The 121,315-nt window shown below is 44.0% G+C and overlaps 1 protein-coding gene across 1 annotated transcript; it reads right to left on the bottom strand.

Moving 5' to 3' along the window:
* Window positions 1-29,220: 29,220 nt before the first annotated feature.
* Window positions 29,221-62,423, bottom strand: TEKT3 (tektin 3). Its single transcript, XM_006079435.3, has 8 exons — window positions 62,296-62,423; window positions 53,389-53,996; window positions 49,999-50,082; window positions 44,733-44,803; window positions 39,836-39,979; window positions 37,985-38,207; window positions 35,723-35,877; window positions 29,221-29,552 (listed from the first exon to the last, which is right to left on the bottom strand). The coding sequence occupies exons 2-8, from the start codon at window positions 53,965-53,967 to the stop codon at window positions 29,336-29,338; spliced, it is 1,473 nt and encodes a 490-aa protein (XP_006079497.3). The 5' UTR covers window positions 53,968-53,996; window positions 62,296-62,423; the 3' UTR covers window positions 29,221-29,335.
* Window positions 62,424-121,315: the final 58,892 nt, after the last annotated feature.

Raw genomic sequence — 121,315 nt, 5'->3', positions numbered from 1 at the left:
GGAGAATCTTATGGACAGAGGAACCTGGTGGGTTACGGTCCATGTAGTCACAAAAAAATAAAGAAGTCAAACACCACTGAGCGACAAACACACATAGCTGTCTGTATTCATAGTACATCTAAACCTTTTTCATGGTGCTTCCATAGATGTTATGTGATCTAATTCCCTTTTTTCACCAAAGATACTGACACGTTTTATCTGTTTATGCATCCCAGTTTATTTTCTCATTAAAAAAAAAGAGAGAGAGAACATCCTACAACCTCTACCCATTGCCCCATCCTGTGTGGCCCCCATTCCCAGTGCCCTTACTCATCCTGCCTCCAAGCTGTCAGCATCACTCACCTGTGCAGCCGGCACAAGGTGGACCCAGCGCACGGCTGGTAGTTTGATTTCATGAGACCATCACTGCTCTCTACAGGGAGGAGAATCAGATGCATGGAAGTGAGAGGCAACCCTTGTCTTCTGCACTTAGAGTGGCCAAAATGCCATTTCATATAGTATCTTACTTGAAGGGAATCAGGACTATTTTCTAGCTGGAAACTGAGGCTTGGGAAATTGAGGGTCTTTCCTCCGTGCACCAGCGAGTACCTGCTGGGACTTGCAACCAGCTCCTCTGGTTTCCAAACCTGTGATGTTTTTCCATTATGCAGAATTCCCCAAAGGAAAAACAGACATGAGTCTCATTTGGGCATTTGTCCAGGGGATGAATGTCATTGGCACATCAGCCCCACCAAGCACTCAGTCAATATCTGGGGAGTGTTTACTCCAGCAGGGTGGCCCTTCCTGTTTCCTTACAGCCAGCAGCCTGTGTGGGCGTTTCTGGCGGGGCTCAGACACAGCTGGTCTGAAAGGGCCTCGGAAGGCTGGTTACTGCCCCATCCAGACCCATTTAGACTCTCTGAGCAGTTTATTATTAAGAGAGTGAGCTGAAGAGGGGGATGAAGGAAGAGAGGGAGGGAGGAGAGAAAGAAGAGGAGGAGAGGGGGAAGAGGAGGAATGAAGCCAGTGTTGACTTCCGTGTGCAGATTCTGCTATAGCTGGACATATCTGAAGTTATGTCATCTCCAAGCCCCTAGAAGATATTCTCAACGAGCAACGAAGACGCAGGTAAAAAGCAGCCTATGACACACAAACTCAGGTTGGCACAGGGCCATTCCCTCAGTTACACAGATTGAAGTTTATCATGGGATACATCGCATCTTTAGCTGCCCCACTTATGGGAGAGACAAAGCACAGAATGGTCGTGTGGAGCCATTGGCACGATACGAAGTACAAAGAACTCTTTGTTCCCAAACACATTGTTGCTGAGAAAGGCCGAATTCCATAGATGCAAGTGGAGGGGCAAGGCGGTCTTCTCCAGCATCTCACGAGCAGGCGAGAGCGGGGATTCCGAAGCAACCCAAGAAAGAGAGGGTCCCATGTGGCTTTGCACTTGGGACTGAGAACTCTGAAACTTTTCTAAAAACTCTTACTCCTAAGGAACGTGTTTCTTCTCCTGGTGGAGAGAGGCTCCCTTGGATGGAGGAGGTAACAGTCTTGAGGTGAGGGAATTGGAGAGGCGTGGACGGACTTTTCAAGTCCCAGCGGCCAGGCGAAACAAGGCCAAGAAGGCAACCTGGGCTGGCTGGCAGAGGCCGGTTGTTTTTGAGGGAGGTGGACAGGAAGGTCCACTCTAAGTCAAGGGAATGCTTGATTCAGGCAGGTGGGACCATACCAGGCAGCAAAGCATTCATTACCAGCAAAGCAAAACAAAAAGACGGGCACACACAAAGCATCTCAGCAAGGGACCCAGGGGAGCATTCCCCAAGCTGCCTCATTTTCCCCACGATGCTTCCTTTTGTTACCTGAGCACTTTTGAGCTGGAGGAACGAGACTGCACTTCAATTGAACTTGAGAACAGATGTTTTCTTCCTTGTGACCCCCTGAACCACTTAACCAGTGGGAAACCTCAGCGAAAGCCTAGGAAGTTCACAGATCAAGGTCAAAACCTTTGGAGAGGTTCAAAGCAAGACTGGGCAAAGCTTCAAGTATTTTTACTCTTCATTGTTTAAGACTAGGAAATACCTCTCTGGGGGACTTCAGTGATAAATCCCGGACCTTGCGTGGCAATTACCTTACAGTTTTGATCCAGAAAGGAAAATTCTAGAAATATGGATATGCAAAAAAAAAAAAAAGCAGCTGTTTGTTGTAGAAGGAAAATGAACATGCCATATTTCAAACAATAGGGGATAAAGGTTGGTACAGTCATAAGATGAAATGCTGTGAAGATATTAAAAATAGTGTCAAGGAAGATAATTTAATGAAATGAAGAAAAGTCAACATCGTGTGGTTGGGGAGGGAATTACAAAATGTGATGCCTATAACTGATCAGGCACTCCCCAGACACTGTGCTGAAACCTTGACTTTAATACCTACAACAATCCCAGAAGGGGTGGACCACTGTGACCCCTTCAGCCCCCAGAGGTTACCACAGTGCCCAAGGGCACAGAGTTGACAGGTGATGCAGGCCAAACATAAACTTGGACCATAAGCCACTACATCCCATAAATGTGCCTCTGTGGACTCAACCCAGTTTTCACAGTGACAAAAATGAAAGTGTTGGACTTCCCTGTTAGTCCAGTGGTTAAGAATCCGCCTGCCAGTGCAGGGGACATGGGTTCGATCCCTGGTCCAGGAAGATCCTACATGCCAAGGAGTAACTAAATCCATGCACCACAAGTACTGAGCCCACCACAACTACAAGGCCTCTCTATCCATGGGATTCTCCAGGCAAGGATACTGGAGAGGGTTGCCATGCCCTTCTCCAGGGGATCTTCCCCACCCAGGGATCAAACCTGCTTCTCTTACATCTCCTGCATTGGCAGGCGGGTTCTTTACCATTAGCACCACCTGGGAAGCCTGAGAGTCATTATAACCCTCACTAAAAGCAAGGTCAGACATGATTCAGATGCAAAGTGTGGTCCATTCAACCATGGGGATTAAATGACTCCCTTGTCTTATTGTCCTTTTCTTTTTAAAGATTTCTTTATGTGCACCTTTTTCAAAAGTCTTTATTGAATTTATTACAATATTGCTTCGGTTTTTTTATGGTTTGGTTTTTTGGCCACGAAGCATATGAGATCTTAGCTCCTCAACCAGGGATCAAACCTGCACCCCCTGCATTGGAAGGTGAAGCATTAACCTCTGGCCCATCAAGGAAGCCCCTCCCCTTGTCTTGCTATCTTATGTCTCTGAATCTCTCTCTGTCCCTCTTTTGCTCTCTCTCCCTCATCGCTCTCATAGCTCATTCATCCTTTATGCTGTACAACGATAATGAAATCAAAATACCATTAAAATCTGAATTTCACTACCTTGTAAGCTTCTCGATCCTTGGAGACATCAGGACTCTTTTGAATTTTTCTCCCCAGCGAGGTCCTTTCCAGAACCTCCCCAAAGGATGCCCCACACAACATACTCACTCCACTATCATCTTGGATCCTTGAACCTACAACTGTGTCTTGGGAGCCCCTCGGAGGAGACTAGGTGATGAAGCCTTTCCTAGATATATCAGAGCACTGAATGCCTATTCTCAGATTGTCTCCAAGGATTAGATTCCCTGGAACTCACCACTGGAAACACTGCACTACATGACCCTCGTGGGCCCTGACATTCTAGCCTAAATCAATGGACACAAATGGAAGAGATGGCTCCAGGCATTTCAGGAAATGAAGAGGCAGGTGTGGAGGCAGGAGACATCGGCCAAGGCCTCCCCAGCCCTGGCAGGGAAGAGGCAGTGTTCACAGGGGCTGTGATCCCCAGTAAGGAATAGGGAGGATGTGGTCTGAGGCCATCAGGGACATGTGATTCCCAGTAACCATTCAGACTCTCCCCTATCAGGTGGTCATTCTCCTCTCAGGGGGACCACTGAGTCTTAGCTCAGGGCGTGGCCTCATCATGGACTTTGGAAGAACACCCAAACCCCAGTTACGGGGTTGTGGCCTCCGGGTGGTTTACATCTTCACTGCAGGCTGAGACCCATTACTTAAAAGCTCCCTGGCTTCTAACTCCAATGCTTACACATCCAATTATTTAAAAATAGCCCAAAAGTTTTAGCCACTTAGAACTTGGCTGCTGTGCAAGCCCCATGAGACCTTACCCCATGACTCCAAGCCATTGATGAGAAAGAGTCTGTGGTTGTAATACCCCCGCAAACCGCTATGGTCCTTCAGTCCTCTGACCCAGAGATGTCCCATTGGGCAGCATCACTGGATACACACAGATACACATGTAAGCCCTCGCTCCTGGCCCTGCTCCCCAGGAGTCCCTTTCCCTCCTCCCTTTCTGGATGGTGGCCCCTGTGTATGGTCTCTAGCTGTGATGAACTGACCTTGTCTCTCATGCGACCCTGTCCAAGATCCACTGATGAAGCTTGCTGTGTATTGCAGACTCTTGTGGCCATGTCTTTTCTCCTAGGTCAGCTCCAGGACCCCCTGACACACCTCCACACACAGAGACCAGTGACACACAGAGGAACATTGAGCCGGTGCGCAGAAGCCCAACGATGCCCCAGGGTTGCAGGCTGCAAGGGAGGGCAAGAACTCCTCCAGCAAAATAAAAGCATCCTGATCACATTGTTACTCAGATCACCCCAGGTTCCTCAAATAACCCCCTCCAAAGAGGTTCTTCCAGAGAATCCAGAGGGAGAGTGGTTGGCGAGGGTTGTCAGGGATGGGCCCCCAACTGGAAGACCTTCTGAGAAGGAGCTCCACTCCAGCAAGCTGAGGAAGACGACCACTGAGGGGCTGGATACCTGGACTCCGCAGCTATGGAGCTAGAGAAAATAGGAACCTGGTCCACCAGCCTGTGCACAAGCCCGGTGGCACCGGAGCCCTGTACTCAGACGACACACCAGCAGGTATGTGTCCACCCAGGTGACTGGTGGAGCCACTTTTCTTTTTCTTTTTCCTGAGAATGTGAGGTTTATTAGAAAAGGCAATAAGACTTTTTCTGTAAGTTCAAGTTTTTCTATCCTCTTTTTCCTTTTTTTTTTTAAATTGAATTATAGTTGATTTACAATGTTGTATTAGTTTCACGTGGACGGCAAAGGAATTCAGTTACGCATGTGTACGTATATCCTTTTTCAGATTCTTTTCCTTTATAGATTATTACAAAATATTGAGTAGAGTCCCCTGTGCTATACAGTAGGTCCTTGTTGATTATTTATTTTCTAAATAGTAGTGTATCTGTTAATCCCACACTCCTAATTTATCCTTCCTCCCTGCTAATTCCCTTCAGTAACCATAAGTTTGTTTTCTTTTCTATATCTGTGAGTGTATTTCTGTGCTATAAATAAGTTCATTTGTATCTTTATTTTTAGATTCATATATAAGTAGTATCACATCATATTTGTCTTTCTGACTTACTTCACTTAGTGCAATAATATCTAGGTCCATCCATGTTGCCACAAATGGCATTATTTCATTCTTTTTTATGGCTGAGTAATATTTCATTGTATATATATGACATATATGTATGACATCTTTATTACCCATTTCTCTGTCAGTGGACACTTAGGTTGCTTCCGTGTCTTGGCTGTTGTGCATAGTGCTGCTATGAACTTTGGGGTGCATGCATCTTTTCAAACTAGACTTTTCTCCAGAGATATCCCTGATAGAGCCACTTTTCACCCAGTAATTTTAGCAGCTGATCCTTACCCCCTACTGCTTGTACACAATGTTATGTGTGAATACCTGGGTGGAGCTGAAACCAGTTGGTGTTGTTTTAACAACCACACAATGGATGAAGACTGAGTTCCCAGTCTATGCCAGTGGCTGCTTCTATAAAGGAAACAAAAGCTATACAGTTCCTCTAACTAAGGTCACTGGACTTTACTGGCTTCTTCCATGATGACAGAGTAAACAGATGGCTGGGCATTTTTGGCATCCACAGTCAGAACCAGCCTCTGGGAGCAGTGTATTTTGAGCATCTTAACCTCAACTATGTGAAAAGAAGGAAAAATAAAGTCTTAAAATCATATTCATTTAATAACTCTTTAGTGAGCAGCTCCTATGAGCCGGGGGTGAACATTGTCACAGGGTCTCGTCAATCTTCATTAAATGCAAAAATAGCCAGGAAAGCTTCTGGTCCCTGTATGCTCGCCTCCTTACAATGTAGCTTTTCTGTTCCCTCTGTGAGGAGGTACAGTCTGTTTCTGCAGGGTTTGAATCCAGAGCAGACCTGCTTTAGCCAATGGGATATTAGGAGGCTTAAAGAGCACTTGCCCATTGAGGGTTAATCCACTACTGCTGGGGACTGTTCCCCCATCATCACAACAAGCCCAGGGAAGCCTGCTGGGTATGGGGAGACCTCATGGAGCATGATCTGAACCATCCCACCCAACTCAGCAAAGACCCCAGACCCACAAGCCACCCTGGACAGAACAGTGGATTCAGGCCCAGATCAGAAGGGATGCCAAACGAAGCCCAGCCAGTTCTCAGAATCTTGAAAATCAATAAATTGTCATTTTAAGCCACTGAGTTTAGGAATGGGGACTTCCCTGGTGGCCTATTGGTTAAGATTCTGAACTTCCAATGTAGGGTTCAATATCTGGTGGGGGAACTAGGATCCCACATGCCATACAGTTCAGCCAAAAAAATAAAAGTTTGGGAATGATTTCTTATGTAGCTAAAGCTAGCTGATACATGAAGAATCATAGAGTTGGGATTTCATATCAAACAGGTTATAATCAGAAGCAGGACTCTGCCAGCAGAGGCAATTGCAACCCCCCACTCCGGCCCCACCCATGGTCATGGATAGACTTCCTCACATTCCTGGTTCTTTGGAGCCTAGAAAACAGGCTTTAATCACTGGCTCAGCTGTATTTCTGAGTGATAGAGAAAGAGATTGAGAAGACTCCAAGGTTCTGTAGGATCCGATAGATATGCCAGAGGGACATGTCCCCTGGTCACACACTGGGTGTCATGCCATGTAAAATCTCTCTAAAAGCTTCTAAAGTCTCACTCTCAATGTGTGCTTCCTCATGGCCGCCCTGTTCTGATTGGTGAGCTGTGTGCTCACAAAGCTTCCAGCAGCATCACCGTGGAGACAGCTGAGACCAACCGTGCAACTCGTACAGCCCCCTGCCTGGAACCGTGGGCTCTCATCTGTGGCGTAAACCTGACTATTAACACTTTTCCTCTGATGCAGGTCTTCAATCCCCAAAGCAAGGCCTATGGAAAATCAAGTGACAGGCACATTTTTATGAAAAACAGCACCCTGACTTGGGAAGAGCACTGAATAATGAACAGAATAACTCTCAACGTTCAGCATTTCCTTGGCCAGAGAAAATAGTCATACCAGGAAGCATTGCTCTAACACCACCATCTCTGAGCCACAGTCTATTTTTTAAGTATTTATTTATTTATTTACTTTTGGCTGTATCAGGTCTTCCTTGCTGTGCACAGCTCCTCATTTCAGTGGCCTCTCTTGGGCAGAGCGCAGGCTCTAAAGTGCAGGTTTCAGTAGTTGTGGTGCCTGGGCTTAGGTGCTCCGTGGCATATGGGATGTTAGTTCCTGGACCGTGTCCCCTGCATTGCAAGGCAGATTCTTAACTGCCAGACGCCCAGGGAAGTCCCTGAGCTACAGTGTTGATGGCAGCACTATTCTGAGGCTGGCCCTGCCTGGAGCACTGGTCCAACAGTGCTGGGCGAGGGTCTCAGGGCTGCAGGAACCACACTCTACCACATTCTGAGCCGTCACCCCCTCCACGGAACCACTACTATCTTAACTTGCAGACCCCAGGACCATGAAGCTGTCATTTCCAGAGAAATCCACAAAGGGCTTTAAAGAGTGTCCCTTGAAGCACCTTCCTGAGGCTGAGTCTTGCAGCCTTAAGATATTCCTCTCACTGGTGGAAACAAAGCTTAACACGTTTTGCATTGCTCTGTGGAAGTGGGGAAGATAAGAGGAGCCGACTTGTCAGTCAGGGCTGCTGCAGCTCCTTCACTACAAAACAGCCTCAGGACCAGGACATTCTAGAGCCCTTTCTCCTTCATCCGGAGAGGATGGGCCCCTCTGAAAGGTACCAGCATCCAACCATCCGTTGTCAAGACCGGAAGCTGCGGCATCACCCCAGACTCTGCACCTTCTCTCAACACCAGTTACCCGTGGACCACCGAGTGTTAGCAGCTCCATCTCCAAACTGTTTCCACCACCTTCATTCTCATGACAACCACTCTATTTTAGGCCCTGGTTTAATTTCTCTGAATTACTGCCAAAGCCAAATGCTCTCTCTGCCTACACTTTGTCACTATCTAATGACCATTAAAAATAATCATCATCACCAACTTGTTATGTTCTGGACATTGTACTAATACAGTAAGTCCCCTATATATGAAACTCCAAGTTGCCAACTTTCAAAGATGCAAACATGTGTTTGCAAGTCCAATCACATGAGTTAGTTCATATGTCTATAAGATTACTGTACTATAAAATTTAAAATATTTTATTTTTTCTTTGTTTTTTATGGAGTGTGTGTTAGTCATGTCCAGTTCTTTGTGATCCCATGAACTGTAGCCCACCAGGCTCTTCTGTCCATGGAATTTTCTAGGCATGAATACTGGAGTGTGTTGCCATTCCCTTCTCCAGGGGATCTTCCCAACCCAGGGATCAAACCCGTGTCTCCTGCATTGCAGGTGGATTCTTTACCATGTGTGAAAAGTATTATAAACCTATTTCAGTTCAGTACTATCAATGATGGACAGGGAAGCCTGGTGTGCTACAGTCCATGGGGTCACAAAGAGTCAGACACAACTGATTAACTGAACTGAACTATCAATATATAGCCAATTATGTTAGCTGGGTACCTAGGCTGATTTTATTGGACTTATGAACAAATTGGACTTAGAAAAGTGCTCATGGATGGGAACTCATTCATGTGTAGGGGACTCACTGTACTGAAATTGACCTGAGAAATAGTAATTATTACTTTTCCCCAACATTTTATTATGAAAAAAAATACAAAAAAAGTTGAAAGAGTGGCCCAATGAACACCCAAATTCCTACCACTTAGAATCTATAATTGCTACCTTTTAATAGCATTTGCTCTATCACATATGTATCCATCTATCAACCCATTTTACTTTTTTTTCATTTAAAAGTTGGTTGCAGATGTCAGGTTATTCACTCTTAAGTAATATGACATGAAAACCATTAAATAAAGTGCAATAAATGCTTCACATTTTTAAGGTAAGATTTACATACAGTAAAATGTGCACATCTCAAGGGCACCACTGATAGAATTTGATGACTGTCTCCACCTGAGTAATACAGCACATTATTGTCAACCCAGAAAATTCCATCGAGCCACTTTCCAGTCAATTCCCAGTCCCCAAGGGCAACCACTGTTGACAACTATTATTTTTGGAACTATTATTCCAAAATAAAACTAAACTAAAAAAAAACTATCATTCCAGCTATTATTCCGAATTTCAGTGAGGGAAGCAAAGCTAGAAAAATTGTACATTTTGCTCATAGAATCAAAGTCAAAAAGCCTGGATCTTTCTAACAACTCCAGAGACCATGTTCTCATCCTGGCTTTGTCCCAAAGCTTCAGCTGAGTGTCTCTAGTGAGGTGGCACTGCCCACCAAGGCCTCTGTGGAACACGCTGATAGTTTTTTGAGAGAAAAGTCCACTAGAGGATTTCTTGATGGATATGAGCATCTAGAAGAATTTCAAAGGTTCTGAGAAATCCTGCAACAAAAAAACATCAAAACAGAACAAAATAGAAACCTGGTTATAGCCTGCTTATTGTTGTTGTTTAGTCACTAAGTCAAGTCTGACTATTTGTGATCCCATGGACTGTAGCCCGCTGGGTTCCTCTGTCCACTGGCATCTCCAGGTAAGAATAGTAGAGTGGGTGGCCATTTCCTTCTCCAGGGGATCTTCCTGACCCAAGGATCTAACCCATGTCTCCTGTGTTAGCAGGTGGATTCTTCACTGCTGAGCCACCAGGGAAGCCCATTTATTAGCTGACTTAAATCCTTTTCTCCTGTAACAAAACATGCTGAGCTGGTGCTTTGAAATATTCCCCAACACCTGCTGTACTCGGCGACAGGTGGGCTGCAGTTTGTAGTGTCTCTACCAGGCATGTTCTGTCCTGCCTTCTGACCCCTGCCCTGCCCTTTCTCCTGGCCTGGAATTCTCTCAGCCTCCATCTCCACTCTGACTTGTGCTGGTCCTCCAGCTCTCAGTCTATTACTTCTTGGAAAGTTCCCAAATGCCCTGAAAGGACCGATTAGGAATGCATCCCCTGTGTTGCAATGGTCCCCCCACCCCCGCCAACATCCCCACAAGTAGCATTCCTCTCTGTTGCCTTGGAGATGTCTTTTTATTTGTGTCTTTTTTTACTTATATGTTCTCTGTTTGCTAAATATCCACAGACCCTATGACCACCCAGACACATTTATTTGCTCTTATCATCTCATTCCATACCTGGGTTAGAAGGAACTGTATCAAGCTGGAAAGTCTCTGGGTCCATAATAATTCCCCAGTTCCCCCTTCAGGGCAGCCAAGAGCTTTGGACAGCCCTCTCCAGGGAGGTGGAAGCCTCAAGCGCTTAAAAAGACCTTTATCCACTGACCAAACAATGCCCAGGTGTTCCCAGAGGCCAGACCTGTCCTCGAACCTCTCCATTTCCATTTCAGCAGACACCTGCAGCAGGTGAAAGGACTATTTAAATGATCATTGTTTCCTTGTTCTTCTGGTCCCCCAACATCTCCTTCAGGGAGACAACGTACAACATGGGGAGACTGTGTCTTCAAACCAGGCTATAAAACCTACTTAACAGAGAGTATAGTTGAAATTCCCTCATGTGGAGGAAACAGGCTTTTGTGCATGAGCCAGGAATGAACCTGTCACTTAAAACTGATTCCATGGGGGAAGATATTTCAAGGACAAACAACCAGCTTATGAACTTTTCTTGCCATGATCACTTTGGGTTGTTTCTAGTCAGAGGGTAAATCCCTACCACCCTCCTTGGCCAGAAACAGAAGTCCTTTTGTTTGGTTTTTGCCCAGTATTTTCCAAACAGGCAAGGGTCTTTCGGAACTTTTGATCTTAGTCACAAGGTCAGTGCATGACTTATCTTCCAAGAATCTGCTCCAAGTCACTCCCTTCAAGAAGCTTCTAACACTTTCTGTCTACCATCACACATTTCATACAGAATAGAGCCTTTCTATTCATGAGGAATACATTCTGAGCATGGGAAAGAACCTATTTTAGTTAACTAGCACCAAAATGCCCACAAGGCTCCTCTGGTCCATGGAATTCTCCAGGCAGGAATACTGGAGTGTGGGTAGCCATTTCCTTCTCCAGGGAATCTTCCTGACCCAGGGATCAAACCCACATCTCTTGGATTGCCGGCAGATTCTTTACCTTCAAGCCACCAGGGAAGCCCCAAAATGCCAGTAAGTGTTCACAAAACATAGTTGCTTCCCATTGGGGACTGAATGCTCTTTAGAAGAAGTATGCTACCAAAGACCCAAGCACACAGAGGGCAACCTACCGTCCATCAGTATCAATGGTTACTGTCAACAGTCGCGTCCTTAGAGGTCTTTCATTTCTTCTCCATCATCGCCACTAGCAACTGGATTTTTCTTAAGGTTGTTTCTCACTACACTGAGATAGATTCTCATCAGTCACACCGTGAAGGTAACTGTGCCAGTCACCACCACACCCCTCCCTCCAACCAAGCATCAACTGGTGGTGGAAAGTCAGCTGGTCTCCTCATTAGTTTGGTGACTTGTTCCTGCCCATACATTTCACACTGTGCCCTCAGCCACCCAGGTCACACTGCACCCAAGCAAAATTAAAGTCATTACATGTGTAAATAAACTGGTACATCCAGACAATGGAATATTATTGAACACACACAATGAGCTATCCAGCCTTGAAATGACATGGAGGAGGGTAGCTCAGTTGGTAAAGAATCCACCTGCAATGCAGGAGACCCCAGTGCAATTCTCAGGTCAGGAAGATCCCCTGGAAGAGAGCATGACAACCCACTCTGGTATTCTTGCTTGGAGAATCCCCAAGGACAGAGGAGCCTTGTGGGCTACAGTCCATGGGGTTGCAAAGAGTTGGACATTTCTGAGCAACTAAGCACAGCAAACTTAAATGCATATGATTAAGTAAAAGAAGACAATCTGAAAAGTCTACGTACTGTATGACTCAGACTACATGACTTTCTGGGAAAGGCAAAACCTTGGAGACAGTCAAAAGATCAGTTGCCAGGACTTTGGGGAGCAGTTACGAATGAATAGTTAATAGCAGTTAGGGCTTCCCATGTGACTCAGACAGTAAAGAATCTGCTTGCAATGCAAGAGACCCAGGTTCAACCCCTGGGTTAGGAAAATCCCCTAGAGAAAGGAATGGCTACCCAGTCTAGTATTCTTACTTGGAGAATTCCATGGAGAGAGGAGCCTGGCGGGCTACAGTCCATAGGGTCCCAAAGAGTCAGTCAGTCACTCAGATTGAGTGACTAACATGGATACTAGGAATGAAGAAACAAAGTACAGGTTTCTAGGGCAGTGAAAATACTCTGTATGGTATTGTAATGATGGGTACATGTCATTATACCTTTGTCCAAACCCATACAATGTACACCACCAAATGAATGCTAAGCTAAACTGTGGACTTTGGATGACTATGATGAGTCCTTGTAGATTCATCAACTGTAATAAACATACCATCTGGTGGGGGACATTGATAATGGGGAGGCTGTGTATGTGGGGAGGTGGGTAGAAGCTGTATGGGAAATTCCTGTACCTTTTCCTCAATTTTCCTGTAAACTTAAAACTTGTCTTAAAAATAGTCATTAAACTTATCTTCACAGTGATAAGAGAACAGACTCTGTATGATTTCAATACCTTTAGACCATGAAATTTTTGCACCTTGTTTTATATCCTTGGGTATGTTCCAACATCCCCTAGTTTATAGTCTATGGGAACTTGAATATGATTACTATCTTACTGTTGTATGAAAATTGCATACATTTTAATTATTTTGAATTGGCTTATGGTGCTGTTCGAGTCTAGTATATCCTTTTCTGTATATTCATTCTATTAATTTTTGAGCATTTGATATTGAACGCCAACCAAAAATCTTAAATTATCTACTTAAAAAATAATTGTAATATATAGTGGAACTATATATAACTTTGTTCTGTATTTTCCAAGTCTGCTGTAAAGGTGTTATCACACTTTCACAACTTAAAAAACAAAAAAGAAAGGGGAAAATATAGTCATTAAAAAAATCACTGGAAGGCACAGGCCTGCGTCCTTACTCAGATACTGCTGACACGGTGAATACCAAGTCCAGCTGCTGAGAATCTAATTACACTTTATTGCATTTCTTTCTTTTTTTAATTTCCTTATTGATGTTCTCCTTCTAGGCTCTAGTCTTGGAAGGCTGAGACTTGTCTTACCACTCTTCCATTCCTATGGCTAACTTCAGTCCCTGGCATAACATACACACTTTATTAATATTTGTTGCATGTATGAATGAAGGGGTTGTTTGAAAACACATACAAATCTCCAAACCTCTGTGTTTCGCTAGAAATCTGCACATGAAGGTGGGGATCCCCTGTTTATATGCACTACACTCTGACTGTTGAATATTGCTTTGAGTTGCTTTACAACTCATTTATTTATGTTACTTCAACATTTAAAATTTCCAACCTCTTGGCTCATCAACTATGCTTTCTGCTGCTTGGACTTCAAGGTGGGTTTAAGGAAAATAGATTTTGGTACAGTAGAATCGTAGGATGTCTCAAGAATGCTGGGCAGTGGTGAATGTGTTCTTGAAGGTCTTTATCACTTCAGCATTTATCACCTTTCTCATCATTTTCTATGTTTCTTCCTGAAGGCTAAGGTGTGCAGGAACTTTGAGAGCTTCCCCACCACAAAGTAGGAACCCTCTTTGCTTTTTAATCTGACTAAAAACCTAGAGCATGTATATGAAGACACACTATTATTTTATTTTTTTGGCCACACCCTCCAACATGCAGGATCTTAGTTACCCAACCAGGGACTGAACCCGTGCCCCATGCACTGGGATCATGGAATCTTAATCCCTGGCCACCAAGAAGTCTCAAGACACACTATTATTATCACTGTGCTTAGTCACTCAGTCATGTCCAACTCTTTTCGACCCCATGGACCGTAGCCTGCCAGGCTCCTCTGTCCATGGGGATTCTCCAGGCAAGAATATTGGAGCGGGTTGACAAACCTTCCTCCAGGGGATCTTCCTAACCCAGGAATCGAACCCAGGTCTCCCGAATTGCAGACAAGTTCTTAACCATCTGAGCCATCAGGGAATTATTTTGTTATTCCCATTTTAAACATGAGAAAAAGGGGGTTTTGAGTATAAAGAAATGTCCAAGTCTATTAGAATTGGACTCTCCTGCCACCAGCTCCATCTCAAGCATCAACTTTCTCCTGGTTCACTTTATCTCCAAGGATAAACACTTAATCGTGCTCAGTCTCTCTAACAGTGGATCTGATAACCCTTGACGAGCCGCCGCCTGGAACAGGCTCAGGATTTTATGTGAACTATTTGGAGGCCTCTGATGGAAGGCTGTGTGGTATGAACATTCAGTCATGTTCAAAACATCTGAGGGACTGAGCTATGTTTATCCAGACCTGGCAGTTCTTGTGTTCAGAACTATTTTCCTGGAGCACACTGGAGGGGCTTGCCTTTGCCAGAGAGTGTTCCTATAAGGTTTCTCTCGAGTGAGAGGAGAGCATCGTCCCTGCTCTGAGGCCCTCGTAGGGGTGTGGGAACATAGTTTTCATCAGATGCTTATAGACACCTTGTTCATTACATGGCCCTCCCAGCGCACATGTGGAAATGCCACAGCCATACAGATTCACAGCACGTCCACACCGGCTTGCAGGCAAGCCCAGGGGTTGTGATGCTGGGTTCTACCATTCTTTTCTTGACCACCAACTCCAGCCACAGGCCACTTGTGGTCTGAGTCCTAACCCAGCTCTCAGCACATGTGACCACATGATTTCTGGACAAAATAATGGGCTGTGTGGGTGGGGATGCAGCTCTGGACCCTGGGGTGCAGGAGGCATCAATTCTTTCCTGAATGGGATGAGCCATTAGTGAGCTTAAAAAGCAAGCCATTTCTTACAAGCCTGATGACCTAGTTTTACCTTAGTGTGTGTCTGGTTCCTTTTTGCTGTGTTGCAAACTTTATGAACAGTTAAAGCTAGGCTTTTTCCAGTAGCCATGTATGGATGTGAGGGTTGGACCCTAAAAAAGGCTGAGCACCAAAGAACTGATGCTTTCTAATTGTGATGCTGAAGAAGACTCTTGAGAGTCTCTTGGATGCAAGGAGATCAAGACTGTCAATTCTAAAGGAAATCAACCCTTAGTGTTCATTGGAAGGACTGATGCTGAAGCTCCAATACTTTGGCCACCCATGCAAAGAGCTGACTTATTGGAAAAGACCCTGATGCTGTGAAAGATTGAGGGCAGGGGGAGAAGGGGGTGACAGAGGATGAGATGGTTGGATGGCATCACCAACTCAACAGACATGAATTTGAGCAAACTCTGGAAGATAGTGGAGGACAGAGGAGTCTGACATGCTGCAGTCCATGGAGTCACAAAGAGTCAGAGACAACTTAACAACTGGACAACAATAAACTTTACAGAAACTTGCCTTAAATGTTTGCTCTCAGCTATGTTCTTAGACATCAAAAGAAGTCACTTTCCACCCATCGTGTATCATTTTCCAGGATGGCCCTAACAAAGTACCCCAGAGAAGACAGCCACCTTCTCCCTGTGTCTTCACCTGGTCTGTCCTCTATGTGTGTCAATATCTAAGGTGTCCTCCTCTTATAAGGACTCTAGTCATGCTTGATTAAGACTCACCTATACAGCCTCATGGTAACTTACCTCTTTAAGAATCCTGTATCCTTATACATCCCATTCTGAGGTACTGGGGTTAAGACTTGAACATGGGAATTTTAGAGAACACACTTCAACCCATACCACATCCCTACACAAAACAGTGTTGGAGGGCTTGGTAATTAATGAGCAATTCTTCAAAGGGAAGGAAAATTTGAGAGGAGAGAATTGGAGCTTCACTCCTAAACTCCCTTCCCCCCAAAGGAAGAGACTTGGGGTTTCTGGGTTCCTTCCTTTTTCCTTTTGGAGTGACATACATATTCAAACCATAGAAGCCAGTGAACACTAGTGCCTGAGAGAAGGAACGTCTTTCTCTACTTTTTCATACTTTGGTTCACAGAAGAATGGACTTTCTCTCTCCTCCCTATAGACAACTTTTAAAGGGAACCTGGCTGACTTTTCTCTACCACTTCCCAGGGTCCTTCCCACAGGTAAGAATGGGATCACTGACCCATTGAACATGAAATTCATTCATGGCACTGGGGTCACTGGGTTCAGATCACTGCTCATGGGCCCATAATGTGGTATTTTCAGGGGATTATATGTAAGGCCAGCTAGTTATCCTCACTCCTGGGTGAGAGACAGTAGCTGAGGGACTTCCCTGTGGTGGTCCAGTGGTTAAGAACAGACCTTCCAGTGAAGAGGTTGCGGATTCAATACCTGGTCAGGGAACTAAGATCCCACATACCTAGGGGGCAACTAAGCCCACACACTGCTGCTACTGAGCCCATGTGTCCCAGCGAAAGATCCCATGTGCTGCACCTAAGATCCAAAGCAGCCAAATAAACACATGAATAAAATAGAATAGGGGGGGGAAAAAGTCAGTAGCTGAGTCAGGAATTTTTGAGGTCATGCCTCTCTCTCTCTCTCTCCATTGCCATCTGAGAATGTGGTCCCAGATTTCAATTCTGAGGTAAAAGCCAGGAAGTGAGAGACCCCTGTCTTTGATCCCAAGGTTGAGAACCCTCTTCTAATTACCTACACTTTGCATTGGGATATTGGGCTCTGAACTGGTATACTCAATATGCCATTAAAAAAGGAAGCATGAAAATGAAAATGTTTCTCTGTTGTTTAGTGAGACCTGTGTATATAATCAAATAGCAGGAGGAGAGAATGTCCCTCCCAACCTCATTTCACACCATGATAATTAGAAGGTTAAAGGGAGGATTAATTAAAATAATTGGGGGATCTCTTGCAATAATGGCCAAAAAAACCCACAAATTGGTTGGAGATATTGAGAAGGACATTGTCTGATAGAATGGCGGATCATATTCTCTGAGGAACCACAAGCTTTGAACTTTTCAGATCGTCCCCATTTCCTAAAAATAAAGACAGAAAGTTTTCTACATTATCTGTCTCTAGGGGTACTGAGTGTTGCTTATACTATTTCCACAAGTAAACTTTTACTGAATATATATATCCATCCTGTTCAAGGACATCTACCTAATTCATTTAAGAACTTCGTTTTATTTTCTCTTTAAATTTTTTTTTCAAAAATTTGTCATTTTTTTTTTGTTATCACTCTGCTGTTTTAAATCCTCGGTTCACAGAAAAGAATCAACGGCTCCAAGGTGGTTTGTTAAGAATAAGAGTATATTGAAAATAGTAATGTAAATACTAGAGTTCAGAATAGCATCATAAATATAAATAGGAAAGAGGATTCCAGTCTAGTTCAACTATAGACTATGAATCTGCATGTGCCAGAGCCGTGATAGGAAAACAGATTTCCTACAAACAACTCCAACTGGAGGGTTGAATGAAAAGTCTGACAAGTGAATTTTTAAATTGGATTTCACTGGATGAAGGAATTTCTTTCTTTCTATTTCTGCACTGATTTGTCCTGTTCAGAAACTTTGTTCAATAGGAGTATGAAGATTTTGCATCATTTTCCACCAGTGACCTCTTTAATAAACCCATTGAGCAATTTTTTTCTAGAATGACCACAAAATACTGCTTTCCAGTCTTCAATGGGATCTTTTTCTCTAAGAAGTCTAAAACTTCAAAGCCAACTTTCAAAGCCTTCTCCAAAGCATCAACAGGTTGAGTCAAAATATTTTCCCAAAGTTCACAAAACCAATTCCATAGCCTTTGACACATTTGTACTCAGAGAGTAAGTCAAATGAGCATGTGGAAATCATTAGGGCATTCACTACCCATTTCTAGTTCTCTGCCTCCTGCGTGCCTGAGAGCTCTGCATCTCCCAGCTGCCTCTGAAGTCAGGCACAGCCACATGACCGGCTTCTGTCTGGAAAAAAGGGTGGATAAACAATTTTCAGAGTTCTCTCTAGCCTGCTGCCAGGACTTGTCCATCTTCCAGCAGTGGCTGTTCCGCCACCCTGGATCTCAGAGTAAGGATGATGTACAGCAGTCTTCAACTGCCTCGTGCCAGTCCCAAACTTTGCTGAGTGAGATCAGGGGCTCACTTGTTACTGCAGCATAACTTAGCTCAACCTGACTGATGTGTAGTGATGGGATTTATTCATCAGTTCAGTTCAGTTCAGTTCAGTCGCTCAGTCGTATCCGACTCTTTGCGACTCCATGAATTGCAGCATGCCAGGCCTCCCTGTCCATCACCAACTCCTGGAGTTCACCCAAACTCATGTCCATCGAGTAGCTGATGCCATCCAGCCATCTCATCCTCTGTTGTCCCCTTCTCCTCCTGCCCCCAATCCCTCCCAGCATCAGAGTCTTTTCCAATGAGTCAACTCTTCACATGAGGTGGCCAAAGTACTGGAGTTTCAGCTTTAGCATCATTCCTTCCAAAGAACACCCGGGACTGATCTCCTTTAGAATGGACTGGTTGGATCTACCTGCTGTCCAAGGGACTCTCAAGAGTCTTCTCCAACACCACAGTTTAAAAGCTTCAATTCTTCGGTGCTCAGCCTTCTTCACAGTCCAACTCTCACGTCCATACATGAGTGGACACCAGATGGATTATGCCCTGTATCAATAACATCTAATGTGAAAGAGCAACGTCATGAAGCCTGGTGGTAAGGCTTGTGTTTGTTTTTGGTTTGTGGTTGGATAAAACCCTGGTGTACCAACTTTTGAACTCACTTGGAACACGAGTGACCCATCTTCAAGGAAGAAGAAGCTGACAAATTTTTCTGTTTGAAACTTATAGTACAGAAGAGGTATTTATTTTAGTGAGAAATTATTGTGTGAGTCATGGTGAGGACTGGAAAATGTGTGTTGGGAACACTAGCTAAGTAGGTATGGTGAGAGGAGGAGCTGGTGAAAATAAATGTCAGGATTACCAGTGTGTGTGTTAATCATGACGCAGTAAAGCAGGGAAGACGCTCAAACTGGAAATTTAAATCAAGCGGTGTCCATTCAACATAGGCCTTTTGACACATGGTGTGAAGGTATCAGCAGGAGGTATAAGATTTTATTCTCTACAATAGACTGTATTGAGTAAAAAGCACTCACATAAGTATTTGAATTTAGGAATGAGCGTTTGGATTTTTAAAAAACATTACTTCATGGCACTGATAATATCTCTTAAGCCCATCTCAGTGATGCCCAGAGCTTCGCACTATATATTTGGAAATTCATGAGGATTTTTCAGGAGATGGACAATTGGTATAAATGAGTAAGTGAGTGATAGTCGCTCAGTCAGGTCCAACTCTTTGTGATCCCAGGGACTACAGCCTGCCAGGCTCCTTTGTCCATGGAATTCTCCAGGCAAGAATACTGGAGTAGGTTGCCATTTCCTTCTCCTGGAATAAGTGACTTACTAGCAAAGAATTTGACTCTTTCCCAATACCTGTTGATTTTTTTTCCATTATCAGAGGAAGAGAGAGATGACATTGTTGGGTAGACAATGTCTTAAAACTGCAACCAAAATGATGTCACAGAATTTGAAAAATTCAAAAACTCAATTCAGCCAAAAAGTGCATGAGGAAATGTTCACTGATCCTTCCCAGCTTTTGACTTTCACTTTTATTGTTCTTCTGGATGTTTGAATAGATACAGAGAGTGTATACTTTCATGATACTTAAAAATCTATAGTCATCTAGAATTTATACTAGTTTATCTTACTAAATTACAATCTAAATTAATTTTTTTGGGCAAATTGCCATTTATTGAATGATCCATCCTCCCGCCTACTATTATGGAGCATCGATTTTATTAGATCCACATATATAAGGGCATGATTTTGGACTTCTGTTTCAGTGATCTGTCTGCCTATCTCAGCTTTAATTACTATAATTTTAAAATGCTGCTTCTGTAATAATAAGTAAAAATAGCTGAAAGATTTTTAAGGACATTTAGAGAAGTCTTACCTTACAGTAACTTTAAAATTGTTATCAAGTAACTCATCTCTTTAGAAGATAATATATGCAATCTGACTCCTCCAGTCTGTTTGATTTCTTCCTCTTTTCCTTGGCTTCTTCTCTATACTTGCAAACGTGAACAACGTTTTCGTATCTTGAAGAAACTTGCACTATCTTGTGTTTTTCTGGGTGTTGCAATCCTGCCTTATCCCCAGCACCTCTGGACATCTTCTGGGTGTGGGAGAAAGGAGCCCTTAATGAGAAAAAACCTGAACACGTGGTTTTCCTAGAAGCTGTCCCATCTTTCCGTTCTGACCACCACAAGCATATCCTTCCTTCTTCCTCGGTACCTTCCACTGAGAAGTTCATCAGAAGCTTCTCTGGCCTCTTGCTACCAATAGCTCAAATCGAAATCTCTCAGCCTGGCACTCAGGACCACCAGAGTAAGAGCACAAACTTACTTTGCAGCATCCATACCCACTGCCACCCTAGTTAACATTTGGCCTGAAAGGGTCTGGGTTTCAGTAGCTGTGTGATCTTGGGCCCTTAGCCTCACTCCCTACAAACCCTGAAGTCCACCAGGGAGTGGCTTAGCCAGTGGGATATTGAGTGTGTCAGGCAGTGAGGAACCTGAGAGATTGGGAGCCCCATCTTTAGCACACATGCAGAACACGGCCCATCTTGTACAGCGGTAATGGCAACACCTCTAGACTCCTGGAGGTAAACACTGGGACCCTCCCTTTTTCTTCTGTGTTCTTAGAGGTCACCAAGTGGTTCTCTTTTCTCATTGCTCACCCTTTTTTGACCCAATGAAACTATTTTATTTCTTGGCATCCCCACACCTGCAATTACCCTTAATAGATGCTCTATAAAGCTTTGCAAATAAATAGAGACCACATGGTCACAACATAGAGAAAAGATCCCTGAGAGTCAGAAGGTCTGAGCTTCATCTAGATTTGCCCTCTTCCAATTCTGTGGCACTGAACCACTAAATAGCTTTCCTGAGTTCCAGTGCCCTACATTTTCATTTGAAGTGGTGTTAATTTTCTGTGTTTAAGAGTCACATGTGGCTGGTGGCTACTCTTTTGGACAGAGAAGACATAGGACATTTCCATCATTGCAGAAACTGGACAGTGCTGAGAGTTAATACAGCACAAGAAGAAGATGCTGTGGCTGGCAGACATGTCATAAGATAATCTTTATGGGAAATGCCTGGAATAGAAGCTTCATGGACAGCAGAAACACGGCTGCATTGAATGGAAGAGATGGTCAGTGTCTGTGAGAGGCACTCCAGAGCTTCAGAGGAATTAGATTAGTGGAGATTCAGACAAGAAACTGAGAAACCTCACTGGAACCATCTGGGAGTCATCTGAGCTCACTGAGTCATAGGGAGGAAGAGGGGAAAGTGGCCCCACCTCATGTGAGAGTCTGCAGCATTAAACTCAAGCTACGGCACAGCATCCCCAAAGTATTGTGAGGCTTCAAATGAGAAACAGTGGTGTTCAGATCTTTAAGCTTCTTAATCGATTTAAGAAATTGAGCTTGATGAATGCAAGGAAGTGATTACTGGCCTTAAACAGAAATGTTTTGGTGAAGTAACAGAAATGGAAGCCTGATCACAGGAGGCAGAGTGAATGGACACAGCCTATCATGAAAAGACTCTTCACAAATGCAATGAATTCTCTGGCTCCTATATCTAATCTCAGAACCAAGGTCCTATGCCTGCATTCTAGCTGTAACAACTACTGGGGGAAAAAATCCTAAAAGAGGCCTAAAAATAAAAATCGAATTGATAGAAAGAAGGCCAATATCTTCAGAAGCATAACATCTTAAATTCTGAAGCATTGTGCTTTGAGAAGGATATGAAGAACTGAAAAGTTGGAAGGAAATTCTGGGAAGAAATCAGATTTATTCCTCTTATAATCTGAAACATAATAACAGTACCTTTTATTTGTATGGTACTTTAGAGTTCAAAAATGGCTCTTAATACATCTTTCTCTGAGTAAAAAGAAAGAAAAGAAAGAAATTGAGCTTGAGTTGAAGAGGCAAAAACATGGTGTTTAGCCCAGAGAAAAGAAGACTGGGAGGACACATATAAGAGATGATACCTTTCCCAACTCAGAAATGTCCTGTTAACCTGCTAACCCTCTGTTCACTTCTCAGGATCCTCTTCAAAGAACAGCCCTTGGCCAGGTTTTGCTGTACCAGCTGTACTGTAAGTTTCTAAAGGGCAACAACCATGACACCACTCCCCTCCAGTCTTCACATCACAACCAGAGCATCCTCCAGGAACTGAGATGATGACCCTCCTTGAGTCACACCCTCCAATGGTTACACATCACAAGTAGGGTCAAGATCAAACTCCCACAGCCAGGACCACCTATGAAAATGCAGGGCTCCGTGTTCAAAAATTATTAAGAATTTCAAGATGGTGGCAGCAGAGCACTGGCCCAAGCACGAGCTCCCCTGAGTCCAGGGCCTCGAGTGGCTGTGCAGGTCTCGTGCCCACGAAGCCAGCCCTGCCCATTTGTAACTCTCTTATGTTAGTGCCGTCACTCAGTCACGTCTGACTCTGTGATCCCATGGACTATATAGCCCACCAGGCTCCTCTGTCCCTGGGATTCTCTAGGCAAGAATACTGGAGTGGGTTGCCATGCCCTTCTCCAGGGCTTCTTCCTGATCCAGGGATCAAACCCGCGTCTCCTGCATTGCAGGAAGATTGTTTATTGTCTGAGTCACCAGAGAAGCCCTGTATGAAGCTCCTCAAATGTTCAGAGTCTTTGAAAATGCACTTCTCTGTACCACTGTGGGCTCTCCCACCCCCAGCACATTGCACATTGATTCTGTCCCTTTCAGATAGTTGCTTAAATGTCACAATTTCAAGACAGCCTCCCAAGGTTTAATCCCTCTCATAAATTGTCATAATTAGCTTAGTTCTTTGTTAAGAACTAAGGGTTCTTAATTCTTAAATTTGATTGGGTTGCCCGTCAAATTCACTGGGCTGTCACCTCCATGAGGGCAAAGACCATGTCAGTCTTGTTCACTGTCTTATTTCCAGAGCTCAATAAGCACAAACACATGGAAGGAACTCAGTAGAAATCTATTGATTCAGTGAATGAATAAAGAATGAATTGCAAATAACCCACATATTTTCTTTTTTTAAGTGCAATGTGCCACTTACAGAGAGATCTTCAACTTAGCTATCGAACTTTTGCTATTGATTTCTAACATAATTCCACAGTGATAAGAGAACAGACTCTATGATTTCAATACCTTTAGACCATGAAATTTTTGTACCTTGTTTCTTTTCTTGAACAATAAACACATCTCAAAACTTCTCTAAGAAGGTAATTACTCATCTGACCAACCAGAACTCAAATGACTCTTGAAATTCTCCCTAGGTAGCTCTGCATCGGTAGGTTTGAGGTTTTTGTTGACTCCTCATCTCTAAATTTCATAATTAGAGCCCTTTCTACATTCCCTAACACTGCTATTCCACACTGCTTAGCACCCATTTTATTAATGCATTCCTGTGTATCCTCAGCTCCTTGCAAACAAAGAAAAATGTGTCCTTAGCTAAGGGTCTTAAAATCCTCAGGATAAGATGAACAGAAACCAAACCAAGGTGAGAAAGGGAGGAACCTACTTCTAAATTCTCTTTTCTGTCTAGAGGAAGTTAGCTATTTCTGTTGCTATAACTCCAGCTCAAGAAGACAGTCCAAAATGCACACATACGGGAAAGAACCTATTTTAGTTAACTAGCACTAAAATGCCGGTGTCACAAAACACAATCGTTTTCCATTTGCAACTGAACACTCTTTAGGAAAAACATGCTGTCAAAGACACAGGCACATGGAGGGCAGTTCTACAGTCCATCAGTATCAATGGCTATTTCCAACAGGATGCTAGAAGATCTTGATTCCTAGAACTGAGTACCTTCTGTCAAGCTGTTTGAGATTTTTTTCTTCTATCTGTAAAACAGAGTGTACACTCAGATATGGTCCTTAAATTCTATTTAAAGATATACTCAAAGAAGTTTAGATCTAGGACTTTGCAATATTTCGGCAAAATTAATTCACTGATATTGATATTAGTGAGGATATATATAATATTCAAAATATTATATCCTCATGAATATCTGTTGGGAAAAATAATACGTCGGTCTTAAAATAATTTTCTTTAAACCACCACAAGCTTTGATAACGTCTAATTTATTCTAAACAGTCAGAGTTCCCTCCTCACTCTACCATGGTGTCACTGGAGCTGCTTTTTGGTCTTGATGAGCTCTTTAGAAGCTCTTTGCTAAAAGGAAAGAGTTGGCAGCAGAAAGGGTCTCCTATTAGCTTCCAGCAAAATGAGTGAACAGCAAGCCCCAGGGAACCAGCCATCAATCACAAAACAGAACCCTTCTGATGTCAGAAGAGAAAGATCTGGGCTGAGGGAGAAGTCAGAACTGTTAGAGCAGAGGCTGCAGAGTCTGTGCTGCTGCTTCTTCATCCTGGGCCCCTTCAGGTTAGACTCCCCTTCCGACGTCTAGATTCTTACCTGTGTGAACACACACGTGGCCCCAGAATCCTTCTCAACATTCTGAGTAAGCACAATTATGGTCCAGAGTTGGTCCTCAAGATCAGATAGACTTCCCACCCTTGGAGAAGAGATGAAGTATTGTCTCTTTTCCCCATGAATGCATGAAGGTATAGGGTTCTGGAAATACCATCATGGCACCCTGCCTAGAACGCTGGGTGGGTAATCTCAACAATGCTGGGTCCAGCACCACTGGGAACAGCTGAAGGGCCAGGGCTAGAGGAGTGGACACCGACAAGGTCAAAGGGGACACATCAATGAGAACCATTCCACCTCCTCCTGCACTGGGTCAGCCCTGCATACAAAAGGAAGGACTCCAGCCCCGTTTTCAGGGCAAAACAAAAATTATAACTGAGCACTAGACCCCACATCAGCTATTTACAGCATGAACTCAAGACTCAAAAATGCCCAGCGAGGTGTTTATGACAACACTCTCCAGGGACGTAAAAGGAAATTACTAAAATTATAGGTGACTTGGCTATTTAGGGGCAGTTACACACATTTCTAAATCGGAATGATGCTTGGCTGGGTGGAAGCCTTCAACATTCCACAGCCTTTCTTAAAGCCACATAATATTAAAGACAGTTTGAGCCTGAGTACACGAGGCCAGATCACGTGTTGATATTTGCAGACCTGGGATTCTTACACAAGATCACGCTCTGTGAGTCTTGGCTGTTCGTGGGTCCTTGTGTTTGAATATTTGCCCTGGTGAAGTAGTTGTGACATTTAGACCAGAAACCAAATGTTTATTTGTGGAATTTTGCCTTGCCCACACTTTACCAAAATAACAAGAAAACTAGCCTTTTCCTATGTCTGAACTGCATCTTCTTCCCATCATATTCTTGTAATCCTGGGAGCATATGTTTAAGTAAAAGGACTCCACATTCACACATTCCTCAAAAAAATACAACAAATTATAATTCATGGAAAAAGTAGGCAAGACTTTTTACCAAAACACACAACAAATAAGAGACATGTGGAATTTATGTTTTTTCTCACCATTGTCTAAAAATGATGACCACCAACACTTGATTGCTCTAATTGCTAAGTGTTTGGTGGCACGTATATATCTTTGTTTCCATTAGAAGCAAAAGGAGGATGATGAAACCTACAATTTGATGTCTAAAATGATATACTGGGACTACGAAAATAACACGAGGACAAGCTTATCATGTTTATGTCAATTCTACTAGCATTTTGAGACATTTTGGGTTGACTAAACCAAGAATTGCTGGGGGAAAAGCTTTAGGAGACAGAGAGAGAGAGAGAGAAATAGACTTGGGGTTAGTAGACAGTGGTTAGGACAGAGCAGAAAGAACTCAGGCAGAAAAAGATGCTAATGAGAGAGAGAGAGGTGGGCATGCAAGACACAAGTAGCGAGAAACAGGAGAGAAGAGACTTCCCCCACCCACACCCCAGTAATTTCATCTTCCCATTTCAGAGTTTCTAGATCAAAGAATTCAAAGCTAGCATGCTCTCTACATCGTATCAAATTGAATTCCAGATGGTTAAGTGAAACTTAAGAAGTCACGAACTGAATTAGAAGAAATTATAAGTAAATAATCCTGTGGTGAGAAAGAGCTTTCCTGGTGTAATTCCAAAGAAATAAATCATCATGGAGACATCTACACAGTTCACCCTCTGAACATTAAAAACTATAAGCAAAATGTAAACACAAGAGGCATATAAAGAATATATGTTCTGTATGTGTGTGGCTGAGACTCTTCGCTGCCCACCTGAAACTACCATGACATTGTTAATCACCTATACTCCAATACAAAGTAAAAAGTTTAAAGTTTTTTAAAAAAGACTATATATTCTTGGGAATTCTCTGGTGGTCCAGTGGTTAGGACTCAGCGTTTTCACTGCTTGGGGCCCAGGTTCTAAGACCCTACAAACCGCGCAGCAAGTGCAGCCAAAAGAAAATATGTTCAGTACATAGGATGAAAGTGTGTGTCACAGGATATAGAGGGAACTCTTAAAAACAAATGAAGAAAAGATAAATCCTTGGGGGAAACAGGCAAATTTTGCAATTTGCTTGCAAAGGACAAGCAATTGACCAAAGAAAGTCAAGGACCCAGTAAACAATGTCCTATGTCATCATTTTCCAAAGATGAGACGTGAAAGCAATAAGGACTACTGTCTGTGATGGGAAAGACACAGAAAGTCAGGCCCTCTCATGGGCTGGCGGTAGGGATGCTAAGTAACACATTCTCTCAGGAATGCCATTTGACAAAATACCGTAAAAGCCTTTCCCAATGTGTGCCTGAGTTCTGATGTAATGATTACATATCTAGGAACTTATCTTAAGGGAAATATTAAAGATGTTTGCATCTTTGCAGACATTTCACTAACAAGATTCAGTCATGGCTACCTTTTTATAAAGAAAAGTTCCTTTTTATAAAGAGGAATTCCCTGGAGGTCCAGTGGTTTAGGACTCCATGTTTTCACTGCCAAGGGCACAGGTTCAATCCCATCCCTAGTCAGGGAACTAAGATCCCACAAGCTGCACAGTGGAATGAAAAGAGAAAAAAAAAAATAGTTATTAAAAAATAAATTAAAAAAGAAGAGTCAGCCACAATAAAAATATCCAATAATGGGGGATAGGACATAAAGCATTCTAAAAACTCAAGACAATGGAATATTAAAAAGCCATCAAAATGATGCTGTGGAAAGGGATTAAATGACATGGAAAGAGTATACATTTTCAAGTGGAAAAAGCATAAATGAGTTGAGGTGAGCAAGGCTCTGGGGATGGAGTCAGTCACATAATAAGTTTCAGCTTTATAAGGGCTCCTTTATGGGGAATTCCATTTCTGAATGGAAAATGTGCACAAAATCACAGAAATAAAATATATGTATATCGAAACATCTAGTTAGTTTAGAAGTAATTGGAGGTTTTTATTTTCCTCTTTTGCTCATTTGTACTTTCTCTCTTTTATCAAAGTATAGTTGACTTACAGAATTATATTAGAGTCAGGTGTATGACAGTGATTCAGTATTTTTACAGATTATAATCCCTTTACAGTTACAACATAAAGGCTGTATTTTCCTGTGCTTATGTATTTTATACATAATAGTTTGTACCTCTTAATCCCTTACCCTTCTTTTGCTCCTCCCCCTGCTTTTGCCCACTTATAACCACTAGTTTATTCTCTGTGAGTCTGTTTCTGTTTTATTAATTTCATTGTTTGTCTTATTTTTCAGATTCCACATATAAGTGATAACATAGTGAAATAAATCAGCCATAGAAAGGGAAATATTCTGTTATCCCTTGTCTGTGTTTTCTGACATTTCCACGAGTGGTATTTATTGTTTTTACAGACACTGAGGTAAGGTTTTAAAAAATGATGCTGTGTATTAACAGCTAATGATAGAAACCCATTTGAATAAGGAAATGAGATTACCAATCAGCAGGATCATCCAAAATGTTATTAATCATGTATTTAAATATAAGCATTACATATTATACATATTTGTAAATAAACATTGCATATTACCTATATATGCAAATAAATTTTATATGTACATATATTGTAATAGAAAAAGGACTTGAAACATGTTCCATAAAATGCTAACAAGCTTCAATGATTATTACTGGGTGTTGTGAAAATAAAGCAATTTTCAGGGGTTCTGTGTGTGTGTTTTCCCTATTTTCCAAAACAGGTGTTCAGCAAATGTTTTTCATTTGTAATAAAAAAAAAAGTTTTTTTTAAAAAATACACAACCCTTGAGATAAGGCAGGACCTCCTACAATGTAAGTGATGTCCCATTTACTGGTCCATCCAGCATCAGCACCTTTTTGTCACCTTTTTGGACCCTCTGCACTCACAGGTAAGGTGAGCAAGTCCTGCTGATTCATTGCACCATGTCTGGCGTTTCTCCCCTCTTGGTTTCCACGGCCATCTCTCTAATTCAAGACTCTGCTTCCCCAGTCATGGCTTTCACAAGGACATGTCCCCACCCAGAGATGTCCACTGTTCCCCCAACCGACATGGAATTGAAACGTTCCCCCAACATTTCCAGGTGTCTCACCCATCCTATTTCTTCATACACACCCTCCATTAGGAATCACAGCCAACTGTCCCCTTGCTATTGTCCAAATGCACTCTGTTTTTCCAGCTTCCTTTTTGTTCCAAAAACCCGGACAACCACCTTCCCAGAAACCTTTCTCCTTCTCTCAAAACCCACCTGCCAGGACAGGATCTCTGTCCCCACGCCTCAGAGGAAATACACTTCTCCTTTCCAGCCCATTCAGGTTACACAGAACAACAGGAATAATACAAATAAATGTTCTTACCTAGTCTGTTACACTGTATTTATCTAGCCCAGGAGCCTAGTAAATCATAGAGAATGAAGGTTTGAATGCAAAGAAAGGCTTCTCCAAGACAGGACCCCAGTACGTATCTATAAATACGATCCTTTAATAAGTGAACAGATCATCCTTTGCATAAGTGCGGGCGCAGGGCCGTGTTCCCGCCTGGTCCCGGGAGCGCCACGTCTGGTCCGGGGAGAGCCCCTAACAGAAGCCCACCAGGCGCAGGGTGCTGGGGAAGCTTCTGCGCATGCTCATGCACTTGTCCTGGTCTATGTACAGGGAGTTGGCCTTGACTGCCAGGTCGTGCTCCAGCGTGGCCTTCGTGTGGGCCAGCGACTGCAGCGTGTCCTCCGCGTCCCTCAGGCGCTGCTGCAGGGTCTGGATGGTGTCGTCCACCTCGTACACCTCGTTCACCAGCCTGCGTGGGGAAGAGGCGCCCGTTAGGTTAGCAGAGGTCAGGCTGGTCATTGCTCCACCGGGGACGCGTGTGCTTACTGCATTCCCACCGGTCACCCCAACCTCAGAACTACTTCACGTCGCACGGGAAACAGTATCGGTGCGCAGTTGCATGAGACCAGGAGGAAATGTCAAAACCCAAGAGAACATGAAAATGACAATGCATGAAATCAGCTACATGAGCCACGAAACAAGTTGCAGTTCTGATTGTGCTGCTGATGAAAAACAAGAAACATTTTCCTTAAGACTGAAAGGAAAAAAGGCATGATTTTATATTTAAAAAAAAATCTAGCATCTCCCTCTCAAATTATTTTAATCCACATTGTTTTCATTTTCATTTCTTTAATTATCAGTGAACCTTTCTTCAATGTCTATTGGGCATTTGCAATTCTGCAAAAACAATTTGGCAAATGTTTCCCCTAATTTGTTTTTGACTTTTAATCAGCTTATGATATTTTTGTTAAAAGTAAGATTTCAATTTTTAGTAAGATGTCTTTGTGATTTCTTCTAGTGTATTTATATTTAGAAGCCTTTTCTCTTCCCAAAGAACAATTAAGCAAGGACTCCTTTACAGTCTGATCTGGCCAATAGTATCCAAAGGATATGACCACATGGTCAATTGAGAGAAAGAATATGAAACAGGTTACAAAATGACAATAATAATGGTAATTAATTTATTGACTGCATTAGTTTATGTGTGTATATATATACATGCATGCATGCTCAGTCACTCAGTTGTGTCTAACTCTGTGACTCCATGAACTGTAGCCCACCAGGCTCCTCTGTCCATGGAATTTTTCAGGCAAGAATACTGGAGTGGTTTGCCATTTCCTCCTCCAGGGGATCTTCCCAACCCAGGGATCAAACCCACGTCTCCTGTGTCTCCTGAATTGGCAGACGGATTCTTTACCACCGAGCCACCTGGGAAGCCAGTGAAAACACCAACTCCAAATTCATCAAATTTTGACCAGTGATTAAAAGCTAGTTTTCCTTATTTGGAGGTTCATTTATCAGGAGACTGGAGGGCATGAAATTAACTAAAATGTACCATAATCTAAAGAGAAGAGTGACAGTAAACAAATAGGGATGGGGACATCCCTGGAGCTAGAAAATGATCTCATGATCATAGAAGAATATTTAGACCATGTTTAAATCATTATACCAAGGCCATCTTATAGCTCCACAGAACTTTACAACTGAAAAATAAATGTGAGAGGTCATTAAGCCAAGTTTCCTTGTTTTACAGTTGAAGAAACTAAACACCCCAGGGACTGATGAACTGCCCTCCCTGCAGGCACACATCCATGTTTATACACAGCATGGTCATCCAGGAAGATGGAAGGAAATCAGGGGCCTTGACAACCATAATAAAGAACTGGGTCCCATTTCCTGCCCAACCCGCTCAGCATCCAGAAGCAGAGAGCAGGGAAGTTGGCCTCTGCACTCTCTCCTACTCATGAATTTGAACAAAGTGAAGAGTTTGACATAGAAGGATAAAAGAATGATTTCTTCATTGTGTTAACTTGTGTTGAATAATATTAAGTGAGAACAAGAAGAAATAACATCAATGTCTGATGATAACAGACACCATAGCTGGATGATGGGGTACTACACAGTCATACCTTTTATAAAAGAATTTGTTCTTGCCTTGGGATTCCCTGGTGGCTCAGTGGGTAAAGAATCAGCTTGCAATGCAGGAGATGTGGGTTCTATCCCTGGGTCGGGAAGATTCCCTGGAGGAGGGCATGGCAACCCTTGTCTAGAAACCTATGGACAGAGGCGCCTGTCGGGCTGTAGTCCATGGGGTCCCAAAAAGCTGGACACAACTGAAGTGACTGAGCACTCATGCACATGGGGAAAGAGACTCAGAGTATAATGTAGGCTGAAAACATTAAGCTATTTGGGAGCCTCCTGCAGCCATCCCAAGGTTGGGGGGCACTGCAAAGCACCCCCAAAAGGCTCATGGAGGCAACAACAAGCCTGTGCACACCCACACCATGACTTCATCTGAGAACCTGACCTGTTTTCTTATGTTGCAAGGGGGAGGGGAGGAATTAAACTTTTGTGCCAAAGTTTCCTTTGGTCTAAAATCAGTAAATGCAGCATCTGAGAACAGAGCTAAAAGCATATTTTGTTGTTGTTGTTAAGGTCAAGTTGGATTTTAAAAGTTAAGTTTCTTTTTTGAAGATCCCAGGGTTTACAATACCACTAGCAAAGAAACAGGTCTTCAAAGAGACTGTTGGATAGGGCTGGTGGTAGGATTTACGAGGGCCCGTTGTTTATAACCACACCGGCCTGCTTCTCGTCTCTCATCCTTCACTGAACTGTTTTCACTGCTTCAAAAGGAACTCTGAACCCGAAGGTAGGGACGGAGCAGGATTATATGAGTCTTTACTCCTCCAAGCCAAATATGTTAGTCTAGTGGGAAATTTATCTGTGAGAGATCTTCTGAAGAAAGACACATTAAAATATCAATTTCTTAAAAGGAATACAATTTCTTAAAAAGATACTTAGAATGCAGGCAGCTAGCATCCGTGTTTCCCTATTGCTGTGTGAAGGCAGCGCAGAGGTATTACACCTCCCTCAACTTGCGCCATTACAAATACATTTTTCCTCCTCTTTCAAGGCCACGTTCCCCTCTCAGTTTCCTTATTTTTTTGGCAGATGGCAGAGAGCCATTCCGCTGGAACCACTCCTTCTGGGGGAAATCACAGAACTGAAAAACAGTTTGCATTCAAATACAAATAAAACTACCATCGTTTGAAAAAAAAAAAAATCAAGATGAAGTACAGCAGAGCCTGGTCTGGCCTGCCACCAAGGATGCCAAGAATGTTTAGAATTGCTCTTGAAAGAACCCATTTAGAAAAACTTCAAATGCAAAGCAAAGTCTTGAAATGAAAACAGCACTTCTTCTCTGTCCCCACTTCCCTGAGTTCACGGTTCTTATGTTTTCTTCACCCAGACAGCCAAAGGCTGCTTTCAGAATGCTCGATGAAAAAGAAAAATAATCCCCTCCCTCAATAATCATCCTCAATTCCACAGTTGTTCCTCTAGGACCATATTTTTGGCAACGATATTTTAACAAGAAATCTTTATGGAAACAAAAGCAGATTTTGTCCTGAAGTTGGTAAAGGAGCAGAGGAAATAGACACACGGCAGGGTCGCCAGGAAGTAAAGGAAAAAAAAAGCAAATTCTGTTCAGCCAGGAAGGGGGAGAAAAGAGGAAAATGCATTCAGCATCTTAGAAGTGGCTGTAAACACCTCACTATCTGATAACTGCAAAGTCAAATTTGACCATGACCCAAACCCTTCCAGAAAGCAACCCTGGCTGGTCTGATGGCAGCCTGGACAATTTCTCTTGCCCCGCCTCTACTTTCGATGACTTTGCAGAAATTGTCGGAGCATGAAACTGCAGCTCAGCTTTTCCTAATAATATTTGCATAAAACCACAATTCATGATCTACTGGCCAAATGGGTGTGACCCCACTCACTACCAGGTTCCTGTAATAAACAGACACTTCCGACTGGCTGCCTCCAGAGTAGAGACCCACTTATCCTCCAAGATGGGCTGTGTGTGAGTAGGGGTTCTGAAGAACCCACTTGGATAAAGGTGGCCTGGGTGGGTGGCCTCCTCCAAGGGATGGCCGGACGACAGCTCCACTGAGAGAAACGCAGCTGCTGCGGGAGATGAAAGCCAGTGGCATGTGGTCTAGAGCCCGTCTCTCAGTATCCAACACAGACAACACACGTGCTGCCCATGGAGGGGGCTCTGCAGTGATGCTTCCTCTGTGAGCCTCAGGTTCATCTTCTTCTCCAAGAGCCAGATGTAGCCTGTGCTCGGCTAAGACATCCCATGGCAATCCAGAAGCCAGAGGAGCTCAGGCCTAGGACTGGGGGTGCCAGGGGCCCCACCCAATGAAAGAGAAGCAGAAGCAAATCGCTGGGTTGGCTGAACAGAGCTCAGCAGCAGACAGACAAGGATTCTAACTATCCTTCCAGCAGGTGCCAGCCAGGCCACGTCACTCAGCTCACGTCTGCCTCAGTTTCCCTATTTATAAGGTGAAGATCATGCAGGAGGTAAAGCGTGCAGGACAGCGCCCAGCACAAAATAAGATCAATAAATGACAATGGACCTGGTGATTGTCGGGCTTCCCTGGTGGCTCAGACAGTAAAGTTCCTGCCTGCAATGCAGGAGATCCGGGTTCAATCCCTGGGTCGGGAAGATCCCCTGGAGAAAGAAATGGCGACTCACTCACGTATTCTTGTCTGGAGAATTCCATGGGCAGAGGAGCCTGGTGGGCTACAGTCCAGGGGGGTTGCAAAGAGTCAGACTTGACTGGGTGACTAACACTTTCATGGTGATTGTCAGCATCACCACCTTTATCATCTTCATCGTTTCCGGCCTCACAAAACCGCCCCCCCAACCCCACATTGGACATATGTATACCTACGGCTGATTCACATTGATGTTTGACAGAAAACAACAAAATTCTATAAAGCAATTATCCTTCAATTAAAAAATAAAAAAGACCCCCGCCCTTTCCTTCGCTCCGGGGAACACACAGCCTCACCCTCCTGCTTGTTCCCTGGGTAAGAGCTCAGAGTCCTTTTGTCCCTAGATAGAAGGGAACTCTACCATGGAGCAGGGCAGATGACAAGGCCAGTGGCCTCTCCCCTCTGCACAAGTTCAAGTGCTGCCCCATCGCTCCTCCAGTTGCTATAAATTTGACTTGCTTCTACACAAATTGTTTCAAGACCTAAGAAGAGCCATGATGATATCCAGAAAGAGGCAGACAGGCTGGTAACTGAGAAATTAGAAATGAAGCCAGAATGGGGGTGAGGGTGGCCAAGTCCACATGAGGCCATCTAAAAGGAATCTTCCAGGTTAAAATGATAAGAATAAAATACACCTAGTGTCCAGGCACATGTGGGAGATGCTTGATAAAGACCAGCTGCTTTTAAGTTCTACTGAGAACAAGAACAAACTGAAATGAGCTGAGATGAGCTGTCGGGGTTTAGGGAATCCTAAGGATGCTCTGAAGGACCAGGGCAGGTATTAGCTCCCCAAAGTGGTGAAAGAGAGCAGCAGTGAGAGCAGATAGATGGGGTCTGGGGAGCTGGTGCCCAAAGTCCCTTTTCTGATGAGTTCGGGGGACTGAGAAGCTCACAGCGGCCAACCTCTGAGCTGCTTCCAAGACAGGAATCTGGAAACCCCGGAGACTCCAGGGAGATATAAAGGAACCCAGCGTCTCCTCCATCTGCTGAAGGAGGCTAAATGTTTGTTAACACTTTTCTTGTACGTAGTGTTGATGTCATTTCCTTTTTTCTCTATCCATGGTAAAATATATATAACACAGAATTTACCATCCCAGCTCTTAAGTTTATGGCATTAGTACCTTCACAATCTTGTGCATCCATCACCATCTTCTACACTTCGAGAATTTATCATCATCCCAAGCTGCAAATACTAACACCATTACTGACACTTTAAAGAAGGCTCCTGTCAAAGCTATGGTCTTGCAAGTAGTCATGTATGGATATAAGAGTTGGACCATAAAGAAGGCTAGACACTGACGAATTGATGTTTTTGAATTGTGGTGTTGTAGAGGACTCTTGAGAGTCCCTTGAACTGCAAGGAGATCAAATCAGTCAATCCTAAGGGAAATAAACCCTGAATACTCATTGGAAGGACTGATACTGAAGCTGAATCTCCAACACTTTGGCCACCTGATGTAAACAGCCAACTCACTGGAAAACATCCTGATGTTGGGAAACATTGAAGGCAAAAGGAGAAGAGGGTGGCAAAGGATGAGCTGGTTGGATAGCAGCACCAATTCAATGGACATGAACTTGAAACCTCCAGGAGATGGTGAGGGACAGGGATGCCTGCCATCACAGAAAGTCGGACACGATTTAGTGACTGAACAACAATGACGACAAAAAAGGTTGCAGCACCAAGACCATCATTAGGTTCCCCTACATCTCCGGGTTGGCAGACACGCCTTTGAAAGCAGGTCAGAGCTGCAGGCAGGCTGGGGGCTTCCCCAGAGGAGCCCAAGCAGACCCAGGAGGCGCCCCCCACCATCACCATGACCCCAACCTGATCCTCCCCACCTCTCGCCACCCACTCACCGCAGCTGAGCCATGTCTCTGCACAGTTCTATGTTGGGTCTCCTGGTCCGCTCGTCCAGACGGGTCTGAGCCACCTTCAGGAAGGCAGACTTCTCCACGATGGCCTTCTTGATGGATTCGATAGTCATCTCTGTCTGGAAAATCTCTTGCAGGGTCTGTACCAGGAGAAGCAAACGCCCGAGGCTTTGGTGCCAAGCCACCAACAATTTGCTTCCCACCCTGTGCATCTGGGACCCAGACTTGTCCTCTGCTGGGAACAGGGGTTCTCTGGGGGCCTCCTCCTTTCAGCGCCATCTGGGACCTGTGGTGGAAGGTACGGCTCCTGCTCGCACCCTCCGGAGAGCATCCTCCAGACGTGGCATGTGAACACTGACACCACAGAAATGGGCAAATGCTGCAAACCCGAGCTCGCTGTCCTCCTTTCCCCAGATGTTAGACATTGACTAGTGCACATTTGTACTTGACCCAGAGAAAAGGGGGGCCAGGAACTTTGAGGGCACCCACTTCCCACCCAAATTTGTGTGCCCTGAAGTCTTTATCTTCCTGCTGTCTCTTCTCACTAATCTTAAAGAGGTTTTCCTGCCAGTGGAGGATTTGCCTTGAAGCAAGTCAAGGTCAAGCTTTGGGGTGTCTCCATGGAAGGGAGGAGCGCTGGCAGTCTGGTAAGCCTGACTTATTCATTTTGCCTTAGAAAAGTGTTGCCCCAGTTACCTAAACCTGAATCCCTCCCCACCTGGGAAGCCCTTGAAGAGGTACTGAAGTTAAAATGAGGTCATTAGGGTTGGTCCCAATCTAGTCCGACTGGTGTCCTTATAAAAAGAAGAGACTGAGACAGACATGCATGCAGGGGAGACCACGTGATGATGCTGGGAGATGGTGACCATCTACAAGTCTAGGAGAGAGGACTTAGAAGAAACCAACCCTACTGATGACTTGACCTCAGACTTCAGCCTCCAAGACTGTGAGAAAATAAATGTCTGTTGTTTAACTTGCCCTGTCTCAGTGCTTTGTTATGGCAGCCTGAGTGAACTTAATACAGTGGTAAATAAAAATCTGTTGAACAAAGGGACTCCATCGTGTCACTTTCTAAAACGCCTTTAGATGATCTCTTACTGGCCAGGGGACCATGCCTCTAGATGACCTCTCACTCCCCTTTAGATGCCCAGGGAATCGTAACCCTTCCCATCAGTGAGATCCACGGTCTGGCTCCACCTAGTTTTCCAAGCTTCTCTTTCAGGACACACACTGTCCATGCCAGCCAGACCAGGCTCTTTACGCACCTGACTCAGCCCCTGATCTGCCCCCTCTCGAGGCTTTGTTCATGATGCTGCCCCACCCGAATGTTTGCTTCTTCCTCCAAACCCCGAAAACAATTTCTTTATTGGCTATTTGGCAACCACAACTTGTAATTTTCTATTGTTTTTAATTGTGTGTGAGCTTTTCAAGTTACACACACCTTCTCTACAAATATAAGCTTCCTGGAACAAAAACTACCTTTCATCCATCTCTCTGCCCTTCTCCGAAGTAGAAGCTGTCTGGCTCAAATGTTTGTGGCCCAAAGAATTCACTGTGAGAAGGGAAGGTGAATTCTTACAGCCTGGGAAGAATGGCGCCCTCAATCAAATAGTACCTCCTTAGAGAAATACAGCCAACAGTGTAAGATTCTTAAAAAGAGAAACAGAAAACTATATACAGCATAATCCACAGAAATAATAAGAGCTCCAAGCCCGAAACTAAGTAATACAAGAGCTCCTTGTTTATCTTGAAACCCACGAATTCTGCCTAAATCCTTCATTTTATTGTCCTTATAAAACAAAAGCACTTTAAAAAGCTCAATATAAGAAACATCTTGAACCACCTAATAGTTTCCTGTGTTTGGTTTTATATTCCAGAAAAAAAAAAGGGGGGCTGAAATAATTTAACAGAAAACATCCCTACCATATGTTCTAATAATTAATTCACTTGCTAGTTACATACAGTAATTCATTAAACTTTAATAATAATATTTTTGTAACTGTTAAATAGTAGGAGCCTTTCACCATATAGTGCATTCTTTGTGCTCCCCAAACCGGTGGATTCCAATTTCATGCTGACACCTAGCTACCTGGCTAACATAAATGGTGCGCTTCCTACTGGCTCTCATTTTCTTTAGCCTGTATGGCCAGGAAGTCGTGTGCCTTATGGTGGAGTTCTGTGGTCCCAGGGCCCCTGCCCTATCTCTCTAGGTCAGCCGTGGTGCCCACCCCCCAGTGCCGGGCTTACCTTTGCCAGGTGAGTCTGAATCTTATTTTTCGCATCCGCGGTTTCAGCAATGCGGTTGGTGAAAGCCAAGTTCACCTTGTTGAACTGATTCCACATCTCATTGGCCGTCACCACCAGAACGTTTTGGATGTCGTCCCTCAGTTTCGCAGAGGCGGCTCGCTCACTCTGGGAGCGAAGAATGTTGTCGTCGGTAAATTTGGCCCAGGACTCGGGCACTGAGACCCTGAGGAGAAAGGAAACAGATCCAGACAACGGAAACAATGATGCATCAGCCTAGACGGTCTGCAGGCAACCGTCCATCCGGCGAAAGGAAAAAAAAAAAAAAAAATCGCTTGATTCTGGTTTTATTGCATGAAGTGTAAACAGCAGAGCAAAGCGCCTTTTAAACCTGTCTTGATTGCTCCTTGTTTCACTGCTCACTCTGGAAAGCCACAGCATATATTAAGTTCACTACCAAGGTAGGGGGAGAAAGGATTGCTGAAGGGTGTGAGTATGTCCATTCATTAGAAAGGTGTCTCACCAGCCCCATAAGTGTTACGAAAAACTATTCAACCTCAGGACTAATCAAAGAAGTACTGCTGAAAACAGCTTGCTAATAACCCTTTGTCAGAACAGCAAAGAGCTAAGAGAACGATTATTTTCCGGTGAGCATGTTTAGAAACAGATTTGCTCATGTCCTGCAGGTATATGCATTAGTTGCTCAGTTGTGTCAGACTCTTTGCAATGCCATGGACTGTAGCCCACCAGGCTCTTCTGTCCTTGGGATTTCCCAGGCAAGAATACTTGAGTGGGTTTGCCATTTCCTCCTCCAGGGGATCTGCCTGACTCAGGGGTTGATCCTGCATCTCCTGCACTGGCAGGCATTCTTTACCGTCTAAGCCGCCAGGGAAGACCTATCCTGCAGGTAGGAATGTTGAATTGCTACAGACCTGGTGGAGAGCAATGTGAACTGAGTCTCTCAAATGTCATAACCCAGAAATTCCACTTCGAATTGACATGTAACATTACATCAGTTTCCAATGTGCAAATTATGATTTGATTTATGGATATATTGCAAAATGCCCACCACAGTAAGTCTAACTAACGTTCAGCATCACACACAGTTACAAATCTTTTACTTAGGATGAGAATTTTTAAGATCTCTTCCTGGTGGCTCAGACAGTAAAGAATCTGCCTGCAATGCAGGAGACCCAGGTTCAATCCATGGATCAGGAAGATCCCCTGAAGGAGGGCATGGCAACCCACTCCAGTATTCCTACCTGGAGAATTCCATGGACAGAGGTGCTTGGCAGGCTACAGTCCATGGGGTCGCAAGAGTCAGATAGAACTGAGTGATTGAGCACACACACAAAGAAAGGTAACACAGGGTTATCAAGATGCAGACAGACAGGTCCTCTCAGAGAAAAGACCATCCATCCCAGATCACATCCAGGGACCTGGCAAAGAAACCATGGACAGGGCAAGTCTAACAAAGAGTGGAAATAAATTATTCAACGTTCAGCTGTTTTTCAGCTTGTACTCCTTATCACCCCACCCTCCATTCAGGGCATCTAATATACTGGTAACATTTTATTTTCTTTATGCTTAATTGTGTTTTCTAGGTTTTCTGCCTCAAGCAGGTGCTATTTTCATAGTTAGGATTATAAACAACAAATAATTATTTTGCAAAAGATCACAGGATACAAGTGGCCACAGAACACGTGAGCTTACTGAAGACCTGTCCATAGCAGCTGAGTCTTACCTTTCTGCGTCCTCCCATGGCTTCCAACTTACCTGTATGCTGCATCCTTTGGAAAGCGGAGAAAATGAACTCAGTGGCATGGAAGTCACAGGCAGCCTGTGCCTACTTACGTGGCATCCACCCTCTCCACTCCACGGAAGTAGCTGACGCCGTCCGACGTGTTTCGCAGGTGGTGGCATTTATCATCGATCCTGTAAGCCCACTGCTTGTCACTCAGGTCCTTCTCCAGCTCGTGCTGGGCAGCTCTGTTGGCTCTAAAAGGCAGAAAGAGACAGAGCTTCAGGCTTAGGAAGCAAGGTCACACAAGGAAGTGTGACTGCCCTTCTGGGTGGGGAACCACCCCTACCCCCTCCCTACCCCCATCCCCACACCCACTCCCTCCCATGACCTCCTATGAAAGTCTGCTCCTTCACACAATATCCAGCTTCTCCATTAAAAGGAGTTTCCCCTGCAACCTAGACATCCATCAACAGATAAATGGATAGAATTGTGGTACATGTATGTGGTGGAATATTACTCCATGAAAAGGAATGAATTTGAGTCAGTTGAACTGAGGTGGATGAACCCGAAGTCTGTTATACAGACTGAAGTCAGTCAGAGAGAGAAAAACAAATATTGTATATTAAGGCATATATATGGAATCTAGAAAAAAATGGTACTGATGAACCTATTTGCAGGGCAGGAATAGAGACACAGATGTACAGAACAGACTTGTGGACAAAGCAAGAGGAGGAGGGAGGGTGGGACGAATTGAGAGAGTAGCATCAAAACGTTCATTCAGTTCAGTTCAGTTCAGTTCAATTGCTCAGTCATGTCCAACTCTTTGCGACCCCATAAATCACAGCACGCCAGGCCTCCCTGTCCATCACCAACTCAGACTCATGCCCATCGAGTCAGTGATGCCATCCAGCCATCTCATCCTCTGTCGTCCCCTTCTCCTCCTGCCCCCAATCCCTCCCAGCATCAGAGTCTTTTCCAATGAGTCAACTCTTCACATGAGGTGGCCACAGTACTGGAATTTCAGCTTCAGCATCATTCCTTCCAAAGAAATCCCAGGGCTGATCTCCTTCAGAATGGACTGGTTGGATCTCCTTGCAGTCCAAGGGACTCTCAAGAGTCTTCCCCAACACCACAGTTCAAAAGCATCAATTCTTCGGCACTCAGCCTTCTTCACAGTCCAACTCTCACATCCATACATAACCACAGGAAAAACCATAGCCTTGACTAGATGGACCTTTGTTGGCAAAGTAATGTCTCTGCTTTTGAATATGCTATCTAGGTTGGTCATAACTTTCCTTCCAAGGAGTAAGCGTCTTTTAATTTCATGGCTGCAGTCACCATCTGCAGTGATTTTGGAGCCCAAAAAAATAAAGTCTGACACTGTTTCCACTGTTTCCCCATCTATTTCCCATGAAGTAATGGGATCGGATGCCATGATCTTCGTTTTCTGAATTACCATATGTCAAATAGCTAGCTAGTGGGAAGCTGCTCTATAGTACAGGGAGCTCGTGACAACCTAGAGAGGTGGGAATGGGTGGGAGGTGTGAGGGAGGTTCAAGAGGGAGGGGATGTATGTATACCTATGGCTGATTCACATTACTGTATGGCAGAAACCAACACAACACTGTAAAGCAATTATCCTCTAACTGAAAAACAAAAAGGAGCTTCCCCTGGAGATGTCCATACATATGAGTGATGAGAACGCTGTCCAGACTGCCCCTGCTATGGGCAGAAGATGTGTGGGCACACAGAACTGGGTATCTGCAGCCCCTCAGGCTGGCCCCCATCTTCCTAACACACAAACCGCCCCAGACAGGACACTGGCTTGGAGCAATCTGTCCACATCTGTGCCTCCCTTTCCTTCTTCTTTTTCCTCCTCTACATCCTAACCCCTTTCCCTTCTATTCCTGGAGAGCAATCCCCTGTGAAGTTATTAGGAATTCAAAGTCAGCCTCCTTCCATCTGAAATGACCTCAGTTTGTGGTCACCCCAGGTCTGAGAGGTTTGCCAGGAGATAGAAACCAAGAGTCAAAATGAACCTCCCTGGTAGGAGCCAGTGTGCAGAAAGAGATCAGGAATTGCGGTACCCAAGCTCGTGCCCCAGCGGCCACCCTCCTGGGAAGGAGGAGCCCTTGGGGAGCTCTGAGATGCTATAATCACAGAGTGCCTACTCAGCACCCAGGAAGCAAAGTGGACAAAGCAAAGGTCTCCTCCCTAGAGGAGCATACATCCTACTGCAAGGCAACAGGCAGTCCCCATAAGGAATAGACAAATCCTGTGGCTTGTTAGCAGAACAATTCAGAAAACAACGCAGAAAAAGGGGGCCAGGAATGTGAGTGATGATGTTAAACAGGATAGTCAGGGTAGCACTCCTAGAGGAGGTGGTGCTTGACCCAAGACTTGCAGAGGGAGAACCAGACCACACAAAGCCTTACTGGCCATTGGAGGGAGTCAGGTTTTTCTCTTAGATGGAATGAGAGACCACTGACTTACATTCTTACAGGATCATTCTGATGTGGGGTTTACAACAGACTTCAGGGGACAGAGAGGTCCCATTAGCAGACACGTGCAGTTACCCAGGTGAGACACGGTGGCGGCTTAGACCAACAGGGCAAGGGGGGAGGGGAGGAGGAGAGCAAGGCTTAGATTCTGGAGATGCTTTAAAGATAAAACCAGGGGAATCTCCTAGGAGATCAGACATCAGTGAAAAAAAAATAAAACCTGATGTTGAGTCACTGGAATAGCACGAAGTGGGCGAAATTGAGGGTGGGTGGGGGAGAAGAACACAGAAGGTCTTGCTTAATGTCTGAGTGTCTATTAAACATCCAAGTGCAGATATGAAGTGGGTTGTTGGAACTGGGGAGAAAGTTCTGGGCTAGAGTAAAAATTGAGGAGGCAGTCGCATAAATCACATACAGAGAGCACCTGAAAGACGCAAAGAACTGGATAATCCTAGTCATTTCTGAATTCTGGTCTCAGCACAGAAAAGCCACCCAGGAAAACCTGCATGGGACTGAACCAGCTGATTTCTAACTTGGCCTGTGGCTTTGGGTACTTCACCAGACCTGTCAGAGCTCTAAATTTTGTGGTTTGTAAAGTAGAAATGAGGGTAGCGGCGTGCAGGTCGTCTGCATTTTGTGAGTTCTAAGTCAGTGCATTCGTGTCCACAGGATGAGAGAAGAGGGAGCTGCCTTCCTGCTGCTTCCCGAGTCCAGTCTCTCGCCTCAGGCTACTGGGATGAATCTCTGGGACTCGAAGACCTTCCTCATCTGTGGTCTTGGACCAAGATGCTCCCCAGGTTTCCTCTCTTGGGCTGACACCCTTGACCTCCTCTGACCTGACTTCAGAACCTCCTTAGGAAGGTCTTCCCTCCATCCACCTCCCTAGCACCCAAGACAGGAGAGATCTATGCTGCCATGTTGGTTCCTAATGAGACTCCATTCTCAGCTGAGATCCTCGCTGGTCTCGTTGTTTCTTCCTTCATTATTCCTCCCAAGACAAGTAGAGTTGAAACCCCTCTCCCATTGCCTCTACTAGACCAAGTCCAGTAACCATGTTAGGGATTCCAGCCCCCATCTCCTAGATGGAGAAACCATCCCAGGAAATTAGGTGGGGATTTTGGCCACTGTGTATTAAAGAGCAGAGGATACGGAAGATGGGTGGCAGATTTTAGATTATGGAAAAAAATGAAGATTAGGAACTGGACCAGAAGAAAACAGAACAATCATTGGAACCACACTCAACTGATTCTGCAATTTCCAAGGAACAGAAACCAGAAATTAATATCACAGCTGCTGTGTCTTGCATTTATAGCTTAAGTGAACTGTCAACTTACTTAACCAAGCCATGGGCAGTCAGCCATCCACAACCAGTCCTTAGCTATTTCTGAATTTAAAAAGCCCTTTCAATCACAGCTTGAGAGACACCTTAGTCATCTGAACCTGACTGACCTTCACAGCATCCATCCTGAAGGTCAGCAGACTGAGAAAAACCACCACTTTCAGAGCACCTGTTCCCTTGGCTGCATCACACATTACTGCTGACATCAGTACAGGCAGAATGACCGTTCCCTTTGTGTGACATATTCCACACTACTTCTTTCCATGGTCATCACCAAATGCATGTTGATCTTTCTAGTCCTTTCAGCCAGTACTTTTTCTATGCTGACAGTTGTAATCAAGGCTTCAAACCCTCCTATTCTTCTTTGCCCTCAAACTCCACTATAAATTTTAAGTACCTACTATCTACTGTAGAGTCAGACAGAGGAGCCTGGTGGGCTACAGTCCATGCGGTTGCAAAGAGTTGGACCTGACTGAGAGACTGAATTGAACTGAACTACCTACTATTGCCAAGAGAAGAAGAATTTGTATTTGGTTAGAGAGGAGGATGGATGAATGATTGCAATGGCATGGATGTAGTGAATGCAAAGATGTCACCACAGCACCAAGGACCATGTACCAGGGTTGCAGGAAACCAGCGAAGGCTGAGTTTTTAAGGAGGAGCAGAGTAAATATAAAAGTGAAAGTGAAAGTAGTTCTCAGTCGTGTCTGACTCTGTGCAACCCCATGGACTACAGCCTGCCAGGCTCCTCCGTCCACGGAATTCTCCAGGCAAGAATACTCGAGTGGGTAGCCAGTGCCTTCTCCAGGGGTAAATATAAAAGTGTCACAATTCATCACTTTTCCAGCTGTTGATCTGAACATGTACAAGTCAATCTCTTATCAAAAAATAAAGTCTTTTGAGTTAAAAGAAACCTTGGTCATACCTCAATTTAGGACAAAAATCCTTTCTAAACCATTGCAAAAAAATATTTCTTAAAATAAAAATGTAAAGTAAATATCCCAAGTATTCATCTTAACCTCTAAATAAAAACATATATGTGCATATGGATGTGTGTTCATGTATAAGAAATCCTTACATAAGAAGTTAAGAGAAATCTGATTGGGAGGCATGGAAGTATAGCTTCATGATAGATTTTTAATTGTATAGAGAAGTTAAAGTTCTTACGCCAGTTGGGCAATGGCCTTGTCCAAATACAGCTTCATCCTTTCTTGACAACACAGAATAATATCAACTTCCTACTCAATTGAAAGAAAAGGAACATTAATGTTTTGATTATTGAACATAACGTTCAAAGTCAACAATGTAACAAAGCATCAATGAGGAAAACCTTGTTACTGGGAGAACTGTGACATAAAATAAGAAAATAATTTGATACCCCCTTATTTACCTATATGCCCCTATGACATTGCTGTCTCAATAGTAGACTGAAATTCAGTCTACTTTACAGGGTTTACTTTAACCTTTACAGGGTTGTAGGGAAATTATATTATGGAACAAGTTGGGACAGGGGTAAAATTTTAGGAGTTTTATCTTTTATTTCTGGTCTTTAAATCAATGGATCAATTAATCAAATTCTGGTGATGCACAAGGTTGAATTGAATGCATGGCTTCTCCTGTACTAAGTACTCTTCCAAGAAAAGCAAATCTGGGAGGGAAAAGGAGAGCCTAAAAGGCAGTTCTCTCTGAAAGTGCATGTGACTTTCAAATAACCCAGTTGTATGTTCCAGACAGAGCCCAACCTCCACCCTGGGAGGCCAGCCCTCCCTCGCCCAGGCTCTGCCCTCAGCCCGGCTCCTGTACTGGTATAAAAAGCTGCACTATCCTCACCATCTGCTTGGCCACACACATGGTACTTTGATGCTGCTAGAATGTATACACTGTTGACATATGTTGTAGCAGAGATTGTTTCAATATTTACTTCCCTTTGAATTTCATATTCACATATCGGAACCCTAAATAGCACCAAGAAGACATTTAAGAAGTGCACATAAGCACTGTTGCCACTTTTACAAGTGAAAAATGATCACACCATCCTATTGAACAATGAACTGAACACTCTCCTGTGACATAAAATAATACTGTGATAAACAACCTCAAAAATATTTAGACACCACTAATGGGGATGCCTTTTTTCAAGGTTTTGACAAGTGCAGCCAAGTTGCCCTTCAGAAAAGTTAGCCCCAGTTATTAATCTAACAATCAATGAAGGTGAATTTCCTCACCTCTCACACCCAGTGGACACTATGATTGCTCTCAATCTTTGCCGACGTGACAAGCCCACCACATAAAAGCACACTTGTATAGATTTGCATTTTAATATTATGACTATGTATTTGTTCGTGATTTGACTTTCTTCTTTTGTGAACCACCTGTTCATGTGCTTGTATAACTTTTCTGCTATGTTTTTCTTATTTATAAATATTCTTATGTTTAGAATTCAATCTTTTCCCATTATATGTCATAAGTATAACATATGTGTCATAAATATTTTTTTACCAGTTTGGTCCTTGCCTTTGTATTTTGTGTGTAGTGTTTTTGATACAGACATTTATGATTTCTATGGTGTTAAACTCTTAAAAGTTCCCCCTTTGGGTTTCTGCTTTCATTAATTTGATTTTAAAGTCCTCTTCTCTTCAATGTTAATTATTACTCAACCATATAGTCTTCTTATTCTTTCATTGCTTAATTGGTGAACATAAAAATATTATGCCTAGAGCTTATTTCAGTAATAAGCCTCCTGCCTGATCCTCTGATACTCTGAATGATTGGAGTAAATGAAAAGCTAAATTCCCACAACATGTGACCAAGTTCCCCGACTCTTTCAGGCAGCAAGGATTTCTCACGTGTTCTCATCGGAGGTTGTGTGTGTCTTTGATTTTTAGTACTATGCAGTCTTCATCTTTCTCTCGGGCCTGGTGTGTGTGTATAGCTAGTTCAAGAGGTGTTGACAAAGGATCCATGGAATACTGCTTAGAAAACACCACTTGAAACCCAAAATCTCAGTGCGCTTTTATGCTATGTGTACACAATGCACACAGAGGGAATTCCTGGAACTTCAAGTGGAAAAAAACTACATTTAATGAGACACTTGCTATGACATCCTTCAGCAGTATTTTTTACATCTGAATTTAAATAATGTCATATGGTGAACGTCATGGTTGGAGGTATAAGGCTTCGTGGGGATAGGGAATGCCTGAAACCAAAGACTTTTGGAACCTGTTCCCCAATGCTAACACCTACTAATCCATACTCATATATGGGCCTCCAGAAGTGCTCCCAATGGAAGCAAATGCAGGTCAAATGCCTTAACCTCTCAACTGCCCATGAAAAGAACGTTTACAGAAGATGGTGGACACAGACAGAAGGCAGAAGTGTGAGAAGAGCCCAAATGTAATCAGATCAATAGCTACCATCCGACACCCAGGGAAGCAAACCCAGAGATCATGGCAAGAAACCCAAGAACAGCATACTAGGAGCCTGGTAAGTGGGCCCACTCCCTCTGGATCCTAAATTTGGGGAAGAACAATAAACCCTATGAATAAAAGGGTCATGGTGACTGCTCTGCATTTCTCAGAGTCTCAGTGATCAGAGTGAATATGTTGTGGCTTAAGATGGAAAGAGAACAAGACGACGCATCCAGGCATTTGAAGAATCTCGAATGAATCCTACTCTTCAAGCAGGTGAAACCTTTGCGAGGCATCTCATTACGGTTCTCCTCTTGGGAGCTATATAGTCTTGGGATGGGGAGAGGGGTTGGGGGATAGAACAGAGACTTCACAGCCTTTGGCTTCCCCTCACCTCAAGCAAAACCCCGCCTTGTGGCCTCACACTCCTGGGTCTTGGGTGGGATAGTGGTTAAAGACACTTTGGCATCAGTTAGTCCAACTCCAAGGCTGGCTTTGCAGATGCTGGTACCAAAGGCAAGTTATAAACTAAGGGAGATAACACTTACCTCTCTAGGCTGCAGGGTAGATAATTACATGCCTTGCAGGTGAAAAGTTCTCAATAAGACGTGGACCTTACAACATGACATGGGTCATAGAGCGTGACTTAGAACTTGATCCTCACGCACAATGTGGGCTCCGCCCTGTTCTCAGCTGAGGGACATCGGCCAGGTCACAAGAACCCTGAATGCTGACCACACGTGTGGCTGTGTGCTGTCTGGGCTACACCCTGAACTGTGGACATACAGTCATTTCTGGGACCTCACTGTTAAACCCAGACCCTGCTTCTAGCTGACTGTCATTCTATGTATCCATGTTAACTGAACCTTTTTAAGTTTGGGGAAAGTGGGTCATTTAACACACTCTTAACAGACAGAAGAGGTTACTAAAATCAAACTTTAAAAATCAAATTGTAAGTCCGATTGTATCTGGAATCTGGATGATGGCAAATATCACCTATAGGGGTGGACACGCCATTTCTTTGTGGGGTTGTTTTTGTTTTGGTTTGGTTTTTGTGGTTGTTGTTGGGGGTTTTGTTTTGTGGAATCTTAGTTCCCCAATCAGGAATCAAACCCATGCCCCCTGCAGTGGAAATGTGGAGTCTTAACCACTGGACCACCAGGGTTTCTATATACAGTGTTTTGTAATGATAATACTCTCAAATTCTCACGTATCCTTGAGTTTGGGATGCAGAATCTGTTTCCTTAGAGATCTGCATTCTCAGTATTTGCTCCTCAATCACTTGAAGTTGACCCATCACCCAGTTAGTTGTGAGGGGGCTATAGTCCCCCAACCTATTTAGAGGTGGAAATCCCAGATAGAGAAGGCATGTCTTGCTACTGGCAGTGAGAACCCAGCCAGACATTCTTTCCATGCTGGCATCAAGGTTCTATTCAATACTGTCTCGGAGCAGAATCCTCCTGGGACAGAGTCATAGAACCAGTAACAGGCCCCTCAATAGGAAGGGAAGGCAGAAGGCATCAGGGTCCAAGAACAGTTCACTTTCAGGCTTCATGAATGTGAACAAAAAAATGAGTTACCAACAGACATATGTTTGGCACTTGGGGATGCAGAATGAATGCTTAATAGAGTATGCAAACTGAAAAACAGAAACGGGAAGAGTACCAGATACACAAGAGCTGAAACCTTTAAGGAATGGCAGAGACCTTGTGAGAGAGAGCCTAGGAGGTAAGGTCAGAGAATGGAGAACAAAATCATCTTTAGTTGGTGGAAGGTGGAAGAGAGCCTAATGGGAGGACCAGCACCATACATCAGATATAACTATAGGCTTCTGGATGGCAATTTCGCTGCATGTCCCCTTTGACAAATCAATTAGATTTTCAAAAATGTATTCTAAGGAAATAATCAGAAATACATACAGTTATTAATACTGTGCCTGTATGAGGGCAAGGGCCACTTGGAAATCTCTGTACCTTTCCCTCTATTTGGCTGTGAACCTAAAAATGCTCTAAAACATTGTCTTAAAAAGTAGCACTGCCTTTCCAAATCTACATTTAAGAATAAACACCATTGAGTGTGTATCCCACCAAAAAAAAGCACTGTTCAAATTCATAGATATAGTATAATTCTAATCTTGAAGATACGTTTGTGTGTCTTCAGACTGGGTGACATCTATCTAAGCGTGATTAAGAAAAAAACCAAAACACTCTAAAATGAATAGTCATTCCTAACTGAACTTTGAGTGATTTTTATCTTTTCTTTTTTTATCTTCTTTATCTATTTTTATATTTATTGCATTTTTCAAATTCCCTCAGGAAATATCTATTACTTTTATAAACCCCCCCAAATATGCCTTTATAAAAAAAATAACACACTCATAGCACAGGGAACTATATTCAATATCTTGTAAAAAACCATAATAGAAAAGAATATGAAAATGAATATATACATGTGTATATTTTATACACACACACACACACACTCATATATGAATCACTCTGCTGTACACCAGAAGCTAACGAAGTGAAAGTTGCTCAGTCATGTCCGATTCTTTGTGACCCCATGGACTATATATATAGTACATGGAATTCTCCAGGCCAGAAATACTGGAGTGGGTAGCCTTCCCCTCTTCCAGGGCATCTTTCCAACCCAGAGACTGAACCCAGGTCTCTCGCATTGCAGGCACATTCTTTACCAGCTGAGCCACAGGGGAAGCACAAGAATACTGGAATGGGTAGCCTATCCTTTCTCCAGCGGATCTTCCCAACCCAGGAATCTAACCGGGGTCCTCTGCATTGCAAGTGGATTCTTTACCAACTGAGTTATCAGGGAAGCCTGTTGTAAATCAACTACAATTCAATAAAAAAATTAAATGTATTTTTTTCTAAATGCTATAAATATCTGATACTACAACTCCATACTTATAAGTGTCTTTATGTAACATCGTTTTTGTTTCTATACATTAAATGGTAAATGCACATTTGCAAGTAAGTTTCTTGTTATTGAAGGATTTGCCCCATATTTACCGTCAGCAGCTCTTTTTCCACTTCATCATGAACTAGATCAATTCCCATTCTCTTCTCTCGATGAAATAGACATTCTCGGGCTACCTACAGACACAGAAATAATGGGAAACATGAATACAAACTGACTAAAATCAGTGACCAGTGCTTCTAATAACCTGTTTCTAAGACAAGTCAATAAATACTCCCAATACCAACTTTTCAAGCCATTTTGGTGGAAACCAAATAAGAAACTCACTGTGACAACTAAATGAATCCTTACTGCTGGTGAAAAGGTAAAGAATTTGAAAAATTACTTGTTTGAAAAATTACTTATTTGGGAAGTTGACAAAATGAAGCAGATGGTGTCCTGCTTAATCCTCACAGATCATCTGAGAAAATTATTTGGCATTAATTCCTTCTAGAGAATAGTTCAATAACCCAGATCATAGTCTTCAAGATATTATTTCTAAATATTTTCTACTGAGAAGTGAGAGGAATAAACAAGTGATTATTTAAAGACACCAAAACATTTGTGTAGCCAAAAATCCAGGTGATTGTTAAGTACCATTTATTGCTTTCCTAATTATAAAAATAATACACCTTAATCATTAGAAAAAAAGAAAGAAGTTGAAAATTTTATTCATACTCTTATCACCATTGTGTTTGTTTATAACAAAACAGAAGTTATAATGCCCTCATAATTTTACATTTTAGGATTGATATTAAATAGTAGACCTGAAATATTGTCTTTGAGACAAAGTATGTTAATGACTCCAATAGAAAACAGCTTAGGTAGCCAACAACTAAATTATGTATGAAAGAACTTTATGTGTTAAAATACTGCTTTTCAAAGAGTATTTCATGACATGGGATGACTGTATAATGTTAAAATTTTTTAAAGCATAAAACATAATAGTACGTATACCATAATCTGGATATAATATCATTGAACAAAATCTTGGAATGAATCTCTAATTTTTTAATAGTACAATGTACACTTACTAGAAGATGAATTAATGGGTTGAAGGAAACTCTGATTTTAATGTGTATTACACAAAATTGCTTTCCAGCAAGTTTCTACTCATCCATAGACTACTAACAATATATGGAGTATCTGTCTTCTACATTTTTGCTGATAGTCTACTAACAATATACGGAGTATCTGTCTTCTACATTTTTGCTGACCCTATACATTATCAGTTTTCATTTTTGCAAATTTGAATGAGCCAAAGAAGTTTACTTCATGCCTTAGCTTGCATTTGTTTCAGCTTGGATGTTTATCATTGAGTTTTAATCTTTTTTCTTACATACAGTGGACCATCAGCATATCCTCTTTTGAGATGTATATGTCATGTGACTAATTCTCATTTTAATTAGGGTCTTCTGCTACTGTGCTAATTGTAAATGTTTAAACACACAAGATATCTGGACCAAAAAAGCTACAGAAAAGAAATTTAAATTATATCCATCTTATGGAAATCAGTCATCTCTGAAAGGAATGGTAAGGGAAGAAATGTAATCTCCTCTGGAATTAAGTAAAAATAAGTGGCTATCATTTTAAGTGTTCATTAAAGTGGGAGTGGGGAGGGATGTAAAACAGACCAGAAATACTCAAAATGATCCAGAGATCAGAGAAAGTATGGAAGGACTTCTGATCCCCAAAAACAATTCATGCTAAGTTCATTTAAAACCATCTCGTTAGCGTGCCATAGACCTTTCTCAGCGTTTCTGTGGTTCTGTGTATTTGTGTGCGCTTGTGTTCAGGGGGAGGAGGCACAGTGAGAAGTTACAGTGTGGGGGAGGGGTCTCCGGCAAACCCTCCAATTCACTAGACTTCCAGCTCCTCAATACTCTAATCTCTTCCACTACAGACGCCATAAAATAAGACCAACTGGAAATGCTTATCACTTGGAAAATGAGTTATACAAACATGGGGTAAAATGGTGTTAGCCTTGCCCATCCACATACATACAACTTCTCAAATAATTTGTCATTTGCACATCTTCAAAGACAGAATGTTTTCTTTCAATGGTAGTGGATAGAATGGGGTCGGGGTAAGGGGGCGGGGGGCGGGGGGCAGGCGGGGTAGGGAGCAACATACACTCAGAGGGTTAGTGGTAACTGAATCTCCACTCAGAAGCCTAATCAGAGGCCAGTAACCAGATGAAAGGCTGCCTCCAAGACCACAACTGGCTCAACCTCCATCCCATTTCTCTATTTAATCAAACTCATTCCATCTCCTAAGAAGGTCTCATTTGATCATTTCATTGTGCCCCAAAGTGGAATCACCACATGCACACAGAAGGCATGTGTGTTTCAAGACATGTGTTTCATGACATAGACTAAAAGAACAGCTTATCTTTTTCCTTTCAAACAATGTTTATGTTATACAATGGACAGCAATGACCAAGCAGCATATTTAAGAGATGGGAAAATGGCATTTTCACTATAAAATACTGTGTCCTAAGAATGTCGCTTTTTCATACTGTTTATGGGGTTCTCATGGCAAGAATACTGAAGTGGTTTGCCATTCCCTTCTCCAGTGGACCACGTTCTGTCAGAACTCTCCACCACATATGGTGGGAGAGCTGGACTACATGTATGTATGGATGGATGTGAGATACAGTAATGTATGGATGTGAGAGTTGGACCATAGAGAAAGCTGAGCACTGAAGAATTGATGCTTTGGAACTGTGGTGTTGGAGAAGACTCTTGAGAGTCCCTTGGATGGCGAGGAGATCAAACCAGTCAATCCTAAAGGAAATCAGTCCTGAATATTCATTGGAAGGACTGATGCTGAAGTTGAAACTCCAATACTTTGGCCACCTGTTGTGAAGAACTGACTCACTGGAAAAGACCCTGATGCTGGGAAAGATTGAAGCGGGGATGAGAAGGGGACAACAGAGGATACGATGGTTGGATGACATCACCGACTCAGTGGACATGTAATTGAGCAAGCTCCGGGAGTTGGTGATGGACAGGGAAGCCTAGCATGGTGCAGTCCATGCGGTCACAAAGAGTCGGACACAACTGAGTGACTGAACTGAAGAATGTTGCTTTAATTAGCCTGTATGCAGAATTTTCTCCTTTTTTTTTTTTTTTTCCGGCTGTGCCACTGGGCCTGCAGGAGATCTTTGTTCTCTAATCATGGGTTTTACCAGTGACCTCAGCAGTGAAAACACGGAGTCCTAACCACTGGACCACCAGAGAATCCCCAAATTCTTTCTACTTAAACGCTGTTCTGAAAAATGTGTGAAAAATAGCAGTGGTTTTATCATCAATGAAACCTGTTACAGATATATTGATAGGGGCTTGGCACCTACAGGTTAAGTGGAATATACTGCAATAGATAAATGATCTTGACAATTCAATGACTGGGTTATAATCCTTTTAATAAAGTCTTATATTTACCTGAAGAGGGGCTTCTGTCTCCATCAAAGCCCTCTCCAATCTTTTCTTAATGTCAGTTAGTTCATTTGTCTCTCCAATCATTGCATCCAACTCATGAATGATTTCAGATTTCCAAAACCCTATGTCGTTAACTCGTTCTCCCAAATTTTGGGTGGAGTCTGCCTGGGTTTTTCTTGTTTGTTGGTATTTGTCTTGAATCAAGCGAGATGTGTCCACCCTTAGTCTCTCTGAATTGTGTCGGGAAGTGTTGGACTCTTGAAAGTTGGTTAGGTTGGACCTGTACCAATCGTCAGGTGTATACCTGGTGAAGAGGGTGGTTCTGTTGGAGACAAAAGGTAGCATGGTGCTCTCGGACACCCTCTGAGATCTGGTGCAGTATGGGTCCAGGGTTGGCCAGTTGGAGGCTGCTTTGTAGTATGTGCTTGGTCTCCAAGGCAGGCTCAGGCTATGGGTCAAATTGTAGTGAGGAAAGCGATCCCTGTAGGTTGAAGCCATGGTACTGATGGCTGGTAGGAAGTTGGTTGGTGTTGGTCTAGGATGGGCATAAGTTGCTGTTAAGGTAGAACCTAGAAGCTCCATGATGCTCAAACACTATTTGTAAATCTCTCCTGTTTAAAAGAGGTCGGGGGGCGGGGGTGGGGAGCAAAAATAGATAGTCACATAAACTAACTTAGGCAAAAACTTACACATAAAAGGTCACATCTGACTTACTATAAATAGCAGTGATAAGGTATTAGATATTTGTTTTAATTCAATGTCCACCTTTACTAGTGATAACATACCCCGATTTTTTTTTTAATCTCTGTATCTCTAGACTGTATTCAAATCACATTTTTGTAGATTGGCCATTTGAGTTTTTGAAATATTTTTTTAAATTATGAGAAGTAACACTGTCTTGTAACAGATTCAAATCAAGAGCCTGAACCATGCTTTTTAACAGATTGGGTTCAAATCTTGGCTGAGCTCTTTAATAGCTGTGACACCTTGTGCAAATGATTTAACCTCTCAGTGCCTCATCTCTAAATTGGGAATAATAATAGCAATCACTACTTTGGATTCCTGTGAGCAGTATTAGCAGCAAGGGGTTACTTCGTATTCCCCTGCCCCAGCCTGCATCAAGCTTCCTAAATAAACATGCAATCAGAGAAGCAATGGCAAGTATGGAAACACAGGTCAAGGAAGTACCCTGATACCCTTTTCCTGGCAACTTGCCACCTCCAATATACATAGACATGTAACTCAGCCCCTGCAGGGCTATGAGGATTGAGGAGGACGAGGCTGAGTGTTTGGAATACTTAGCACAGTTCTGGGCACAAAGTAAATGCTCAATAAATGTTAACTTTAAAAACTACTAGTGTAGAGGAATAAACAAAGTAAAAGATGAATATCCATTCTTTCCCATCAAAAAACTACTCCTCAGAAGTATACATTGTGAATAGTTCATTAATAGTTTTATCTTTCCAGATTTTTCCTTTTCTTATACTAACACATATACTACTTTAAAATCTATATACATCTCCTAACATACATACACACAGGGCTTTTTAATACAAAAACTGAATTATCGTAATCGTTATATGTATCATTCCAATAACATGCATTTTAAAATTAAATGTATTTTGGATCTCTCTCCTTATTAAAACATACAGATGCACTTCATCCTTTTGGGGGGCTTCCCAGGTGGTTGCCAGTGGTAAAGAACCCATCTGCCAATGCAGGATATGTAAGAGACACAGGTTCGATCCTCAGGTCAGAAAGATCCCCTAGAGGAGGGCATGGCAGTCCACTCCAGTGTTCTTGCCTGGAGGATCCCATGGTCAGAGGAACCTGGAGGGCTACAGTCCATAGGGTCGCAAAGAGTAGGACACAACTGAAGCGACTTAGCACACCCTTTTTCACCACCTGAAAAGTATTCTATTGTCTGGAATTTGAGGTCACTGTCAGTCCACAAAGCCAAGGATGCCATAGACTATGACATACATTTCAGCATCTAAATGTCATTCTACTTGGGGGTTAATGTCTATGGACTCATTTACTGAAAATAAAAAATAATATCAGATCCGATTTTGTAGTCTGCTCAAAAAAAAAAAAAAGACAAACAAAACAAATACAAGTTCAACGATTCTTTAAATAGCTGTTTTGACACCATTCGTACCCAAACCACAAAATGATCTATTTGTCAAACTGTAGCTAAATCAAAATCCACTCAGACCACATGTGATGAAACAGCTACCGGCCGCCACAAGTGGTATCCCCCACCACACTAGCTCCCTGACTATTTCCTACTTCTCCCCTCCCTCAGCCCCCAAATGCCTTATACTGGCCAAGCTGAGGTTACAACAGAAAAAACAAAAGCCTTAACAACCACTTTCCATTGTGAATCTCTGTTTGAAATACACTGCTTTTTGAAAAAGCAAATTCAAAGTAACTTGAGACCTTAGGGTCCTCATGGCTACTTTTAGTTTCAACCTCTTCCTCAAGTCCCATATAGAAATAAACTGGTCAGTTTCCTTTGAGCCAGAAGCTTCAAGTAAGACTAGGCCACTCTTGATTGGCTTTTTTTAATTACTGACAACAATGAATTGAAAAGTTAATGTCACACTTGGTTCTTCAGCCATGGAATTCCAGGTGTAGAATTACTACATGTATTTAATCAACACCTATGATGTTGAATCTTAAGGCATTTCAATCCATGTTTGTCAAATATTGGACCATGAGTCATCCACTCCAAAGGGTGATATGTGAAAGGCTGAGGTTCACAAGCCAGAGAAGACCTACGAATCAAGAAAATCAATATGGCTTGTAAAAGCATCCAGTGATATTTTTAAATTAGAGATGGGATATAATTTAAAACCTGGAATCTGAAGTATAAACTCAGTTGTTTAAAAAGTTCCCAGATATAGAGCTCCTCACATATGGCAGTAAGTTTCACATGAGAGACAATATTCTCTCTCTATTCCATACTCCAATATTCCATATTCTAACTCCAATAGGCCATTTTATCAGTCATGACTCTGCTCAATTGCTCAGTCGTGTCTGACTTTTTGTGACCCCATGAACTGTGGCCTGACAGGCTCCTCTGCTCATGGAATTTTCCAGGCAAGAATACTGGTGTGGGTTGCTGTTTCCTATTTCAGGGGATCTTCCTGACTCCAGGGCTCGAATCCATGACTCTTGTGTCTCCGGCATTGACAGGTGGATTCTTTACCACTCCACCACCTGGGAAGCCCTATAAGTCATTTAGGAAGGCCTAATAAAAGACAACAGCATGGTAATTTTTTTCCCCACATTGGCCAAGAAAATTAAGAATCTCATGGCCCCTAAAATACTTAACTCAAAATAGATTTCTGCCTTCAACCAGGATAGAGCAATAAAAAGTAGACTTAGCCTCTTCCAACTAAAAAACTAGACAAAATATACGCAGCAACTGTTTTCAGGCAGCACAGGACTCCAAGCCCTGAGAGAAGAGAAACAAATACGGTGAGCCCTCTGATCACCTGGAGGCAATTTCCAGACCATGGGGAAAACAGATGAAAACCAAACAGCCTGGACGCTCTGACCTCAATTTGTGAGTTTAGGAAGAGGTCAGAATTTGGAAAGTCTGAGACAGCTGGAAGTTGTGATGCAGGATTCTGGAATAAAATGATTTATGCAGAAACAGAGCTCCATAAATCTATGTAGGGTCTACTTGAGTCTTTGCTGAGTAATAGACTGTACAGACATCAAGAGACATTCCACAGACCTTAGCAAAGAATGATGGCAGTGTTGTTAGCTGAACAATTCCTAGAGCCAGAGAAAGCACAGAGACATTTTGAACCCAGACCAGCTGGAGTAGAAACCTGTTAGTGATCACCTACAGCATTCGGTGGAGACCCCAGAGAGGTCACTCATTAGAATGGGACTGATATGTCTAGAATGAAGGTACTAAAGACTCTAGCAAAGCTTGAATACAGGCCTCAAAGAACTGAAGCTAACCCACAAGTAAAGTGCCTGACAACACCAAGATGCTGAAACATATAATATCACAATGTCCAGCACCCAATCAAAACCATCCAGACATGCCAAGAAACAGAAAAATGTGACCCATAAATAGGAGAAAAATCAGTCAACAGAAGCAGGCATAAAAATGGAGGAAATGTGATAGAAAACTATGTACAAGTATTTAAAGAAAGATGAGAACATAAAAGTGATATGGAAGACTTAAAAAAGAACCAAATGAAACTTTAAGGATAATGTGAAACAGATCATCAGTCCAGGTTCAATGCATGAGACAGGGTGCTCGGGGCTGGGGATGGGGATGATCCAGAGGGATGGGATGGGGAGGGAGGTGGGAGGGGGGTTCAGGATGGGGAACACATGTCCACCTGTGGCTGATTCATGTCAATGTATGACAAAAACCACTACAATATTGTAAAGTAAATAGCCTCCAATTAAAGTAAATAAATTTTTTTAAAAAGAAACTTTAAGGATAAAACATACAATATATATTTTCACAATTTCACTGGATTGGATTAATTGCAGAATAGACAAAGAAGCAAAGATTAGTGAGCTTAAATCTAACCAAACCAAATCACAGAGTTTTTTAATTAGCTAAAAAAAAAAATGAAAAGGGGCTCAGTAAACTATGGTATAATATCAAGTGGTCTAACATCATGCACTCGGAATGTCATATTAGGAGGAGAAGAGACAAAATATCTAAAGAAATAATGGCAGCAAATTTCCCAAATTTGGTGAAAACTATAAACCCCTAGGTCTAAGGAGCTCCACACACTCCAAGAGGATAATAAGTACATGCCTGTGTGTGTGCACACACACCACCACTATGATCACCTCCTCAAGGCTCATCTTAATAAAAGTGCTGAAAGTCCACAATAAGGAGAAAACTTCTAAATCAGAGGAAAAAACACATTAGGTAGGCAAGAAAAAAATTAAGTGAAGAATTCTCAGAAGCTCTGCAAGCCAGAAGACCATTAAACAACCTCTTTAAAGGACTGGAAGAAACTGTAATCCTAGAATTCTATTCCAGTGAAAGTATTCTTCAAAGATGAAGTTGAAAATAAAAGTTTTTCTTAATAAAAGAGCAAAAGCCAAGAAAATTCAGCAGCAGCAGAACTGCAGTAAGAGACTTGGTAAAGGAAATTCTTCAAGCAAAAGGAGATTATACCAGATGGAAACTTGAATCTGCCCAAAGGAATGAAGTGTCAGAAATGTTAAGTATGTGTGCTAATAGAAAAAAAAAAAGAAAACCCTTTTCTAACTCTTAAATTTCTTTAGAAGATGGTTGTTTAAAGTAAAAATAATAAAAAATATACTGTGAAGTTTATTATAAAAGAACAAAAGTTGTATGATAATAATAGCACAAATGATGGGAGAGCTGAAATGGAAAAGTACTACTGTAAGGTCTTATGATTAAATGGAATAATGTTATTTAAACATAAACTGCAATAAGTCAAAAATGCATACTGTAAACTTTAGAGCAGCAGTTCTCAAAACATGATCCAGAAAACCATAGGCTTGCCTCAGACCTCCTCTGGGGTGACAAGGTCAAAATTATTTTTACAGAAAACACCCAGATGCAATTTGCCTTTTTCATTCTTGTTCTCTCACAAACGTACACTAGAGGTTTCCAGAAGTGACATTATATGTGCTATCATGACAGACAATACAGAAATAGATATGAGAGCCAGATAAGAGTAATTTTAAAACTTTACCAAAAATGTAAAACAACACCACTCTTCTCACTCAATTTGTTTCAGAAAACATGGTTTTTCAATGGAAAGTGTTATTTATGCTACTAAGAGGCTTTCGTCATTATTTTTTAAAGAGTTAGTATTTTTAATTTCTCAATTTTAATTTCTAATAAGTATCAACAGTGTAATTAAATTAAAGCTCTACAGGATATGTTCTCTGACCATATCAGAGTTAAACTAAAAATCAATAGTAGAAAGGTATTTGGAAAATCTTCAGAAAGTAGGAAACTAAACAACACATTTCTAAATACCTTTTGGGTCAATGAAGAAATCACACAGGAAATTAGAAAATATTTTGAACTGAATGAGAATAAAAAACAGACCATATCCAATTTATGAAATGCAGCTAAGTGTATTTTGAGTGAGGCTTTTAGCTTCAAATGCTTATACTAGAAAATAATGAGCTAAAATCAATGATCTACACTTTCATCGTAATGGCTAGCAAAAAAAAAAAAAAGAAAGCAAAGTAAACCCAAAGTAGAAATAATAAAAGTCAATGAAATAGAAAATGAACAAATTTTTGGAAAGCAATGAAATCTTAACAGTAAAATTGATAAACCTCTTGCAAGACTGATCCAGATTTTAAAAAGGAGAAGACAAAGTACTACCAGAAATGAAAGAGGGAATACTACTAAAGACCTTGCAAACATTAGAAAGTTAATAAGGTGCTATTACTAACAACCTTATGCCAAGGAATTTGACAACAGAGAGGAAATAGACACAATTCTTTAAAAACACAACCAACCAAAATTAACTGGAAGAAAAAGGTAACCTGAATAGCTATATAGGAATTAAAGAAATGGAATATGTAACTTAAAATCTTTCTTCAAAAAAAACTTCAGGCCCAGATGGGTCCAATGATAAATTCTACCAAAGTTTTAAGGAATAATATCAGTTTTTAAAAGCCCATCACTTACTTGGGTGATGTGCCTTTCACAATATTTAAATTATTTTCTAAATTCTAACTCAGCCTCTTCCCAAGAGGCCATGAGCAGCACATACTAAGATCATTAACTGATGCTATAAATATCTCATATTTGCAAGCAAACTAAACAAATTCTTTGGGAAGATGACTGAAAATAGCTGTGGAAAAATTCATCCCCTAAATCATGCAATTGTGTTTTTTTTTTTTTTTTTGCTTTTAGTCATGACCAAAAGGCATTTTAACAAATAAGACCTGTTGCAAAGTCAAATACAGTATTTGACTGTATTCACTGAAGGTGGGGTCAATAGTTATTTACATACTGGAAAAATGCTATAATAGTCTTCTATAAATATTAACATGCTAAAATATAATTAATCACACAGAGATTGTAAGTCCACGAACGCTCTATTTAAAACCCAAAAAGTGGCCTCAAGTTGGAGAAAAACATTAGCACATTTAGGCAAAGCTTTAAGATCATAAATATTTTAATGTATAAAAACCTATAAATTATAGTCTACAGAAGGCATGACAAGGACAGAAAGTTTCCATGAATTGTTTCACACTTGTCTCAGATCAGTGCCCAGCACAGGCTTGAAAGAATCACACAAAACCTCTGTTTCTTTGGCCATATGTATTTAATTATAATTTCAAGCTGAAACAGAAATAAAACACTGCCCTTAACACATTAATAAGTACCAGACTTGAAGAAATTATATCATATTTCAATGTTTAAGTAATTTCTCCCTATGCATATATTAAATAAGAATGCAGGAAAAGTTTAATAACTCTTTCTTCTAAAATAAAAGCTTGATAAGAAACTCTCTTCATTGCTCGTGAGAGTATAAATCACTACACATTGAAGAACTACATATGGGCCAGTATCTATTAAAATGGAAAATGTGCATTCTCTAAAAACGAAAATTCAATATATATTATATGTACACACACAAATACAAAAACCCAAGTTTGTATACAATCAGAATATACAAGAATATGTTTCTAGTAGTTTTTAAAAGGGAAGAGCCTGAAAGTCCATCGACAGGAGTATGCATGCGTAATTTGTGGTAAATTCATGCCAGAGTTATCACACAACAGTTAAAAGCAATGACCTAGAGCATGCATAGAATGGTATCATTATATAACTGTTCAAAAGGACACTATATATTGGTTTCTGGATAAATACCTAAGGAGTAAAAGTATAAAAATATGCAGAGTATAAATAAACACTATATTCTGGTAGGTGGGGAAAGAGAAAAAGGACGTGAAATTCCCAAGGGACACATAAGCGGCCTCTTCCATGTCTGTAACAGCTGTTTGGTTTTTTGTTTTATTTTTTTTAAACAAGGCGTACATGCATGCTTGAACACTTTATTTTGTGAAATATTTTCTTTTAAAAAGAAAAGGAAGATTTTATCAAAACACTTGGCCTATAAGTCAAACAATTTGCTTGCTTTTTTCACAATAGCCAAATGAGTAATTTTATCCATTTCTAAACGACTGAGCGACTTCACTTTCACTTTTCACTTTCATGCATTGGAGAAGGAAATGGCAACCCACTCCAGTGTTCTTGCCTGGAGAATCCCAGGGACGGGGGAGCCTGGTGGGCTGCCGTCTCTGGGGTCACACAGAGTCGGACACGACTGAAGCGACTTAGCAGCAGCAGCAAAATGTTTATTTACCTACACCTACACAAGAATCCAGGGAGAAAAAAGGGACTTGGTGTAAACTGTCAAAATACAAGTGAGCACGTCATAGCTAGAGCTAAACAGAAAAGGCCATGGACAGTGAGCAACTGCCATGATCTGAATTTCAGCACCTCTTTGACAGGCCAGGTGACTGCTTGTCCAGCCCCCGCCTTGGCTGCATTCTGAAGACCTGGGTAAGGAATCCGGGAGAACAAGGACCAAGGTTGGGGCACCGCACAGGTAACAGGTGTAAGGGTTCTGACGCCCCTTCCTGGTTCTGCATTTAGAAATAACTTCTCAATCCTTGAAAAGCATCAGAAATATGCATTAGGAAGGCTTGGGGGACTGGGTAAGGGTGCCTGTGGGTTTGTATAGTTTTTATTTGGAAGGGTGGGAGGAGAGAAGTGAAGATGGACGGGGAGGTGAGAATTCCAGGGTTTCCAAGACTTCACCCCGAATTAGGAGGCCAGACGTTGGAGTGCGAATCGGGGCGGGGGCGCTGTAGGGGTCGTCCCAGCGGCAGTCAGGAGCCCACGGGACCACTCACCTGTCAGGGGTGCCGGACGAGGGGCAGGGAAGCGGGCGGTGAGCGGGAGGGGTCGCAGCCCCACCACCTACAACCCGCTGAGGCTCGGAGGATCGGCCCCGCCCTGGCCCCGCCTATCCCGCCTGGGACGTCAGCGCCACGGATCACTCAACGGCCGCCGCTGCGGGCATGCCGAGGCAGCCGATTGGCCGGTGGAGAGAGAGAGGCGGGTGGTGGGAGCTGGAGGGAGGAGGGAAACCCGGCGGGCTGGTGATGGTTGCCATGGACGCTCTGACGCGTAGTAACCACAGCTCCCTGGAGACCTCGAGGCGGGAGGGGTGAAGGGGTGAGGGATTACCCGCCAGATGTTGGTGGTCCATTCTAGGAATGCTGACAGGCACCCACATTTCCACCTGCTTCGCTCCATGAAGGGATTATCCAGCGAGCTTTCCGCATTTCCTCACTCTCAGGAAATGATTTGGAGCTTCTGTAAACAGGAATCCTCGCTGTTTGGATAGGTCTGGGCCACGTGTCTTACCTACATCAGGGTTCATCCATGCACCTTCCATTACATACTCAAGCTTGGTAAAGTTCATTGACTTAGGCAAGGACAAACCAAGTCTAGGCTCCCAGACCCTTACCAGCGCCCTGCCAGCGTCATCCTATTTTCCCATATTCAGTTCAGTTCAGTTCAGTCGCTCAGTTGTGTCCCACTCTTTGCGACCCCACGAACCGCAGAACGCCAGGCTTCCCTGTCCATCACCAACTCCCGGAGTACACCCAGACTCATGTCCATTGAGTCGGTGAGGCCATCCAACCATCTCATCCTCTGCTGCCCTCTTCTCCTGCTTTCAATCTTTCCCAGCATCAGGGTCTTTTCCTTCCCATATTCCTTACCAGCAACTCTTTCTATATCTGGCATAAAAAACAATTACCCTGATCTACCCTTTTCACTGGGCTTCCCTTGTGGCTCAACTGGTAAAGAATCTGCCTGCAATGCAGGAGACTTGTGTTCGATCCCTGGGTTGGGAAGTACCCCTGGAGAAGGAAAAGGCTACCCACTCCAATATTCTGGCCTGGAGAATTCCATAGACTGTATAGTCCATGGGGTTGCAAAGAGTCAGACATGACTAAATGACTTTCACTTCTCCCTTTTTACTGGGGCTTCCCAGATGGCTCAGTGATCAAGAATCCACCTGCCAATGCAGGACACACAGGAGACTCAGGTTCGATCCCTGGGTCAGGAAGATCCCCTGAAGGAGGAAATGGCAACCTACTTCAGTAATCTTGCCTGGAGAATCCCATGGACAGAGGAGCCTCAGTTCATGTCAGTTCAGTCACCAGGCCTCTCTGTCCATCACCAACTCTCGGAGTTTACTCAAGCTCATGTACCTTGAGGTGTTGATGCCATCCAACCATCCCTCTGTTGTCTCCTTCTCCTCCTGCCTTCAATCTTTCCCAGCATCAGGGTCTTTTCAAATGAGTCAGTTCTTCACATCAGGTGCCCAAAATATTGGAGTTTCAGCTTTAGCATCAGTCCTTCCAATGAATATTCAGGACTTATTTCCTTTATGATGGACTGGTTGGATCTCTTTGCAGTCCAAGGGACTCTGAAGAGTCTTCTCCAACACCACAGTTCAAAGGCATCATTTCTTTGGAGCTCAGCTGTCTTTATAGTCCAACTCTCACATCCATACATGACCACTGGAAAAACCATAGCTTTGACTAGATGGACCTTTGTTGGCAAAGCAATGTCTCTGCTGTTTAATATGCTGTCTAGGTTGGTCATAACTTTTCTTCCAAGGAGTAAGCGTCTTTTAATTTCATGGCTGCAGTCACTATCTGCAGTGATTTTAGAGCCCCAAAAATAAAGTCTGTCACTGTTTCCACTGTTTTCTCATCTATTTGCCATGAAGTGAGGGGACTGGATGCCATGATCTTACTTTTATGAATGTTGAGCTTTAAGCTTACTTTTTCACTCTCCTCTTTCATCAAGAGGCTCTTTAGTTCTTCTTCGCTTTCTGCCATAAGGGTGGTGTCATCTGCTTATCTGAAGTTATTGATATTTCTCCCGGCAATCTTGATTCCAGCCTTTGTTTCATCCAGCCCGGCATTTCTCATGATGTACTCTGCATGTAAGTTAAATAAGCAAGGTGACAATATACAGCCTTGACATACTCCTTTCCCTATTGAGAGCCAGTCTGTTGTCCATGTCCACTTCTAACTTGTTTCCTGACCTGCATACAGATTTCTCAAAAGGCAGGTCAGGTGGTCTGATAGTCCCATCTCTTTAAGAATTTTCTACAGTTTATTGTGATCCACACAGTCAAAGGCTTTGGCATAGTCAATAAAGCAGAAGTAGATGCTTCTCTGGAACTCTCTAGCTTTTTCAATAATCCAAAGGAGGTTGGCAATTTGATGTCTGGTTCTTCTGCCTTTTCTAAACCCAGCTTGAACATCTGGAAGTTCATGGTTCAAGTACTATTAAAGCCTGGCTTGGAGAATTTTGAGCATTACTTTACTATTGTGTGAGATGAGTGCAATTGTGTGGTAGTTTGAGCATTCTTTGGAATTGCCTTTCTTTAGGATTGGAATGAAAACTGACCTTTTCCAGTCCTGTGGCCACTGCTGACTTTTCCAAATTTGCTGGCATATTGAGTGCAGCACTTTCACAGCATCATCTTTCAGGATTTGAAATAGCTTATCTGGAATTCCATCACCTCCGCTAGCTTTGTTCATAGCAACGCTTCCTAAGGTCCACTGGACTTTACATTCCAGGATGTCTGGTTCTAGGTCAGTGATCACACCATCGTGATTATCTGGGTCGTGAAAATCTTTTTTGTATAGTTCTTCTGTGTATTCTTGCCACCTCTTCTTAATATCTTCTGCTTCCATTAGCTCCATACCATTTCTGTTCTTTATTGTGCCCATCTTTGCATAAAATGTCTCCTTGGTATCTCTAATTTTCTTGAAGAGATCTCTAGTCTTTCTCATTCTATTGTTTTCCTCTATTTCTTTGCACTGATCACTGAAGAAGGCTTTCTTATCTCTCCTTGTTATTCTTTGGAACTCTGCATTCAAATGGGTATATCTTTCCTTTTCTCCTTTGCAGAGGAGCCTGGCGGGCTACATGGTATTACAGAGTAGGATATGACTGGAGGCACAAGCACCCTTTCTATTGCTTTTCCCATGCACAGTGTGTTGCATTTTGTATTAATCCTCAGAATTCTGGATGGGCCTTTCTGATGCCTCAGGCTGTGGATGAAGTCATTGCCACTAGCCAAAAGGCCTGCAGCAGTCGTGAAACAGACTTAACTGCCTGCAAACTCATTCCAGATGATACTCAACCTTTGTGCCTGCATACAACAAAATGCCCGGTATCATTGCTAATTGAATATCAAAATCAGTCAATGTCTGATTCTAAAATAAATATGAAAAATGATAGCAGATTTGGTCTTTTGCATGATACTTTGAGTCACTGAAATTTAAAACTTCCTAATTATTGATCAACTCTGATCTCCACAGAAATAACTGGATGATTTCCTAAAATAACTTAGAAACTGTCCCTCCAAAAAATTGTTCCTTGATTATCAAGTCTTTGCCAGAATTAAGAGGTTAGTTATCTCACTCTTTAGCTTTATTTTACAATAGACACCTTCTAACTGCTTATTTTTCTCTGTTTATAAAGAGAATAAACCTAAACAACCTGCATTCTGTGATTCAATCTCACTCTTCTCAGCAGCTCCAGAAACTCAGGGATGTATCTGTTTCTTTTCATCCCTGTGTCTGCAGCGTGTGGCTTAGTCCAGCCACACGGGAGGTGTTTTGTTTTGTTTTTTTGGTTAAGTGAAAGGATGTGTGTGATGATTAGCAATAGGAGATCATCAAAGGTATGGAGGACAAGCAATAAAGCAGATCGTGCCTGTTTTTTAACTTTGCTCAAGGAACACACTGCTTGAGGCCCTCTCTACCTCTGACTTCCTTATCTGCTATGTTTCATCCCCTCAGCCCCATAACCACCCAGCCTCCTCGCCTGTCTCTCTGGGGCTTCCCATCACTCAGCCCTTTACTCTTTCTCAAAGATGCTATCAGCCAGAGACATCCCTGGAGGTCCAGTGGTTAAAATTCCACCCTTCTACAGCTTGGGAGTTAGGGGAACTGAGATCCTGCCTGACACATGGCAAGGCCAAAAAAAAATTATTTTTTATTTTTTAATTTAAAAAAGATGCTATCAGCCCCTTCCCAGCTCTACTTCAGAAACAACATGTGGTCCCTCCATCTTCACTTCTGGATCCCCACCATTGTCTCCACCCCCACGCTGGCTTGCCCTTGGCCTACTCCTCTGTTCCTCCTCTCAAACCCTGAGGTTGTGCATTGCTTTAGATTTGCTGCTACTGGACATCAGTGCCATTCCTGTTTGGTCTAAGATCTGATGCTATTTGAAATCTGTTGACTCAGTTTTCCCTAATTCATGAAGGACTATTGTCCTAAAACTCCCATTTCACCCCTGTTTGCCCAAGACGAGTGGTAAATGAAAAGCTTAGCCTCCATCTCTATGAAGGCCTGTTCATCACCCTCCGTACCTCACTTTTCTCTCACTCACACCCTCATCATTAGAGAAAAGTGAAAGTGTTTGTCACTCAGTCGTATCCAACTCTTCGCAATCCCGTGGGCTGCAGCCCACCAGACTCCTCCATCCACGGAATTCTACAGGCAAGAATACTGGAATGGGTTGCCATGCCCTCCTCCAGGGGATCTTCCCAACTCAGGGATTAAACCTGAGTCTCCAGCATTGCGGGCAGATTCTTTACCATCTGAGCCAACAAGGAAGCCCTCATCCAATGAGAAAGAAGATTTTTCACAGAAGCACACTGCCTCCCTCCACTCAGATGTCTGAAATATTTCTAGCATCTTTCACTTCTCCTCCTCCCTCAGGACCTTCCCTTCCACCTTCCAACACAATGCAACCATGGCTGGTACTGAATTAAGCCCCTGAGCGTTCCTGCTTCTCTGAGTTATTGACCTATACTGCCCTTCCTTGCCTTGTCAAATCCTTGGATAAATGATCTATGCACATGGCCTCTACACAGATTCCTCCCTGATCTCACGACTATCCCAGTCTCCATGGGCTCAAGGTCCATGTCTAGTGGTCAGAATCTGTGTCTACATCCCTGGTCCAGGAGTCCAGCCTGGTTTGACACACTGCATGCAGAAAAGCCAGCTGTCCCAACCCTCCACTGGAACTTCCCTGGACTGTGAGCTCCTTAATCTATAATTGGGTATGGGATCCCAGTGGCCTTCATGAACAGAATATAACACTAATATTTACAGAAAAGCACTTTATGGAGGGTTTATTGGCAACTTGAGTGTGTGATGCATTCACTGAGAATTTTATCTTCTACAACAACAGAAAGGTAATAGCAGTTTTCACTGTTATGTTTTGCTTATGTTACTAGGTTATCTATAGGGGTGTGTTTTACCATCAGCTTTTTTCACTGAATGACTGTTTTCAATGACATGAAATTGCAGGGCACACCTTGTTGGGAATATTTCCAGAGAGCCAAGGTACACTGACTCCATCAAGCTTAGATATCATATTCCAACTCCCTTGCTTAGCAAGTGAGGAACTGTGTCCTAGAGGCTAAGTTACATGCCCAGGGTCACATTTTTGCGTTGCTTTAGGATCAAGTAGAAAACAGTGGACGCTGCAGGTCCCTCACTCATTATGTTCCCATCCTCTGTGATCTCATTGTTGTATGTTTCCACATATAGCCTTCCCCATCAGACAATGTCCCTGGGAGGACAGGGACAATATTCTTCAATGGTTCCTTAATCACAGGAACCATTTGGAAGCACTCCCTCTGTGCCAGCTTCATACACATCCTCTATGACCTTCATCATAAAATATGATCACCATAAAATTGATGATATGATCCCCCTTTGGCAGGGACTTACCAAGGTTAAATAAGTTGACCAAGGTCATGTTAGCCAAGAGGTCTTAGAGTCTAATCTAGGTCTGTCTAACTCGAAACCCCACAGTCTTTCCTCTACATCCAATGGCTGTATTCCTTCTCATATATTCTCCTTTCTAGCCTCAGCACACCATCAAGCTTGGTGTGTGAGTGTGCGCACACATACACACACACATACACCCAAGTGTGTCCAACTCTTTGCAACTCCATGGACTATGTATAGCCCACCGGGCTCCTCTGTCCATTGGATTTCCCAGGTAAGAATACTGGAGTGGGTTGCCGTTTCCTTCTCCAGAGGATCTTCCTGACCCAGGGATCAAACTCGCCTCTCCTGTGTCTCCTGCATTGGCAGACAGATTCTTTACCACTGTGTGTCTCTTGAGAGAATGAATGAGCGCTTGGAAAAAGAAGGATCAGCTTCTCTCCCCTACTCTTACTGATGACGTGGTCTTGGGCAAACCCTGAAAAACACCCCAGGTCTGTTGTATCTCTCCATAGAATGGGGCTAATAATGCCTCATGGGCCTGAAAGGAAGAGTATTAATCCTACGCTCTGTTGAAACTCTTCCCAGAAAACAGATTGAAATTCAGATGCTCACTTACAAGTGGTTCTGGAAAAGCTAAGGGTACTTAGCTCATCTAAGGGGAATGGCAACCACTTCAACAGGGCCAGTTGGGCTGCCTCCCCATCTCCCTAAAGAAATGAAACTCTAGGGATAAGCAACCCAGATTGGAGTTATCAGGGGACGTGCATTATAGAGTATTAATCAGCAGCTGAGATGGCTAGACAGTTTATTTATCTCCATAACATAAAGTCTTATATGATCTGGGACGCCTCTAAAATTCAAAGTTCCATGTAGAAGGTCCTGGTATTTATTGGCAGGCCAACATCATCAATTAATCATCATCAACAACAAAGATGACTCATTTTAAGTGCTGTAACTTCTATGCAGAGTACATCATGAGAAACACTGGGCTGGAAGAAGCACAAGCTGGAATCAAGATTGCTGGGAGAAATATCAAGAACCTCAGATATGCAGATGACACCACCCTTATGGCAGAAGGTGAAGAGGAACTAAAAAGCCTCTTGATGAAAGTGAAAGAGGAGAGTGAAAAAGTTGGCTTAAAGCTCAACATTCAGAAAACTAAGATCATGGCATCTGGTCCCATCACTTCATGGCAAATAGATAGGGAAACACTGGAAACAGTGACAGACTTTATTTTCTTGGGTTCCAAAATCACTGCAGATGGTGACTGCAGCCATGAAATTAAAAGACGCTTACTCCTTGGAAGAAAAGTTATGACCAACCTAGACAGCATATTGAAAAGCAGAGACATTACTTTGCCAACAAAGGTCCGTCTAGTCAAGGCTATGGTTTTTCCAGTGGTCATGTATGGATGTGAGAGTTGGACTATGAAGAAAGCTGAGTGCCGAAGAATTGATGCTTTTGAACTGTGGTGTTGGACAAGACTCTAGAGAGTCGCTTGGACTGCAAAGAGATCCAACCAGTCCATCCTAAAGGAGATCAGTCCTGGGTGTTCATTGGAAGGACTGATGCTAAAGCTGAAACTCCAGTACTTTGGCCACCTCATGGGAAGAGTTGACTTATTGGAAAATACCCTGATGCTGGGAGGGATTGGGGGCAGGAGGAAAAGGGGACGACAGAGGATGAGATGGCTGGATGGCATCACTGACTCAATGGACGTGAGTTTGAGTGAACTCCGGGAGTTGGTGATGGACAGGGAGGCCTGGCATGCTGCAATTCATGGGGTCGCAAAGAGTCGGACACAACAGAGTGACTGAACTGAACTGAACTGAACTGAGGGGAGGTCCTGGCCATCTAAAGGAAGAAGCCAAGGCACAAACAGGACAGTTGGGGTGGGGGAACTTTCCATTTAAAGTTGTTCAAAGTCATACAATGGTAAAGGTTAGGTTGTCAATTATACTTCATGCTCTGTATGAACAAGCAGAGGACTATATCAAGGCTACTCAAAAGATCTGACGTTTTAAGATCTGAAGCCATTTTATAATATTCTTGCAAAGATTCTTCAGAGACTGTATGATTTTTTAAATGTGACTGTTACAAGCAAAGAGACTAATAGGTCTGAGTAGGCTGGTTTTTAAGCAGCGATACACCATTTTTCATCTAGATGACCCTTTATCAGTTAAGAAAAATTAGCTTCTAAGTAAGTTCATCTGTATCATTTTTTTTAGATTCCACATATAAGGGATGTCATAACAATATTTCTCTATCTGACTTACTTCACTCAGTATGACATTCTCTAGGTCCGTATGACATCCTTTATGTGTGGACTCTAAAGAGACATGATACAAATAAACTTATTCACAAAACAGAAACAAACTCACAGACTTTGAAAACAAGCTTATGGCTGCCAAGAGTACGGATGGGGGGACGGGATAGTTTGGGTGTTTGGGATGGACATGTACCCACTGCCATACTTAAATGGATAACCAACGAGGACCTACCATATAACACAGGGAACTCTGCTCAATGTTATGTGGCAGCCTGGATGGGAAGGGAGTTTGGAAACTGGATACATGTATATATGTATGGCTGTGTCCCTTCACCATTCAACTGAAACTATCACAACATTGTTAATTGGCTATACCCCAAAACAAAATAAAAAGTTTTAAAAAAAAAGAAAAATTAGCTTCTGAACTCAGCTACCACTGAGAGGTTTTAAACTTTAGTGAAAGCGATAGACCATGTCAAACAGAGACAGTCAGTGTCTCGAATTTATTGGACCAAGATCACGCAAGCTACCAGAGTGTTTTTTAACACTGGACATGCAAGGCAGTGAACTAGGTAACTGACTGTAGTTTGGTTTATACTGGCTCACAAGAGCCCATTGGTAAGTTCTCAGGAATTCTGTAAGCCTGTTGTTTTATAGTCATTATTAAAAACTAAATTATATCAATGTATAATTAAATAAATTGTATTGAGACAATGGCAACAAATACTCAAAACATTACTTTCTAATTCTTTTATAGCACTTTACTATTTTTCATCCTCTTGAGTTTATTTTCTCTCTCTCTTTCTTTTTTTTGTTTTTGTTTTTGTTTTTGTTTTCTGGCTGCTCCACACAGCTTGTAGAATATTAGTTCCCCAACCAAGGATTGAACCTGGTCCCTCAGCACTGAAAGCTCCAGTTCCTAACCACTGGACCACCAGGGAAATCCCTTCGAGTTTATTTTCATCTGTTGCCCTGTTACGGTAGAAAATCAATACATAATGACAATATCCATTCCCATTTTTAAGTTCAGTGATATCACATTGGTAAATTGGAATTGACCATGATGGGAGTATTTAAACCATGAAAATCATTAAAAGCTATAAATCAAGGATTGATTTATTGTTTTCTTGATTGTCTAGACTCAAGAACATCATAAAAAAAATGCTATATAATACTGATGAAACTTAAGAAAAGTCTTGTGTCTGTAGCCCTACATTGTGATAAACAAACAAAAAAAGAAGCTATATTCTTCTTACTGAAGGCAAACATCTGATTCAGCAAAGAAGCAGTTCATTTTATTAAGTGAAATTTTGGGATATATCTCCAGTTTTGTCTTATTCATTAACATAAAGGAAAATATCGACCAACGGTCAAGTTGAAACTCTTGGTCATCGTTGCAGGGTTGGCTAGAGATAGAAGAGTGTAGGAAAAATCAATAAAAGTGTGTGGTGAAAATCAGTTGGCTGTGTGGAATTTACAATCCAGAGCCCTGTGATTTTTGCAATTATTTATAACTTGTATGTTACTAATATCTATCTTTGTATAGTAATATGTGTAGTAAACTTATGTGTTTATATATACAGACATTTTCCCAAGAGAGCCAGCTGTTAAATGTTTACATCACTGGAAGTGGGCCCCTGTGCTTATCCTTAAAGAGATTATCATCTGGCAGGACCCAGGCAAAACCCCTGTGGTGCAGGCTCCAGGGTGGTGAGAAGTGTTAGAAAGGAATTCAATCTGGAGTTCTGACAGGGCAAAGCAGCAGTCATCCAGGGACTCCTGGAAGATTGGTTCACAGGTTACATGGAAAATCATGTAGCTCTTTAGACTGAGAAGTGTGTGGAAATAAAAATGGAGTTGGATATACATAGACATGCTATATGTGTATGAGATATTTGAAATGGCATTTCATATGACTTAATGAGAAAGTTAATTTATTTTTGTTGATGTGAGTGAAAATAGTTTATCGCTTGTTTGTAAACTAGAAATAGGCAGAGTGTGGTTGGTGGTGATTGTGGTCTGCCTGGTGTTGGCCTTTGTCTGATTTCTGTCCACTTCAGTTGATCGCTTCTGCTGAGGTCACGCTGTGGACAAAGTTACTAGAAAACTGAAGGTGCCTGCTACAACCTGCTCCTAGTTTCTATTTGGGTTTGTTGTTGTCATAAGCCATAGAGGAAAGACTTTTCAGTTGATGAAATCAGCCATGACCTCAGAGCCTGGGGAACAAAGCCTCTCCAGAGAGTTATTTGGGGGGCTGTAGAGGTGCTATTGGTGCCCCAATCCCCCCAACCTTGGTCCCTTTGACCATTCTTGAGCACAGGTGTCTGGTGGGTTTTCCCTCTAGCAGTGGACTCTACCTCTCCCTGAAGAAGGATCTCCAGAATCTAGCTTGCCTGCACCAGAAAAGATGGGAAGACATGCATCACGCCAGCCCTTAACCAAAGACCAAGTTCAAGAGTGGAAACAGTCCAGCTGAGACAATGCTGAGCAATTAGACAATCAGACAATGCTGATGACATATGCCATCCCCAGGGCTCCCCTGTAGGTTTGAACCAAAGTCACCCCCCACTGCCCACCACTGGGACTTGCCCTGCCATCACACTCCTGCTTCTCCTGACTTCCCTTCCAGACCCACTGCTTTGTTTCTCCACCAGCTTTTCCACAGGAACATCCTCTGATCAATCACTTCCACATGAATCCTCAGAGGAACTCAAGCTAAGACAATGGCCACATTCCACATCATGTGGTCCTCACTCCATCTAGCACCCACAGCCACAGCTGACTGGCCACAGGTGGGCACAGGTAGCCTATCTGCAGTTTGGCCAGCACGCTGAGGAGTTGTCACCCAGGCTGCTCTAAGCAGATCCGCTCTCTTAGAAAGTCTGATCTTGAGTCATCAAGAGAGTAGCCTAGTCATCACATTCGATGTTGCAAAACTCTGGTCGAGAATCACACACTTGGCCTGCCTGGGAGCCACCAGATACCCTGTCATTGGAAGCTTATTGTCTCCTCGGTCACTTCCCAGTTTCCAAACAATCTTCCAAGAGATTTCTTACTTCTCCACATCCCCTTCTTCATATCCTGCTGGTAATCATTGTCTCTATTTCTCAAAGAGCCTAAAACACAAGCAAGGAATCGCCTCTGGCTGGCCACTCATTGTCATATTCTTAGGGAAAGGGTCCTGAAAACTACTGTGGAGGCTGTAATGATTCAGCAGAAGCAACGTGAGGTCGAATTATTATTCATATCACTCAAGTAGTGAAGATGGAAGGAAACTGTATGCAATATTGAAAAGCTGGAAGAGGCAGATGAAGTTGCACAAGCAATACACATAGTAGTTACCTGCACAGGGTACTGCTACTGGGTCACCTGCCACCCGGCCCGACACCACCAGGGAGTCTCCAGTGACCTCTTCGCCAACACTGCTGCCAGAGCCGCGGTGCCGGCAGAGGCTGTGCTGGAGGAGCGGGCCCTGGATCAAGATGCCATTTTTGTTTTAATTTTAATTCATTACTACTACTAAGTCACTTCAGTCGTGTCCAACTCTGTGCGACCCCATAGACAGCAGCCCACCAGGCTCCCCCGTCCCTGGAATTCTCAAGGCAAGAACACTAGAGTGGTTTGCCATTTCCTTCTCCAATGCATGAAAGTGAAAAGTGAAAGTGAAGTCGCTCAGTCATGTCTGACTCTTAGCGACCCCATGGACTGCAGCCTACCAGGCTCCTCCATCCATGGGATTTTCCAGGCAAGAGTATTGGAGTGGGGTGCCATATGTAACACTAAAATCACAGTATGTAATAATAACATCACAATGTTATTATGATGTAATAACATCGCATTATGTAATAATAATATCATTGGAAAAGACCCTGGTGCTGGGAAAGATTGAAGACAAGAGAAGGGGACAACAAAGGATGAGATGGTTGGATGGTATCATAGATTCAATGGACATGAGTTTGAGCAAACTCCAGGAAACGGTAAAGGACAGGGAAGCCTGGTGTGCTGCAGTCCATGGGGGTGCAAAGAGTCGGACAAGACAGAGATGGAACAACAACAACAATAATAATATCACAGTCTGTTTTACGTGTTAAACGTATGAGAACGTATGAAATAGAAATGGTAGGAAAAACATAAACGTGGGTCAGGAACATGAATTTTTTTCCCAAACCAGGGGCCAAAGGAAGGTGTGTCACCTGCAAAGCACAAAGAGGAGGCAAAGAAGGTGACAGGACAGCATGTGTTTGTCCCTGTGTCTACTCCAGGAAGGAGTTGAGGCAAGCCCTCTTCTCTGGTCCGGAACTGGGGATTTAGTTTGGTCAGTGGGAGATGCTGGCTTGAGAGAAAAAAAGCCATCTGGTTACCTACACAGAACTGGTCCCCTGGTGACCACAGGTTGGTTTTGCCACAAAAAAAACTGGGGTAAAGCAGAAGTAGAAGAAGCAGCTGGCTCCCCTTTATCTTCTATGCCCCTTCTCTCCCGAGGTGAGGCTCTCAACATAAGGAAGAGAGAAATCGCAAAAAGAAAGAATGGGAAGGCTATAAACCAGGAAACCCTATAAATCAGGGATGCTGCAGCCTTTGGCTTGGAGGTGATTTTTGAGTCTTTGGCTGCCTTTTGCTCAAGAAAGCACTGATTTCTAGGGATCAGTGGAGACTGAGGCTCATTGTCCAGGCTTGCTCCAGGTTTGCCTTCTAACTAGATTTAAAAAGGACTTCTGACCTAACCTGGCTCACCAGGGCCCCCAAAGAGGCAGGAGCTCAAGGCAGACATCTTTGTTCAGAAATGGAGGTTGAACCGTCCTCGGGGTAACCTGTCAGGTGGGGTGCAGAGAAGAGAGATGCCAGCTGCAACCCTCCATATCGGAGATGGTAGACCAGCCCTCTGCAGACTCCTGCAAACAAACAGGATCTGTGCTCGCCTGGAATCAACATCAGCTCCTCCACGCCCACCCCACACTTCCCCGGAATGCTCATAAAAATACTAACTGCTTCGCATAGGCCAATAATTATCTCACCAGTCACAGCACAGGGACGCTGTGGCTCTGGGAGAACATTCCCCAGTGAGGAACAGGCCACATCGGAACTTCCCTGAGAGCTCTTAGAATGCAGATTTCAGGACCTCATCCACAGAGGACCTGATTCAGTAAGTCTAGGGTGGGGCCTGGAAATCCAGGCAAACTTTGTAACAAAGAAGGGTTTTACTTGGATTTGGGCAACCATACCAGATCTTACGTTTGTTCAGATAGCCCTTTCTTTAATCTTTATAAAAATATTTGGGGATTCTTAAAGGTAAAGAAGGCACCACCCATGGCTCATCCCGTGAAGAGGCGCAACTCTGCAGAGGCCCCGCTGTCGACAGCGGTGGTCCCCTTATGACGTGCTTGGTGGGTCAGCACCCGACACGCAGGAAGGGTGCCTCCTTCAGCAGCCAGGTCAAGGTAGGGCCCCCGGCCTCCAGCCTTGGCCAGCTCCCACTGTATAACTGCAGAATACATGTTTTCCTTTTCTCTTTGAGCCTTGATGTAGAAAGGGCTGGGTAACGCTGCTCAGGACTCCTATCTGCCAGGCATCCCTAAAGATCCCAGCATCACCTGCAGCGACTGCCTACATCCCCTCCTGGTACCTGCCCCAGCCAGGAGCTGCATGCTCCAGCAGTAGAAGAATCATGAAAAAGTTCTTTCTGTCTGATGTGGGCTCATGATGTGTTGGAAAGACGTGGGCTCAGTGATGAGACAGACTCAGGCTGCAGTTTTGTTTCTGCCTCTTCTGGTCCAAGATGATGAACATGCCATTTAAATCTCACTGGTTTCAACTACACCTTCTCAAGTGCACATGGAACGTTCTCCTGGATTGACTCCACGCTCAGCCACAAGGCAAGCCTTGGTAAAATTTAAGAAAATTGAAATTCATATTAAGCATCTTTTCTGATCACAATGCCATGAGATTAGAAATAAACTCTAAAAAACAGAAACTCGTGGCGGCTAAACAATATGCAACTCAACAACCATGGGATCACTGAAGAAATCAAAGAGAAAATAAAAGAATACATAGAAACAAACAAAAACGAAAGCACAACGGGTCCACAACTTCTCGGATGCAGTAAACCTCACTGGTTTCCGATCTGCAATGTTGGGATAGTCATCCCAACTCCCCAGCTTCTTACTTGGGTTCACTGAGAACACAGGTGGAACAGTCCCTGCCTCCCAGCCACAGAACCCGCTCATTCCCGTGGAACAAGAGAAGGGTACCTGGAGGGGCGGGTTTGGAAACCTACACAGCCCCAGGCGGCTATTTTCTCCCCGCTGGAAAGGAAGCCTCTCACGACAGAACTGCAACAGGACAGGATGTAATTACAGGTGGCTGTAACTCAGCCACAACCTGGGACGGTTCACCAGCCCTTCCTGAAAATGACCAAGGGCTTCTTGAAAGGTGACAACTATTTTTAAATAACTAGACCGGGGAGGGGGGAAGTTTTTTTTCTTCTCCTCTCAGCTTAAGGCAGATGGGCTCTGAGTCCTGGGGCTAATTTTTTCCCCTAGTTCTACATCCCTAGAGTTCCTATGCTTTTCAAGCACAAGCCTAGAAATAATCATGGAAATGGATTCCCTGATTCCTGACACACACACTCAGGAGTCTCTCTCTGGAGTCTCTGTGGGAGCCAGGAAGCCATGGCGAGGATGGAGGCAGGTGAGGACACCCCACTCCGAGGATGCGGCCCAGAAGCACAGAGCAGAGGGGGACGCAGGGAAAAGTCTTAGCTGGGTCTGGGGCACTGTCTGAGACGCAGCCCAGTTTTCTTCTCCAGCCCAGGGAAGACCACCGGACCTCTGGAGGTACTGGAACCCTTTCCAAGGGGCAGGTAGGCCCTCCAACCATTTCAGGGCTTCCGCTTCTGTACGTGTTCATTTCTACAGCCTACCCAGCCTCAGGGAGAAGGGTTCGGAAACCCTCCTCCTGGCTCCCCATCTCTTTCACTAACAGTCTTCTCTCTGACTTTCAGGAGTGTGTTGCCTTGGGTGTAAAACATCCCAGGATGTCCAACTGCGGGACACTTCAGAGACTTGTTAACAGGTTCAGAAAGCGTATCACTCTGATAATTAGGTAGTGAATTCTGTTGCCAGTTCAGGGGTTTCCAATCAGTTTCCTACAAAATGGAAAGAAGACCTAAACAGCAGTTCACTCTTCAGATAAATTTTGGTGACAGATGATCTTGTTATTTTCGACACATGACTCAGAAGGTGTCCTATTTCCAGCTGTGCTGTGCTTAGTCGCTCAGTTGTGTCCAACTCTCTACGATCCCATGGACTGAAGCCCACCAGCCTCCTCTGTCCAGGAGATTCTCCAGGCAAGAATACCGGAGTGGGTCACCATGCCCTCCTCCAGGGGATCTTCCCAACCCAGGGAATGAACCCAGGTCTCCTGCATTGCAGACCAATTCTTCACCAGCCGAGCCATCAAGTAGCATTCACATAAGAATACTCTCCATAAATTCGAAGGAGAAAGAAAAGTAACATATGCTATCAGTTACATGTGGAATCTAAACTAGGACACACACAAGGATAAATAATATACAATAAAATAGGACACTAATGAACTTATCTGTGAAAGAGAAACAGACTCACAGACATAGAGAACAGACTTGCAGTTGCCGAGGGAGCGGGATGGACTGGGAGTTTGGGATTAACAGATGCAAACTAGTGTATATAGGGTGCATAAACAACAAGGGCCTGCTGTATGGCACAGGAGACTATATTGAATATCCTGAGATAGACCATAATAGAAAAGAATATTAAAAAAAGAATGCATACACATGTATAACTGAATCATTATGCTGTACAGCAGAAACTAACACAATATTGTAAATCAACTCTACTTCAATGAAGTAAATTAAAAAAAAAAAGGAATATTCCTTTCACCCCTATCTGTATGAACAAGGTTTCTCAATATCAACTGCTCGAAAAACGAGGCATTGGCACAGAACTGACATTGAAAACAAGCCCAGTTTAGCAGTAAGAGTTGCATTAATTTAATCATGAATGTATGTTGTTTTGATTCACAGTTTGTTTGACTAAAAATCACCACAATATTTAAGAATGTGTTTGGGGGCTTAAATACTAGCCAGTAATGGCACCCCACTCCAGTACTCTTGCCTGGAGAATCCCAGGGACGGGGAAGCCTGGTGGGCTGCTGTCTATGGGGTCGCACAGAGTCGGACACGACTGAAGTGACTTAGCAGCAGCAGCAGTGAATGAAATGGCTCAGGCCAGTGCAAGATCTCAAGAAAGATGATAATAGGGCCATTTGTCCTTGGCGGTTCTGTCCACAATCATCACACTTGTATAGACCAGCCTGAATTCAACATTGATAGCTACTCACCCAAAGGAAGGAAGAGCAGACTTTCAGAACTAGAGAACAAGTCAAGTGGCTTTGTTTTTATTTCTTATTCCAGTATCAGTGTACTGTTCCACAGGAAGTGAAACGTATACATGCTTGCACTTTTTTTCTGGAAAAAGTTCATCCCTGACCTCTTCCTCTTGCTCTGCAAAACAAAGACTGCTGGAAATCTAAGGAAACTGAAGAAGTATGCATTCAGTCTCATCTCTTTACAAGCAAGGAAACTAATGGGGAGTCCAGGGAGTTTGGGTGAGTTGCCTGTCACACCACTGGAAGATTCTGGACCACAGCACAGGTGCTCTGACCCCAGCCAAGGAGGAGTGTCCCAGCCCAAATCAACATGGCTTTCTCAGAGAACTGTGAGCTTCACTCTGCACAGCTGACACCCTGAGGCTTTGATTTACTTTTCATTTACCTTTTTCCCTCTATTAAATATTCTGTTTCCTGGCTCCTTTGTTTATTTCCATGTCTGGCCTTCTCTCTCACTTTAGTGGAATACATCCTTATAGTTTCTGACGCGAAGCTCCATGGTCAGCAAAATGTGTGATTACCTTTTCCCTCTGAAAATGTCATATTTTTTCCTCACACATGAGTCCAGTTCATCTCAGTAGTAAACACTAGGTGGAAAATAATTTTCCCTCAGAATTTTGTCATGAACCGTCCAGGGCTGCATGGTACCATTTTGATTCCTTATCCTTTTTGTTCGTGACCTGGTTTCCCTCTTGGAACTTTCAGTGTCTTTTTAAAATCACTATTGTTCTGAAATTTCAGAAAGGTAGATTTCTTATGCATTTTTTTAAAGAATTCTTATAAATCAATAGTAAAACAACCTACTTTTTAAAAATAAATTCATTTACTTGTTTGTATTTGGCTGCACTGGGTCTTGGTTGCTGCGTGGGCTTTCCTCTAGTTTCAGCAATCGGGGGCTGCTCTCTAGTTGCAGTACACAGGCTTCCCACTGAAGTGGCTTCTCCTGTTGCAGAGCATGGACTCTAGGGTACACAGGCTTCAGCAGTTGTGACTCGTGGGCTCAGTCGTTGCATCTCCCAGGCTCTAGAGCACAGGTTCCATAGTTGTGGTGTGCGGGCTTAGTTGTTCCATAGCATGTGGGATCTACCCAGACCAGAGCTCGAACCAGAGACTCCTGCACTGGCAGACGGACTCTTCACCACTGACCCACCAGGGGAGACCCTTGACCCACTGACCCACAAGGGGCTTGTTATTTGTTTGTTTTGTTTTATTTGTCATGATGATGATGCTGGACACTTGGCTGGTTACCATGTGGACTCTCCCATCCTTCTCTTCCAGAAAACCTTCTTGCACTATTCTTTGATAATTTTCTTTCTTCCACTTCCTCCAGAACTAATATTAGATGACTTTATTTCCCTTAAATTGATCCTCTAATGTTCCCATCATTTCTCTCCTGTTTCCTATTAGTCATTTACCTTTTATGTTCTGGAAGATTTCCTCAATTATATCCCCCAGACTTGCTGCTCCATTTGTTTTGCTCCAAAACTTAATTTCCAAGAGCCCTTTAACATGGCCTGACTTTTGTTTTATTCTGAAAACAGCACTCTTGCATGACTGCAATGCTATCTCATATCAGTTTGGAGATATCAAACTGCATGGTATCTTGTTTTCTTCTCTACCATGCATACCCAAACCCTCTTTTCCTGTTCATTTTGGACCCTTGCCTCAAATGTCTAGTGATCCCTAACTCCTTTTTATGTTTCAGACCGAGGCTCTAAGAAGGACACTGGAAGTGTCCTTCCAGTGAATAAGTCTTGTCACCTGGTGGCCTCCACATTCAGGCAGATTTCACTGTGCAGAGCCATTTTCTCTGGGGAGGAATCCCCAGACCCCCACCTCTGCATGTAGCAGCGAGGACTCTGTGAACAAAGTGGGGGAAAGGGGCAGGGAGGTGGGAGGGGACCAGACATTCATTTCATACCTCCCGCACCTTGCACCTGAAATGCCCAAGACCAGCACACCTGCTGTTTAATCCGTGCAGAACACAAACCTGCAGTTTTCTGAGAGGAGCGGGGAGGACCTAGAAGACCAGGAGCCCTGGATGGAGACGACACCCACTGGAGACAGTTTCCCATTTCTCATCTCCAGCTCAACTCAGCTCTGACTTTATTCCATAAGTGATGCTTCTGAGTCCAGAGCCTTCAAGGGGTTACATGAAATTACATAGCTTGTTTTCCTTTAATGTTCCCTGCCTACACACATCAGAACATACTCTCTTCCTCTTCACTAAGTCAGTTTCTCTCTCCCATCTGTTTTCCATCTTGCAGAAACTTGTTTACATCTCTTGTCCATTGGGGACGTCTCTCTGGCCTTCCTAGCCCTTACAAGCTTTATACATTTTGTCCTCCTATAATGTTATTTTAGGCTGGCCTTGAGTGAGGAGGTGGGGAGAGAGAAAAGATACACACATGTATTTCATCTGTCATCTTTTATTAGGTCTTTTGTTTTCTTATATTTTTGTCTAATTTCAAAGTTAAGCTTATGGTACAAATTGGGAAGGTTTATATCTTTTTCTAGGCTCATATGTTTCTCAGCAGAACTTGTCCAAGAAAGGATCTGGGCCTTGTATCCTTTCAAAGGTTTCTATCTCTTTTCAAAGTTGTTCAAAATGTATTCTTTGGAGTTTCTGGGTCTCAGATCTTTTACCTTTTGTCCCATCCTTTGATCTGTTTGTTCTATAATATAAAAGTCACTCTCACTATCAGAGTCACTAGGCAGAAGGCATTGCTTCTTGAAGGAGGAAAAGGGGGCTCCCCAGCCCAGCTGGCCTTCCAAATATGGCTTCCAACTGGCCCTCCCTGAAGTAACCCCAGGGTCTCCTACCAGGGGTCTCCTACCTGAGCCTGTGTTTCTGTCTGAAGACTCTGGGCTTCCTCATGTCACTGCATCTCGTGGCGGCCTTTCAATGGACTGTCCTGTGTTCTGGCTTTTCTGTGTCCTGATTGCCCCTCATCTTTAAAAATTGTCCTCCATCCTTGCTGGCTCATTTTGTATCATCATTCTTTCAAGAAGCTTTCATACAGGTGTTCAGCCCACCCCCTGGTCATGGCCGTCCTCTGTCTCCTTTTCAAAGCCTCTCTGGGTAGGAGGTTTCTTCTTAAATCAATGCCTAGTGGGTGGACTGAACACCTTTGCCAGGTGCTGACAGTTCACCATGCAGGACTGTACCCGTGGAGTCAGTCCCTGGGACACGTGCCCAGAGGAACCTTACTGGGACTGCCCTGGTGATCCAGTGAATAAGACTTCACCTTCCAATACAAGGGAGAAGGAAATGCAACCCACTCCAGTACTCTTGCCTGGAGAATCCCAGGGACGGAGGAGCTTGGTGGGCTACAGTCCACGGGTCGCAAAGAGTCGGACATGACTGAGCGACTTCACTTTCCAATACAAGGGATTCAGGTTTGATCCCTGGTCAGGGAGCTAAGATCATACATGCCTCTCAGCCCAAATACAGAAAACATAAAACAGCGGCAATATTACAGCAAAGGAAGCTATAAGCAAGGTGAAAAGACAACCTTTAGAATGGGAGAAAATAATAGCAAATGAAGCAACTGACAAAGAATTAATCTCAAAAATATACAACCAGCTCATGCAGCTCAATACCAGGAAAATAAACAACCCAATCAAAAATGGGCCAAAGAACTAAACAGACATTTCTCCAAAGAAGACATCCAAATGGTTAACAAATACATGAAAAGATGCTCAACATCACTCATTATCAGAGAAATGCAAATCAAAACCACAATGAGGTACCATCTCATACCGGTCAGAATGGCTGCCATCAAAATGTCTACGAACAATAAATGCTGGAGAGGGTGTGGAGAAAAGGGAACCCTCTTATGCTGTTGGTGGAAATGCAAACTAGTACAGCCACTATGGAGAACACTGTGGAGATTCCTTAAAAAACTGGAAATAGAACTGCCGTACAACCCAGCTATCCCACTGCTGGGCATACACACCAAGAAAACCAGAATTGAAAGAGACACATGTACCCCAATGTTCATCGCAGCACTGTTTACAATAGCTAGGACATGGAAGTAACCTAGATGTCCATCGGTAGATGAATGGATAAGAAATTATCCATTGGTACATATACACAATGGAATATTACTCAGCTGGTAAAAAGAATGCATTTGAGTCAGTTCTAATGAGGTGGATGAAACTGGAGTCTATTATACAGAGTGAAGTAAGCCAGAAAGAAGAACACCAATACAGTATATTAATGCATATATATGGAATTTAGAATGATGGTAATGACAGCCCTATATGCAAGACAGCAAAAGAGACAAAGATGTAAAGAACAGACTTTTGGACTCTGTGGGAGAAGGCAAGGGTGGGATGATTTGAGAGAACAGCATTGAAACATGTATATCACCATATGTGAAACAGATGACCAGTCCAAGTTCAATGCATGAAACAGGGCACTCAAAGCCAGTGTACTGGGACAACTTCAAGGGATGGGATTGGGAGGGAGGTTCAGGACAGGGAGACACATGTACACCCGTGGCTGATTCATGTCAATATATGGCAAAAACCACCACAATATTGTAAAGTAATTAGCCTCCAATTAAAATAAATACATTAATTTTTTTAAAAAACAGCAGCAATATTGTAACAAATTCACTAAAGACATTAAGAATGGCCCACATCAAAGGGAAGGGGCCAGTGGAAGGGGCTTCCTCCCAGGCTGCTAGGTGAGTGGATGCGCCATCTCCCATACCCTCAGCCTCACAAGCGGTCCCCAGGAGCACAGGAGACCCAGCACTGTGTCCTCCCTCTGGGAGCAAACTGTCCAGAGGAAACACTGGCAGTTTTGATGCCAACGCCATAAAGAATCAGTGCACAGCCATGGAGCAGAGAGGACATAGGCATCCTTTTGTTCACAGCAATTACTGCATTCCAGCAGAGCCAGTTCTGGGCAGGGGGCAGAGGGAGTCACCACAAAATGGCCTTTGTCCGAACTCCCATAAAAAATTCCAGCCGGTGGGAGTGAGCACAGAGCCCAGAGACTCGATTGTAGATGTCCTGGATCTCAGCTTCTACAGCGAAACTATCCCAGGAATTCGTGAACCGTGGTCTATTCAAGGAGGAGGAGAGCAAATACCTCCTGAAGAAAAGACGTCGTTTTCAAAAGATCTGATCTGATGGTTGAGGATTTATTGCTTTTTAGAGCAAATCCCTCTAGAAAACTGGGTGGGTTCTTTTGTTAATGTGTGTAGATATGGCCATGGAGAGACATCTTCCATCTTCACTCACCCAGCCTACACCCAGTTCCTCCTGACATGTGGAAACAGGAGTTTGGCCATTTGATTCACAGATAAATCATCTTCAAATTGTGTTATTCTTTCTAATGACAGACGCACACAAGAAAACCTGCTCACTAGGTAGTTGTCATTATTCCCACTACAGAACTAGGGAAAACGATGATCTGAGTGGTTAGGTAGCTGGATTATCTGGCAGAGCTGAAATGTTAATCTAGGTCCACCTGCATTACCCGGACATCAGATCCACTGTGCAATAAGACCATTGCTCTTCAGTAAGATGAGCACAGCTCTGTGCGCTGTGACAAGCACGACGACACAGCCTCCATCACAGGAATTCTCCAGCCTCCAATGATGCAAAGTGTGGAGTCCTTGGAACGGTACCCGGCACTTAGTAAACAGCATGTGGACCTATTTCAATTAGGTCAAGGGCTCAGAGGAAGAGCCCTCCCAAGCCTAGGAGGATGTGCTTGAAAAGATGTTTTCAACTTGGAGGGATTTGCTCTGATTCGCATATTTTTAGTCCCATTTTGAGCTAATTTTATGCATTCAGAAGGGGGCCAGCTGGATTAACGACGCACTTTTGGACAAGTTGGAGGACGTTAGCTAAGGGCAGATGCCTTAAGGGCTGACCACCACAGGGAAGAGTGGAGAAGATGGACAGGCCACACCCTAGTGTCCTAGGGTCCACCCAAGCTGACACGTCTTTTTCCAAGAAGATAGGATTTGCTCCATCAACTTTAGGCAGAGTGTGGGCTCTTAAGAACCTTGAATAGAGGGCCTGGGATCTACTGACTTCAAAAGAGCAGGGCTTGAATACATATATACACATTCATAGGAATGTACATTCATATACATATACATATATGAATCATTTTGCGGCACACCTGAAACTAACACAACACTGTACATCAACTCTACTTCAATAAAATAAAATTTCAAAGGTGGCATGGAGTCTAGACCCAGGGCTCCTAATTCACTCCCTGGGGTTGGTAGTGGGGGCTTGATTTCTTCATCTGCACAAACAACGAGAGGAGAGGAATCCCCATCTACGCTTGCTTATAGTTCTAGAAACATAATTCTGCAGCTTTACTTCTTTGTGAAAATCTACCATGGTTTGTCTCAAGGCTGGACTCCAGCCAATGACCATACAAAGGAGCAAATCCAAACCTCTGAGTGATGCATGGTGATTTCAGTTGAACCAACTCTAAGCTATCAACCAGGTAACAGTAGAAGCAAAGCCTTCACAAAATAATAACAAAGTAAAATCAGACACACCTGGGCCCTTCCTAGGCGGTAAATTCACCTTCTTACCTTGTAACGCTTTTTGAGTGTTTCACCTCTAATGTTTATTTCCACTGGACTTTGGCATATAACTTAATTTTTATGAAGTTTGAACTTTTTATTAGTGGAAGGGTGGGAACAGGGTGCGGGTTTCATGCCTACATTGAAAATCATCTCACAGGTCCATCCCAACCCACCTGAAATGATTCAGATTGTCCTTGTGTCATCTTCAGAAGAGCTGCCCCTCTTCAGTTGCTGTGTCTGCTCCCCAACCAGGGGCTCACAATATCCTTACAGGACTCACAACCTTGTGTGTGTGGTGGGGGTGGGGGGGGGGTGCTCTGGGTTTGTTACAACTGAGGAGTCACTTTCCCATCCTGCTGTAGGGTCTTCATTACAATGAAACACATTAATATGTTGAACTTTAGTTATTTTTAGTTATAGATTATCAACATGAGTACAGTCGATACTTGCTATCCGGGACAGTTCAGTTTTACAAAAGTCATTGAGAACACTGAATTAGTGAATCCTGAACCTTTGCTCCAGGGGTGGGGAAGTACAGGGAACCTTTGATGACAGTGTTTTCATCGACCAATTGACACATAACCCTTGATTTTTTGTGTGTTTCTGTTTAAAGACACCTTATTTAATAGACACTGGCAATTCACTGCACTCACGGCCGACAGCACGGTAACAGATGAGCAACAGAGATTCCCTAACACACATGCTTCCTCCATAAGGACTGTCTCAAGCTTCTTGCATGTAGGATCACTGGGCAGCCTCTCAGCATCTTGGAAGCCGTTTTAAACTGCAGAATCACCAGCAAAAAAGCACAAAAATGTGAAAAATGTGGCCCCAAGTACACAGTGAAAAGGGCCCCTGTTTACAACACAGATATCCTCTGGAATAAGGATGAGGATCGAGAGAAAGAGGGGTGGCCCCAGACAGACTTCATTCTTGGCTCCTGTTCCTGAAAAGTATATTCAGTTCCATTAATAATAGCGAAACAAAATAGCACGAAACATGGTGGTGTTGATTAGGGTAATAAATCCACAGAGTTTCTAGACTTTTATGGGCATGCTACCCTCTCTCTGGGGGCTTCCCTCGTGGCTCAGATGGTAAAGAATCTGCCTGTAGTGCAGGAGACGTGAGTTTGATCCCTGGGTCAGGAAGATCTGCTGAGAAGTAAATGGCTACCTGCTCCAGTATTCCTGCCTGGAGAATTCCATGGACAGAGGAGCCTGGCAGGCTACAGACCATGGGATCACAAAGAGTCAGACACGACTGAGTGACTAACACTTTCACCCACCTGCTTATTTCCACTGGACTTTGCATATCATTTTCTTTTTTATGAACCTTAATACTCTGCTCATTAGAAGAATAGGAAAACAAAAGACACTGATATTTACACAGCGTTGGCAACACCCATTTGGCCCTGAGTCAGAAGGGATGATTCACGGTCCTACACAACCATTTAATCTCTAGGTAAATCTCAACACGCCCGCCTCACAGACTGAACAGTGGAGCCCAAGAACCACCATCAGGGGACAGCACACCCACGTCCCAATTCCGTTTCCTTAGAAAATCAATAAACTTCTTTCCAAGGTCAAATTTGCAAACTGAAATGCTGCAACTTCATGGCCATTTGGTGACCGGAGTTAATAATACTGTATCTCTCTGTAATGACCCACATGGGTGGTTGTTGTTCAGTTGCTCAGTTGTGTCTGACTCTTTTCGACCCCATGGACTGCAGCACACCAGGCTTTCCTGTCCTTCACTTTCTCCCAGAGTTTGCTCAAACTCATGTCCATTGAGATGCCATCCAACCATCTCACCCTCTGACATGCCCTTCCTCTTTGCCTTCAGTCTTTCCCAGCATCCAGGTCTTTTCCATTGAGTCAGCTCTTCGCATCAGGTGGCCAAAGTATTGGGGCATCAGCATCAGTCCTTCCAATGAATATTCAGAGTTGATTCCCTTTAGGATTGACTTGTTTGATCTCCTTACAGTCCCCCAAAAAAGAGTGGATATATGTATATGCCTAACTGGTTCACTGTGCTGGACAGCAAAAAGTAACACAACTATATTTCAAGAAAAGTTTTCAAAAAATAAAACAAAACAAAATAGAAAAAAAGTACTCTATCTCATAACTATGAAATGTAGGACAACATTGCAGTTGAGAAAGAAGAAATAAAAACTACAAATAACTAGAAATAAATAACTAAAAATCATCATGAATAATCAATCCCAGTACAAACCATACAAATTCATTAGTTAATTTTCAGTGTACCTTAATCTGAAAAAAGCAGAATTATTGATAGTATCAAAATCGTGTAAATCACCAATGTAACCAAGCTTATTAACATCTGAGCTGTCCCCAAGGTAGGAGGAGAGCAAGACAGCTTGGAAGACGGCACAAGGGTTGTGGTGGCTTCAGCACAGGGACAGGAAAAGAGAACCGTGTTCAACCAGAGCTTGCACTTTTATTGTTTGAAATGACACCATCAGAGCATCTAGCGCAGAGATGGCAGATAAGAGAATCTGCCATATCAGCTCCAGTTCATGGTGGGGGTGGTTCCTCGGAGCCCTGTTAGGGATGATTCTGCCATCAAGGTTAGTGGGAAGCGGGGCCACACGTGCAGGATGTCCACTCAGACTTCATCCAGGCTCTGTGTTAAGTGCCTTCTATGCACTGGCTTGTGGATTCCTCCCAACAAGCGCCATTAACATAGCCATTTATGGATGAAGGAACTTGCACAAGATCCATCGGCTAACAAAGCTGCCCGGGGGAATTGCCAGAACCCTCTGGCTGGGAATCAATGCTTTTAAGTGTACAGCACTTAGAAGCAATGAGGCTGTGGGCATTTCTTCAATCTCTCTATGCCTCCATTTCCTAAGCCACCTCATAAAGGTAATAACAGCACAATAGCATCATATTACAGGATTGCTATGATTGGGACAGTACCTGGCAGACAAAAATATGAGATATTATTACGTTGTTAAAGGCCTGCCAGCGAGCACTGTCCATGGTGACTGAGATACTGCACCCCCAGCCCCACTCGAAGAGTAAGTCTCTGGTGGGAAAATGATATATGTGCATGCTAAGTCGCTTCAGTCCAACTCTGTGTGATCCTGTGAACTGCAGCCTGCCAGGCTCCTCTGTCCATGGGATTCTCCAGGCAATAGTGGAATGGGTTGCTGTGCCCTCCTCCAGGAGATCTTCCTGACCCAGGGATTGAACCGGCATCTCCTGCATTGCAGGCGGATTCTTTACCACTAGGGAAGCCTAGGAAAATAATGTAAATTCATCCAAAAAAGGATGAAGCTGCCTCTTACCAAATCGAATTTGTTCTCTTACTAAATAAAACAGATCGACTAAATAAAACTGCCCAGCAGGTACTCTGCCTTTATGGCAAATCATCAAACTATGCCAGACAGTACACAATCCTTTCCCAAATACCCCAGGAGTGATGCCATATATGTAATCTGAATGTGTTTTTATCACTTCAGTCGTGTCCAACTCTCTGCAACCCTGTGGACTGCAGCCCTCCAGTCTCTTCTGTCCATGGGATTCTCCAGGCAAGAATGTTGGATCAGAGATGATTGTAAGACCTTGTAGGAAAGAGAAAATGCCAATGAACAAAAAGACGAAACTAAAAACCACCCACCACATGCCCCCGGGACAACTGCAACCAACAAGTTTGCATATATCCTTCCAGACTTTTCCTACCTCCATATGTGTATTTATTTTTCACACACACACACACACACACACACACACAAATGTGATCATCCGGTTTTGATTTAATTTGCTGTATTCCACCTTTTCATGTGACTCGATTGCGCCTGCCTTTTGGGGGCCCTGGCAGCCTGCCAACAGCCATCCCAAGCTCCAGTCAGATTTTCCTGACCCAATGAGGTTAGAATCATTAAAGCCACTCTCAAAGGGGAAAATTAATGTTTTGAGAGCTTAAGTAAACTCGTCAAATTCCACAGAGCCGGCAGGCATCAGCGCCAGGCTTTGTTGCCAGCACCAGGCCTGTTCTGCAGCCAGTCTATGCTTCCACAGGGCCTTTGCAGCCCCGAATCCACTGGGACAGAACCAGACTTTATTTGACCTGCCCCCACTACCTTCCAACCCCACCCGCACCCCTGCCATGACTGTGCACATAGAATTGTTGTCAGTTCTTTTCACTGTGATGAACAGTGTGGCACAAAAATATCATTATACCTCCTCTAGTTATCTCTTTGAAAAAGAAAAGTTTCTGGAACTGGAATTGCTGGATAGAAAGGGCCGAATGTTTAAGGCTACTAATTCATGGTCCTAGGTCAGCCTCTAAAATGCTGCACCATTGAAAACCCTCATGGTCTCTTTGCCATGTGATTCATGTCATGCACCCCTTTCATCAACAAGTATGTATTAAGCACCTATTAGATGCAAGGCACTCATTAAGCACCATGTATTTATAGTCATTCGATTTTTATTATTTAATAATGTAACACTGGTCTTTCCAGGTGGGTCAGCAGACAAAGAATCCACCTGCCAATGCAGGAAATGCAGCTTTGATCCCTGGGTCAGAAAGATTTCGTGGAGGAGGAAATGGCAACTCGCTCCAATATTCTTGCCTGGGGAATCCCATGGACAAAGGAGCCTGGTGGGCTACAGTCCATGGGGTCGCAGAGTCAGACATGACTTAGTAACTAACAACAACAATAATATAACATAGCTGGAAAGGTATATATTTGTTCCCTGGCCCTGACAATAATCCAGGGGAGAGGCAGAAAAGGGAAAACTTCAGAAGAGGAAATGTTAATACACACCCGCGGAGTTTCAGGAGCCCACCCAAGTCACGCAGCTGGCAAGGGACAGAGCCAGGGCCAGGGCCAGGGCCAAATCCATCAAGCCCCAAAGCAGAAGTCTTGCCTTTCTGCCACTGGCCAACCCCAGACAGCGAGGATCATCTGAGGGGTTTTGTGCAATTTCCTGTCTTTTCCCCACAAGCTGCATATTTTGAGCAAAAATCTTGAAAGGGAAATGCAAAAGAGCTGACTGAAAGAAAGTTGAACATGGGTGATACTTCCTGAACTTGGAGGCTGCCTGGCATGGGGAGGTGTGCCCCGGTTCTGCCATCAGAAGAAAGCCAGCAGAGGTGCAGGGCGAGATGGCAGCTACACACGCCAGGTGCAAATAATGTTGACCCTGGAAGAGACCCTAGCAATCGTCTGGATGAGATCCTTTGTTTTACCTCCCTAGCCGGCAGCCCTGCTCTCTTCCCAGAAATCTTTTCTCAACAAGCCCAGATGGTTCTGAATCCTTTTCCCCAGGATCCAGAACCTCCTCTCATCTTTGTGGACCACAAGTGCCAAAGGAAAGTGTCTGGAATATGTACCTTCATCTCTCACCCTTCATATGCTGCTGGTAAAATTTAAAATTCCTACATAGACATACAGAACAGACATATGGACACGAGGGGCAGGGAGGGAGGAGAGGATGGGACAAATGGAGAAAATAACATGGAAGCATATACATTACCATATGTAAAATAGATAGCCAGTGGAAATTTGCTCTATGACTCAGGGAACCTTAACTGGGGCTCTGTGACACCCTAGAGGGCTGGGATGGGGTGGGAGGTGGGAAGGAGTTTCCAGAGGGAGGGGACATGTGTATACCTATGGGTGATTCATGTCAGTGTATGGCAGAAACCAAACAATATTGTAAAGCAATTATCCTTCAATTAAAAATAAATAAATTAAAAAAAATTTTAACTCCTATGTGAAAAAACCACCAATAGAACCTAATAACAAACTGGCAAAAAAAAGAAACAAACCTGTGCTTCACATGCAAATATATATGTAAATATTAACTAACAAACAAGGTTGTACAGATCAACAATAAAAAGACAAACAATCCCATAGAAAAATGGCAAATAAAAATGAACAGGCGTTTCAGAGAAAAGTGAAAGTGAAAGTCACTCAGTCATGTCCGACTCTTTGAGACTCCATGGACTATACAGTCCATGGCATTCTCCAGGCCAGAATACTGGAGTGGGTAGCCTTTCTCTTCTCCAGGGGATCTTCCCAACCCAAGGATCAAACCCAGGTCTCCCACATTGCAGGAGGATTCTTTACCAGCTGAGCCACAAGAGAAGCCCAAGAATGCTGGAGTGGGTAGCCTATCCCTTCTCCAGGGGATCTTCCCAACTCAGGAATCGAACCAGGTCTCCTGCATCACAGGTGGATTCTTCACCAACTGAGCTATCAGGGAAGCCCTGAAAGCTTTTTCAGAGAAAAAGAAATACAAATGGTCAGTCCACTTAAAAGATGTTAAATCTCACTCATAATTAAAGTCAAACCAAAATAAAGGCAACTATTTAATGAATAACAGCAAAAATGTAGTGAAAAATAAAATGATGGCGTTTCATTTCAAATGAACTAGCAAATGTTTAAACACATTTCTCAATCTTTGGCTTATCCTTACTTTTCTTTTTATCATCCCAGTAACAAGGTGGGATGTTTCCATTATTTGCTATACTAACTGAACAATTTTTTTTTAAGTTATACTTACCACATGACCCAGCCAGTCTGTGTCTAAGTTTTTATCCCAAAGCAATGAAAGCATATGTTCATACAAAACCATGTACCTAAATGTATACAATAGCTTTATTTCTAAGAACCAAAAATCAAAAACAACAGAAGTACCCATCAATAGGTGGATGAATAAATTAAATATGATCTATCCATCTGATACAATGCTGCTGCTGCTGCTGTTGCTGCTGCTAAGTCACTTCAGTCGTGTCCAACTCTGTGCGACCCCATAGATGGAAGCCCACAAAAAGGAGTGAACAATTGTTATATATAGCAATATGGATGAACCCTAAGATAATTGTCAGGCAAAAAAAGACTACAAACTGTACTGTAAGATTCTTTTTGTATAAAATTTCAGATAATGCAAACAGATGGGCAATGGCACCCCATTCCAGTACTCTTGCCTGGAAAACCCAATGGATGGAGGAGCCTGGTGGGCTGCAGTCCATAGGGTCGTGAAGAGTTGGACACAACTGAGCGACTTCACTTTCACTTTTCACTTTCATGCATTGGAGAAGGAAATGGCAACCCACTCCAGTGTTCTTGCCTGGAGAATCCCAGGGATGGGGGAGTCTAGTGGGCTGCCATCTCTGGGGTTGCACAGAGTCAGACACAACTGAAGTGACTTAGCAGCGGCAGCAGCAGGGACAGGTAGGGGCAGGGAGAAATGAGAGGGAGAGGCAAGGAAATTTTAGTGGTTGGTGAATATGTTCATTGCCTTGATGGTGATGATTGTTTCATGAATATGCTATACATACACCAACACACACACACACACACATATATATGGTGGCTCTATCGGTAGAGAGTCTGCCTGCAATGCAGGAGACTCGGGTTCAATCCCTGGGTAAAGAAGATCCCCTGGAGAAGGAAATGGCAACCCACTCCAGTATTCTTGCCAGGAGAATCCCATGGACAGAGAAGACTGGCAGACTACAGACCATGGGGTCACAAAAAGTCAGACTTGACTGAGTGACTAACACACATACACACACACACACACATATATATATGTATGTGAGAAAACTTAAAATTGTTTATATCACACTTAGAACTATAATTCAAAAAGATACATTCATCCCTGTGTTTGTAGCAGCACTATTCACAAGAGCCAAGACATGGAAACAATTTAAATGTCTATCAACAGAGGCATGGATAAAGAAAATGTGGTACATACCTAAAATGGAATACTACTCAACCATAAAAAAAATAAAATAATGGCATTTGCAGCAACACGGATACACCTAGAGATTATCATACCAAGTAAAGTAAGTCACTAGATGAACCACAAGCTGGAATCAAGATTGCCAGGAGAAATATCAATAGCCTCAGATATGCAGATGACATCACCCTTATGGCAGAAAGCAAAGACGTATTGAAGAACCTCTTGATAAAAGTGAAAGAGGAGAGTGAAAAAGCTGGCTTAAAACTCAACGTTCAAAAAACTAAGATCATGGCATCCAGTCCCATCACTTCATGGCAAATAGATGGGGAAACAGTGGAAACAATTAGAGACTTTATTTTCTTGGGCTCCAAAATCACTGCAGATGGTGACTGCAGCCATGAAATTAAAAGACGCTTGCTTCTTGGAAGAAAAGTTATGACCAAACTAAACAGCATATTAAAAAGCAGAGACATTACCTTGCCAACAAAGGTTCATCTAGTCAAAGCTATGGTTTTTCCAGTAGTCATGTATGGATGTGAGAGTTGGACTATAAAGAAAGCTGAATGCCAAAGAATTGATGCTTTTGAACTGTGGTGTTGGAGAAGACTCTTGAGAGTCCCTTGGACTGCAAGATCAAACCAGTCAATCCTAAAGGAAATTAATCCTCAATATTCAATGGAAGGACCAATGCTGACGCTAAAGCTCCAATATGTTGTCCACCTGTTGTGAAAAACTGACTCATTGGAAAAGACCCTGATGCTGGGAAAGATTGAAGGCAGGAGGAGAAGGAGACAACAGAGGATGAGATGGTTGGATGGCATCACTGACTCAATGGACATGAGTTTGAGCAACTCTGGGAGTTGCTGATGGACAGGGAGGCCTGGCATGCTGCAGTCCATGGCCCAAAGAGTTGGACATGACTGAGCGACTGAACTGAACTGAAAGTAAGTCAGAATGAGAAAGACAAATACCATATTATTGCACAAATGAGCTTATCTATAAACAGAAACAGACTCATAGACATAAAGAACAGGCTTGTGGTTGCCAAAGGAGAGAGGAGTTGGGGAGGGAAAGACTGAGAATATGAGATTAGCATATAAACTACTGTATATAGGATGGATAAACAACAAGATCCTGCTGTATAGCACAGGGAGCTGTATTCAATATCCTGGGATAAACCATGTTGGAAAGAATATGAAAAAAAGAATGTCTATATGTGTATAACTGAGTCACTTTGCAGAGGTTGGTGCCACACTGTAAATTAATTGTAAAATCAAACATTGTACAATTTAAAAGTTTAAATTTGTTTATATTAATCATACCTCCATTAAACAAAGGTTAGCTCTTACATGACATGGTAACTCACCTTGACGTTCTCTCTGGTATACGGACCTACTTCTTGCTCCTTTGTGATTTCTAGTTTCTCCTTTCATTCTTGGGGCTTCCTTTTTTTTTTTTCTTTTTTTTTAACAAATGTTTGCACTTCTTCTTTATTTGTTGTTTGAATATTTAAATATTCACTGCATGGATTTTCTTCATGTTCCTATATTTTCCCACCAGCTTCTGTCTCTTAGGAATTTGAACCAAGAAAAAAAAAAACCTGGAAATAACAGTAAGATCATCATAACACTGGAAAGGTGAGGAGAGCAGACAGGACTCTCAGCTATCCTGGAGAAGGAGACTCAAGTTCAGAGCAATTTGATCATCCAAGTAAGATCCTGGTGAAGTGCCATTTCATGCCACCCACACACTTAAATCCTGGCAATAAAGGAAAATACTTTGTCCTTATACTTCAGTCTCAGCCCAGAGGTCAAAGAATCATTGAAACCTCCAGCTTAGATCTGACAATCCCCAGGGGAGGAAGGGTTGATGGTCTCATGAGGGAGAGTCTGAGCAGTTCACTGGGTCAAGTTCAATGGGGGAGGTGGAAATGCTCTGGACTCTCCGTTCCCAGTTCTCTGGCTGGATGATTAAGTTCAGTCTGGTGTGCTCTGCATGGACCACCTCAGACTCCTAGTAATCAGCGTGGCCTCCTGACCAAAGGTACAGCCACCCTTTCAGCTTCCCCAGAGAGCTCTGCCCTGGGACGGGGGCGTAGCTGCCATGTCCCTGCATGTTTCACTCTGTCTCAGAGGGGAGACAGCATTCATCAGAATTCAAGCACCAAAACCAGTTTGCAGAGGCCCAACTACAATCTCCACCACTCTGCCCACCCCCATGTCTTCCAAAAGCCCAGTCTTGACACCTTCAGCTCATGCATTCCTGCCTTTATGGGGCAGGCACATGGAATCTTAAGCAGTGATAATTTTACAATACAGATGGACTCCCCATGAAAAGAGATTTTGTCATTCAGTCACTACGTCATGTCCGACTCTATGCGACCCCGTAGGCTGCAGCACACCAGGCTCCTCTGTCCTCCACTATCTCCCAGAGTTTGCTCAGATTCATGTCCGTTGAGTCAGTGATGCTATCTAACCATCTCACCCCCTGCCACCCTCTTCTCCTTTTGCTTCCAATCTTTCCCTAGTGTGGCAAAAAAATACAGGTTGATCACATTACCATCCATTCTCCCTTCCCTCCTTGGTAGAGGAGCCCTAACTAGTAGCTGGAGACAGTGCTGATTGGAAAAGAAAAACAACCAAGTGTCCAGCCAACCTCACAGTTAGGTACCGCCAGGAGACAGGAGCAGGAATGCCATGTGGGACTTCCCGGAAGGAAGGCTGCCTAAAAGAGCTGCCTGAGGTGAGAGGGGCTCGTCTTTCTACCGAGAGGGCAGCCCCAGAGGACGAGAGGACGAGGAAGCCGCAGGTTGATGATGGCAGAGCACAAGACAAGGGCCTGGGTTCCTGATGCCCAAGAGCCTTCACACCAGCTCTAAATTACCCACTTCTGGGCATGTTTTACGTGCAGGAGAAATACACTTCTAACCAGTGTAGGCCACTGGTATTTGGAGAGTTTCTGTTCTCAGCATTGGACCTTGAGCTAACCGATATAGTTTGTCTTCTCTCTGTGTGCCCGCAGCCCTTGGTGACTTACTGAATTCTACTGGGGTGATCACCCTGTAATAACATTTCTCCACTAGACTCTGACTTTGCTAAGCGTTCGACTCCAGATGCCTGTGTGTGTTAGTCACTTAGTCATGTCCCACATTTTGCGACGCTATGGACTGTAGCCCACCAGGCTCCTCTGTCCATGGGAGTCTCTAGGCAAGAGTACTGGAGTGGGTTGCTGTGCCTTCCTCCAGGGGATCTTCCTGATTCAAGGATCGAACCCATGTCTCTTATGTCTCTTGCATTGCAGGCAGATTCTTTACCCACTGAGCCACCCGGGAAGCCCCTCTTGGTGCCTGGTACCTCCTTATGGAACACAAGGCAGGTACCTGGGGTATCTTTTTAAATATGTGAAGGAATGAATGTCCAAGATAAGATTCAAAAGCCACCTAGAGCTGGAAAGCTCTGTAATCTTCACCCCTGGGTAACTCCAAATCTTCTACGGATGACTCACACTGTCTGGCCCCAGGGCTTTCCTCCCTGGCAAACTCCACTCCCTGCAGACCAGAATATGGGTGTAAAAAAAGCCATTGTCGGCTCCCCTCCTCCTCCCCCAGCATCCTCCCCCTCATTTGCAGATGACAAAACCAAGGCTTTGTTTAGGCAAAGTACAGTGTTACATTTCTGACCTCTCAGACCCCAAAACTTCAGGAATGGAGAAAAAAACAATTTTACCAACAGTCCTTGTATATCCAAGCCAACATTTATTTAAAATATTCAAACACTGTTTTAGTATATTTTTCTCTGTCTCAGATTTCTATCCAGTTATTGAATCCCACCCACCTACTCTTCTATCAGTGGCACGTTCAACATTTCTGCCTCTTTATTTATTACTCCCCTTTTCTTCTGTAAATGAGTTAAGAAAATATATTTGGGATTTCTCTGGTGGTCCAGTGGCTGGCTCCACACTCCCAATGCAGGGGGCCCGGGTTCAATCCCTGGTCAAGGAACTAGATCCCACATGCCACAACTAAAGATCCCACATGCCACAAGGAAGATGGAAGATCCTGTGTGCTGCAACTAAGACCTGACATAACCAGAATAAATAAATAAAATAAAATATTTTTAAAAATATTGATTGGGCATCCATAAATACTGAACACTGTGCAAGGTTCTGGGGAGATGAAGACAGAAGTGACTGCAAGTTGGGTTTCTCCATCAGGTGTAGACAACAAGCCACAACTTGGCAATCAATGTGATGAGGTGCCAGACACAGCTCTAAGCCTCGAGGAATGACCACCTCAGATTTCCCAAGACAGTTGGGAGAAGCTGGACACCATGGTGGTTGGGAGATCCTTGAAGGATAAGCAGGAGGTCAGCAGAAGAGCACAGGGGGCAAGTATTTTGTGCAAATGTGAGTTGAGTGAGAAATATTCTAGACAGGACAAACACTCGTGAGGAATGAGGCAGATGGTGGTACGGCAGGAGGTCACCTACTCCACAAGCCATCTCCCCATTTCCTGAATTCCTAGAGTAGTTTACCTGGCCCTCCCTCCCAGCACACAGCTCTTCCTACCCTCTTACAGCCATTTGTGTTCTTTTATTATATCCCTGATGAACTTTGGTCACCCACAGGGCAGTATTCCATGTTGAACTCACTGGAATTTCTCCTGTCCACTCTAGCAGTGGATACAGCTGCGGCAATGTTCATCACAATAATCTGTGGTCCCCTGACTCTTGGCCAGCCTCCTAACTTTGACCCAGAGTCTATGAGCAGCTTCTATGATGATAATGGTAATGATGTTGTTTCAGGTGTATATCATTGTAATTGAACATTTGTGTACACGAAACTGGTCACCTCTAGTCTCACCGTCCACCACCATACGGCTGACCTCTTCACCCATTTCTCCCGCCCCCCAACCTCCTTCCCCTCTGACTTTGTTTTTGTTTTGTCAGTTTGTCTCGGCTTTTTTTTATTTCACATATGGATGAAATCATACAATATTTGTTTTTCTCCATCTGACTTATGTTCACTTAGACCTTCAAGGTCCATCCCTGTTGTCACAAATAGCAGGATTTCGTTCTTTCCATGGCTGACTAATATTCCAGTGTGTGTGTGTATGTGTGTGTGTGTGTGTGTGTCCCATGTCTTCTTAATTCACTTATCCATCAATAAGTCCTTAGGTTGTTTCGATACCTTGGTTATTATAAATAATGCTGCAATGAATACAGGGCTGTAGCTGTCTTTTTGAATTAGTGTTTTCCTGTTGTTCAGATAAACACACATGAGTGAATATCTGGGTTCATATGGGTTCTTTCTTTTCCTAATAGTTCATTATTGGTGTATAGAAACACCATAGATTTCTGTATATTTATTTTATATCCTACCACTTTACTGAATTTATTTATTAGTTCCAACAGCTGAAGAATTGATGCTTTTGAACTGTGGTGTTGGAGAAGACTCTTGAGAGTTCCTTGGACTACAAGGAGATCCAACCAGTCCATTCTGAAGGAGATCAGCCCTGGGATTTCTTTGGAAGGAATGATGCTAAAGCTGAAGCTCCAGTACTTTGCCCACCTCATGCGAAGATTTGACTCATTGGAAAAGACCCTGATGCTGGGAGGGATTGGGGGCAGGAGGAGAAGGGGACGACAGAGGATGAGATGGCTGGATGGCATCACTGACTCGATGGATGTGAGTCTGAGTGAACTCCGGGAGTTGATGATGGACAGAGAGGCCTGGCGTGCTGAGATTCATAGGGTCGCAAAGAGTCAGACACGACTGAGTGACTGAACTGAACTGAACTGAACAGCATTTTTGGTAGTCTTTAGGGTTTTTTATATAGTTTCATGTCATCTGAAAATAGTGACAGTTTTCCTTATTTCTTTCCACTTTTGATGCCTTTACTTTCTTTCTTTCTTTTTTTTTTTTTTTTTTTTTGCCTAATTGCTGTGGCTAAGATTTGTGTTGAATAAAAGTAGTGACAGTGGGAGTCCTCGTCTTGTTCCTGGCCTTAGAGGAAAAGCTTTCAGCTTTTCACCATTGACTATAATGTTAGCTGTGGGTTTGTCATATATAGTCCTCTTATGCTGAACTATGTTCTCTCTAAACTGACATTGTTCAGAATTTTTATTAAAAATTTTGTCAGATGCTTTTTCTGCTTCTATTGAGATGATTGTGTCATTTTTACCCTTCTTTTTGTGACCCACATTGACTGATTTGCATATACTGAACTCTCCTTTCATCTCTAGAATAAATCCCACTTGATCATGTTACATGATCATTTTAATGAATTGTTGGATTCTGTTTGCTAGTATTTTGTTGACAATTCTTGCATTTATGTTCATCAAGGATATTGGCCTGAGATTTTCTTTTTTGTAGTGTCTGGCTTTGGTATTGGGGTGATGCTAGCTTCATAAAATGTTTGCAAGTTTTCCCTCCTCTTCTACTTTTTGGAAGAGTTTGAGCAGGAAAGGTATTAAATCTTCTTTGAATGTTCATAGAATTTGCCAGTGAAACTCACTGTGCTGGGCTGTTGCTTTTTGGGAGTCTTGTTTTGTTTTGTTTTTATTACTGTGTCAATCTCCTTACTAGTAATCAGCCTATTTTCTATTTCTTCACGATTCGGTCTTAGAAAACTGTATGTTTCTAGGAATTTATCCATTTCTTCTAGGTTGTTTAATTTGTTGGCTTATAATTGTTCATAGTAGTCTCTTACGATTTCTGTGCTAACATCTCTTTCACTTCTGCTTCATTTGAGTCCTCTTTCTTTTCTTGGTTAGTCTAGTTAAAAGTTTGTTGATTTTGCTTATCTTTTCAAAGAACCAACTCTTAATTTCTTTGATCTTTTCTTTTTTTTTTTTAGTCTCTGTTTCATTTACTTCCACTCTGAACTTTTTTATTTCCTTCCTTCCATCAGCATTTTTAATACCATATTTTTTTTGTTTTTGCTTTCAGATCCTCACTTTCCCTTGAACCCAGAAATGTGTTCAAATACTGTTGTGTTCTGGGGGTGGTTTTGGGTGACACCCACACAGACTCACCCTCCCTCGAAATGACTAGAGAGATCCTTATCATACTTGGCTGCTCCTGCCGGGGGACCTCCCAGCATGCCCATCACCCTCTGGTGAACATGCAGACTCCAGGGTCCACCCCATCCCCCTTCCACAGACGCGTCTGAATTCCATCTCAGGCTCCTAAGCTGTTACATAATCATAAGCTGTTGCATAAATAATCATAGTCGTTCATGTAAGCAATACCCAGACCCTCTAATTCTGTGCAAAAACACAGTGTTACGAACATTCGATGGGTGGGTGAGTATTGCCTCTGATTTACTGACTCTCTGAATCATTTAGTCCAGCTTAAGTGCAGAACTATTTTTGAAATGCAAATGGATAACCATAGACTCTCAGTTGTATGTAAATCTAGTGATAGTGGAAGGGGCCAGTTGCAGATTTTGTTGTTGTTGTTCAGTTGTGTCCTACTCTTTGTGACCCCATGGACTGCAGCACGCCAGGTTTCTTTCGCTGTCCTTCACTATCTCCCAGTTTGCTCAGATTCATGTCCATTGAGTCTGTGATACTATCTAACCATCTCGTCTTCTGTCACCCTCTTCTCTAGTTGTAGATAAATAGACATTTTGTCACTTGAGGGAAAGAAGGGAGCCCTGGGGATGTGAATGCAGGGAAGTCTTTTCTATCTTTAAGCAAAAATGATGTCCAGAGCCTCTCGTGTCTCATGAATGATGTTGGATGTTTTCTGTGCATCATTTCTTAGCCTCACAACAACTTAAGGGTAAGATCCCCATTTTACAGATGGAAAAACTGAGGCTCAGAGAAAAGAACTGATTAGCCCTGAGGCCCATCAGTTTTTAGATTGAAACTCAGATCCATCTGGCCACAGAGCCAGTGGGGTTTCTGCTACTGCATGCCTTTTTAGATATTTGACAAACTCTCCTGTAGAACAGGGAAGAAACTCCTGGAATGTGCTTAAATCCGAGAGCAGGAGTCTGTGGGCAACAGTACAGATGGGCCCGTCAGGCTCGCAGGCGCAGGAGTGGCCAAGGAGGGAAATGGTTGAGCTTCCTAAGTGATGAATTTCCATCAGAGTGGGTCGGAGAAGAGGTCTTGAGACCAGATCAGAAAACTACAAAGAAGGTTACCTCTGGTTGGAGGTTGAAACTTGATTTCTAAAGCTCTACCAAGTTCAAGACAGCAGCTAGAATGAGAGTTCTCCATCAGGGCAGAGAGAGTTGGCTGCTCATAAAGAATGTGGGCATGAGATGAGGCTTAAAATGCATGAAGTAGGTTGCACAGCGATGTGAATGCACTTAATGCTGCCGAACAGTACATTCAAAATGGTTAAAATGGTAAATTTTACATTGTGTGTATTTTACACAATATCAAAGTCAGTAAAAGTGAGAAAAAGGGACAGATCCACAACTAGACTGAAAACAGGTTCAAATACAGAAGGTTCCAATGTTATTGTAGATGTCATGGGCCCCCCGCTAGACTGGCCATATCTTGGAATTTTAATAAAGAGGGATGACCAAAAAATTAGTCAATAGCATTCATTTTAAAAACTTTTCATTTTGCTTTGAAGTATAGGAGAAATATCAATAACCTCAGATATGCAGATAACACCATCATTATGGCAGAAAGTGAAGAAAAACTAAAGAGCCTCTTGATGAAAGTGAAAGAGGAGAGTGAAAAAGTTGGCTTAAAGCTCAACATTCAGAAAACTAAGATCATGGCATCCGGCCCCATCACTTCATGGCAAATAGATGGGGAAACAGTGTCAGACTTTATTTTGGGGGTCTCCAAAATCACTGCAGATGGTGACTGCAGCCATGAAATTAAAAGACGCTTACTCCTTGGAAGGAAAGTTATGACCAACCTAGACAGCGTATTGAAAAGCAGAGACATTACTTTGCCAACAAAGGTCCGTCTAGTCAAGGCTATGGTTTTTGCAGTGGTCATGTATGGATGTGAGAGTTGGACTATAAAGAAAGCTGCTGCTGCTGCTGCTGCAGCTAAGTCACTTCAGTCGTGTGCGACTGTACAACCCCATAAACGGCAGCCCACCAGGCTCCCCCATCCCTGGGATACTCCAGGCAAGAACACTGGAGTGGGTTGCCATTTCCTTCTTCTAAAGAAAGCTGAGTGCCGAAGAATTGATGCTTTTGAACTGTGATGTTGGAGAAGACTCTTGAGTGTCCCTTGGATGGCAAGGAGATCCCACCAGTCCATCCTAAAGGAAATCAGTCCTGAATATTCATTGGAAGGACTGATGTTGAAGCTGAAACTCCAATACTTTGGGCACCTGATGCAAAGAACTGACTCATTGGAAAAGACCCTGATGCTGGAAAAGATTGAAGGCAGGAGGAGAAGGGGATGAGAGGATGAGATGGTTGGATGGCATCACTGACTCAATGGACATGAGTTTGAGTAAACTCTGGGAGTTAGTGATGGACAGGGAGGCTTGGCATGCTGCAGTCCATGGGGTTGCAAGAGTCAGACACGACTGAACGACTGAACTCAACTGAATAGCCAATTAATGACATTGTGATAGTTTCAGGTGGGACCAACACCTGAACAGCAAAGGGACCCTGCCATACATAAACATGTATCCATTCTCCCCCAGACTCCCCTCCCATCCAGGCTGCCACATAACATTGAGCAGAGTTCCCTGTGCTATACAGTATGTCCTTGTTGGTTATCCATTTTAAATACAGCAGTGTGTACATGTCCATCCCAAACTCCCTAACTATCCCTTCCCCCATCCTTTCCCCTGGCAACCACAAATTCATTAAGTCAGTGAGTCTGTCTCTGTTTTTGTAAGTTCATTTGTATCATTTCTTTTTAGATTCCACATATAAAGAATGTCATATGATATTTCTGCTTCTCTGCCTGACTTACTCCATTCGATATGACAGTCTCTAGGTACATCCCTGTTGCTGCCAGTGGCATTATTTCATCCTTTTTAATGGCTGAGTAATATTAATATTCCATTGCATATAGGTACCACATCTTCTTCATCCATTTCTCGGTCGATGGGCATTTAGGTTGCTTTCATGTCTTGGGTACCTGGAGCAGTGCTGCCCACCCACTTGCTCGTGGAATAGGCTACGTGATGTCCGGCAACTCCAACTCCTATTTCCCTTGCAGGTCAGAGGTTGAACCATTAGCGACATCGGGAGGGTCCCAGAGATTTAACTGTAATGATCAAAAATACCAACTGGCTTTATTGAGCGCTTACTACCTGCAAGGTATATCGTGCCCCCCTTACAGAGACCTGGGTTCGATCTCTGGGTCAGGAAGATCCCCTGGAGAAGGAAATGGCAACCCACTCCAGTACTCTTGCCTGGAAAATCCCATGGACAGAGAAGCCTGGTAGACTGCAGTCCATGGGATCGCGAAGAGTTGGACAGGACTGAGCGATTGCTTGCCTTGCTTGCCTTACGGGGTCAGCAGTAGAGAGGAGAGAGGTGGGCCCAGAAGGAAGGAAGGCGGGAAAGGATGCGGCCCAGAGGACCTCGTGGAGGCGTCAGGCCTCATAACAGCAAGTGGGACTTCACTGCCTTCCTTGGATGTTCCCCTGTGTGGACAGTACATCCAGTGCTCTGGGAGTGGACAAAGGTTGCTAATGGATTGAAAAATCTCTTAAGAGAATTTTTTTTTTCTGTCTAAAGTCGAGTTCATTTCTTTTTTTGGCTGGGATTCCTTCAAATAACTCAAAGAGCTGGGGTTTTGCTTTTACAAATCTAGTGTTCTTCCCTGCCAAAAACCTCTTTGCATTTATGAAGCTCGGCAGTGTCTTAGGAGAGCTGATGGGCAGGGTCACAGGAATAGACAAGCTTTTGCCTTCTGGGTTTGTGGGGTTTTTTTCTCACTCCCATCCCACCCCTGTCCTCACCTACACCCTCCTACCCCTTAGTTAGCATTTTCCTGGATTCCCTGCTTCCCCAGGCCCCAGCCTAGATCTTCAGCTTCAGAAAAGTCTTTCTGAAATCCCATGTCCATCATTCCACGTCTTGCTTGCTAAGCCAGCAAGGATCTTTCTCACTGAATCAGAGTCCCCAGTCTGACAGTATCACTGCCCTGAGAGCCCACTTCAACTTCCCATTCTTGTGTGCCCCGTACCATCCCTCTTTGGCTCCAGCCAAGACCATCTCCTCCACAACTGGCCTTCCCTGGCCTTTGTGCTAAATAGCTCCATCAATTCAGAGCCACCAGCCTCTGCAGGATCCAGCTTAACGCCTGCAAGAAGAGTTCCAAAACATCCATTTGTGTTTTGGGTCATTGTGTTCAGTGTCCTCCTGTCCAGACACCTGCAGTTGAAGCATTTCCAGAGAGAAGAACATCTGGTTTTGTATTAGCCTGTGGGCCAGGTGGTCACCTGCTGAACAGAACAAAGGAGGAAAGGGGAGGTGGGGAAGGAATATCTCACTTCTTCCTAAACAGCTTCTCAAGGAATGATGTACTTTGATGTCCACTTTTAAAGGCACATGGGGGCTGCCATTCTTCAGGCTTTGGGGACTTCTGGGCTGGAAACTGGGCTTCATTTTTCTCACCCAGGGTTAGCAGTGAGCCTCCCACATCTGCAAAATCACTTGCTGTGTGTCCCTATCTTCTACCTTCCAAAACGTCCCTGCAGTTGACTCTTCTCTCATCTTCTTTACCCTTACAGATGTGAGCCTTTTTTTCCCAGCCCCTCCTCAGTGATGTTCACAGTTTTGTGAATATGGGTCCCATCTGCCTTCTTGCACCAGAAGTCCCAAAGGGCCGTACTTTGCTGAGGGGTGTAGAGAGTTGTATGCGACCCCAGATGAGGGGTCGAGCGAGGTGAGTGAGGTTTAGAGAAACAAAGAGGGCAGATTCGGACCAAGCCAAAGGCACAACTCAAACCACCACCCACACGGCCCGGGGCTCACACAGGCTTGGAGGTCACCTAACAGTTTGGACTAACCTTGAAGAACTGTGGAGAGCCCTGAGAAACTCCCAGGCAGGGGAAGGATTCACATTCTGGAAAGATGATCATGAGGGTAAGAGAAATCCCAGGGGAGGGGTCTCAGGCCAGAATGGAATCCAACCCCCACAAGTCCCCAGGGAGAGGCTGGAGCCTTGTGCGTGGTCCTGCAGGGCCCACGAGGCCTGCAGCAGGTGAACTCACTGGGATCTGGGGATGCATTCGCTCCAGAGAAAGCAGTTCAGGAGTCTGGGCGGTGGTCCCATTTCCAACTGGGCATCTGTGTGGTGACATTTACCAAGACAGGGAGCCCTGGGGACAGTTCAGCCAGATGTGGTGTATCTTTCTTACTTAAAGGAAAAAGAAAAGCATATATGTGGAATCTAGAAAAATGGTACAGATGTACCTATTTACAGGGCAGGAGTAGAGATGTAGACATAGAAAATGGACGTGTAGGCAATGGGAGAAGGGTGAGATGAATTGGGACAGTGGCATGGACATATATACACTGCTGCTGCTGCTGCTAAGTCACTTCAGTCATGTCAGACTCTGTCCCCATAGACAGCAGCCCACCAGGCTCCCCTGTCCTTGGGATTCTCCAGGCAAGAACACTGGAGTGGGTTGCCATTTCCTTCTCCAATGCATGAAAGTGAAAAGTGAAAGGGGAGTCTCTCAGTTGTGTCCAACTCTTCACGACCCCACGGACTGCAGCTTACCAGGCTCCTCGTCCATGGGATTTTCCAGGCAAAAGTACTGGAGTGGGGTGCCATTGCCTTCTCTATACCACTATGTGTAAAACAGATAGCTAGTGGGAACCTGCTGTATAGCACAGGGAGCTCAGCTTGGTGCCCTGTGATGACCTAGAGAGGAGGGATGTGGGAATGGGAAGGAGGTCTAAGAGAGAGGGGGTATATGTATACATATGGCTGATTCACTTCATTGTACAGCAGAGACTAACACAACATCGTAAAACAACTTCACCCCCCCACCAAAAAAAAAAGATGAAGGGCTAGATTTGGCCTATAGGCCTTAGTTTGACAACTACTTGTTTTGAGCATTAATTCAGATAATCCCAATTAAAGCTTTATAATAATTACCCACACTTAATAAACATTCAATAAATATTAGCTGTTATTATACAAAAAAAAAAAAGCGTCAGTCAGGACCCTAGATGAACCTCCCCAGATACTCCACTCAACAGACCTGAGGAAGGGTCTGGGTCTACCCTGAGCTCATCAGCACTTTATCAGCACCGCCCTCTGCCCTTTCACGGCCCAGCTCCACATCTTAACCTCTGATTGGACTTTCTGTACAATGAGGAGCCAAGAGACCCGGCCCCTTGGGCCAAGTCCATAATGTCCCAAAGCCAAGCGGCAGCCACACCTGGGAATGTCAGCTGTCACTCTCCCGCCTTCACTGCCCTGTACTCACACACAAGGGTGTCCGACCACACCCTCTCACTTCTGAGACCCACATGCAGGCTGTCTGCTCTACCTGAACCTCTCTCCCTAACCCCGGGACCTCCTGCAAAGCCCATAGGACCCCCAGGCCTCCTGAGACTCTCTTCTAGCTGGAAGCAGAGTGGGTGACAGTGATGCTCTGATTGATGACACACGAAACATCCAGGTAAAAGCAAATGACATCACTCATGCTCCTGCCATGCACGGTGACCCTCAGGCTGTCGTGGTCCAAGGCCCAGACTTGCTCAAAATCTCAAGTGTCTCCTTACAAGTGCTGAGCGGGATTTAGCACCAAGAGGGACTCAGGGTTGAATCAGGGTAAGTATCACCTACACCACTGCAGTCTAGAATTGACCCCGATCCTGCAGCTGTGGGCTGAGTCGTGTCCCCAGATTCACATCTGGACGTTCTCCTCCTGCCACCTACGCATGTGATGCATCTGGAGATGAAGCCAAGAGGGAGTAGAGATAAAATAAGGTCATGGGGATGGGCCCTCATCCAATCTGACCAGTGTTCTTCTGACAAGAGGAGAGCAGGACAAAGATGTGTACGGAGTGAGGCAGGGGCGAGAGAACACTGTGTGTGTTACCAAAACCAAGGTCACTCTGCTTACTGCACGACGGGAGAGGAGGCGTTGAGGCAAGGAATAGCGACTTTATTCGGAAAGCCAGCAGACCGAGAAGATGGCAGACGGGAAAGTGGTCTACTCAGGGGCCACTCGTGTGGATTCCAGAGCCAACTGACTGGGTTCAAACTCCCTCACCTATCCTCCCCGGGGTACAGTCCCACTGGGTGTGGTTGTCTGCAGGATGAAGGAAAACAAATTGGTTACAGACTAAGCCCACAGTAAAGGGTCATGACTGTGGGGGAATTCCAGGCCATAAAAGCTAAGAACACAGAGATGGGTGGGATTCCAGGGCTGGAAACTGGAGGAAAAGGCCTTTCCAGCAGAGGGGATCCTGGGCCAGGATGCAGGGCTGGGCTGGATGGATTTGGGGGGTGTAGGGGTGGGGAGCCTGGGCTGGGGAGGGGCCAGAGCAAGGGAACACCCAACACCAGACCAGACTCTGCTCCGGAGAAGGAGAAACAAGTCAAGGTATGTAAGGCAAAGAAGCAACCAGCAGGGAAGCAAGTGATGACTGGCCAGTGGACTAGGGGTCGGCAGAGAGGACTGAGAAACACGTACAGACAGACATGGGCTTCTTCTAGCCCTTCTCTCTGCTCATCTTAAATATTTATTTCAATGTCTGCATGCATAAGCAAGAGCCCAGAGGCAGCCGCCCCCACCTCCAGCTCTTAAAAGACTGCTGGAGGAGTGTTTCTGGAAGAGGTGGTTAATGCCTCTGCTCCCGGCCCTGAAATCCATTTCTGAGAAGCAGTCCAGGTGTTCACGGGCTGGCCGCCAGTGGGGTTTCTCAGATACATCCCCTCTCCTGGGTGGGTTTTTGATGGGACTCGGGGAGGTCAGGTTTCCAAACAAAGAACTGTCCTCGGGGAATTCAGCGGGCTTTGGCTAATGAATAAATAAAAGCTCCCGAGATGCCCCTGACATCCATTCACCGACACTGTGCTATTTAATCTTTGATCTGAGGGGTGAGTGTCACCCCTAACCTGCAGGAACCGAGACAGACTGGGCAACCAGCACTGCTTCCCAGTTCACCCACATTATTTGGGTAGCAGAAAGTGTTAGTCGCTCAGTCATGTCCGACTCTTTTGCAACCCCATGGACTATAGCCTGCCAGGTTCCTCTGTCCATGAGATTTCCCAGGCAACAGTACTGGAGTGGGTAGCAGAGAAGTGGAAAAGAGTTGTAGGAGGCTCAGATGTTAGCTAATTCAACTCCCCTATTTCACAAAAGAGGAAATGGAGGCCCAGAGAAAGGATTTGCTCGAAGTCTTTTGTTTTGGGAGGGCCCATAGGTGATACATGAGTTTGAGTAAATTCCGGGAGTTGGTGATGGTCAGGGAGGCCTGACATGCTGCAGTCTATGGGGTCGCAAAGAGTCAGACACGACTGAGCCACTGAACTGAACTGATAGGTGATACTGGAACTCAGACATCATGATGTCATAACACCCAGCACCCACCAGGCACATGCTGCCCGACAGAAAGAAGATGTGAGTCCCAGTTGCGCTTTTTAACTTTAGAGCGGCCCCATTTAAAAAGTGAAATGGGCATCTAGATCACAAAAGTGAATTATGCCAAGTTAAAAATTTTTTGAAGATATGAAACCAACCTGAACACAAGCTTTTTCTTTTCTATGATTGAAGTCTGTACTGAGTTGTTGAGACTGTATAATAAGATTATATCCAAACACATTAGCAGAAGCAAACTATTACATACTACATATAGGATGGATAAACAATAAGGTCCTATGGTATAGCACAGGGACCTATATTCAATATCTTAAGATAAACCATAATGGAAAAGAACACATACATGTATAACTGAATCAATTTTCTGTATGGCAGAAATTAACACAACATTGTAATCAACTGTACTTCAATTTAAAAAATTTTACCCCTAAAAAGGAGAAGGAAATGGCAACCCACTCCAGTATTCTTGCCTGGAGAATCCCACAGAGGAGCCTGGCAGGCTACAGTCCATGGGGTCGCAAGAGTCAGACACGACTTAGTGCACTGTCTCTCTCTCACCCCTAAAAAATAAAAATAAACATTTTAAAAAGTGAAATGGGGATTTCCCTGGTGGTCCAGTGGTTAAGACTCTGATCTTCCACTGAAGAAGGCACAGGTTCAATCCTCAGTCAGAGAATTAAGATCCCACAGGCCACATGGCCAAAAACATTTTTAATAAAAATAAATAAAAACTGAAATGAATCATAATATATTTCATCCGGTCAATGCAAAGTATACGGACTCCTCTACACACACCTCTCCTTCCACCAGCTCAAAACACGCTCTGCACCTGCCAGGACTTGTGGGGGATGCAGGCAGGGAGCAGGGGGCCAGGCTCAGAATAGCAGCCTCTCCAAGGAAACAGTAGACATGGAAGCCCAGTAAGCCACAAATTCTGCAGAAAATCTGCACTTCTCTCAGGAGCCTAGAGCAGAGAGAGAAATGTCCCCATAATGGAAGCGTGGGCAGTTGTGGACATTGTCCCCGCCCATGGCACACAGAGGACTTTTTATCCAGCCACCCATCTCCAGGGCTCTTTTTGCTGACACAGGAGGCCCGTGGGCTGCTGGCATTCCAGCCATCTCCAGAGGTGGCTGCATGGGGGCGGCACTGCCAAGTCCTGGGAGGAATGCTCGGTCTGGCCCTGATGCTGGAGGCCCGCAGGTCAGCCCAGAGGACTAGTGCAGAATCCCCAGTCCCTCCAATCCAGGCCACTGGACCAGCTTCCAGAGCTCCACTCCCTTCCTACCACCTGGAGTCCATTTCAGGTCCTTTAAAAGCTGCTGCTGGGTCTGCTTGTCCAAAGTGGTCCACGTGCATCTCAGGGCACGTGCTTCTCCCCTGACCCTCTAGACGAGCTCTGATGTGGGAGCCACTGAACAGGGTTGGGGAGGCAGCTGCCGACCAAGGACTGGTTCCCAAGGTCACAGAACCCTGATATCGAGGCTGGTATATCCCTCACTTTCAGCCAGCCCAAGGTGTGGCCCACCTGAGTGCCAAGGCATGTGGAATTAGCCAGTTCTTCGGACAATAGGTTTTCACAGAGGTGAGCGGTAAGGTTTGATTTAGGTCTGAACTGACCAATATAAGTAGCCACTGAGCAACATGGCTCGTCCAAGCCGAGATGCTGTAAGTGCAAAACACACACAGGTGTCAAGAGCTTAGCGTGCAGAAACAGTGTGAAAGATCAAACTGAAAACATTTATGTTGCTGCCATGCTGAAATGAGCATATTTTGCATCTATTAGACGAAGTATAATGTGCATGCGTGCCTGCTAAGTCATTTCAGTCATGTCCAACTCTGTGAAACCCCATGGACTGTAGCCCACCAGGTTCCTCTGTCCATGGGATTGTCCAGGCAAGAATACTGGAAAGTGTTGCCATGCTCTCCTCCAGGGGATCTTCCTGACCCAGGGATCAAACTCGTGTCTCTTTAAGTCCTCCTGCATTGGCAGGCAGGTTCTTTACCACTAGTGCCACCTGGTAAAAGTCTTGTCCGACTCTTTGTGACCCCATGGACTGTAGCCTGCCAGGCTCCTCCATCCATGGAATTTTCCAGGCAAGAATACCAGCGTGGATTGCCGTTTCCTTCTCCAGGGGATCTTCTCAACCCAGGGATCGAACTCAGGTCTTCAGCATTCCAGGCAGTCTCTTTACTGTCTGAGCCACCAGGGAAGCACCACCTGGGAACTACCTCCGCCTCCCCCCAAAAAAATGGTTGGTTAAGATAGTAAACTTCATGTACATGTCTTTTACCACAGTGTTTAAAAAGTTAAAAATCAGGGCCTTTTAGCCTAAAGATCAATGTCTTTCTTTCACTAGTCACCCTTTCCAAGGCAGCAGAACCAACAAGCTGTTGGGCATGTGAGCAGGAGCCAGGTGGCCAGCTTTGGGGTGATCAGCCTCCGAGAGGAGCAGAAGCAGGGCGTGCGCTCAGCAAATGGGCTGGGCGTTGGGGCAGGTGGGGCCCAGCTCGTGCCAGGCCTCACCTCAGGTACGTCCCATCCCCAGACAGATCTTGTGTGCGCCCTAAAGGTGGAACTCAACCTGTTATTACAGAGGTGGCTGTGATCAAAAATGTTTATGCTGTCGGGGGCAGGGAGCTGAATATCTAGGTGGAAATATGCATGCCTGGAGTTGCATGGGGCTGGGAAGGTGGGGGCTGAAACCTGAACTGGGAAATTAGATCTACTTTAACATGGCGGTGGGGGACATGGTGGGATTGGCATTTGGGGGTGTAGTTTTTCATACCAGCTCGTAAAGGTGCCAGGTTTGTCCTGTACAAACTAAGGGAGGAGCTTGACCTTTTGAGCCCAATTGTGCAGTTGAAGCAGCCATGCGCTTCCTGGGACAGGGCACATGTAATCCAACCTGCTGAGTCAGGCAGGGCAGGGCGGGGGGTCCCTGCACCCCAAGAAAGTGGCCACCCAGGGCTGACTTCAGTGTCAATGAGGAGGAGGAAGGAGCTGCCGGGCTGGGAATATCTTTCTTATCCAATCATGAATGTGCACAGGTATCAAGGGTCCATTTTTGGGAATGGGGGTGTCGCAGAAGGTGGATATTTCCTCCCTCTGAAATTCACCCAGGCTGCCCGGGAGCCCTTGGATGGCCTGGAATGTTTATCCAGAGTGACAGATGTCTTAGTGTTGCCCCTTTTCAGCCACTGGGGCGTTAAGACTGTCTGCCTCCATCATAGTCAACGGTCACACACAGTGCCAGGCAGCAGTTTTGGTGGTCTTGCACCTGACCTTGGCAAAGGCAGGTGGGCATATATGCATGATTCTGCTCCCCGAGCAAAAGATTCAACTGTTTATGAAAAACAGTATTGTTTTCCCTCTTGGTCGTCTAAGTCATAGGAAATTTTTGTGTGGTGATGCAAAAATCCCAGAAAGTTTGGTTTTTAAAAGTTCCCTCAAATGTGGGTGGTTCCTCAAGTTTGCCCAGATTTATTGACTACCCTGCATCCATAAATCAAGCCTGACGCTTTCACCCCAACACCCTCCAGAGGCCCCTGGGATCCTCATTAGTGAGTTTTGGCAGCTGGCGGTTGCATGCAGGACTTTTAAACTTGAAGTTAAAATGACTCTACAAGCCTAAATTAACAGTCAGCAGAGAATATCGTTTGAGCTCAGTTAAAGACAACCCTCCCAAGATTCAAAACCCCTCTAATAAAGGCATCGTAATTAGTCCCAAATCAGTTAGCTGTTTTCCTTGAAAAACTTGTCTTTGTTGTTTTACTCAATCCGTCACCTGTGTATGGTACTGTAGGAAGCCTACCCAACCCAATTCCTTCTCCTGCCCTCCCTGCCCCCACCTCCTCCCCACCCAGACGATGACTCCGCTAAGATGCCCCCTCAATGTCCAAAGCAACCAACAGCGCATTGACACGGAGAGATGGGGGCTGACAAGGCAGCCCTCGGCCAGTGCTGCCTCTGTAAAAACATCAATGCTGTCGTGCTGTGTTCAGTCATGTCCAACTCTCTGTGACCCCATGAACTGTAGCCCGACAGGCTCCTCTGTTCTGCAGGAGGAGCAAACAGTTGGCATAAAAACCCAAATTCCTGGAGCTTCCCTGGCGGTCCAGTGGTTAACACTCTGAGCTTCCAAAGCAAGGGGCACAGGTTCAATCCCTGGTTGGGGAAATAAGAGCCCACATTCTGCACAGTGTGGCCAAAACAAAGCAAAATAAAACAGGCCTGGACTTCTCTGGTGGCCCAGTGGTTAAGAATCTGCCTGCCAACGCAGAGGACACGGGTTCAGGGAAGATCCTTCTTGCCACAGAGCCGTTCAGCCCAGGAAACACAACTACTGAGCCTGCGTGCTCTACAGCCCGAGCTCCACAGCAAGAGAAGCCATCGCAGCAAGAAGCCCGCACACCGTAACTAGACGGTAGCCGCCACTCACAACCAAAGAAAGCCCACGTGCAGCAACAAAGACCCATCAACGTCAAAATGAAATAATTTTTAAAAAATAAAAATAGCCTATTTGTTCTCTCATAGTAAAAAAAAGAAAAACAAAAAACAATATAAAGTTTAAAATAGCAATTTTTTAAATCAAATTTCTGGTGTGGATATGGGGGGAGGGGGTGATGAGGGGTAGTGTAGCTCCTGACAATAGCAATTTACATTTGGGAAAGGTTTTAAATCATGTGTTACAGGATCGTAATTGTAGGGCTTCTTAGAACTGGTGGTTTGCCTACTGAGCTCCCAGCATGTGCTCAACATCCTCCAGGGAAGGGGGTGAGCCCGACCAGCTCCAGAGCCCCACCCGCCCCCTCAGCCCCAGCCTTCTCCCTGCCTCCAAGCAGACCACCCAGCTTTCACCTGCTTGATTTCACCCCAAAATCTTTTCATGGGAAGAAAAGTCTCTATGATTACAAAGAGTATATAAAATAAATATTCTATATATAATATCAATATATATTACTTATAACATACTATGTTATATATAATGGTATATAATTAGTATAATATTATATGTTGTATGGGGGCTTCTCAGTTGGTGCTAGTCATAAAGAATCTGCCTGCCAGTGCAGAAGCCACAGGAGGCAGGGGTTTCAGCCCTGGGTCGGAAAGATCCCCTGGTGGAGGAAATGGCAACACACTCCAGTATTCTTGCCTGAAAAACCCCATGGACAGAGGAGACTGGTGGGCTACTGTCCATTGGGTTGCAGAGAGTCAGACACGACTGAGCCACTGACCACCACCACATATATAACATAGGATAATGCTATAACTCTGGAGGAGGAAATGGCAACCCGCTCCAGTATTCTTGCCTGAAAAATTCCATGGCCAGAGGAGCCTCGTGGGTTACAGTCCATGGGGTCACACAGAGAGTCAGACACGACTGAGCAACTGAGCACACATATAATACATAATATATATGTGTATTATATAGTATTACACTGTAATATATTATATATAGCATAATATATTAATTATATATATACTTATAAATATGTATATATGCCACTGATTTAGCTGATTTTGACATGCATATAAAGTAACTCAAAATACAAATATCCAACAAAAAGTCTCTATGGTGAAATACAGGGAACTACATTCAATACCCTGTGATAAGCCATCACGGAAAAGAATATATGTGTGCATACCTGAGCCACTTCACTGAGCAGCAGAAGTTAACACAACATTGTCAATCAACTATACATCAATAAATGGTTTTTAATTTTTTAAATATAAATATTCCTCTTGCCTATGATGCCTTTTCTGAATCACATGGATTCGACACGTGTGTCTACAATTCATTCCTAATGAGAAAGAGCTCTTCAGGCCAACAGGAAACTAACTCTGGAGGAGATCTGTCCCTAGGGAAGACGCTCAGACGTCAAAAACGAGGACTGTTTGGATGGAGATGATCTCTGGCAAGAATGCCCTTGGCGAGTCTTGCGCGTCCCAAATTAACGCTTCGAAGTCAAGCCAGCCGAGAGCACCGGCTCTTCCTCCCCAAAGAGGCCGTGAGCGCCGAGATGCTGTACAGATGTGGCTGCCTCTGTGGAAGCCCCTCCTGGGAAAGGAAGGGCTGAGCTCGCCAGGTGGCTACAGGGCCTGGCCTCAGAGGTGTGCTGTGCAAGAAGCAGGCCCTGGACCGTCGTCCTGACTTAAGGTCCTCACGGGTGGGCGTGGGGTGCAGCGAGCAGAGCGGCTCCAGGACAGACATGCGTGCTGCCTGCACTGTGGGCTCAGTCACTCAGTCTCATCCGACTCTTCGCGAGCCCACGGACAGAGGAACCTGGCGGGCTACCGTCCATGGGATTTCCCAGGCAGAATACTGGAGTGGGTTGCCATTTCCCCCTTCAGGGGATCTTCCCAACCCAGGGATCAAAGCCGTGTGCCCTGCTTTGGCAATCAGATTCCTTTACCACTGAGCCAGCTGGGAAGCCTGTACTGGACCCGCTCTCATTCTGTCCCCAGTCCTTAGTGGGGCCTTCTCTCTGGGAAGCATCGAGCTCCATGCTGAGGGGACTGAGGTGGGGAGGAGGGTCCTTGTTGTGAGGTTGGGGGAGGGGCCCTACCTACAGATGATGGAATGTCCCGTGTGAGATGTCTCTGCTCCAGGGCCCCAGGGTGAGGCAGGGCCTGACGGGAAACCCAGAGAGGCTTTCTGAGCTCCGATCAACCTCTCCAGCACTCTCATTACAGCACTGTCTTTATGGACTTGGGGTCTATAAATATCTTCCAGTCCATCCACAGCGAAGCACTTGCTCAGAGAGATAGAATTTCAGCCTTAGGAGCAACCCCCATCTCCATGAACCCACACGCCGGTCTGAGGCAGGAAGCCCCTCCAGGATGCCCTCCACGGATTGGCATTTTTGATTTGCCCTCAGGACGGGGTGCTCACTCCCACCTGTCAGGGGCTGGACTAGCTGGCATCCACTCAGAGGCACCTACTCTGTAGAGCCAGTATCCATTCTGGGGTGTGCAAGGCTGAGTTATGCTGTTCCCTGGGTGTCTGGCTTGCTTGGGTACGCCCAGGGCCCCAAGCTTGGGGATGCCAGGCCTTGGGTTACATCCCAAGTGGGGCGCCCAGCTGCCCACAGTCCCTCTGGAGGCTCACAGCTCCTTCTCCAGCATGCAATGTGCCTCTCAAGGCAGTCGGCCTGGCCAGAGGTCGGGGGCACAGTACCTGATGCCCCCCTATCTGTACCCCTGCTCTGTACCCCTGCTCAGCCATGGGGCCTACGGTGACCTAAGCCTTCAGGGCTCCACCCAGCCTGGTGGCCAGCTCAGTTCACTCACAGCGCCCTGGGCTCCACTCGTATGTGCTGCCTTCCTGGCTTTCAAGAGGTCTTTTGTCTTTTAATGGGGATATAGCTGATTTACCGGAGAAGACAATGGCACCCCACTCCAGTACTCTTGCCTGGAAAATCCCATGGACAGAGGAGCCTGGTGGGCTACAGTCCATGGGGTCGCTAAAAGTCGGACACGACTGAGCAACTTCACTTTCACTTTTCACTTTCCTGCATTGGAGAAGGAAATGGCAACCCACTCCAGTGTTCTTGCCTGGAGAATCCCAGGGATGGGGGAGCCTGGTGGGCTGCCGTCTATGGGGTCGCACAGAGTCAGACACGACTGAAGCAACCTAGCAGCAGCAGCAGCAGCTGATTTACACTGTTGTTTTCATTTAAAGTGTACAACAAAGTGAATCAGTTACACATACACATATATCCACTCTTTTTTAGATTCTTTTCCCACGTAGGTCATTACAGAGTGTTGGATAGGGTTCCCTGTGATATACAGTAAGTTCTATTATCTATGCACACTCAGTCGCTCAGTCGGGTCCAACTCTGTGCCACCCTATGGACTGTAGCCCACCAGGCTCCTCTGTCCATAGAATTCTCCAGGCAAGAATATTGGAGTGGGTTGTCATTTCCTTCTCCAGGGAGTGGTATGTATATGTCAAGCTCAATCTTAGCTTTGGAGCTTTTTTTTAAAAGCAAGAGAGTGGGGTTTTGTGGGTTTTTTTTTCCATTTATTTTATTTGGCTGCATCGAGTCTTCGTTGCTATGCAGCATGTGGGATCTCAGTTCCCCTACAGGAGATTGAACCTGCATCCCCTGCATTGGAAGGCAGATTCTTAACCACCAGACCACCAGGGAAGTCCTTGGAGGGTTCTAACTTCCTGCCTTTTGTTTCTGCCGTGGCTCAGGGGTCCCTTTTCACTATCTCAAGTGCATCAAGTTCCCTGTGAGCACGGACTGTCTCTCTTGTAAACCCTCATCAGTCACATGGCTGCCAGTTTCAGTCCCAAGTCCCCCACCTCAGAGCTTCTTCTAGCTCTGTCTGTCACCACCCGCTACTAACCTCACCCTTTCTCAGCATCTTCGGCACCTTCAAGCTCCACCTGCCCAGCCAGGGTCTCATCACATCCTGCCTCCGGTTTCTCTCTGACTCCTCCTCCCAGTGAGCTCCTAACAGAAGAATTTCATGTCATCTTATTTTAATCCCCTTTGAAGCACGTAATAGGCTTTTAAGAATGTTTGTTGAATGAAGACATGAATACAATTTGAGCCCTGCCCTTGAAGAACCTCATAATCTGGGGATGGGGAGGGGAAATGATAACAAAGGACATAAAAAGCAGCAGGAGGCGGGGCAGCAGGTTGCGGTCACCCCAGGTGCTTGGCAAAAGTTCAGTTGCTTGATAAGATGTGCACACCGTCTGTCTCTTTCTTCCCTTAAGTCTTTGCATCCAAACCTCCGGTCAGCTTTATTCCTTACAACACACACTTGGGTTTGTGCTAAAATAAGGAGACCTGTTATCATGAAAATCATGGTGATTGCACTTAGGCGATGATTCACAGTCTTCAGAATTTTCTGTGAACAGAGAGTCTGTATGGAGCAGTGATGGGCTGGGTGCTTCTGGAGCTCCTTCTAGATCAAATTCCCTTACTTTATGGAAAAGAACAGACATTCCAAGTGGCTTTCCTAAGTTCCTGCAGGGATGTGGGCTCCTGGGCAGCATGTTTGCTTTCAAGGACCTGTTCAGAAAAACGTGTGGCAGGGCACCGTGATACCCACTTACCTGTCTCTGACATCACACCTGTACCTGGAGGTTCCCCAAACCGTTTGCCCCTAAGCACAGACCCCTCGAAGGTGTTCTCCTGCCCCTGAGGCTGAAGACCACAAGAGTAAAATTCTTTCCTGATTGAAATTTATCTTCAGTATGATAAAGATGTTCCCACCACTTAAGCCATTTAGGCCAGTCCCCTCTTTCAGTGTATTGATTTTCTCCAGGGGATCTTTCCGACCCAGGGTTCAAACCCAGGTCTCCTGCATTACAGGCAGATTCTTTACCATCTGAGCCAGGAAAGAAGACCATATTGATTTTAGTAGGGGTCAATTCTAAGATAATTTCTAGGTCATAAGAGTATAATCTTAGTAAGTAGTCATGGTGCTGAAGCGGGCTCTTTAGGAAAAAAAACAAAAAACAAAAACCTGATTTGTAGTATCTGCTGATTTCTGTGGTGTGAACACTCCCACCCTGGTCCATTTCAAGCTGCCAACATAATGTCGCGGAGTCGGCAAGGGGCCAGCTGTTCTTGGCATTGGAAGTATTCATACAGTTAGCTCTTATGAGCCCCTGTGAGTGGCTGTTCCAGCCACATTTACCGAGATTTGTCTAGGAACTAGGCATTTCTTTAGGTTCACTGAATCCTAGCATTTAAACTATGATTTATCTATGACAATAGGAACAATTAAGAGTACTTGCCTCTCTGGTTTTGTAAAGTCTGAAGTCATACAAGGTGACTAAGCCCTGCCTGGCTCATGGGAAGCTCTCAGTAAACAAACACAACCATAACTGTCCCTATTACTCCATACATCATTTTATTTACTCTTTTCAGTAGCTGAGTGCAGCCGATGTCTGTCTGTCAGGCACGGGGAAGATGATGCCACTATTCCCCTTGTGACAGACCTCCTTGGGGATAAACTGTGACAGAGTCAGCTGGGCTGGGCTAAGGGATGCCCAGAGAGCAGGTAAAATGTTATTTCTGAGTGTCAGTGGCGAGGGTGTCTCTGGAGGAGATTAGCCTTTGAATCCATGGATGGAGTAAAGATCGCCCCCACCTGTGCAGGTGGGCCTCATCCAACCTGCTGAGGGCCTGAAGAGAATAAGAAGACAGAGAAAGGCAAATTCTCTCTCTCTCTGCTGGAGCTGAAACACTCCTCTTCCCCTGCCCTCTAGCACTGATGCTCCTGGTTCTTGGACTTTGGGATGCAGACCAGCTCTTATACCATCGGTGCCCGAATTCCCAGATCTTTAACTCGGACTCAGTTACACCACTCAGAAAGTGAAGAGGAACTAAAGAGCCTCTTAATGAGGGTGAAAGAGGAGAGTGAAAAAGCTGGCTTCAATCGCAACATTCAAAAAACTAAGATCATGGCATCCAGTCCCATCACTTTATAGCAAATAAAAAGGGGAAAAGTGGAAGCATTGACAGGAGACAGTGAAGGACAGGAAAGCCTGGTGTGCTGCAGTCCACAAAGAGTCAGACGTGACTGAGCGATTAAGTAACAGTTAGACCACAGGCTTTCCTGATTCTTCAGCTTGCAGAGGGCAGACCATGCGCCTTCTTGGCTTCCATCACTGCATGAGCCAAGGCCTATAACAAGTCACTCTGGAGCTGTAGAACAGCATGAAATTTTCTTAAGGGTAATCAGTTTTAGATGGCAGGTTTACAATTTTTCCACAACTTGTACTATTTATGTTAAAATGTTTTGTAATTACTTCTTTACATATTATGTTCATGCTTTCTTCTTAAAAAATTTAAAAATTGTTTTGTACAAATGTAACTCTAAAACCAAAAAACCAAAAGTCTCTAGCACCTGTTGATTGAGCTGAACACTCACAGAAGTACAGTGGGGGTGGGGCTTTACTGGGCACTAGGCTAGAGGCAGGGGCCCTTTCCTCACTTGACCTGTACTCAAAGCTTATTAAAAATCAGAGACATCACTTTGCTGACAAAGGTCTGTATAGTCAAAGCTATGGTTTTTCCAGTAGATATATACAGATGTGAGAATTGGATTATAAAGAACGCTGAGTGCTGAAGAATTGATGCTTTTGAACTGTGGTGTTGGAGAAGACTCTTGAGAGTCCTTTGGACTGAAAGGAGATCCAACCAGTCAGTCCTAAAGGAAATCAATCCTGAATATTTATTGGAAGGACTGATGCTGAAGCTGAAGCTTCAATACTTTGGACACCTGATATGAAGAGCTGACTCCTTGGATAAGACCCTGATGCTGGGAAAGATTGAAGGTAGGAAGAGAAGGGAACAATAGAGGACGAGATGGTTGGATGGCATCACCGACTTGATGGACATAAGATTGAGCACCATCCAAGAGATGGTGAAGCCTGGCATGCTGCAGTCCATGGGGTCGCAAAGAGTTGGACGCAACTGAGCGAATGAACAACAACGCAGCTCCTTCACTCTCCGTCCCTGTTATCCTCATCCACCCTTCTCCATCTAAGACACACACCAGCGTGGTCCTCAAGAAACGGATGAGCCCAGTTGTACGTGATGCTCATCGGCTGGGTATGAGGGCCCACTAGTGGGCTCATCTCTGAGTGTCAAGCTCTGGACTCTTCCTGAGTTTTGAGTGATTCTGCAGGACAGATGCTGGTGGAGAAGGGGCATGCTGGGAGGGGATGTCTGAACGGTCTTGTAGCTGCAACTCTGGAGCCTAGCTCTGCCCCCCAGGGCCCGACACACTCTCTCCTGGGGCGGGCTATGGCACCCTGGCCAAGCTGCCCAGGGTGGGCATGTACAATGGAAGCCTGTTCCTGAGGAACCAGGAATAGTCTAAGAGAAAGAAGCCGAGAAGGAAAAATGTCTTCGTATCTGTTTTGCTTCCCACGCCTCACCCACTGCGAACATTAACTTCATACCAAGCTCCCACTGCTGGGGACTAGGGACGGGAGCTGTCAGGGTGGGGGCAGCCGCTCTGCACCACTTCTAGGTCCGCGGCGGCCCCGGGGCCTCGGCCCCATGGTCTGTGCTTTCAGTGTCCTCAAATATTTGTCAGCATCATCTGCACCAGTCCTTTTCCAAGGGTGACGAAGGAGGAATTTCCTTCTGAACTGCGTTTTCCTTCTATTTTGGTATCACTTTCCGAAGTGGAAATGGCAGGCCTTCAGACCACTACGTGAGCTGGCGAATTCAAGTTCTGATGTTCCCATCTCACCTGCTGGAGGTGAGCCAGCCCTGGCACAACATGGTTATCACTGCCTGGAGGTGAGGGAATACAGGTGCCTTGCTGTCACCTTGTTATGGAGTTCAGCCTTTCAGCAGGAACAAGAGGATTGCCAGTTACAAGGGTCAAGGAGCCTGCCTTCTAGTTACCGGTCTCATTACCTAAGAGAAAAGAGGGCAATTTTACTACCTGAAAATCACTTTCATTTTCACCAAGAGGCTTAGTGGTCATCAGGGAAAAAAATTCAGAAAGATTCTCTGGGCTTACCTTATCAGACAATAAAAGAGATGTTAAAGCTGCCATAATGGAAGCAATCTGACTCTGGCAAACAGGCAGATCA

This window comes from Bubalus bubalis, chromosome 3, assembly GCF_019923935.1.
Source record: "Bubalus bubalis isolate 160015118507 breed Murrah chromosome 3, NDDB_SH_1, whole genome shotgun sequence".
In the NCBI taxonomy this organism is placed as follows: domain Eukaryota; kingdom Metazoa; phylum Chordata; class Mammalia; order Artiodactyla; family Bovidae; genus Bubalus; species Bubalus bubalis.
This window is presented reverse-complemented; position numbering and strand designations above follow the sequence as displayed.

Coding starts and splice junctions, on each gene's coding strand:
- TEKT3 (XM_006079435.3), bottom strand. CDS start 53,967: ATGGAGCTTCTAGGTTCTACCTTAACAGCAACTTATGCCCATCCTAGA. Junction 44,804..49,998: donor TGGAAAAAGAGCTGCTGACG/GTAAATATGGGG, acceptor TCAATTGAGTAG/GAAGTTGATATTATTCTGTG. Junction 29,553..35,722: donor AGAGACATGGCTCAGCTGCG/GTGAGTGGGTGG, acceptor TTCCCCACGCAG/GCTGGTGAACGAGGTGTACG.